Source organism: Barbus barbus, assembly GCF_936440315.1.
Source record: "Barbus barbus genome assembly, chromosome: 40".
Taxonomy (NCBI): Eukaryota; Metazoa; Chordata; class Actinopteri; order Cypriniformes; family Cyprinidae; genus Barbus; species Barbus barbus.
Window position 1 is genome coordinate 21,740,213 of NC_136718.1, and position 144,179 is coordinate 21,884,391.

The 144,179-nt window shown below is 35.3% G+C and overlaps 5 protein-coding genes across 9 annotated transcripts in view; 3 read left to right on the plus strand and 2 right to left on the minus strand.

Moving 5' to 3' along the window:
* The window catches only part of LOC306859676 (torsin-1A-like), a 3,485-nt gene extending 1,124 nt beyond the window's left edge, over nucleotides 1-2,361 (minus strand). Inside the window, exons 1-4 of one of the 2 annotated variants that reach the window (XM_079400845.1) lie at nucleotides 2,183-2,357; nucleotides 997-1,262; nucleotides 499-674; nucleotides 242-375 (exon numbers count right to left, since the gene is read on the minus strand). In XM_079400845.1, coding sequence (XP_079256971.1) covers nucleotides 242-375; nucleotides 499-674; nucleotides 997-1,262; nucleotides 2,183-2,327 — 721 coding nt within the window. In that variant the 5' untranslated portion in view covers nucleotides 2,328-2,357. Of the gene's footprint in view, nucleotides 1-241; nucleotides 376-498; nucleotides 675-996; nucleotides 1,263-2,182 lie in introns of both variants that reach the window. The other variant, XM_079400844.1, reaches the window with a different exon arrangement.
* An 8,315-nt stretch (nucleotides 2,362-10,676) lies between these two features.
* LOC306859174 (pleckstrin homology domain-containing family G member 5-like) lies at nucleotides 10,677-75,905 on the plus strand (the record flags this gene model as incomplete). Of its 4 annotated transcripts, XM_079400071.1 has the most annotated exons (22): nucleotides 10,677-10,924; nucleotides 11,870-12,042; nucleotides 26,019-26,095; nucleotides 48,854-48,995; nucleotides 49,454-49,553; nucleotides 50,999-51,068; nucleotides 51,433-51,524; nucleotides 52,366-52,502; nucleotides 53,594-53,760; nucleotides 66,149-66,352; nucleotides 68,044-68,214; nucleotides 68,390-68,485; nucleotides 68,628-68,828; nucleotides 69,936-70,046; nucleotides 70,210-70,359; nucleotides 70,459-70,596; nucleotides 70,831-70,950; nucleotides 71,378-71,510; nucleotides 71,632-71,747; nucleotides 71,877-72,025; nucleotides 72,396-73,337; nucleotides 74,816-75,905. In XM_079400071.1, 21 exons carry the CDS (start codon nucleotides 11,961-11,963, stop codon nucleotides 74,823-74,825), a joined length of 3,408 nt encoding a protein of 1,135 aa, XP_079256197.1. The 4 variants fall into 4 exon arrangements, with proteins under 4 accessions (XP_079256197.1, XP_079256198.1, XP_079256199.1 ...); XM_079400072.1 differs by lacking the exons at nucleotides 10,677-10,924; nucleotides 74,816-75,905 and having other exon boundaries at nucleotides 11,961-12,042; nucleotides 72,396-73,341; XM_079400073.1 differs by lacking the exons at nucleotides 10,677-10,924; nucleotides 11,870-12,042; nucleotides 26,019-26,095 and adding an exon at nucleotides 35,502-35,620.
* Nucleotides 75,906-81,297: 5,392 nt separating this feature from the next.
* Nucleotides 81,298-109,715, plus strand: LOC306859382 (uncharacterized protein). Its single transcript, XM_079400396.1, has 14 exons — nucleotides 81,298-81,541; nucleotides 87,328-87,389; nucleotides 87,992-88,231; nucleotides 94,052-94,153; nucleotides 97,588-97,644; nucleotides 98,546-98,647; nucleotides 98,812-98,869; nucleotides 102,746-102,837; nucleotides 106,730-106,816; nucleotides 106,927-106,961; nucleotides 107,061-107,079; nucleotides 108,151-108,301; nucleotides 108,506-108,595; nucleotides 108,854-109,715. The coding sequence occupies exons 1-14, from the start codon at nucleotides 81,418-81,420 to the stop codon at nucleotides 109,036-109,038; spliced, it is 1,404 nt and encodes a 467-aa protein (XP_079256522.1). The 5' UTR covers nucleotides 81,298-81,417; the 3' UTR covers nucleotides 109,039-109,715.
* Nucleotides 109,716-117,592: 7,877 nt separating this feature from the next.
* LOC306859623 (iroquois-class homeodomain protein irx-1-B-like) lies at nucleotides 117,593-118,925 on the plus strand (the record flags this gene model as incomplete). The annotated part of the gene is made up of 2 exons (XM_079400739.1): nucleotides 117,593-117,799; nucleotides 117,990-118,925. 2 exons carry the CDS (start codon nucleotides 117,593-117,595, stop codon nucleotides 118,728-118,730), a joined length of 948 nt encoding a protein of 315 aa, XP_079256865.1. The 3' UTR covers nucleotides 118,731-118,925.
* A 1,108-nt stretch (nucleotides 118,926-120,033) lies between these two features.
* On the minus strand, nucleotides 120,034-127,192 carry LOC306860094 (tumor necrosis factor receptor superfamily member 14-like). Its single transcript, XM_079401622.1, has 9 exons — nucleotides 127,063-127,192; nucleotides 124,996-125,080; nucleotides 124,594-124,716; nucleotides 123,856-124,005; nucleotides 123,572-123,662; nucleotides 123,135-123,193; nucleotides 122,685-122,777; nucleotides 122,311-122,330; nucleotides 120,034-122,184 (listed from the first exon to the last, which is right to left on the minus strand). The coding sequence occupies exons 1-9, from the start codon at nucleotides 127,090-127,092 to the stop codon at nucleotides 121,966-121,968; spliced, it is 870 nt and encodes a 289-aa protein (XP_079257748.1). The 5' UTR covers nucleotides 127,093-127,192; the 3' UTR covers nucleotides 120,034-121,965.
* Between the last annotated feature and the right edge of the window lie 16,987 nt (nucleotides 127,193-144,179).

Below are 144,179 nucleotides of genomic sequence, written 5' to 3' on the forward strand. Positions count from 1 at the left end.
AAACTGTTGATATAAAATTAGAAGCACACAATTCCCTAGAATATCATTATATGCTTAAACATTAAGATTTGTTCTCATAGAAATGACTAAAGTAGTCAAACATGTTCATTAGAAGGGGGTGACCCAATACTTTTGGCAATATAGTGTGTGTGTGTATATATATATATATATATATATATATATATATATACTGTATATAATATATAAATATAAATAATTTCAATGTTCTTTCAATACACACTGTTCTTATCATTGAAGATGTTTTGAGAGATTTTAATCTCCATTTCCTTGCTGTTCATCCATAGCTCTTCCCGAATTTTGCCTCTTCTCCAGAAATCCAGAGCCACTTCAGCAATAATACTCCCACCTGTATTACTATACATAAACAAGCTTATCATTAGTTCTGGCACTCTTTTGGGAACATGAAGATCATTTAATTGTTATTACAGCTGCATTTAAGTAAATCCATAAAACAATCCCCTGATTTGAAGGAATCACCTGAGAAAAATGAAGATTGCTTGGTGGAATGACACTCCATCTACACGGGTATTGTAGTCTAGAAAAGGTTTTATGGCATCGATCAGCTGTGGGTGCATCTTGTCCATTTCATCAAATATGAACATGGAGCGGGGAAAACTTGATACATTTCCATGAATCCACTGCTTTAGCTGTGCCTGACAGAACATGTAAATCACAGTTGAAGAAATTAATTCTGGTATGTGCAACACTCCCTCAGCACCCTCATTTTACAAAAATTATTATTTTTAATAAATGAATATGGTTGAAAAATTCTGTCAGTTTAACAGCAGCATCATTACTGTATGAAAAGAAAATACTGAAACCGTAATGACTCAAATCCCCAACTATCCTGCCATCTCTGAGTCCTGTGGGCCATCTTACTTCTTGAATTTAGAACCCGACCATGACAAAGAAGCAATAAATGCGGTTGCTAGAGTCCTAGGCCAAGACTAAAAGTACTACCATTTATTTACTTACATTGTACAAGTCTAACTTTTCTTTGTGTGGGAAATGATGCATAGCTATATATGTGTGAACATGCTTGCTGTCTTCCCCTTTTTCATACACATTTCTTGTGATGATTTTAGTAACATGATTTTTTCCTGTTCCTGAAGTCCCATGCAAAGAGAGGACAAGCGGTTTGTTTGGTTTGCTGTCAGTCATAAATGTCGACACAGCTCTTAGTATAACATTCGATGCAATGTGCTGTCCAAAGAAGTTTTCTTTTAAATCTTCCTCCAAACCTGAAAGATATGTGAAGTTGACAAATAACAATTTTGTAAAAATAAATTTTAAGATGAGTGTAGCAGGCTGAACCACGCTAAACCAGCCAATTCAGACACTTTTACCACATGACAAATTATATCTTATAATAACTTCTAAATTGCATATGACACTATTTATATCTTTTTTTATTAATGCTGTTTAACACTTTACTTTGAAAGAGGATTGATGTAGAACTATATGACAATATATATGCAGTGCATGATTACATATAATCTGGATTACTAAATCTGATTCCAAAAATTAAATACAGATTACACTTAATTATTTATAGATTACATGATTACATATTATTCACACAATGGCAGTAAATTATTTATCACTTCATTTGCCCAAATTCTTCTTTTTTCTGTCTGTCTCTTAGATTATCCTTTCTAAATTTCTACTACTTTTATACATTTAGAAAGTCTTCCAGTTTTTCAGCAACTCACAAACTCCCTGTAGTAAATTCATGAATCTCTGGCATAATGTAATGTTAAATACTCTTCATGATGTTAACAACAAAGAATTCAGGTCAAAAGTAATCTAAACTACTCAGAATACATAACATAATACATTACCTAATTTGTGTAATCCAATAGATTGTGTTACAAATGATAATTTCTCTCATGTAATCTACCCAGCACTGCGTATATGTGGTACCAGGTTGAACGTAATCACGTGGAAATATTGCGTTTAACCCTTCTGTACATTATCATTATCCCTTTTACAAATAAATCAATTAATTAAATGTAAAAATAAAAAATACAATGTATTTGTGCTTGTTGGGAAGTTATTCAACAATCTATCTGTTGGAAACAAAGGGGGAAATGACATTTGAATCATAAACAACTCCTAAATTTATCATCAAAACATTATGTAATTTTGCAGTTTTACTCACGTTTAGAGTCAAAAGGCAGCAAATCATCCCTTTCCAAATATTTGTAAACCACAGATGCAGCAGCCACGAACATATCCAGAAAACCTGAAGATGATGTTATATTAGACACCAGCAATAAAACTATTACAAAATAGTGTGCTTTCATTGTGGAAGTGAATAATGCAGTCTTAGTTTCGAGGATGAGTAAAACTGCAAAAATACTTGCTTGTATCTATAGACCTTCGCCTACATAGTCACTGACGACACAAAAGAAACATGCTTTTCTTGTTTTTCTTGTTTTTCAGTATGTTTGCATGTTGTGTTGACATTGTATGATCGGCTTATGAAAAATCATTTTCATTTGCATGTTGAGAATTCTTTGTGTGTTGATTTTGTAATTCAACTCTTCATGAGTTTATAGCCATACTGAAAGTTACAATGGATAATTTATCTCAGGGTTAAATAGGAATAGGAAATAGGTGTTCAGGCGTTTTTTAAATCCGATGTGCTCCCTCTTGTGACCGATGTGCACCTCTGGCCCTGTCCCAAATGGAACCATGTGCACTTGCAGTCTTACGGACTTGCAATGACTGCCGTGTGTGCGTGTCCGTTAAGTCCATGAGACTGTAGGGCAGGGGTGTCAAATTCAATTCCTTGAGGGCCACAGCCCTGCAGAGTTTAGCTCCAACCCTAAAACACCTGATCCAGCTAATCAAGTCCTTCAGGCTCAATTGAAAACTACATAGTTTGTGTGTTGGAGCAGGGTTGGAACTAAACTGTGCAGGGCTGTGGCCCTCCAGGAACTGAGTTTGACACCCCTGCTGTAGGGTGTCCATTCGTCATTTCAGCGTTCAGAAGGGTGCTTTGCGGCCGTTATGCACCCTTGATCCGCACTTCTGCCGAGCCCACACTGGTGTGAGCTCCATACCAGACTTCTACCCGACAGTCAATGTGGCATTGCGTCACGAAAGTGCATACTCAGAGGAAGACCGTGAGGGTTTAGGGTGCCATTTGGGACAGGGCCTATATATTGAGTACTTTTAGTAGCTACTTTAGATCACAATATGAATACAATAACAAAGTAGACATTAAAAAAAAAAAAATTGTTGACAACATATGTTGGACTAAATTTAAACACTGCCGCATCATGTTGTGATATATATCCCCATAATGGGTTAATTAAGGTAAGATGGGAGAATAAGCCCCCCCCCCCCCCAGAACAATGCGAATTTACTTTTAAATTGTAACTTAAGATAAGTAACTTAAAATAATTTTAGCAATTTTAATCATGATGATGCATCAGCCAATATGTTACTATAAGTAATACTACTTTGCTTTTGTTATCGCACAAAATGTAAAATAGTGTCAATCATGTAAATTACTAAATCATTTATATTTTAAATTTATTTTGACAATTTAGTTGAATAATTGAATAACTGATGATCACATGACCAGAGCAACTGCTGTTACCCAAAAGGTTGACGCGGTGGCGCTAAAAGCTCAGAAGACTGTATTGAGCACGAGCGTAAAAACACGTAGAGGACTTTTTCCGCAAGAGAAAAGAGCGAATGCCGAGTTCTTGTTATTGTAGGTATTTAAGAACAGACTATTCCTTATACAGAATAACATATTAATTCTCCACTGAATCATGTGATCTGACGAGCACCGTCCATTTTCTTCCACGAGCGCCAGTGTTTATGAGTCAGAGCTTGTTCATCTAGACCTGTCAATCATGTAATCTTATCTCTTGCCCTTCCTTATATAAAAAAAACAGAGAAATATTTTTCCACACATGAAATATGAAAGCAAATAGATCTATAATTGTGAAGAAATGTTTTTATGCAGTTCGTGGTATTTAATTTAACAATAAAGAATGTTTTGTGACACATGACAAGCGATCAGTCCATTATAAAACGTACAAAGAGTGCATGTCTGCCTATTATAGAATCAAAATCCATTTTAGATTATTACAAGCACTCGATGATTTAAAGTGGGTTTTGAGCAAAAATGTTAATAATTACATTTTCAAAGTAGCATGATGCTAATTGTACCTCTAATTATTTCAGATGTATTCTTGTAAGCATTATGGATATTTTGTGTTTCTGCTGAAGAAACATAAGTTATTTATCTAAATATAATGCTGTATATTGAGCAGCGGACGATGTAAACCACACAAGATACAGGCGTGAATTAGCAGAAAGCGAACATTCGGTGAAAGCAACATTCGTGGGCGATTCGCCTCGCCTTTTCGCATCGCGCTCAGCTAGCGCATTCAGCGCACTCACGAGCTGTGTTTACAAATATGATATTACTATTTGTATTGTCATCCTGTTCCTTTAACCCATCCAAAGTGCACACACACAGCAGTGAACACACACACACACACCGTGAACACACACCCGGAGCAGTGGGCAGCCATTTATGCTGCAGCGCCCGGGGAGCAGTTGGGGGTTCAGTGCCTTGCTCAAGGGCACCTCAGTCGTGGTATTGAGGGTGGAGAAAGTGCTGAACATTCACTCCTCCCACCTACAATCCCTGCCGGCCTGAGACTCAAGCTCGCAACCTTTGGATTACAAGTCTGACTCTCTAACCATTAGGCCATGACTTCCCCCTATATCATGCTGCTATATTGGGAATTATTACTGTGAAGTTTATATAAGAGTACTTAATTGTTTTGATTTGTGATGTTCATTGCAAGTATTTGGGCACTGTCGGTTTAACGTGCCAATTATGTTTACATAAAAGAGCACAACACGAGATTGTGTTGTATATTACCACAGAAAGTCGATACTGTATATTGTATTTACACACTACTACATTGTATAGATTAATGTGATTTGTTTTGATACAGAAGTCAAATATTGTTATGCTGATTATTTCTATATTTCTGTTTTATTGTAGAACCACACACACATACACACCCTCCAATACTTCTTCAGTGTTCAATAAACCCCTTTTGATTGAAGCTGACTGCCTGATCCACTCCTGTGTTCTGATCGACACCCCAAGAGGAAGGCTAGAGAAATCAGAACCACCTTAGAATATAATCCTAGTTCAGCTCCATAAGAGAATTGGTCCATCGAGTCGGAACTCAGCCATTGCTCTTGGATACAGAGAACCTATCAGCCCTAATATGCAACCAGAAGGGGTGAATTCTGAAGGTGCCAGACCTAAACGTCATGTTCGCCCTCCCATTTACCTTGAGGACTACGATCTCACAGCCACACGTCGTAGACCGGTCAGTACGCCTACAATGCCTCACTCTGCAGAGGAGTCATGGAGAGGTGGCAGCTCAGATGCTGCCAGGATTTCTCCCTTCGAGTCCTGCGAGTCAGTATTCATGGCACGTGGTCGATGAGTGGTCCCTGGCTGCCTTTGACGGAGAGCGTTCCTATGAAAGATAACCAGTGATGAGAGTACCTTCACAGTCTAGAGCTTCCATGCCATCTACTCAACCTGCTCAGTCTTCACCATTTCACCGGCCTTCGGAAGAGACTGGGTTTCAGTCATCTCCACAAACTGTCGTTAACACCTCACACAGGCCTAATCAACCTCTGGTGTGCTCTGAGTCTCTTCCAACACCACTTCCTCATTCATCTACCATAAGGCAGTCATTGCAGTTGGCCAGTACAATTGCTGCACCGGTAACCTCAGTTCCTTCTTCCCATGAAGAGGATTGTAGCTCATTACCTACCCCCAAGCAGACTGTGAGCCATAGAGATCATTCTGTTTTGCCCAGACGCCTAGAGAAGAATGCTGAGTCGCAGAGAGAGCATGTGCTGGTGGATTTCCTGGGTAAGTGATGAGAGATCACATACAGACAGAACTGCCAGCCAAACGGGAAGTCACACAGTCAGTTCAGCCTCCTAATTACCCTGATTCCATTCCTGCTAACTATCCCGATGACTCTGTCCGACCAACTACCCGCAGATTATCTCCGCCACCTACAGACTACAGTAACTATACCCATGATCCAAGCTGGTATCTAGATGAGCAGAAGTTCGAGCCTGTTAGAGTTGCCCACCTGCCTCCCCTTCATGAAAGCTACGAGCGAAGGAGACCTGGGTATCTGACGCCTAGGCACAGAGCTTCTACCTTGCATCCAGATGAGAGAGAGAGAGCACCTATCGCGGACCTACTCCGACCATTCCAGACTTCACCACAGGGGACCCTAGTGAGTTTGCCAGACTAAAGATTGCTCTTGAGAACCTTCTACCTCCTGATGCTACTGAGCTCTTCCGCTATCAGATGTTGATGGATCATTTGAGATTAGATGAAGCCCGTCTAGTAGCTGACTCCTATCTTAACTCACCTTTCCCTTATAGGGATACCATGGCAGCTCTGACTGAACGGATTGGACAACCGTACAAGCTAGCCCTCAGAAGGATAGCGAAAGTGATGGATGCTCCTGACATTCGACGAGGTGACACAACATCCTTTGACAAGTTTTCCTTGCAAATCAGATCCCTTGTTGGTATGCTGGAGACTTGGGGCCATGAAGGTCAGGCTGAATTGAGGTACGGTTCGCATGTGGAGAGGCTGCTAAGCAAACTTCCTCCTGAAATGAGGTCGGAGTTCAGAAGACATGTGTTTCCATAGCATATATATACAACCCGAATTCCAGAAACGTTGGGACGTTTTTTAAATTTGAATAAAATCACATATGCTGGTTAGGTAGGTTTTGAAGTTTGGATACTGGTTTGAGCTGGTCATTAGCTGGTTTAAGCTGGTCATGTGCTGGTCCTAAGCTTGTCCTGAGCTAAAGAGCTTAAACCAGCTCATGACCAGCTTAAACCAGCATCCATGCTTCAAAACCGACCTAACCCGCAGGTGCTGTTTTTGTTTTTTTTTCAACAGGGAAATCTAGCTGTATCAATAACTTAAAAAGTTTTTACTCACGTTTAGAATCAAAAGGCAATAAAGGATCATCCCCTTCAAAAACCGTGTGAAACTTAGTCGTTACTGTTTTGAGCAGTTGGTCAACCACACAATCCACGATGACACCCTGCAAATTTGATTCTGTTAATGTTATATTGGATGCCAGAAATGAAACTATAAGTAGATCTATGTCTATCCTACATAGTTTTACATATCAGTTTCAACGGTGCTTCAAAGAGGTATTGTCATTCAAATAAGACCTACTTGCACTCGTGGAGCTTGAACTGTTATTTTCACATGATGACCAGCAGGTGGAGCCAAAGATTAGTGTTAAGAATTAGTGTATAGATCTTGATTCCAACAACTATACAGAATGTCACATCATTTTGTAAACGTAGCATATGTCATTTATAAATATCAAAATATTTTAATATATCCAAGTGGGACTTAAAATATTCAATTATATTGTGGTTATAGTCAATTCAGTTAAAATATCAATAAAATATTCAATTATATTTTATTACAGCTCAACCTGGCAAAGACGGAACTTCTGGTCTTCCCTGCCACTCCGACTCTACGGCATGACTTCACGATTCAGTTAGGCTCATCAATGATTACCCCATCAACTTCGGTCAGAAATCTTGGTGTAATCTTTGATGACCAGCTGACCTTCAAAGAGCACATTGCAAAGATTGCTCGATCCTGCAGGTTTGCACTACACAACATCAGAAAGATCAGGCCCTTTCTGACAGAGCATGCTGCGCAACTTCTTGTCCAGGCCCTTGTTGTTTCTAGACTGGACTACTGCAATGCTCTTCTGGCTGGTCTGCCATCAAACACAATCAAACCTCTACAAATGATTCAGAATGCAGCGGCACGACTGATCTTCAACGAGCCCAAAAGAGCGCATGTTACACCTCTCTTCGTCTCCTTGCACTGGCTACCAGTGGCAGCTCGCATCCAGTTCAAGACACTGATGCTTGTGTACAGAACTGCCACAGGCTCAGCACCCTCCTACTTCCACTCAATATTACGAACCTACATCCCCTCCAGAAGTCTGAGATCTGCTAGTGAGCGACGCCTCGTGGTACCATCACAGAGAGGCTCAAAATCACTCTCCAGAATATTCTCGTTCACCATTCCTGGCTGGTGGAATAATCTTCCCACCCCTATCCGGAACGCTGGATCCCTGGCAATCTTCAAGCAACAACTGAAAACTCATCTCTTTCGGCAGTACTTGACTTCATCCTAAACTCAAAAAAAAAAAAACCCTTTCCCTCTATCTTTCTCTCCGCTTACTAGCTTGTACTTATTTGAACAATGACTGAGACTTGGTGTTACGAGCACTTCCTCTGTCTGATTGCCTCTTCAAGATTAATCGCTTTTTGTATTCCCCAACTGTAAGTCGCTTTGGATAAAAGCGTCTGCCAAATGACTAAATGTAAATGTATATTATAGATCAACTGACCACAGAATCAAATTTCATAAGTGATAATCGAATATAAAAATTAAGTACATTATTGCTCTTCTCTCCCGTTTTAGAAATTTGTCTTGCAATGATCATAGTGACGTAACTTTTCCTACTCCTGTCAGCCCATACAAAGACAGAACCAGTGCTTTGGATGGATCATCTTTCATAAAAAAGATATATGCTGCCATGTTCGTCCACAAACTGCTGGCACTGTAATGCATTTTAATTTGAACAACTTATAAGTGCTTTACAGTCATTCTAGATCAGCTAGGGGTTTTTAATGCCTCTTACAGTTTTAAAGTTCACAGCTTCACTTGGCTTACTGCTTTAATAATAATCTTTAATGATGGATATTTCTAATATTTGGACTGGTAAAAAAATATACAATCTATTCCAATCTAAATTTATTGACTCCTAGCAAAGCAAGGTATTCATTAAATTAGTAAAAAGTAGAAAGAAAAACAAAAAAAACAATTGAAGTCTGCTATTCATCAACATACAACACCACCTTTTGTCTGACTGACTTGCATCCTTTAAGAGCAAAGAGCCTCTCTTGTTCTGGGAAGTAGGGCATGTTTCTTGCCACCCTATTTGCCAGATAATAATTTTGTTTGATGTTCATATGGACCATCTCAGCCACACTGGTGGACATGCTTCATCTCCAGAGGTAGGAAAGGAACATGTAGTCCAGAAAAGGTTTTATGATGTCAATCAGCTGTGGTTGCATCTTGTCCATTTCATCAAATATGAAAATGGAGTGAGGAAAACTTGATACACTTTTATGAATCAACTGCTTTAGCTGTACCTGAATATACAGCACATCCCATTTAGAGAAATTACTTCCGCTATGTGCAATGTGTTAAAACAAACAAACAAACTAATAATTAAATTAAGGCTTTTTGTCAGTCATAAATGACGATACTGCTTTTAATACAACATCAGATGCGATGTGCTGCCCCCAAAAGAGATTTTTCTAAATCTGCCTCCAAACCTGAAAGATGTGAAAATATTTTTTTTATAGGCCATATTGGAAACTTTAAATAGGCCTAACACAGCAAGCACAAAACATTTTTGTTTTGAACAAAGTGGTTTGTATATTATATATTATTCATTTTCAAATGTTATGAAATTAGCATATGAGATACATGTCTATAATTGAATTTAAGAGCATGCTTATAGGTAACAAGAAAAAAATAGACGCCTATGATTGGCCATTGCATTCTATAAAAATCAACAGATAGGCGTCATTGAATAATTTGCTCAATGGTGCACGTTGTAAATATAAACCTTTGACACTCTCCACAGCACAAACACATTTCAATATCTTATTATTACATCTGAGGATGATCTTGCTTTCGTTTGAAAGCTTGTATAATAGCTAGTACGATGTCATGTTACTAAAACCTAACGATAAATCAGAATTTATACTCACGTTTAAGATCAAAAGGCAGTAAAGGATCCTCTTGTCTAAATCAATATTACACCCAGGGCACCCATATTAATCAAAAACACATCTTGTGTACAACATAATGCAGATGGCAAAAAAAAAAAAAACATTAAAAGATTAAATCTTGACAGCAAATCTACTTATTTCTTCTGATTCGTGCTTTCGTTTTTCAAGTAGCCTAACTGACAGAGGAAACCTAACAGATCTTGTACACTCCCTCGACTATGTTAGGCAAGCTGATTGGCCTACATAGCCTAATTAACACTAGGCCTATTCAGTTTCTTTTTATTCTTACAAAAAATGGAAACACACTGATCTCTGTAAGGTCGAACAACGTGTATTTCCCAGTGCCCATTAGGGAATAGTTGAGAATATTAAACTAGTGCAATGATTGTATTCCAGTTGTTAGTAGGCTACCACAATAGTACCACAGGCTGCAAATTAATCACAATTGCCTCAGTCCCTCTTCATACCAGCTTCAACACTGTTTCAGATATGTGATATCATCCAAATGGACCTAAGTGCACTTGTGGAGCTTGAACTGTTTGTAGATGGACATGATGACCAGCAGGTGGAGTCATATATTCACAAGTATTCAGACGAGCCTGCAGATGAACTTCTGAACTACTGTCTGCCACTGTCTTTGGCGCCTCTAGCGGTTAAACGCATGTAGTGCAGAGGGAGCTCTTGACTAAAGGTGACTTGAATGAATGGAAAACGCTTTCCATGGGTGAAACAGAGCAGAGGGAACAGCCCAGACAAAGCAAGCGAGAAACTTTCACGCTGATAATCGGCTGTCCTGTCCCACTAGGCATGGATTTAAAGAAGACAGCGGCAGTGCAGTAGAGTCAACACCTTTCTGAAGGGATGAAAGCGAGATTGGAGTGAATTTAAAGTCCTGCTGCTACTGAATGCACGAGCTTATTTTGGTTCTGCGGGTGGATGATGAAGCTTTACAATGCAACAGGTTAGACTGAGTTTCGATATAAATTAATAGAGCACAGAATCGAATGCGATCACTGGATCTAATTGTTGCATTGGTCATGTTGTGGTCAGTGTATTAATCGCTGAGATGCAAACAGCGTGCACGCTTACCGAGCCATTGAAATGACAATGCAACACAATACCGTGAGATCAAAGGAGATCTAGCCAAATCAGGCCTGTTTGAAATGTGCAGACGGGCTCTGCATTTAATATGTGCATGCATTGCAAATAAAAGGTGGATCAGTGAAATAAGGATGTGATTAAATAAAAAAGACAAAATACTTTATAGAACCTAGTTTAAAACATGTGGCAAGTTCTTAGAAGTGTAGCTTATGTTGGTTTCATACATTTTTTGCACTATTTATACCATTTTAAACAAATGTTAGACTCTAAAATGTTAAGTGGTGTGACAAAAGCACTAAAATACTTTAATTACATCTTTAAAATGTGTGCTTGACAACTTAATCATTGTTTTCTGAAGTTAAAATGTTTAAGTTATATTTTAAAACATAATTGCTCTGTTTATTTAATTTTTTAAATGAAAGATTATGGCAAACTACTTTATTCAACTTGTTTTTTTTTTGTTTTTTTTTGTTTTTAGCTTTTTAAAATTCAGTTAAACCATATTGACATTTTTAACTTTAAGCCAGAAAAAAACATCAGCATTGTTTATTTCACTAACTGAAAACATGTTTTTCATATTTTGAATTCCTTTCTAAATAACCTAATAGATACGGAGAGAATATAGCTTTACGTACAGTGTATATGTATATATATATTATATATATAATGTTTTTAACAGTCATTGTGTTTTTGTGTGTGTATGTGTATTTTCAATTTGATGTGTACTCAAATTTGGGGGTTGTCCCACCTGGGATCTATGTCTCTGCCAGTAAAAGTAGTGTTCATTCTCCAATCATCATGCCAGGAGTCGTATCTGACCGCTGGTGACCCCTCCGCCAGCTGTTATAGTGTGGATTTCTACCTCAACACAGAGGACGCAGAGTAAAGCAGACAGCATGGTACCCAACAAGTGGATAATGCATCCAGTTCTTCACAAATCGCCTCCCAGAAGCTGGCTTGGCATCCGACTACGTCTCAGTAAGTTTGCTTTCTCTGACTTAATTGATCATCTTAATATCAATAATGCAGGAAAGATGACTAAATTTATATGTCTTGGTAAGTTACATAACATTGCTTGATCAAATGATTGATGCTGATGCTTCAAATCCCATAAACAAATCAAAAGTTGTGGTTTGGCATTAAAATAATGACTTTATATACAGGCATTTGGAGCATAAGCACTCTCGGATAATAGTTTAGACCTGTGGAAATGTTAATCAAACATTAATAACATTTTTACATAGTTTACTGCAGTGTGTTTTTTTATGTGATGTGTTTGTCCAGTAGAGTCATAGAAATTAGTTACAACAAATCTCTCAGCTCATTATTTTAATGGGCAGTTTAGTTCATTGTGATTCATTTAAAATCATTTGCATATTAGGGATTTTTAATTAATTGAGAATGACACTAGAAGTGGCCTGTTATTTATTAAATTCATAAATTACAATATTTTTTACATGCATTTTACATTGCTGATGAAAACGTGCACGGTTGCTTATTGGCCTTCGTTGAAATATTTAGTATATTCTGTGCATGAATAAATGCAAGCATACATATCAAAAAGTCCAATAAAGTCAACAAACATTAATTTAGAAATGTTCTAATTTTGTTAGAAAATTAATGATTCAAGTCCAGTTCTTGGATGCTTTCACCACGATACTACTACTTTCACAGACTGACATGCACAGACACTTCTTGCAGTTGCCAAACATTTTCCTGCTCGATTATCGACCTCTGCAATCACGATAAGATTAGCCTTACAGCCTGGTGTACACCAGAGGCTTCTTAGCTCAGCGAGGACTGCAAGTTACCCCTAGTGCACCAGACCACTCAAGCCTCCCTGAAATACATGGGTTTAATCTCAGAGCATCTGTTGTTTAAGGCTTGACTGAGAGGAGCTTCTGGCTCACTCAAGTTTGATTAGTCGTTTTATCTTAACAGTTCTACCTAGTGTGTGTTTTTCCCCCTCAGTTTGGATGCATGATGTCAACTGACTGACCTTTTAAAGCTCTTAGATTGATATGCTTCCTGAAAAATGTCATTGCATCACTGGTTTTAAGTTGGTTCCTTTTGCATCCACTAAATCTTTGCCTTAAACACGGGCAAATCCTTCTGCTTAAAGACTAATCTTATTATCTGAAGTGTCAAGGGTATTTATTTATCAGTTTGTATTTCGCTTCGCTAAATTTGGCTTGTCCAGTGATAGTCAGGTTTTCTAAAAAAAAAACTAATTTCTTTGACTTTTCTCAATAAAACCTTCAATTTGCTTTGATAGTGATGCCATAGAATAACTTTTTTTTTTTTTTTTGTCTTGGGATCAGTAATGAACCACCTAGCAACTGCATAGCAATGTCCTGGCATTGTAGTTATGAGTTTTGCATGGGCAAGATGTAAAAATATAATTAATCATACTACAAAATGATTAAAACCATAAAAAGGACATTTAACTTGCCTGCTAACTTTGACACCATTTTCTTGTCAATAAATTGACCAGTTCATTTACAAGTGCTTAGTTTTTAGTCAAACGACACCTTACATTTGATTAGTTTTATCAGAAGTAAACAAATAATGAAATATTGTTGATAATTCACAATGATGTAATCGAGTATGGCCTTTACTTGAGAGACTGTATTGCAAGCCTGACTCCAAAACCCAAATGCAGCCCCCACATGCACACAAAAACAAACCGCAGGGTTATTGCTATCAGCTTTTCAAGTCCTGAGATGATGTAATGCTCATGAACAGGCTCTCGCAGCTGTCAGCCGTTCCCTTCACCATTCAACATCATCAGCCCTCCTAGCCTGACGGCTTTCCCATCATCCCTCACTCTGTCACGCTTTCAGCTTGCCTTTATCACACACAAGAACAGCTTAAGACAGTGCTATTAACATATTGTTCTTCCTCCAGGTCCTGCCCTTGGTTTAAGTGGTTGTACGGCTATTAGACTCGTTGAATGAAAGAGATTAGCAGTAATTTAGCCGTGAACTTGCAGTTGGAGTTGTTCGGTTTGTTTGACTGATGGAGCGCCGCTGTTGGAGCCTGAGGGAAAAATTTCAGGTCCCAGCTGTGAGGAGTAATGAAAGTGTTCACTCTTGTTTACTACACATGCTTCTCTGCAGAAGATTTGGCTTAAATAATAAACCATTTTAGAATTCATAAGGAATCTATTTTAGACTAATATTTTAGATGAATGCAAACAGCCATTTATTTGATCACAAAGTGTGTTGGTGCGACACAAAACAGCCTCAGTTACTTTTATCAGATGGCTGCAACTGCGATATGATAATGCAATTAATAATAATAATAGACAGAAATTCTTCTGAGTAATATAGCTTATTATAATAACACTGAGCTTTCCCAAATTAGAGAAAGTTCTCAATTTTGGCAAACATTCTGGCAAGGTTCTTATGTTATGAACAATCATTCTTCCACTGACATTAATAGAATGTTTGCTCAAAGTTATCTGGTCTTTAATAACGTTCTAAAAATAATAGCACAATGTTAAGAAATCATTCAAAATTAACATTCCCATTATGTTTGCAAATGTATTGATCATGTAATGTTCATTCATACAGCATTTGTATAACGCCAAGGAAAAATTGGATGCTTTGAACATTCAGAAATAACATTTTTAGAACTCATTGGGAACATTAGAAAAAATGTTCTTGAAACACATTTTTGTTAGATGGGTTCCTGCTGAAGAAACATCTTAAAACAAAACAAAAACATCTTAAACCAGCCTACGATGGACTTCATTGATATCCCAGCCTGGCTAGTCTTTTGGTTGGTTTTAGAGTGGTTTCGTGGCTGGGCTGCAAACCAGTTTAGTCATTTTTCAGCAGGATTTTTTTTATATAGCTGACATACAGCATAACAATGGTGCATTATACTATAACATCATTTCCAACTACACTGTAAAAAAAATATAGCACTAAAAGTGGTTCTTGGTTCATAATCATAGGGGAATCACTTTTGGTGCTGTATAGCACCATATCTTTAAAGGTGCTATACAGCATCTTTGTCAAATGGTGCTATGTAGAACCATAAGAAGTGCCATGTCGCATTGTATTTCAACAAAAATGGTGCTAAACGGCACCAACAGTGGTTCTTTGGCTCGTAAATAACCTTTAAAGGGGCTTAACGGGTTCTTTGTAAGGGCAGTGATGCTATATAGCACCTTAATCACCCCAAAGAACCGCTGAAGAACCATACAGGAGCTTAACAGGTTCTGTATATGGTAGCGGTGCTATAAAGCACCTCAGTCACGCCAAAGAAGAACCACTGAAGCACCAAGATTTGGTGCTATACCAAAAGTGGTTCCCCTTTGGTTACAAGCCAAAGAACCACTTTTAGAGCAAGTTGGAAACATAATAACAAGTTGACTGACAAATACAACATAGCAGTGGCTTCAACAGGTCAAGCTAATTTGGCATTTGTTTCAGTTTATGGCATCTTATTACAGTCAGCGTTACTGTTTGTGCTTTTTGTTTTGTTGTAAGAGAATATTAAAATTTGGTATTTTGCTACAGTGAACACTGCAAAATTCTTTCAAAAAGAGTTTAGAATCAGAACTATTTGTTTTTCTATGTTAGGTTTCTATTGACTGTGTAGATCTAAAGTAACTTCTGTAGCTCGTGGTTTCTTGGCCTTGGCCTAATGGAGTAGCAGCGATCATGCTCTGCTCATTAGAGGAATAAAATGCTTGTGTGTCACCCCTCTCTCCGTGTGACGATTACGGTAGATTAAAAGGGCCCTTCAGCCCGAGTTCATGTCATCACTTTGTCCCATGTCGACTACTGCTGAAGAGCTTCCCCCACCCAGCTTAAGTCCATTTAGGCGGATCTCAGCCTCGTGTTAATGACCACGTCTCTGCCAAGGATGAGCTCTGTAATATCTGCTTCTGTACAGAGCAAGACGGTCTAGCTTTTCATTATGTCATAAATACCTCTGTGCTCTTACAGTAACAATATACGGATTTTGAAAAACAGGATTTGAGTGAAAGGCATATCAGTTATTTTCAAGGTTATGCACCTAGTTAGAGGTTGAAAAAAAAAAAAGGCGATTTAGATGGGTTGTTTTTATGTAGTAACCGCATGTTACAGACAGACAAATTATTGCAGATGATTGCCAGGTTTCCATTCATGTGTTTTTATGTGATATTATATTTAATAAATGCCTTTTAGTAAAGGAGCCACAGTGGCTTCTCCAACATTTATTTCTATTGCTTTTTTGTATTTTCTCTGAATTTGACATTAATATTCATACATAATAAACATACATTTTGAAAAATGCTCTACAGACAAAATGGTGTTCTTTGGAACCAAATAAATGTTTTAAACATATTTGCATTAAGAATTATGGATGGAAACATTATCTATAAACATGTTTTGAAACCATCAAGTAATGTGATTTTTTTTTTTTTTTAAGCAGCACAACTGTTTTCAACATTGATGATGATAATAAGAATTGCTGCTTGAGCACCAAATCAGAATATTAGAATGATTTAAAATAGAAAACAGTTATTTTAAATATTACTTTGTTTTTGATCAAATAAATGTAGCCTTGGTGAGCATAAGATTATTTTAAAAAATCTTAACAACCCCAAATTTTTGAATGGTAATATTTGAAATTTTGAGTTGGTGAATTATCTTTAAGTATTATAATAGCATTTCTAGTATTTAAGAGGTTAATATAGCATATGATGTGGCTGTTCCATCTAAATATAGGTTAAATATATTTTCCACTACTTTGGCAACCAGAGAGTCAAACTGCTCTCCACCTTTCAACGCCACTGAGTCTTGGGAAAACTTACTCCTTCACTTCATCCTTTTGCACACACTCATTCTGCCTCTGTCACACGTCTGCACTCAAACTCTGTTACGCATGTGCACTTTTTATGCTAATGCAGAATATTCAAGCCCACTGTTTGTTTAAAAAAAAAACCCAGCTGAAGTTGCAGAGGATAAAGCTTAGATTCATTGTCTGAATCTGCTTCTCTGTTGAGTCTCATTCTGCAGCTGCTTGAGCGGCCTGTTCATTTAAAAAAGCTGCAAGTTCAAAGCCAGGTTCTGGATTACTACCATATGTCTGCTAAGCCAGTCTCCAAGAGTAAGTCTGCCCCAGCCGTACCCTCTAATTTCTTATCCCAAAATTGGACATCTGAATGGCTGTGCAACATCGTCCCTCCCCTCCGAGTCTTGCACGGTACGTTCTCACAATAATTCTTCTCTGCAGGATAACTAAAGCAACCTTACTGCAATAAGACATTGGGGAAATGCCACGTTTGAAATGGTCATTTTGACATGCGTCCACCTCCATAGAGCGGATATCTTATCAGGAGCCACTGCTGGCCAGTGTCCATCCAAGGAAACAGCTGACATTGTTGTATTCACACGGCATTCGTAACTCATAAGTTTCTCTGAAAAAGGAAGACTAGGGCTCTAATCAATGCAGAAATGTCTGGCTTTTATTGTTTGTGCAAATCATAGACAAAGGTCACTGTCAGTGTAGGAGGGGTTTGCAAGGGATCTTTGTTTCCCAAAGACTGGAAGGTATTGGCCTAGTCTGTCAATCCCAGCATGCACTTCAGCCCAGGATGAATACAACATTTGTCTGGTAGTGTGGGTCGAACACCCTCTGACAACCAGACCTCTTTGCCCAACTTGCATGCACAGACTTTGACACCGATGTGCCTGTTCCATGCAGACTTGGAAATACTAATTATTTGGCGAAGAAAGCAAAGAACTTCTGAGATGAAGTTGAAAAAGAAGCACCGTCAGCTTCTCAAAGAAGGCGAGACACTCTCGTCAAGACATCAAGCAACTTTGGAAGACTTTAATTTGGTTTGTTCTTGCCAAGGTGTAGAGGACTTTTAGGTGTTCCTGTCTAGCATACAGCAAGATCCCATTGTGGAATCCACAGTTCGAGAAGCAAGGGATACGTCATACATTATCCATTCAGAGCATTATTTACATTATCAAGAGTTGCATTGGGTTGCTGTGAAATGGGTGCCAGGATTTGCTTGGGTTTACAACAGGTCTGGTTTTGGGATCTGATGAAGTTGAAGAAGATGACGAGATGCTGATTCTCAAAGAAGACATTTTTGTCTGGACATCAAGCTACTTTGGAAGACTTTAATTAGTTTTTTTCTTCCCAAAGTTTAGAGGACTTGTAGGTATTTCCAACTTGGGAACCACAATTCAAAAAGCGAGGAACCCATCATATGCATTCTCAATTGAGATTTATTCTAAAGAGTTGCACGGAGTTGCTGTGAAATGGGTGCCAGTGTTTACTCTGGTTTAGAACGTAGGTCTGGTAATGGGATCTAAGATGAAGTTGAAGAAGAAGCACCGTCAACTTTTCAAAGAAGGCGAGACATTCTTGTCAAGACATCAAGCAACTTTGGAAGACTTTAATTTGTTTTTTTTCCCCCAAAGTTTAGAGGACTTTTAGGCGTTCCTGTTTTGGCGTACTGCAAGATCCCACTGAGGGATCCACAATTCGAGAAACGAGGAACCCGTCATACGTTCTCAATTGAGATTTATTGTCAAGAGTTGCATTGAGTCGATGTGAAATGGGTGCCAGGATTTGCTCTGTTTTGGAACGTAGATCCGGTTTTGGCATGGCTAGTTGCGCACTTTTATGGATTGGAACTCGTGAAGCAGGATCAAAGCGAGGTTTAATTGTTAGGGAAGATGAGGTAACTGCAGGTGCCTGCTTTATTGGGAATTGTTTGAGATTGACTATATCCCGTTTAGGGCACATCAGAGGTGGACATAAAGATGCCGCGTTAGATGTTGAGTGTTTGATTATTGTGCGAGTGGGTATTGTTTACTTTTAAAGTAGCCTTCAGAAGATCAGTTTATTTTTGCAGTTAGCGTTTACAGCCTCGTCCTTCACAATGTTCCTTTACTGGAGGAAGCGGGGAGCTTATGAACTTGAGACACTCCCATCTTCTTTGACAGAACTGGGGGCGGAACGGTACTCTTGGTCGTCCCCTCTAGATGTCATCTATGATGTTTATGGTAAGGCTGGATCCACTTACCCAAAATACTGGCATTCCTCAGTCACTAACCAGTGAGTTGTTGTCTTTTATATACTCCAATCCCCAACAGTACTTGCTTAAATTTATACAACTTTGTTAAATCGTTTGGAACCCAAAGTCCTAAATGTACTGTTGTTTTTGGTAATATCATTCAAGCTTTCAGTAGTTGAAATGCTGTTTATATGTATAACATTGAATCCAAGTATTTCCTCAATGGGATTAAAAAATAATGTTCAGCATTGTGATGCGTATGTTTACATATGTTTTATGTTATATGACCCCGTGTATGTCTAGTTACAACTCTTGTCTTAAAAATTGGTGAGTGAAGGAGGCTGAATGTTTACTAAATATTCACTAAAATGCTTATCTGACATGTCAGCTCTCTTTTTGTGAATATGCAAGTAAAATTGCAGTGCTTAGGGTTCATAATATAAACAATTTTCTGAATCAGAATCAAATTTGATTCATTTCATTTGACAGAAATTAGTGCATATAAACATACCTACAGATATAAACATACCTACCATATCAGATTTTATTTTATTTAATTTTTTTATTCATTTAATTTATCATTCTCTTTTGGATATGTTTCAGATGATATTGTATATTTAATCAATATCTAATGGTCTCTTAAAGCTGTTCTTTTAGTATTTAAAACTTTTGATTTTAACCTTTTATTAATATAGCTAATTAGACAAAATCATATAGAATTTTAATGTATGAATTATATATTATATTGTATTATATTACATTATATTATAAGAAATTATAATCCAAAACAAGTTACTTTTTTAAACACAAATTAAAATTTTTACATCTCTTGTTCATGTATATATATGCATCAGATGGATATCTTCTGCCATTGCATTGCATCCTGCTGTTTTGTAGTGCTACATTTAAGCTCTTTTTCAACATTTCTGCACATCAACTTTACTTTGAATGCTGTTGCTACCCTGGATTTGTGTTTGGAAGTTGAAAATGTGTTATTGTCAGTGGAGATGACCGATTTTGCTGTCATCTCCATGTTTCCCTGACACTGTTTTTCATTAGCCCATCATTCGGTCCTCAAGGGTTTATTTGTTTGTCACTTAGATTTCTTCCGGAACATTTGGGACACTTCAGCAGAGATGGAAAACTGCAGCAATGAGTCTCTTCTTTGATCACTTCCATCCATAAGACCTGTAATTAAGGCCGATCTATTACTGAGAGCCGCTCTCTGGCCGCTGCGGCCTAGAGAAGAGAAGCGTATTGCATTTCTAAGTGCATACTTGTCTTCTCAAATGCCATAATTATTCTGGGGGATTAAAGTGGTGGGTCGTGGCTCACTTTGGTGTTTGAGTTGGTAATGGTGATGGGAAAATGTCACACACTCACAGTGGATTATACAGTCATTTTATGGGACACACTGCTGTAAGATTAGCTTCAAAGTGGTCTTATTACTGTATGTACTCAGGATTCAAGAGTGTGGCTTCTTAAGTCCTCTTTGCATGTTGTGTAGAAGCAGTATGGCTGGAGGTGTCAAGTCTATGTGGTCAAAGACTTGCTGTCAGTTTTCTGTCAATGACATGAATGAAAATGCATGCTGCATTTCTTAGTTTTTCAAGCAGACCAAATTTTTAAATGTTAGTACTGAAAATCATCTTAGAGTATGTATTTTTATTTGCCTGGGCAGTGTCTAATTAAAATAGGTATGCGCAAACAGACAGCTTGGATAGATTTTGGTTGACAGTGCAATAAAATTACGTATTTTACGTTTGGTTTTCAGCAAAAAGAAAAAAAAACAACAAAACAAAACTTAGTTATATACATATATATATATATATATATATATATATATATATATATACATAAAAGTTAATAAAAAATGTATTGTATTTTCAACCAACATTTTGTTTCAACTGAAAAAAAATAAACACAATTACAATTTATTGTGACATTCTCGCCATTTGTCTTGCCAAAAAATAATTTCTGACTTTATATTTCACAATGTGACTTTAGCTTAGTCATTCCTCATAATAGCAACTTTATTTCTCACAATATGACAAGATATTAAGAAAATCTCTCACAATGTGACTTTCTTATTTTCAACAGTCTCACTCAACACTATACACAAATAAATAAAACGTATTGGTACTATTTACTTTAATATTATGAAATATTTTTTCTGCAATTATTTCTACTGGTGTTTTGCCTGTATTTAGGATTTTGCGTTTTTTTTTTTTTTTAGGGATAATAGAACTGTCCATAAAATTATTAGATAATCACCAGTATACATTTTCCTTTTTTCCCCTCTGGAAATGAGTTTTCATCTAACGTCTGATATAGTTATGAAAACATTGTGATAATTCAAAATTGGTTCAGGTTGCAATTGCAGTTTTTTGGCTGCATTAATGATTTTGAATGCTAATAATGTTTTTTTTGTTTGTTTGTTTTTGCACTGATTGTAAAAATAGTAAACCAGTGAGAGGCAATTTAAAGCAGCTTCTCATCTAATGCATGAAAATAGGTTGCATCTCTCATGCACTCATGTTCCTTTAAAAACAGAAAATGTCTTTTGTTGGGTATTTTTGTAAGCACTTTTGTAGGGTACATTTTGTAGCCAAAAGTCAGTTTAATGTGTAATCGATGGGATCCTGTTCACCTTGTCTGGTTTTATTTTTATATATATATATATATATATATATATATATATATATATATATATATATACACCTTGTTCTTGCCATTGAATTTAAATGCTCTGTCCCGTGAAGCGATGCAGCAGTTGGCTGCATCTCTGACAGTCAAGTGAAGCACCTCGTACCTTGGCAGTCTGTTGCCGTCTGCCATCTGTCATCCAGCAGACGCCTCGCGTTACATAACTCACAGCGTCTCCGGCTGACGGGGCGCTATAGTCTTTAGAGCAAAGCAGCAGGAGGAGGAGGCAGGCCATCAGACAGGTCCAGTAGTGTGCCAACCGTCCCATGCTACAGAACAGAGGGAAAAATTCACCTCTGATCTGAGGCATTCCTTACATTCCTCATAAAAGCTGCACAAAAGCGATGCGTAAACATGCTCTTAGAAACCTCCACTCTGCCTATACATGGTAAACATGGTACAGTCCAGGTCGAGGGTCCTCGCTGTGTGGTCTTCTTTGAGGAAGAGTATGATAAGGCTGCAGGACTGTGGGATTGTGGTTGGGAACTGTACGCCTTTTGTTTTACGGATCACTTGTTGATCTGATTATAAGACAAACATCACTAGTTCTAATGCTCATACTTTGGTAAAGGGGCTTATGTCACTATCTAGAGTATTAACCTCTGGCATGTATCTTGTCCTAAAGATTTTGTACTACGAATGTGAACACTGTGTGAATATTGTTTTTTATGCAAAAAAGCATTTATTCAGTTATTATGGTTATTGTTCATTTTAATTTTATGTAATTTATATACCACTGTATGTCTTTTTTCTTATTTTTTAAATATTATTATTATTATATCTACATCTGTATAGTCAAATATTGTAAGATGATCAGCTCTCTCAAGTAATTGTATTCTATTTAATTTTTTAATGATTTTACATTATTATTATCTAAAGTCAAGTGTTATAGTAGTATTAAAGTGTTGTCACGGTACCAATATTTCTGTATTCGGTACCGATACCAGTGAAAATCCATGGTTCTTGCTACCTATTTTGGTACCAAAGCAAAACACAAAAACATTCTAATTAAAAAACACTCTTTTTATGAATAAAGTCAAACAAAAATAAAATATACAAAAATCATTGCCATTCTTTATGCTTATTTAAAATTGTGTTTTAAGTTTTAGTTTTTTTCCTACAAGTAATAAAAGTATGGAAAACTTTAATTTAATTTGTCTTTTAATAAATGAAATTTAAACATTTTATTTTTTGGTAAATAAAGGGGATTTACTATTAAAATTAAAACGGAAGAAATATTGTGATTTATTTATTAAAAAATTGTTTTATATATATATTTTTTAAACCGTAGTAGTATCACATATATTCTACTAAATAAAAGTAGCTTAATATATTTCTGGCACAATGTCTAAACCGGACTTGAAATACCTTTTTAATTTCTGTGTGTATATGTTAATGCTGGTTTTGCTCAAATGAAACGGTAAAATGCTCCTGAAGTGACTCTCAGAGCAGTTCTGGAGAAGTTGTTTATGTATTTATGTCCTCATTTAGACGGCAGACGCTGAAATCACCGCGAGCGTTACACACGCTTCAGTGTATGTAGTAACCAAAACCGCATCTCTGCCATTAATTCTTTCACACAGAGACTCGCAGAACAATGCGGGACTGCGGGATTTATATTTGAATCGACTTTTGTGGCTTAATATTTACAGATACTAGTCCATATCGCGATTTAATTTAAATGTAATGACCTACTTTTGGTTAATTAATCCAAACCTTAACAAATTTAATGACATTCCGTTTTTAAACTAGGTTCCGCGATTCCGTCCATGTTTTCTGCGCCGTGGAAATCATACGGCCCTATAATCATACTCTGTGTATATATATATATATGTATATGTATATGTGTATATATGTATATATATATATATATATATATATATATATATATATATTAGTAATTCTAAGTATCTCAAGTAGTAGGTTTCAAATTTTTCAATTACTTTTTTTTTTATTTTGTTACTATTATTATTATTATTATAATTATTAATTATGATATCTATATGAAGTCAAATACCATTGTTAGATTATCAGATCAAATAATAGTTCATTTTCAACTTTTTTTCAATTACTTTTTTTTTATAATGTTGTTTTGATACTACTACTAATTATTATTATTTTTCTTTTCTATTTCATTTTTAATGATTTCACATTATTATTATTATTATTATTAATTATTCAATCTTTCTAAATACTTATTTTACTCATTTTATTTTATTTCTGGTTTATTTTGATGAGGATGATGATAATAATAATTTACTTAAATTATAATTTTTACTGTATTAAAAGCTTAAACAGCATACATTTTTGCTCTGCTGAAGTTGGCATCCCAACAGGCAAACAATACTCACATTTTATTCAGATAGTGTAAAAACTCACTTTGGCTTTAGAAAGTTGGGCGCAGTGAGTTTTCTCCGAGCGTGACTGCATCAGTGGCTGTATGCACAAGCTGCCTCACTGTGTGTGTTGACAATGCATGTGATGCTATTTGTTTGATTTGGGCTTAATCAGCCGTGCTGAGGCCAGACATTCCTCTCCACGTTAAACATCGACTGAGAGGGAGTGAGAGAGAGTGAAGAACAGGAGGAAGTTAAAGAGAGAGGAGAGTGGATGAATACTGCTGAATCAGACTCTTAACGCATATCATTAGCATCCTACGCTAAGATAAACAAGCTTGCTTGTTGTCCTTAAGGTCTTTATTCATTATACATGTCAAATAACATCACATTTGTTCAAATTTAGTAATATTTCAGTTTCAACTTTTTCTGCTCGAGTCGAGTAACCTATTTAGTGAATTAAAATGCATTTTAGATTATTTAAAGCAGACCGTGTTGGAGCAGGGATTGTAAGTGTCTATGCTTTATTTCCACCTGTTTCATCATCTGCAGAAGGTTAAGTATCACTGAAGTCTTATACTTAGGGTTTTGCAAACCATTCGCCACAAGTTTTTGATTCATGACGGCTTTGATTCAGTCTAAAAAATGGACTATTATTAAAGAAGGCACACATTTAGCTGATTTATAGTGAAAGATCTGCAGATGGAAAAGATGTTGGGAATTTTCCTGAGAATATTGAATCTGTAAGTGGAGAGGAGAGTGGAAAGTTGTTGTTGGGTCGACTTGTACTATGGAGAATCACTTAAATATGTGGCTTTTAACGGTCTTGAAATTCTCATCTACATACAGACACATCGATCTTACAGCATGTGGGATAATTAGCATTCATAAAATGAATATTTATAGTGGGGTTTATTGTTAGTTTTGCATTCACCTTTTCGTCCAGTCAGTAATGAAGTGAAACTAAACCATGTTTGTGTGTTTTCTTCCTTTTTAACCTTTTGTTGTTGTTGTCTTCCTTTCTCCTGTCTTGTTTATATCCTGTTAAAGTTTCTCTGTCTGTCTCAGTCTTTATCCCTTCATTGCATTCTATATCCTCTTAGTGTTTAGGACCTGTTGAGACTGTTTTATTATTGTATTTTGTTTTGCATTATTTATTTATTTTTCCATTTTGCTTTTGTTTTTAACCGGTCAATAAAACGGTCAAAAGAACACCCTAGTCTCCAGTGTATTTTATTTTATTTTATATTTTACAGAATAAATTGGCAATGTAGCAATCTTTTGAAAAAAAAAAAAAAAAAACCCAACAAAAAATGAAGTGTTTAACACTGACATACTATTATAATTTAGTAATACTGACATAATATTGTTTTTATTAATATTTTGAATTCGTTTTTATATTTATATTTAATATTTTAATTTAGTTTTGTTTTTGAAATTTGTATTAGTTTTTGTTATTTTTAAATATGTTTGTATTAATTTGATTAATTTTAGTTTGTTTATTTTAACACATCAAGTTACCAAAAACTAAAAAGGAAAAAAAAACAAAAAAAATACAGATATATTTAAAAGCAAGAAAAACTAATACAAATGTCAAATAAATTTTAGGACATCAGGTTCAACTAAATGAAAATGAGATGTCATCTTTGCAATTACATTTTAAAAGTTTATTCAAATATTTTATTCTAGATAATGTTTATTTTATTTGAATAATTTATGGTTTTAGTTTTAGTTAACTACAATGTCCCTAGATTAACTACTAAATACTCTAGCAACCACATAGCAACTATTCTTTTTTTTTTTCATAAATATAGAGTAAAAAATATATTTTTCATGATTTGTTTTGATGTGTATGTGTGCGTGATCTAATGTTGCAGATGAGAAGCCGGCTCAGGATGAGGAGTGTGGGGTTTGCCAGCATCCAGACTGCAGCGAGCGCCGTCACGCCTCCAAGGTAAGAGCCACACAGCAGACACCCGGCCTTTCTGAAGACCGCTGGGAGACCTCAGCTTCTCTGTGGAGGGTCCATCTCGTGCTTTCAAGGATCAGAGAGAGGCCTGCTGGGTATGAGTCCTCCTCTCTGGCCACCAGACTGTGAAATGAATTCGCTGTCATAAGCTGATGCTCTCTGAAACAGGAGAAACGACTCTCCTTGCTTTGCTAACTTATACGGTTTGCTTTGGGAATCATCACGGGGACTGTTGGGAATGAGGTAGACGGCTGTTATTGTGTTGAGGGGCACGTTATGTCGTGTGGGTTGTAATGGTGAAAAGAAAATACTTGTGCATATTCATTTTATTTGGTAGGTACTTTACTAATGCTTTCATTTAGCTAAAAGAGTGTAGTATTTGATGAAAAACAGTAATGTAAAATATCTGTGCAGTTTATACAATTTATAAGTAATTATAAAATTTACACTGCTGTTCAAAAGTTTGGGATCAGTACGATTTTTAATGTTTTTTTTTTAAAAGATGATATGATATGATAAAAAATCAAGAGAAAATTGTGTAATATTATTTAAATGTAAAATTAATGTTTTCTGTGTGAATATATATTTTAAAATGTAACTTATTCCTGTGATGCAAAGCTAAATTTTCAGCATCATTACTTCAGTCATTATCAATGTTGAAAATAGTTGTGCTGCATTATATTTTAATGAATGAACTTTTTTCAGGACTTTTTAATAAATAAAAAGTTAAAAAGAACAGCATTTATTTAAAATAGAATCTATTGTAACAACATAAACTACCATTTTAGTTTTAGTTTAGAAGGGAGAGGTAATTATGTGAGTATAGGAGAGCATAATAAGTCACATTATGAGGAAGAACCAAATTGCCTATCACAGCTATGCTGATGATACCCAGATTTACCTAGCCTTATCGACTCCCTCTGCGAATGCATTGATGAAATTAACAGTTGGATGTGCCAAAACTTTCTTCAGAAAGCCCCCCCCCCGAAGAAAGCAGCACAAAACCGATATATATATATATATATATATATATATATATATATATATATATATATATATATATATATATATATATATATATATATATATATATATATATATATATATATATATAATTGTTTTTTTTTTTTTTTTTTTTTTTTTTTTTTTAGAAAAATCAATAAAAAGGTCATGAAAACTAACATTATAAAATATAACCTTGTACATTTCTTTTGTCACTTTTGACCTTTACTTTTTTGGTCTTTGCTCTGTACTATATGTATGTATACATGTGTGTGTGTGTATGTGTATGTATATGTGTATATATATATACATATCGCTGTCAAAGCGGAAGAGTTGTTCATTCCGCTTTATTGTATGAACAGTATTGAGCTCGTTTAGTTTTGAAATGAGGCAGAAATTGAGGCGAGAGCTGTTACCTGTTGGAGCTTGCTAAGTTTATCTAATCATTCCTTTAAGAAAGGCAGCATGTCTCTCCCTGCTGCTATGATGTGTTTGTGTGTAAGTGAGCGCTGAGGGCTCTGGGACCACTGTAGGGGGTCGGCCTATGTGAAAACCTCCGTCTGGCGCCCGTCGACCCGAGGTCACGGGCTGCGGTTATGTAAGGAGATTACGAGGAAACGTGCATGAGAGAGGAATGTCTGTAGTCTCATTGTCACCTTCACCTCCCTCTGTACCTGCTTTATATTTATCACTGGTCACCTCCTCATTAAGATGTTAATATTTTAATTTTGTTAGCTTGTCTTGTAATGCGATTTGTTTTTATTACTCCTCGTTCTTGCTTTAAGAATGAACAGAGAGTGAGTGATTATATTAATCAAAAGATTGAGGTTGGGAAGATTTTATTGTTTTTGAAAAGTCACCAAGGCTGCGCTTATTTGTTTAAAAATACAGTAAAAACAGTAATATTGTGAAATATTATTACAGTTTAAAAGAAATGTTTTCTATTTTTAAAATGTAATTTATTCCTCTGATGCAAAGCTAATATTCATTAGTGGAAACTGTAATACTCTTTTGAGGAAAGAAAGTTCAAAAGAATTTATAATTTATTTGAAATTAAATTCTAAGTATCTTTACTGTCACTTTTGATCAGTTTAGTGTCCCTACGGAGTAAAAAATCTATTAGCTATTGTATATATGTGTGTGTATTTATGTGTATATGTCTATATATGTGTGTATATATGTTTTATATATTTGTAATTCATGTAAAAATATCTTGAGATTTATTTCTAGACCTGAATAGGTTCGCTTTGACCATCTTTTTTCCAGCCATTTAGAATATGCAAAAATCTGCTGTCACATCATTAGTGGTGCTCTCTGAGATGACAAACAACCCATAACCTTTTAAGTGCTGTTGTGCAAAAATCTGTTAGCAGTTTAATACAAAGGCCCAGCTCGAGCCTGATGACAAACAAACGGGTGCAGATGTCTGATCACTGTCTGTGTCTCATCTGCTGCTTAACTAGTCACGGCTCTTGCACAACAGTCACTAATGTTGCTCTACAGGCCTTCAGACGGCTTTTAGGAGGATTTGTATTTATTTATAGTCTGCCATAGGAATAATGCTGACAAGACAACGATTAAATGCATGTCTTAGATGTTTTGGAAATACACTTTTAGAAAGTGCTTGCTTCGACCGTTTCAAAAATGCTGTGGTGTACCGTTTGTGTAAATGTAACCTAGTAGAAACCTGTCACTTTAACTGGGTAATTATGGAAATCCTTGAAAATGAGCGGATTATTGGAGACGCTGCCTGACGGTACGGCACCTGCTGTGATGTGTTGTACTGCACAAACTCCAAATTCAGTCTATTTTCTGATCCAGTATTTTTTTTTATTCGTTAATATGTTGAATTGCCATTACTTTGTTTTAATTGTCATTAATTTAGGTTGTAGTAATTTTATGTTCTTTTGTCATTTATTTATTTATCTTTAATTTTTTATATTTTATTTTCTACATTATTTCTATATAGACTTTAAAAATAAATTTGTGAAAGAAAAGATGTATGGCAGTTTATAGCACAGGACATAATCCAATATTTTTCCATTTCCGTTAACTCTAAAATACAATTTGATGCAGTGTAAAAAAACAACAACAACTGGTGAATCACTTGTTAACACCTTCAAATTATACAGTACATTTTCCCCAATTTTTACAGATTAGTTTTTTAGCATATAGCTTTAATTTATTTTAGTTTTAATTTTCTTAAAACAATTTAATTCAGTTAGTTTCCGTAAAGTAAAATTTTTACCGTTATTATTAATATTTGCATTATTATTGTTTGCATTTTATACCCTTTTCAGTAATTAAAAACAATTTTTAGTATTCTAATCCAATTTTGTGCTTTTATATTTTTTAATTTTATTTATAGCCTTAATATTTATTTCAGATTTAGTAATTTTAGTACTTATTTCATTTAGCTATTTTTCTATTTATATTTTATCTATATTGCATTTTATTTCAGCCTTAATGTTTTAAAGTTTAAATTTTTTTTGTTTAATTTTTTATTTTTAATGTAATTTTTATAATTTTAGTACTTCAACTTCAACTTATTTCAGTTAGTTAGCAATAACAAGACTTTTCTGATTCTAATTCCCCCAAAATCGAAATGGCTGATTGGTCTCTGGAGTCCGTTTGTCTTTCAGTTTGTATCTTCTGGTATCTGATCGTGTTTCCGTGTGGAGACGGGGCCAGTCTGAGCGTGTTTCCATCACTCAGAGCCAATTACCTCTATTCACTTCTCAACAGGACTAGACAAGATGCGGATCGCCAGGGAAATACACCCCTCCATAGACAAACAGCTGACAGCATCAGGCACAGCAATAAATCAGATAACTGCTCTCACTTTCTCCATAACACTTCATCCTCGTCAAAATCAATCCTCTGCCATGAGCCGCCCACTCAACCGCCACTCTCAGTTTCCTTCAGGGAAAGCATCCTCTCTACCCGTTTCCAGATAACTCCAGCTTCCTTTTGTTTCCTTATTCCAATGTTAATCTTTCCCAAGGCGTGCTGGTGAGTAATGGAGCGTATGTTGTCTCCATCAGCCATCTTTTCTCATTCTGAAACGGCCTATAAATATTTAGCTTTTCATTACCCTAATGATTTATGGGTAACTGAGCAGCAGATGATTTTATAAATGATCCTGGAAGGCTCCTTTAAGATGCGAAATGAGCTGTAAGACAACGGCATGGGGCCACACAGACCGTTTAAACCATATCTGACTTTGCGTTTAACCTTTGGGCATTAAAGGAATATTTCCTCATTTGTAAGTCGCTTTGGATAAAAGCATCTGCTAAGTAACTCGATGTAAATGTAAAATCATTTACTCTTATGTTGTTCAAACCAGTAAGGTGTGAGATAATGAAATTGAATCAGGTTACTTATTATTAAATATTAACATCCCTGTCTAGCTCATGTTAGCATGATTATGAAACATCAGCAGAGAAGTAGTGGTGTGTTATTTGTTTATAAATCTTTTTTTTTTAATGAATCATTTGACCCAGTTTACACATGATTTGATCATTTTTAAGGCTGATTCAGTACTTAACTCATTTTTGGTACGTAACACAAATTTTGGTCTGTTTGCCACACAAATCGTTCATGTGGCTTTTAAAATTTGTAAATTATTATTATTTTTTAAATCTTTTCAATGAATCATTTGATCCAGTTCAGTTAACACAAATGATTTGTTCATGAATTGGACTGATTCAGTTCATGTTCTTCTCACTGAGGTTTTTCAGTAAATGGTGGTTTATTTTCAGTCCATTTGCCCCCCTAGATCTTTCGTATGGCTTTTAAAATTTGTGAATGAATCTATTTTTTTTTTTTTTTTTTAATCTTTTCAGTGAATTATTTAATCCAGTTCAGTTCTCACACACACACACACAAGATTTGTTCATGATGTTCTGTAAATAATTTTTTGTCACCCAAATGTTTTGTATAGCTTTTCAAATTTGACAATTAAGCCATTATTATTTATTATTATTATTATTATTATTATTATAATTTTTTTTTTTTTTTAGTTGGGTCTTTTTAATAAATCATTTGATCCAGTTATTTGCTTAGACTGATTTAGTTACATTTAAGATTAAAGATTTAATTCAAATATTCATATATTTTCAGTAAACAACAAACTAATTTCAGTCCATTTGTCACACAAATATTTCAAATTTTTTAATTGTGAATTTTGAGTTGGATCTTTTTAATTTTGTTTGTTCCAGTTCACAAAAATGATTTACTCATGAATCACACTGATTCTCAACTAAGTTATGAACTTATAGACTTTTTCAGAAAATTAAAAAAAAAAAATTAGTCTGTTTTTCAAATAAATATATTGAACAACATTTGTCTCCGTTCACAAACTTAATTGCTCATGATTGGACTGATTCAGTTCTCAAGCTCATACACATCTTTTAATATTGACTCATTATTGTCTTCAATTTCTACTTTTGTGTTCCACAGAAGAAAATCTGTCATAATTACATGTGTGAGAGTAAATGATACATTTCAAGTGAGTTTTAGACATGGTTTTCCACATCCAGCTCGTTTGATATTAATTCATAAATGTCACATTTTGCCCATTATTACTTAAAAACAAATTGAAAGTAGCATATTGGAAGGTGTAACAGGTCTTTGTGGCAGCGTATGGTTTTGCACTCTTCAGTGTGTGTTTTCTGTCATTGTAAGATGTCGTATTTGAATTTTTCCCCGCAGATTGTAATGCCATTAACCACCGAAAGCATAAATTCAGCTTGAATGGACAAGGTAATGGCTCATAAGATGAAATGATGCAGGAATGGGAGGATTGCTTCACGTTGCGTATTGGTCATTGACCGCTCACTGTTGGAGCGTCTGCTGGCATTAAGGCCGGTGTGGTGCAGAGGATGTGGCCTGGGCACGAAAATCTGCCCGTCAATGTCTTTTCAATGCAGAACGCATGGGGTGTTTTTAAAGCGGTGCACGAGACTGTTGTTCATCAGTCACGGAAACCACACAGGAGCCTTTTCGTTCATCAGTTAGCCTATGGCATCAGTGGATTTGATTTCGTAAATGAAAAATGGCAAGTGAGGTCTGATACATTTTAATCGACGTGTTTATCAACATCTGTTTCACAATTATAGTTCTAGATAATACGTAATGCCTGGTCTTAGCATGAGGTGTTTTCTAGGCACGTTTGCTCACCTTCTTGGGAAAGAAGCTGTTGTGTAATGTTTGTTTCTTAGGAAGGGACATTTAGAGCCTGCCTGCATTCTGCAAGATGAGTAGTTGCTTCTCTGCTGCTGATGGAGTGAATCAGTTCTGAGATTTTTACAAGAAAACCTGAGACAGAAACATGACCTACAAATTTGCAGAAACTTGATATTTGCTCATACTTTGCATTTGCTTGAACACATCCAAAATTAGCACTTGCCATACACTTGCTTTCTTTGAGTTACTGCAAGATTGCTGGTATATAATGAACTCATTCTGTTCATCTATATTGAGACTTTTGAAATTAATGACTTTTTTTTTTTTTTTTTTTTTTTTGAGTTGGATATGTTCAATGAATCATTTGACCCAGTTCACAAAAATGATTTGTTCAAACTTTAAATTAGAACTTGCCAAACGCTCGTTTTCATTGAGTTGGATCTTTTCAATGAATCATTTGAATCTGACTGATTCAGTTCTCAAGATTAATTGGCTCCCTGACTTTTTCAGTAAATAATGGACTCGTTTTGGTCTATTTATCTCACTAATCTGTCACATTCCTTTTTAAAAAAAAATTATGAATTATGGTAACACTTTTCTTAAAGCCTTTATGTATAATGCATTATAAAGGGTTGTTAAAGTGTATTTATTATTATTCATATGCATTGTATTACATTGTCTTGTCGTAAATAATTAGAACCGAATTTAAAATGCATAGTGCAACAATGAATTGACAAGTGTTATAATGTTTTAAGTTTTGTTGCAATTATGCATGTGTACAATTAATTATAAGGTGCATTACAAGGCATAATTAATTGAATAAAACTTGTTTATGTGCAATTTTTTCAATTGGATCTGTTCAATTAATCGCTTGACCCTGTTCACAAAAAATTATTTGCTCATGATTTGGTCAAACTTTGCATTTGTTACACAAACTTGCACAATTTTTTTCAGATTTTTCTCATTTCAAATGGACTTGTAACCAATATTTGTGTTATATGTAAACTACCTTTTTAAAAAAAAAAAAGGAAAAGAAAGATACAAAAGATTTCTATTTCAAATAAATGCTGTTTTTTTTCTATTTATCATAGTTTTGGAGGGAAAAAATGTATGTTTGCACAAAAACATTAAGTGACTGTTTTCAACAGGAATTCAGTGTCAAGCTAAAAATCGCTGGTAGACCTTCAAATAAGATATTCTGACAATCATGGCGATGGAACAGTCACGACACACGAGCAGGATGGGTCTGCGTCCTTGTGTTATGACAAAAATGGCTATATTGTGTCAGATGGGCGTCAGCTGTGTTGAAGCACTTGTGCTGCATCTTCCCCATTGCTTTGCCCGGAGCACCTGATCCCCTCAGGTAATTGTGTTGCTGCTGTCTGCCTCTTTAAATATAGACTCTTTTAATTGAGGTAGACAGCAGGGGGTTCTGGAGGATGGGACGCTATTCCCCAAACACACGCACACGCTGTCTCTCACGTAGGAAGTTAATTGTAGAGGACTTAAGAGAAGCTCAGCGTGGTTTACTTTGAATGCCGGAGGAACAGTGGATTTTGTTTAGGAAGCTCTGGAACATCAGATCCGTTCTAGTTGACTAGTTAGAGAGTGTGTTTGTTAGAGATGGACTCGTTATGACTCGTGGACTAGTCCGTCAAGTATATTTTACACCCTAAGTATCTAATCCTGGAAAAACAATGCTGATGCAATTACGAAGCAGAACAAAAACAAAGCCTCCTTTCAGAGCGTGTTTTGCTGAGGGTGTGGTGTTTTATATAGTATTGTGGTAAATCTTTGTAAACTAGCGTTGTGCAGTCATCTGTTTGGGGTTCATTAGGATTTGCTCCTCATACGTTTGACTGACAGGCCTTATGTGACATAAGTTCTGCGGTGGTTTTGAAACATTGTTTGTTTCAGCATCTCAACCGGCTCAACACAGAAATGTTGGCACGTCACAAATTGTTACAATTTTATTAAATTATTAAAATTATTTTTGCAATTGCATTTGGTGAAAAATTTATTTTATTTGTTGTTTATTTTTATAAATTTTATATTGCATTTTTATTATGTTGAGTAACAGTTTATAATAACTTTATTCTAAAAAGACTTTTAAAGCCTAAGAAACGTATTTAGGTCCAAAAAATCCAGATGCATTAAGGTAATAAAACTTGGGGATAAAATCTTCTAAATTTCATTACATGCAAAATTTTTATTTAATTTTAATTAATTTAATTTAATTCTGTATAATTTAATATTTAATTCATGATATGTCAATGCAAAAATGTAATGTAATATGTAATTACATTTTTAATTTAATAAGTCACTTATGAAATTTTGGACCTTGAAACATTTTACCTTTTTAACTAGGTTCCAAAATGAACACCTGCCAAGCTCTGAATACATATAAACAGGGCCATGTGGGTTTGGATTTTGTTTTCCCTTCATAAAAAAAAAACCCTTCATTTAAAAACTGCATTTTGTGTTTACTTGTTATCTTTGATTAATATTTAAATTAGTTTGATCTGAAACATTAAAGCGTGACAAACTTGCAATAAAATAAAAAATCAGGAAGGGGGCCAACACTTTTTCACACCACTGTATATTATATTATATTACATATAATATATTACATAAGAAACAAGATACCAGCACAGCTATTTGGCAAATAAAGGATAATCATCCACCCTGACAAGTCATTATATTCAATTATATGACCACAGAATGCCACGACTGACCAGCCAGAATGAATTATTTCAGAGTTGCTCATAAGAATGTGTTTTATAATGTGTTATCAGTATGCATCGTATTTAGGCTTCCTCTTTTCCCTTTATAGCACTTTTGCCAGATTGTGTTAGCATCTCTCCTCAAGAATCCATTAAAGTGGTTCATGTGAACTGATTATAACAGATAAGCTTCATCTGAAGTTGAAGCAGTGTATGTGCATTGTGTTTGTGAGAGGATGGGGGCGTTTTTTCGTAAACACAGATTCCTCCATTTTTCGTCTTCAGTCCCTACTGACAACAAGATTATATCTGATGCCTTCCTTCCTTATAGAGACGCCAGCAGTTAAATAGTCCCACAAACACCTTCAGGGGCTAAACTGCACCCACGTTGGAAGAAACGACACCTTGTGTAACTCACGCACACATACCAGCTTATGGAGTTATTAGATTGAAAGCAGCCCGGTTCAACAAATCCTACCAGACTGCAGGAGGACGCTGCAGCTTGCTCTGGAGGGAGAACAGGACAGCGGTTTGACGCACAGAGGTGTAGAGCAACATGCACACATGCAAACATGCATGCGATTGTGACCGGCTGGAGGTGAGTGCGTCTAATGGTATGCCAGAGAGCCGTTCCTTCTAATCATTTGGACGTTTTTGTTTTTTTTATGTTTGGCCATTTATTTTTCTTGGTTATCATGTGATGCATGCGTAATTCTTATGTTGGCATTGATGGTGCGTGAGCATGCAGAAATTCCAGGAATAAATTGCATGGATTTTTGGATTGCGATGAGTAGTGGGAAGAGTTTAAACATGTTAAAGTGAATTGGGTGAGCGTGCAGGTCTGGACTGGGGTTGTACGGCTATGTTCACAGTTTTTCCCTTTCTTTTCCCAATCCCAAGCTCTGCTTTTGTGCACTTTAGAAAATTATACTTACAAAAATGATCGTAATGGTACTGTTTTTTTTTCCTGGACATGTACGATGGTGAAATAATTGTGTTCTTTGAATTGTGTTGTGTTGTTTTTGTGTTGAGAAATTAATTTTGTGACCAAGTATTTCCGATATGTGACTCTGGACCACAAAACCAGTCTTAAGTAGCACAGGTATATTTGTAGCAATAACCAAAAATACATTGTATGGGTCAAAATTATCGGTATTAAGTAAAGATCATGTTCCATGAAGATATTTTGTAAATTTCCTACCGTCAATATATCAAAAGTTAATTTTTGATTAGTAATATGCATTGCTAAGGACTTCATTTGGACAATTTTAAAGGTGATTTTTCACAATATTTTGATTAAATTTTTTTGCAGATATTCAAACAGCTGTATCTCGGCCAAATATTGTCCGATACTAACAAATCATACATCAATGGAAAACGTATTTATTCATCTTAAATCTCAATTTGGAAAAATTGACCCTATATTCTCCATATATTCTCATTACCATAATGTGAAACTAATTCTTCTACTTTATGTAAATATGTATATATCTATCACTAATATAATTCATGGAAAGATGGCAAAATTGAAATGTATTAAACATATACTTAATAAAAACAACAAAATACGGGCCAATATTTTCTGTAAGATAAGTAAATTAGCCAATTTTGTTTAAATGAAAGATTGCAGAAATGAGTACACCCTAGATTTAATTCAGCAAATGTATAATATTCTAGTACTTAAGTCGTGACGTATTGTCCTCCAGAACTTTAAGTATACTGCTCTGACACTTTTTGGCACTGTGTACAAGTTCAAGACAAATTTTCACATCTGTTCTGTTTAACTCCTGGAGGATGACCTCCTTGAGTGCTCTGGTCTTTAATGGGGAGTTTTGCTCAGCTCGTCTCTACCGAATGCAGGGAATGAGCGGAGGGTAGCATCTTCTGTTTCAAGTTTTTGTATTCCATCACACAGTAGTGTGTGAATTCATGACAGCGTTGATGAAGCACAACTCCCTCAAACCTTCGGCACTCATTTATCCCTATATAGAAGCTTTACTACCACTGAACGTCACTGTGGGTACCAAGCAAGCACTTCTCACTGTACTCCTCTAGCAACACCAGAACATTTTGGATGCTTTTGGATCCAAAATTATTGACTTGGTCTCTTTATTTCATAATGATATTTCCCCCCATTTTAAATTCTTATTCTCCAATGAAAGCTTAGATTTTTGTGATTTTTATAAAAAAAAAAATCAAAAGGATTAACAATGCAGATTAATTTCCACAGCCTTCATATTTACCAAGGGTACCAACAATTCTGACCACGTGTGTGTGTATATATGTATATATATATATATATATATATATATATATGTATATATATATATATATATATATATATATATATATATATGTATGTATGTATGTGTGTGTGTGTATATTATTAAATAAATTATATATATTTATGTTAATGAAGCTTTAGGGAGAAAATCTCTTTAATTGTCATGATAATATCAGTGTGAAAATATTCTTCATGCGGTGTTTGTTTCATTTTATTTTTTATCATTTTCTGTTTTATTTGAATTTTTTTCATTTAGCATTTTAACTGTTATTTTATCAGTTTATAATAACTTAAAAAATAAATAAAATATATATATTTTTTTTAAATTAAGCATTGTAGTTTTAAACCGATCTGTAGTTCATATACTGTACATTGATTAATATTTATGTGAATATATTTTCATACATTTACATGAAATTGTGACCTTTCTAACAAAATTTTCACACTATTTATTTTATTTATTTATTTTAGTTTTAATATTTTTATCTAAAGTATTCTAATTTATAAAACAAAGAAAAGCTTTAAAATAAAATTCATATGAACCATTACAAGAAAACCAAAAAAAAACGAATAATGGCAAATGTCTTTTATGTTAGTTGTTTGGTTTACAAACTACCCACAGACACATGGTGTGGTTAAGCAATTATGTGAATAAGTAAGTTCGCAACTGAACATCTTTTGACTACCTTTCTAACTAAATTTTCACACTGTATTTATTTCATTTATTAGTGTTAGTTTGAATATTTTTAGCTAAAATATGACCTTGGCCTTGTCAAATTTAGCTCTCTCCTCTCCTGTCATTTTCAGCTCAGAGAGAACACTAACTTTGAATGTGGCGTTCCTTCTCCTTTCACTTCCTACTAGACACACTATCGTACTCTCTCTCCCTCTCTCTCTCTCTCCCTCTTTCCTGTATGTCAATTCCTCCTCCTATTCCTCCCCTAAAGCTACGGATAGCAGTGTTGCGTCACAGAGCGGAGCTTGAGACGGTGCTCTCAGCGCACTTGACAGAGTTTGAGTTGAATGCGTGCAGCTGCTGGTGAGTTTTCGCTTCTGTCTTCACTACATCAGTCTCTGGTTACCCAGCAGTTGGCTAGACATTATGCTTCCTAGGGTTTTTCCTTCTTAAAACTCTATTTTATGTCATTTACATTATTAATGTTGAGTGATTTATAATTTCAAAGCGTGTTTAACAAAGTTCGTACATGTTAAACTATGCAAGTCGTTGTCTCTAATTGGGTTTAAGCTGGGCAGTGTTTTATGAGATATCACTATTGCTGCAGTTTGTGAAAATTGTGGTTTAATTTGGTTTTTATAGCAAACCAAAGGACGAAATACTGTTTGGTAGTTTTTCATGGTGGATTTTTGTCTTAACGTTAATTTAGAAACCAGTTTCAAAAAACTCATTGTAATTAATCTTCTTGCTCACTTCTGTCATAATGGTGGCTGTTTTCCAGGTGTGGGTGTGTACATGCACATTTGCTTTTGCTGATGCTACATGTTGAAACACACACTGAGAGGAATGTTTCTTGCGAAAAAGTTAGTTGGTCTCCTTTAGCATGGATGGACTTGTCCTTTTGGTCATTCTTAGTTCATTTTTCTTGAGCTCTACCAAGTCAAAACGGCAACCAAGTGTTTTTATTTAAAATTGATTAAATGAACATTGGCATTGCAAGACGTCTAGCTTTATTTAGGGTACTGAAATGTGGAAAACTACTGATAGAAAGCAATCCAGAGATGAGAGAACTTGGTAGAATAGCCTTTATTTAATGGACATGATGTGACCTTGTCCCACAGTTGGCAAACTCTATTGCCCTGGAGTGAACTTTACTTTTGGGGGGGAAGTGATTGTGTAATGGCTTGTATGTGAACCACAGGTTTAAATTCAGGATTAGTCACTCAAGGAAGTTTTTGTCTGTTTTGTGACCAAAAAGGCCTTTGATGTTCTCTGTACGCAAGCATGGAAATCCCACTCCACTCTGCAGACATTTGTCATCAGCTTCTGTGAATAGGCTGGTCTTCTCTGACTGTTTGTGGCTGGTTTACTGTGGTCCATGGTTGGCTAAAACCATGACATGACGAGGAGAAGTTTGTCTGAATGTGTGCTTTTGGTTTCACCTGCTTGACTGTTGAAGCTGCAGGTTAATTCTAGAACGTTTAAACCAAAATTCATCTTCTAAAATGAGGGATCGATAACTTGGGGGGGGCCTCCACAATGGAGCTGGTTTTGGTAATACAAGGTTCTTTATTGGTTCCATGAAGAACCTTTAGCATCCATGGAACCTTTCGAAGGGTTATTTAAAGTTGAAAAAGGTTCTTTAAGTTATTAAAATAATCTAGAAAAAATGGTTCTTTTAGGAACTGCTCACTGAAAGGTTCTTTTGGAACCCAAAATGGTTCTTCTATGACATCACTGTGAAAAATCCCTTTTGGAAATTCTATTTGTAAGAGGAGTTTGAATTGTATCAACCACATTGATTTCTAAGAATATCACCTGAAAATCAAAATTCTGTCATTTTACCTTTATCATCAAACCTGTGTGACTTTCTACTGTGGAATTCTTAGTAATACATTTTGATGAATATCCAACACACAAATATTTAGGCCTAAATTTGAATTGAATTGCATGTAAAATTTTCATTCATTTGGATTACAAAGTTTTAACTTAAACTGTCTAATAAACGTAATGTGGTGCAAGTTTTTCACTCATAAACAAAATGCATGTACTAATAAACACAGCTAGCCATATTTTAATGATTGTTATTTGATGTTTTTCTTTAATATGATTATTTAAATAAGAGAGTGTCACATATAGTTTATAATAAACTCATGATTTTTAGGGTGTAGAAATCTGACAGATTTCTAAGTATGACTGATAAGTTTATTTGTTTGTGTTAAAACTGTGTAATCCAAACTGGTGGAAGTTTTATATCCAATTCAAATACACAAATCTTAAATTTAGGCCTAAATATTTTTTTTTGAGTGGATGATTTTTCTTCGTAAAATCAAGACATATTGTGACCAGTGCTTGTTTAATTTCAAAAATGCCATAAAAATAAAATATAAGTCTTTGGTTTTTGCATGTCACAATTCTGCAGTAGCAGCTCAGTCTTGGTAAATTTAGACTGTGGTCACTGTATTCTGACACATGCATGTAGACCACTTTTGTGGTAATGCAGTCTTTCCTCTTAATTGTTCCGGATGTCCACTGACCCAAGACTGTAACCCGTCAGTCACTAGCCACGGTCTGCATACTTCTGTGGCTTCTTGTATGCTGGCAATTTCCTTGCTTTAGACCCGTTTCATCAAAAACAAAACATAAGAATGTCTTTGACTTTGTTTGGAATAGAATACTAGCTTACAGTATGTAATGTATCTAAAGCTTTGCATGTTTAATTCAGCCGGTAGAGTCCAGCTATTGATGTAAATTTGTGCAGTTTCGTGTAAATTTATGGCATTTCGATTGGGGGGGTTATTACTAGGCCTTATAGGCCTAGTAATAATCTTGAATAATAGTGTCTTATTTATTTGATTAAAAATAAAATAAAAAACATAAATTTTATGAAATATTATTCCAATTTAAGATAGCTGCTTTCTATTGGAATATGTTTTGAAATGTATTTTATTCCTGTGATGCAAAGCTGAATTTTCAGCATCGTCACACGATTCTTCAGAAATCATTCTAATATGCTGATTTGGTTTTACAATCATTTTTGATCATTTTAATGTGTGCTTGCTGCTAAATAAGGATTGTATGGTAAGTATGCTATTCCGAACGTAGCCATAGACATAGATTCTCTGTGAATTTGTTTTCGGTTCTTCTGGTGCTGTTGGATCATTTTCACATAGATGGAAGTTCTGGAAAAGTTCACCTGTAGCCAGTTTTCGTGTTTTGGTTTGGAGGTATAAGAGATTATGTGAGAAGTTTTGGAGTGGTTAAAATTATTCCTTTATGATTAAAAAAAAAAGGCTAAGCTAAAAACCATATGGACTCACAGCTTGTTCAAAAGAATCACAATAATGTGGCTTTCTGTTTTTAGCCCCAGTTTAAGAGAACTCAAGGAAAACCAAGCATGGTGAACCAAACTAATATAACGCCGCCTTGGTTTGCATAAATGCCTTTTTATTTTTTAATTTATCTTCTTTTAATGTGTATTTTATGGGCCAGACGCTTGTCTTGGAATCAACGGTTGCGGCAATTATGGCAGTTCTCCATCCAGAGCAGTCTGGTACTGTAAAGCCAATGCAAACTACAATAGCTCTGATTTCGCTTCCTTCAACGGTCGTGTTTTTCTCGAAAACGCTCAGATCCTGTCGAAAGTTGAAAGGTGTTTGGCTGTGGCTTCAGTTGCGTAATTACTCATTCACATAATTGCTTAACCACACCATGTGTCTGGGTGTAGTTTGTAAACCAAACAACTTCTAACGTAAAAGACATTTGCCAATTTTTCTTGTAATGGTTCATAAGAATTTTATTTGAAAGCTTTTCTTTGTTTTAAAAATTAGAATATTTTTTTTGTATGCATATTAGAATGGTTTTTTTTGTTTTTATCTTAGCTTTATATATAATTGTCTTTTTTTAATACAAAGTATTTGCTTAAATAAATGGAAGATTTTGGCTATGCTTCATGTAAGTTCACACCCAGCTCTGTTTTGTGATGACATGCTCATATTATATAAATGGAAGAAAAATCTTTAAGTCTTCTAACAGTTGTAGCAGAACTCTTACTCCCTTCTCAAAATAGTTGGATTAGTGTAGTTAACTGTGTTTGTTTAGCAAGTGTAGCTTGACTGATAACTGTTTTTGGGTTTAACTCGAGAGGGATGTGAATCAGCGTTATAGGAGTCTGTATGTATGTTTGGGTCTGTTGTGTTTAAGCAGCTGCGTGTCTGTGTTTATAGACGTCACCAGCATCAGACGGGAATTTCAGTTTCGTGAGTGAATCAAGACATTTAAGGCCGTTTGGTGATTCACATCGTTCTCCCACACTAAGTCACCATGATGCTGTCAGGGTTGGGCTGAATTTAAGCCTGTTTTTTAATCGTCAGGCTTTGTGTGCTTTAGGATCATTCTGAGTCAGTGATTTCGTTTTTTATCGAATTTATTCTTCTTATTGCTTATTATTGTGTAAAATGTATTCCAAGCATATTTTATGATATATAAACCTATTTATTATTTGATTATTGAAATCTCCTGTTTAAAAATTGACACGCTATAGTTGTATTTAATTATACGTGATATAGGCTAGTTATGTATATATCTGTTTATAATACACATTTAAAAATTATTGCGTACCCGCTGCCATAATAAAGACCCCTATCGAATATTTACGTGCTTTTCTTCTCTTTCTGCTCCCAGTCGCTGTGGTGGAGCAGTTATGAAGTATTGTTCTTTTAAATACTTTCCAGCATTTCAGAAATAAATATGTATGCAAATTACACCGAAGTACAACAGTTACCGTACGGTGTTCGGGAGTGCTCAAAAAGGAATTAAACGCTGAATTTTGAATCGATTTCTTCTCGTAAACTGGATTCGGATGGCAATTAAATCACCAGTTTATGGTGAAAATCACTTGCATCCCCCTGAGAAACAATTACCGTCCGAATAGGGCTTTAGTTAGAATCTGAAGCTGATGTCACAAGTCAGTAACTTTCAGGACTTTTTTGGCCTTTTGTCATCGACTCAAACTTGTGGCGTCCGCTTGAGCACTGTAGCACAATGCTTGCTTCACTTCTTGTATTGTCAAGGTGAGAGAACTGGGAAATCTGTTGAAGATCTATTTTGATCTATTTATTTTGGGTGTGACCTTCACTAACTCCTCTATTTAATTGTTTATGCGCATTATCAGCTGATTTGAGGTGCAGTTATGTGACTGTGTGATGCATTTGCATGCTTATGTAATATTTGTATAGCACAGGTGTGCTTTTTACAGTTTTGCCCTGTGAGTTTTAATGTTGCTTAATTTTGTAACGTCCCTCTTTTTTGAGTTTCAGCATTTCCTGTTCACCAGTTTAAACTCTTCCTTGTCAAATTGAAGTCAAGCTATTCTGTGAAAATGTGTTTTGCTAAACTTCATTATGAAAGACTGTGACTTTGAGTTAAAAATGACTGTTTTGGACTTCCTGGACAACAGACCAAAAATAATGCTTGTTGCACTGCAGATTTTTGTTCAATGAAATGCTCTCTAGAATGAGTTTTTGATATGTTACAATAATTACAACTTTTATTAAACTTAGTTTAAAATTTTTTAGAAGCCCTTACGCTAGTCTTCAGTGTCACATGATCCTTCAGAAATCATTCTAATATCAAAATCATAATTATTCCAATCTGTTGACTGGTAGTCTATAATAAAACCGGTTCTATTTCTAAAGGCTATATTCTCTTAGTCATTCAACACTCAATGTCACTCTTTTGTATTTTCCTGTCTTTTGTTGCTCTCACATAATTTCATTCGCCCTTCAAAATGGTAAGGGCAAATTTCTTGTGCGGCTTTGCATGAAAGGAGAGATTAAATGCTGGCATAATTATCTGTGTATGAAAATGTACATTATGTAAGACCGCTGGAGCTGTACATTTGTAGGGAACAGGTGCTCAGTTTTGCGGCAGATGGATTAATCCTCCGCTAAAGGACACTGCACTTGACTTTTGACCTGAAAGTCTTCACACTGTCTGCACAGCACCCCCTTCACCAGATATACACAGGAGAACACGCTAGCCAAATAGAGACCACAGAACCTGTTCACCATGGGTCCCCTTCACTCCAGATCATCTTTGCAAATCGATGCTGATGCAATATTAAAAAACTCTCAGGCATGAAAAGCTTTTGCAAAATCAAAGGCTTGTTTGCCTTTGCCTCAAATCAAGGCTTAATTGCTTGAAAGATTATTGAGGGGGGAAATGAGGGCATGAAATTATTAAAGCATACATAACGTCATAATCCTCAGACATGCTCTGATAAATAGGGATGACTGCTGCTATTGTCTTATGTGTTGTAACCAAGATTAAAACACGTTTCCAGTGACAAGTAATTCGGTTTTTGGTTGTTTTAGCCCTGGTATTATGCACATCTTGTTGACTAAATAAGTTTTTGTCTGTTTGTAAGTGTGGGCCTGATGATTTTGGTGATGCAAAAATTACGGAATTGCAGAATCCATTCATAAAAATTGAATTTACTGTGGAATGCAGAATGTCACAGAATTTTAACACATTTTGGATGAATCAAAAGTAGATCAGTAAAGTGCAATATTGACTAGTGTCTGTGAATATTAAACCTCAAATAATTTTATGTAAATATGAATTATGCCTTCATTCGATTACCTATTAAAACTAAGTCCAGAAAAATTTAAACGGGAATTTAAAAAATAAAAAAATCCTGAAAAAAAAGAATTTGGGGACATTGATTTCATTGGGCCCTATAATGGCAAGAATGGTGCCATGTGTGTCTGAATTCAATAAGACCCTCTGGACGCTTGTGTGTGTTCACAGCTGTCTGTTTCTCTCTGCTGTTCAGTTACATTCACCTCCACACTCCAAACACATCACCCCTTCCTGAGGCCCATGGGTAATCCAGCAGAACTTCAGAATCAGAAAGCCTACACACACACTCACTCACACACTCGGCTGTCTTTGGCTTTGATCCCTGGCTGAGGGTCCTCTAATTGCCCAACTTTTTGGTCAGGATGTAACTTGCTTGAAGTCTCTCGATTTAGCTGTTTCAGAAAGACTCATCTGTGCGTGCCCCCCCACTCAATCTCTGTTCCCATTCTCACTCAAGTTCGGTTTCAAAACCTGGTGAACTTCCTACCTAGACAACATTTAAAGGCAATTATGGATAGAGATCAGGGTTATTATAGTAAACTAAAAGTGAAAATGGAACTAAAATCATAAATACATTTCTTGAAGTGAAATGAACGTTTACTAAATAAAATGCATAAATTATTTCAGCTTGTTGGCAAGGTAACATTTCTTATTTCAACTTGATGTGCTAAAATAACTAAAACTAAATTTAATAAAAACTATGTAGATAAAAATGCAACACAATTGTCAAAACTTTATCTAAAATCAAAATGAAAAGCAATAATAATTAATTTAAAATATGAATTATTATTATTATTATTTAATTTTTTATAATAAAATAATACTGGTAGAGATGTAGTTTTACATTTGGAATAGGTTCCATAAATTCACTTTTAGTTCATTTTAAATGCATTAATTTCATAATACTTTCAAATGCAATTTTATTTGTTACAAATCTCAAAATTAACTATGCAATTATAATGTTGTGATGCTTAATTTATAGCATTTAAATATACACTAGTATTTAAATCAACTTTAGTCTTAGATGTTTTATTTTTAGATAATTTATACAAAACTGTATAAAACTTTAATATTGGCCATTTATCTGTTGTCTTACCTACAAAATTATGGATGTGCTGCAGAAGCAAAGTCAGAATGTTTCTATTTCAGTCCCAGAATGCACCTCAACCCTGGTTTATCTAGTATCATTTAATATTTTGAATTAGCTTTTATTGTTATACATTTGTTTTCAATTTATTTTAAGGTTTAGTGGTTTTTTTTAGTCCTTAAAAATTAGATGTTGTCTTGGCAGCTAACTGTAATATAAATATATAACTGTAAATATATTTCTGCTATATTTCAGTTACTAAAATGATTTTAATAGATTTTAGTTACTATAACAATGATTGGAATCAATTGGAGTCGAGTTTTGTAGGGTACATTTCATAAAGACTAAATGTGTTTAGACACTTGCTGCCTGTGTAGAGCGCTTCAAATCAGTAGTATGCCATCTTAGAAGATAGCTGCCTAAGTAGGGAGGAAGCTCACTTGATGCAGAACTACTCAACTTTTCACCTCAACTTCCTCCATTTCTTTCATCACCTCTCTCCATCACATTACTGTAATAATGAGCGCGTGTGAATACGTGATTGTGCGCCTCATGTCACTGCCCCGCGGTCAGGTTCACACTCTCAGCTGGGCCGTAAACAGTGAGTCCCTCGTTCTCCTCCAGACGAATGTGCCGTAACTCGTCGAAGAACATGAGTCCCTCCCGGTGATTCAGCTCTGCTCTCCAAACTCTTTTCCTGACAGTTGGCATAGCAGCGGCTCACAACAAACACACCGTTACATGAGCAAACAGGCTGTTCTGTTGACTGCTGTGTTCGGAGAATCTCTGTCGACTGCAGGAAGTTTTACTGTAAAGAGGAATGACCTGTCGTGTGTCATGTTGTTTATGTATATGTATGTTTTGACCTGTCTACTTCACTTGGTGGCTGTACGGATTTTGACCCATCCGTACTGTTGTTGGTGACCTTTGTGATCTGTTGGCCAAAAAGCTTCAGCAAAATTTGTTCGCATTCTTTTTAAAATCTTTATTTTATTCAACTGAAATTTTCTGCAGACTCCCCTTCCCTTGTGGCCTTCTAAATTCTGTTTATATTTATTATTTATTTATTCATATTTGATTTATTATTGAATGTTATTTTGTTTCAAAAACTAACACTCTGCTCATAGCCTTCTAAATTCATTTTTTTTTTTAATTCTTTATTTTATATCTTTATATATTATTTATTATTGAATATCACTTTTTTATAAAATTTTATAAAACGGAATTTTTTTATTTTATTTTATATTTTCAGAAGACTCCAATTTCGGGCCCCTCAAGATCCCCCAACCCCAATTTGAAAACCTTTGCCCTAGAGCGTGCTATGACCATGGAAACCCCAAACTGTTGCTTGCTTTGCAGTTCTTGCAACATTTTCCCAATTAATTTCCACATTTATCCAAATATGTAAAACTCGGACATCCAAGCATGCACAAATTAAGTTTGTTCTGGCCTAAAGTGATTTGTGTAGTCACATTGACTCCATATTTGACCATTCGTGCCTTTAAAGCTGCTGAAGCTTTGCACAAAGTCCCAGCAAGCCCTTGAATCTGAAAAACATGAAAGTACACCTAACCTAATTATGTTCATTGTGGTAGACCATGTCATGCCTATTACAGACAACAAGGCCCATTTAAAAGCAAGCGCTATTTAAAAACTTTATGGAGCCGAGACTGCCTTTCTTCCTCCTTTTGAGGTGGAGTCCAGTCTGAGAAAGAGATGAGCCAAATCTAATCTCCACCGCCCCATCAGATGGGTTCATGAGAGCGCACGGATGATTAGTTCCTCAGATTAGAGGGGTTTTGGACATCTGAAGACTGAGTTGGTTGTTGGGGAAGACCAGGACTACCCTAAAATCACCCTGCCCCCATGAGCGCTTAACTTGACTAGACACAGAGGGGGTGGGCCAAGATTAATTGGACCAAATCTTGTTGGTTCTTTGGGGGAAGGGGATGAATTGAGACCCTTCCATGAGGTTTTGGGGTGTGCAACTGTACTGAAGTGCTATCCTTTGCCTCCATGGACCGGTGTCCTACAAATGGGGCGGCCTGCACACATCCCATGATATGGAAGGTAAGAGGAGGGGACAGTCGTCTGATTGATGTGTTTCAATATGAGTCATTCGGAGGGATTTGGATTAAGCTTGAGTAGGTGTGGCAGTCGAGGCTTTTATATAAAACGGCAAGCTTCAGACATGGTGTACAGTATGCACAAGAGACTAGTTGTGGTTCTTGGTTTTCACGTGGATTTTAACTTTTCAGAGCTGCTTGTGCAAATTTAGCTTGATTTAGGGGATGACTTGTTTGTCAAAACAAAGCAACCCTTGGCTTTATCACTAAAGGAGCACTTGATATGGTGAATTATTATTATTATTTTTTTTTGCCGTTGTTGCACTTTACAAAAATTGGTTGAATCTTTGGAGCATTCTACTATCTAAAAGTTCATACTATTTTTCTATACATTTAAATGGAGAGTCATTTAAATATTTGGGATTAGTAAGATTTCTTTGGAAGAAATTAACTTTTATTCAGCAAGGATGTATTAAAAGATTCCCATTTCAAATGAACGCTGTTCTTCTGAACTTTCTTTTCATCCAAGAATCTCGAAAAATATACTACAGATACTAAGAATTTAGCATAGAATGATTTCTGAAGATCACGTGACACTGAAGACTGTTGTAGAAATGCTGAAAATTCAGCTTTGCATCACAGGAATATTTACATTTTAAATTATATTTTAATAGAAAACGGTTATATCTTGGTTTTACCCTAGTACATGTCCAAAAACATGGTAAATGATATCACAAACAATGGTTTTTCAAATATGCAATCGTGGTATTCTTGAAAGGCCTTTGGAGAACCATGTAAATACCATGGCACGTGAATTCTTCTAAACCATTCATCTCTGTTTTTGGATTGGTGTGAGGTCTAAACGGTCTCTTTTGGCCATGTTTGTCTTTGTATGGTTGCGTTTGGGACTGTATATGATGTTGTGAACTGTCAGAAGAGAAAGTTCAAAACCGACAGAGTGACTTCAGCTGCAGAAAGGGCATGCAAGGTTTTTTTTTGGTGTGATGAAGTGCAATGAACCTGACCCTGAGTGACTCAAAGCGTCTGATGTCTGATTTCTCTCTCTGTTCCTGTAGGTGTGTCATCATCCCGAGTGTCAGGAACTGAACGGTAAAGGCCCCCTGCACCTGTGCGAGTCATGTGATTCTCGCTGTCACCTGGATGAGTCTGACACCATGCACTTTGACAGGCATCTTCGCTTCGACGTACAGCCACAAGGTAAACGGCCCTGCAGGCACAAACACACTTAATGTGACCCTCTGCCAAACATGTTTATGTTTCATACAAATAAGTCTCAGAATGGATGTTTAGTTATTTGTATAACTAATAATTACCAGTAAAATTCAATCACCCAACAACAGATGCTGAATATAAATAGTACAAGTATAAAATGTTCATGATTGATTTAATTGATATTAATTTATTTTGATAATTAAAGATACTTCACCTTTTTGATATTATTTAAATTTTTTGTTTATATTATATATTTTTCTTTTGAGATATTATAAATATTATATTTTTCTTTTTGATGAATCTAGAAGAATATATATTTTTTTTTTTATTGTACACCATCCCTGTACCAGTAGTAATTAGTTTATTGGTTGATTTACCTATTATAAAGCGGACATTTCTGTAAAGAGTGAAGCATGTAAGATCAATTACATCTGTGTCGTCAGGTTCTATCCTGGCGCGGAATGTGTCCATTCGGTCCTGTCCCCCTCGCATGAGCCCCCCTCCAGACCTGGATGAAGACGAAGAAGGAAGCACTGAACGAGGGTCAGTCAGTGATCCACAACATTTCCACAACCTTTCCACAACATTCAAATAACTATATTGAATCTTACAGCCTATACACACCAAGAGAGGCACAACAAAGTGATGCAAAAACTTTTTTTTTTTTTGTTTGTTTGAATCAAGATGATATGCATGAAGTGTTTGCATACCTGAATGAGAGCGAAATGCGCATGGACAATATGAAATTGAGAAATGGAAATAAATCACTATGGCTGCATGATGAATTTAAATAAAAACCACAATCACAATATGTCACTCGGTGTGATTTAATTTGTAAAGGCTGTGAATAAATAAATATAAATATACATGCAATGCACGTTTCAAAGTGCAAGTATCACTTTATATGAAGCAGCACAACTGTTTTCAACATTGATAATAATAATAAATGTGCCTTCAGCAGCAAAGGAGCATATTAGAATGATTTCTGAAGGCTCATGAGACACTGAAGACTGGAGTAATGATGCTGAAAATTCAGCTTTGCATCACAGGAATAAATTACATTTTAAATATATTCAAGTAGACTTTTTTAATAATATTTCAAAATATAATTTTTTTGCTATGTTTTTAATCAAATAACTGTAGCCTCTGTGAGTGTAATAGTACTTAAGAAAAAATATATTGAACTAGTGTATTAGTAAAAGTATATATTTTTACCTTCACTATGGTTTATTTTAAATATTGTAATGCAAAAGTATCTCTTTTAATTATAAAAATTACAAATATTTTGTGCAATTTCTTAATGTCATCATAAAAGCTGCATGCAGAATAAATATTCATTTCGTCAAGGATGTGAATTAAATATACACAATGCAAGTTTCATGTGTTCATTTACCCGCGAGCATCCCGCGAGCATCCATGCTGATCCAGAGTTTTCAGCGGCTTGCTTTGCAGTAAATGCCCCACAACAATTCATCTCTGCAAGCGCTGTGATTTTGGGGCACATAATGTGCATTAGGGAGCGAAACATGCACCAGCCATCTTCCCAAATATGAGAAGGGAGAAGTGCTTATGTCAACAAAAGAGAAGCTTTAAAGCACTCCGTTTCCCAATAAAAATATAAAACCACAATAGTTTTGCATTTGAAAATAAATTAAAAGCCAGAAATATTAATATTGTAATTTTATTGTAATATTATTTTTACTTACCTTTTTTTTTATTTAACAGTCAAATATTGCTGCAATAATAGTTCTTGTTTTGTTTCATATTTATTATTATTATTAAATCACAATTTTGTCCAAATTGTGCAGCCTTGCAAACCTGGAGCTTTTATTTTATTTTTTATTTTAAATCACATGCACAAATTGTACCACAAAATTGCAATTAAAGTTTTTAGATTGTTCAGCACTACAAATACAGTGATGCTGTCAGATACAGATGCCATGGCCATTCTCCTCATGTGTCTGTTGTGTTTTTCTGTCTTTTAACAGAGAACGGAAGACAGGAGGCATGAAGCTGAAAAGCAGAGAAGGAAAAAAGCCCCGGCGACGCCACACTGATGTGAGTGCTGACCTCCTTTTGCAAAGGCTCATGGGAAACTTTTGAAATCCTAGCTGACTGTATGCACTGATAAGTCTAAAAACAAGCATGTATAGCTCATTAACATCCTACATATTATATTAATATACTCTCCCAATATTTTTACTGTACAAGTCTTGTAAAGTATCTTTATAGACTTGTATGTGGGCTCCCCTATCCAAGATAGTGTACAGGAAATGACACGTCTCTGAATCATCAGCAGCCCCAGGATGTGGTGGTATATAGATATAGATATCTTGATCACATCTAGAGTTCGTGGTAAATGGCTGGAAGCATTCTGTCTGTCGCCCACCTTTGACCAGCGCTGTTCTGACGCCCCCTTTAGGACCCCAGGAAGGAGTGCTTCAGCCTCAAGTTTGACCTCAACATAGACATTGACACAGAGATCGTCCCCGCTGTCAAAAAGAAGACATTACGGTAAGTCAGAGAACAAATCTGTGTTCCCCAGCAACCTTGGACCGTTCTCTACCAGCTGAGGAATAAAATCAGTTTTTGTTGTGTTTCTGTTAAATAGGTAGTTTATACTAAATGTTGCGTAATCAATATATTTTAGGTTAGAATTCATTTGAATATACAGTACTCTTCGAAAGTTTGGACTTTAAGAAATTAATTATTTTATTCAGCAATGATTAATTAAATTGATCAAACGTGACAGTAAAGATAATTTTACAGAAGATTTCTATTCCAAATAAATGCAGTTTATTTTTGTTTTTTTTGCTTTCTATTCATCAAAATGATTACAGTGTCCATAAAAATATTAAGCAGCACAACTGTTTTGAATGATGATGATAATAAGAATTGTGTCTTGATTAGCAAATCAGTATATTGAAGTCATTTCTGAAAGGTCATGTGACACTGAAGACTGAAGAGTAATGATGCTACATTCAAATATACAACAGTTATTTTAAATTCTAATAATATTTCAGAATATTGCTGTTTTTACTGTATTTTTGGTCAAATGCAGCCTCCTAAGACTTCTTAAGAAATGTTTTGAATTATAGTATATAAGGAACAGTCTGCATTTTTACCTTTACTATAGTTTATTTTAAACCTTGCAATGTAAAACTTATTTTGTAATATTAAAAGCACAAAAAGTATTCATGTATTTCATGCCAGCTTTTCAAATAAAAGCACCATTTCTTCTTGCAGCTTTTATGTCTAAATCTTTAAATGGGTGTTAATTTAATGGTAAATTTCCATAACTCTGCTTTGTTCATTTTATCTGTGAAGCTCATTTGCTCATTTTATTGTTCTTCAGAGAAGTGCTCGGACCCATTTTTGAGCGCAAGGGCATTGAATTATCCCGAGTGGATCTGTTCCTGGACCAGTCCAACACTCCACTCTTACTCCACTTTGAGGCGTATCGTTTCGGAGGACATTACCTCAAAGTAAAAGGTAAGAGTTTGAAGTGTGACACATCCTCTGCGGTGCCAGCTTCTTCGTTTCCAGTTAATCACTGTGAAAACGTATCACTTCAATCTTGCTGTCAGCGTTCCCATTACCCTTTCTTCCTACACATTTACGGCATTGAAGTTCAGAACATACACCGAATCTCTGTATTACACAACACAGCCGTCATTGTGTCCACAGAGTCAGACAGTTTCCCAGGAAATGAGGTGTGACCAATTACACTTCATTAGATTTATGCATCTAAAGGAGCCTCACAGGGACGTGCCGTTTCTTCAAGTAGATCATCACAATCACACAATGCTTTTCGTGACTATGCAGCCATGTGCCTGTCTTTACAAATCCCCATCCCCATGTTTTTAATCAGATAACGCAAACACGCCGACACAGACGTCCCACAGGTGCTGGACGGCCGCTTGAGTAATACACAGCCTGTGACGTGAGAACAAAGAGAGGGTTAGCATTAAAATGATTGGGACATTAGCAGCTGGACTGAAGAGTTTCATTCAAGCTGAAAATCTGCTCTGTTGAGGACCTTCTGTTACTTTTATTAATACTAACAGCGGATTTCAGTGATGATGAATATATTTTACTCCCTTATAGTGTTGGTCTTGCTTTATTTGTATTTTTTTATTATTTGATATGTTTAATTTAAATTACTTTATTTAATTTAACAGGAATTATTCATTTTAAAAATAACAAAAGCACAATACTTATTATTATTATTATTATTATTATTATTATTATTATTAATAATAATAATATCAATAATAATCTGTAATTGTAATGTTGGTATGGCATATTTAAAATTGTGATTCATAAAAACAAATAGCCGTTCAAAGCCATGTGTTAAAGTTATTATTTATTAATATATTATTACATACTGGAATTTTCCTTAATTTTTTAACTATATTTTATTAGGATTTGACATTTGAAGTCATTTGATTTCTTGTGCAGTGAAACATTTATCCATTATAAAGTATTGTTAGATCTATTTTATAATCAGTGTTTTCAGAATATGATTTGTTCACATTCATAGGATTAAATGAGTATTTCTTACAAAGGTTGTTTTTCTGCAGCTCGGCCCGGCGATGAGCTGAAGGTGGAGCAGAGCGTGAAGGATCTGCACTCTCTCAGTCTACCCAACATGAAGACGTCAGTAGGGGGCAGCGTCTACATCCTCACTCCGGGCAGTGAGAGGGCCGAGCAGGGGTCCCTGCCGCGGCGGGAGAGCGTTGACATACTGGTCAGTGATGCTGCTGCTTCCTGTGTACAGCCACTCATGCCTTTCAAAAGTCCTTATAGTGTTCCCTCTAGATAGTGTGGGGGATTTATTTCATTTTTTAGATTTTATTTATGTTTTAGAAACATTTTGTCACGTATCCATTTTAGAAACATGGCCCTTGTGTGTTTAGATAGTAGGGGGTTATTTTATCTTATCTTTTATTTTTATATTTTACTTAATTTTATATTTATATTTATTTTATATGTATAGTTATATTTATTTTATTTCTGTTTTAGAAGCATGGCCTAAAATGCATTTTCTTTTTTTTTTCCTGCTTCTTTTTTCACTTTTTATTTTTTACATGTGGGGGAATTATTTTATTTTATTTTTTAGATTTTGTTTTCGAAAAATTTTGTATGGGATTATTATTTTTTTTCATTTCATTTTGACATATGTTTTTAAACACATGGCCTAAATTACTTTTAAATGACTTTTTGCATTTTTACAGCATTTAATTTTATTACACCAAGTCCTTTTTTAGCCATTATTTATTTTTACCAAGACCATTTTGCATCCCTTTAAAGGTAAACAGGCCACTTGTTTGCCACTTTGAGACTTCTATACATAAATGATCTTTGTTATGACTGGCTAATTTATTTGTGTAAAATCAGAATGTTTGCTGACCCAGTTGGCTCTAAATTCATGCGTCCCTCTCTTTCTTGATTTCTAAACATCTCAGTCCATCTTGAACTTCCTTTTAAGGTGCCAGTTTGTTGTAAATCATTTTAAGCATAGCACATGACCTCATACAGGAAGCTTACTGAGTGCATCCTCCGCCACATACGACACTCTGACCCTCTGACTGACGCTGGCGTTTGTTTGTTTTTTTAGCTCTTTTCTGTTGAAATGACTGGTGACTCTTTCAACATCATGGGGTTGGATTTTCCCAGCTGCACCGTGATACTCCGTAAAGCTGGATTCATGGAAAGACAAGCCTGAACGTACTTGTGCGTGCGTGTACAAACATGGATATGCAGCCTGTAGGACTGAAGGCTGTCGATGTACCTCATGGGTTTTTACTGTGATTTGAGGTTGAATCGTCAGATTTAGCAATAAAAACTTGAGAACAGAGCATTCAGGTGTAGGCTGTGCCATCCCATCAGGCTTTGCTTGGCGTTGTGTGGATGTAGGTTACGTAACGGCATAAAACAAGTCTACACGTGTTGGATGAGTGTTGCACAGGTATTACGCATCAGACCCGGTTTGTTTTTCTAGTTCTTCTATAACACTGGCCTTTTGGAAAAAACACAGACTCTTACTGATCAGACTTGGGATTACATTTACACTTGTTTTGTTTGTGATAAAAGGTTCAGTTTGCAATCCAAAAAGGAAAATTCTAGGTTTTGTAGTAATTACGGTTTCTTCTTTGGATGGAGAATAGAAACTCAGGAAAGATACTGTACTTCAAATTATGCAGCTTGTTTAAAAAAGGTGTGATGTTATTCTTTAAAGCTATTTTTCCATCGATTTTAATACAAAGAATGGCTGTTATTTCGGTTTCTGCTTTCACAGACGTCGCCACTGGTGTCATTTAAGGCTAGTGGTTTTGGATTCACACACACTTTTTTGATAACGATCAGCCTGAGTTTGCATACTGGTATCAATTTCCAAATTTGTAAGTTCCACCACCCCCTTGTTTTCCAGCAGGGCATTCCTTATCTCTCCGTTACGCAATTCCTATTGTAGTTTTTATTATATGCTAATCGCACAATGTAGCTCAAATGTTTCCTAAAAAATATGGTCTTTTAAGAACTTTGATGGCCATTTAATTGATGTAACTTTTTATCAATAAATTTAACACGATCAAGAACCTAATTTTGTGGCGTCCTGATAGATTTAAGTAATTTTATGTGATTAAAAAAAAAAAAGATGTATATAATTTTTTTTTTTTTTTTAAATAATATTTATTTATTTGTATATGAAATATAATATTTTAGTTCAGTCAAGACTGTAGTAAATTATTTTTGGTCAACACAGCAAAGAATTGTAAAGAATGTACAAGTTTAGTTCGGTAAGATTAAAAAAAAAAAAAAGTTTTTTAAAAAAAAAAAAATAAGTCTGTTATGCTCACCAAGTCTGTATTTCTTTAATACAGTAAAAACAGTAATATTGTGAAATAGTTGTACAATTTATAAGAGCTCTCTATTGAGAACACTACTTAAATATATTTTAAAACATTTATTCCTGTGATCCTTCAAAAATCATTCTAATATGCTGATTCCCTGCCATTGAAACATTTCATATTATCAATGTTTATACAATGATAATCAGGATTATTTGATAAATAGAAAGTCCAAAATATAGCATTTATTAACAAAGTCTTTGTTTCTTTTGATCAACTTAATGTGTGCTTGCAGAATTGGATAGATGGATATATAGATAGATTTATAGATGTGGCAGTAGCAGTGATCTATATTAAAGTCTGCTGATGTCCTCCGACCTCCTCGTTTCCCGCTGATGGAATTCTCAGCTCATCCGCCAACTATTCCGTTGGAATTTTTATGAGAACTGCTCTGTTTTGTCTGTGAGCGCATTTGACCTGTATGTGGTAACTCACCCACTGTGTCTTGCCCCCTCACCAAAGCCTGACCTTTAGAAAGGAACCCATCACCCCTCGGATTATTGGTGCGGCGATGACACCAGGACTCCTCTTTGAGGTTTGATTGGCCAGATCCACCCCGGTGGGGGAGTGACCTTTGAAGCGCGAGCGTTTGATGTAGCGCTGTGACTTTTATGCTCCCAGGAGCTGAAAGATGAGTGTCTCACGAAAGCAGGTTTTCAGGTGAAAGTCGTGTTTTTGCAGTTGCAGCTTCGCTCCGGCCCTTCTGTTGACATCAACTTGCCTAAATATGACGGCCCTCTAGTGGTTATGTGTATAAATATGTATAAGCACAGTGTGGTTACCATTGGTGTTTAGTTTTAAATGCACGCTGTGATTCTGTCGCTTTAAGCCTGTCCTGTTGCGTAAGGTTCATCTCTCACCTCAGAGACCTCGACTTCACGTCTCCCCTCTTCACCTTTAACCTCCGCCTCTGTTGCATTATTCAAATAGACTCAGACTGATAATGCTAGCTGGCATTTGAGCGGCACCATTCACCCACACAGACACATAGTAGAGCAATCTCACATGTGTAATGACCTGAGAGGTGTATTACACAACACTACAGGTGATTAGATCAGAAGACCCCGTGGCCCTCAGGGGCCCTCACTGCACAGAGGCATAGATGATGGATTTAGTGAATCTTGGTCATGTTGTGTATGCCAGACACCTCCAGCTACTAACTATTTATCTATAAAAGCATTGCATTAGATGACAAACCAAGTGGCTTCAGGATATTTTTTCTAACATCACTTTTCTGAGCCATTTTTGCTCATTGACTTTTAACTGACTGTTTTGTTGTTGTTTTTAACTATTTGTATTTTCGATTTAATCATTTAAATTCTAACAAACGTATTTTTGTGAAATATTTAGTTTGAAAAGTGGTCTGTCTTAAAAATAAATCTTTTTTTAACCCCATAAGTCATACTTTTTCCAACACCTAGAAATTTTACTACTACTAATAATAATAATAATAATGAATATTATAATAAATTGCAATAATAAATTCATACAATAATATAAATAATAAAAATAGTAGTAGTAGTGCTAATGAAATAAAAAAATAAAAAATTATTATTAATAACATTATTATTATTATTAATAATATTGGTCGTGGTGGTAGTAGTGTTGTATAATTTCATTTTTGGATAAACTGATTTACTTGTCTCCTAAATGAGATGCTAAATGGCTCAACCAGATTTGCATTTATGTATTTATTTATTTGTCCAATGAGAAGCTAAATGACATAACTTGCTTTGCATTTATTTGTTTTGTTTTGTGTTTTGTTGCTGTGTCTCTAAGGCTGCATTTGAACTGCAGGTCTTGATGCCCAATTCCGATTTGTTGACTGTAACTGATTTTTTTTTTGACGATCGTCTTACATCTTTTAAAAGTGACCTATATCCAATATCTGAATTTACGCAATACTCTTGGCGAAACAACCCAAGGTAGATGTACTGACCCCTAAAAAAAGGCTGAAAAGCAAGTAAAAATAGTGCAATTTACAATGGATGTAGACAAAATGATAATACAAGCTTTTGCTCTCAGCACCATCTTTAATGGTCAGCAAAACAATTACAGAGTCAAAAGAAGAGAGCTCTCGTTGCAGCCTGGGCAAATGTTGGTGTCCACCTGAGTTGCCGACTTTCTCCACTGTTGTTTTTTTTCCACTGATGTACAACTTTCATCGGGTAATATCCGCTTTTATGGCGGATTTTTACATTTTTCTGATTTATTTCCACATATGAATGAGTCCTGAAACTGATCTGAGAACATCATTATCCATGTGCTTCTTTGTTTGTGGGTCATATACGGTCTGTGCCACATGGGAGGAAAAAAACAGATATATTGCATTGTTTTTTTTATTAATTTATTCATTGATTGGTTGATTTATTCTGCCGTGGTGCCAATGAGGCTTACTTTGCATTGTAACATATATTGCCTTATTTTCATTAGCCTGCAAAAGAATCAATAGCTATACAGAAGCTAACATATTTGGCTTTTAAGAAACATTTGTCTTCAGAGACTGCAGAGTTTTCTCTACAAAATTATATCAAAAGAGGAGTGTTAAATAGAGAAACGATGTGTTTGATCAAACATAACTCAGTCAATAGAATATCAAAGGTTTGGATAAACTGCACATCATCTGTCGGCTGCGACTAACTGCAGGAAATGAGCCTTTTCCTGTTCCTATTTGACCTCTGATAAGAGACTGGTTCAAAAGTGTATTAATATCACAGCATAGAGGTTAGTATCGGAGCAGACAGATTTAATCTGCATCGGTTTCCCTCTTTAAATGAAAGGATCAAGTTGTTTTAAGGTGTGTATAATTCTTGCAAGCTTTAGGAAAAATATAGCAGATCTGTGTTTCTCAGTCTCTCTCATTAAGCAAGAGACCAATGCAAACAGTAGTAATCATTTATTTACCTGGGATATCAACAAAGCACTCCTCTGTTAAGAGCTCTTCAAGCAGCAAACTCCCACATGTGATTGATGCTTTTGTGAAGTTAACACAATTACCATGCAATTAGTTTCTGACCATTAACACCCATTGTTCGAAGACAATCGAACATAACATGACTCTAGCAAAAAATGGGTCTTATCTTCATGGGAAGCTAGTGGGGTGAATCTAAAATGATGTAAAATTTCTTAGCACACATTGTGTGGAAAGCAAGCAAATTCTCATAAATCACCTTAAAAATGAAGAATTAGTAGTGTCTGTAATGTAGCAAGGCATTTACTGAACACTGAATGCTGCTATGTAATCGATTCGTTGTTTGTCAACACTGCTTTTGGTTTTTTAATTTTTATAGCCATGTCGACAAAACCACCCTTTTCTAGCAAAAATGGTTTGGTGTTAATCTACATAAAAAAAACATTTTTACTAAAATAAGTCAGTTTTAGGACTTATGACAGTTTGTCTAGTTTTTCCTCAAAATGCTCATCATAATATGTCTAGACATTTTTCTTTTTAGCTGTTTTTAAATTAGCATAAAGGTTGTATGATCAGCAAATACTACAATTTTTCCCATTATTATACACACACACACACACACACACACACACACACACACATACACACACACACACACACACACACACACACACACATACACATACACATACACATACACATACACACATACACATACACACACACACACACACATATATATATATATATGTAGCAGTAAAGTGGGATAATGCTTCTCTGCATGAAATTGACACATTTGCATTTGTGCAGATTCCTTTATAATTTAGTTTTTTTATCAATCATAAAGTTAAATGCTAAAAGGATTGCAGTACTTCACATTTTAAATCTTTGTTTAATTACAGAAATAAGTACAATATTTTTTTGTTATAGTAATTATAAAATGCTTAATTGTGATTTTAAATGTGCTGCCAATCAAATGTAATTTCTTGTTTATTTCCTTCGACGTTGTGCTGAAACATGACCTAAACTCGCTCACCTGTTCAACTAATACTTCCATACTGTAAGGATCTTGTGAGTACTGCTGGGGGAGGGATCAGCATCTAGTGTGTGATTGTTGTGTGCTGTGATTTGGAAACTGACTTTGGAGGAGATGGGAGGAGTGGATTGATGAAGTCACAAAGCAAAAGCTTAAAAACTACTCGCTGTCATCCAGACCTTGAGCACATGTGGGGATTTCTTGCTTGTCTCTTCCTTTTTTTGGCCTCTTCTCTGGATGTTGACTGCTGAAGTTTAGAGTAGGACGTGCACTTTAGTGTTTGAGCGAGGTCAGAAACGGCATCCAGGCTGGATCATGGTACGTTTTGGACGTCTGTCCTCATGGCACAGTTGGGATCTCCTCCACATGAATCCTGAAAGTCTGTCTGGTGAAGCGTCTCTCAAAAGTCCATCGCCAACAAAGTGTCAGGTAAAGCAAGAGTTACTCATAATGCATGTAGCCACATTTTGAGCATTCATATTTCAATGAATGCTTCGTCAATTATTAACCATCCCTATAGCATCATTTTGATTGCACACCACTGTATTTCTCATTGAGCAAATGTTTGTATTGAGTGGGAAGATGTTACGTATCTGTGTAATGGAAGCTGAATGTGCACGTAATGGAAAGCCATTAGCATCATTCCGCTAACTGATGACACAAGTTTAGGCCCCTGTGCTAGACAGACTGTGCTATCTCGTCAGATGATAAGGTCGTATCGTGGTTTTGATCACTGATTAAACGTCTGTCCTTAAGCTTCAATGGCTCTTTGTTCTGTCTCTGCTTTGACTAATTGAAGTGGGTAACATTGTGGGTGTTGTTGGCCCTGACACTAGTCCTGTGTTGACACTCAAGGTAAAGTTAGGAGATGAAATGTGACCTGGCAGAATGGTGTTTGTCTAACATGTTTTTGTGGCTTAAGTGTTGGTCACTTAAACTGTTCTCCCACTTCCCTTTGTTTGTTTCATCATTATTCAAAGCTTGATCAAAAGCTGTTCTTATCTTCACACTGGTTCATGTTCTTCAGCCGAACTATGTTGTCTAGAGAAGGTTTAAAAAGGAAGCTATATGCATCAGTTCCCAGTGGTCAGTCTGTTGTTGACGGGAATCAGGGTCTCAGACAGGAAAGTTTAGGAATATGTTATAGTAAGCAGTAATATTTTAACTAGGTTGAAGTGGAATTGATTTGAGTGCTGGTAAACTCAACCAGTGTTAAACCCCGGCTGCATTGAACATTATTTAGCGTTATTAAAGTCTATTCATTGAGTTATTAAAGTGCACTTAGAGCAGGGGTGGGCAATTAATTTTCCCAAGGGGCCACATGAGAAACTTGGGTGGTTGCAGAGGGCCAGAACTCTGCTCTTAGCTGCACTTAACTCAGTTCTACCCAATATATTTTATTCTCTTTATAAAAAAAACAGTATATGAAACATTACAATCATACAATGAAAATGGTGAGCACACAATTATATCACTATGTAATGAACATTCACAAAATCAGTTTTGAAAAAGTGCTTTTTTTTCTTTTCCTTTTTTAGCAGTGTTTCAAAAACTACCATCACAACTTTGTACAAAAAAAAAAAAAATCATGTATTTCAAAGATTATAGACGTGACATTCGCAGTCAAAACCTGAAACGTAGAGTCCAGACATCAGTAAAGTATCAGTCTATAAACTTATTTTATTCTAAGTTTATTTTAACGTATTTTTGTGATCTACAATGTACTCCCCAGAGGCAACAATAGTTGCCTAATTGAAAGGGTTGACTATTCACAAATCGTAAAATATAGTCCTACATATTTCAATATATTCATTTTTGTGTTTCAGAGGGAAAAAAATCAATGTTACGGACGGACATTTCTCCGTTACGGACGTGACCGTTCTGAAAGCGGAATTAATCCGACCATGGAAATGCGCAGCTAAAATGCTTTAAAAACTTTAACAGAGACGTCTATAGTGGGCATTTAATAGAGCTGCCCCCTAAAGCTAATACTCATAATCCAATGTAACGCGCTTCAGATTCAGAGATGCAGAAAGCGTGTCCAGTTTTTTCGTTTATTTTTTTTCTTCATTATTTTACAAAAGCAATGTTTTGTTGTTATTATGAGTTTACTGAAATAAAATCAGTTTCGAACTGATTTTAAGTTATTTCATATTCAGGAAAAAATGCAACTCATTACGCGGGCGCCTCCCTGCATGCAGGTGCATTTCATACTCCGCACAGACAGGTTTATTAAAATAAATCTTCACCAGTCTACATCCAAGACAGATGCAGTTATAAACTAAAAATTGAAGGCTATTTGACAGACCTGCTCCAATTCGTTGATCATTATTGTTGATCAAAATTGAAGGAATGTCGTTCTTATAAAAAAACTTGTTTTAATGACTAGTTTATAGATTAAATAATTAAGATACATAACAGGTTAAGTAAAATATGCTGAATATATATCTTACAAATACTAGCATAGACTGCATTTTCACAGCGTCTGCATAGCAATGTAAATTAGGTTATTTTCAACATACAATAATACGAAATAAGACCAAAGATGTGTAATGAAGAAAAATATTTAGACAAAAATAAGAAATAATTTTTTGCGTTAGATAAAATATTCCCTAAAATCATTAGGAACATATTGTGTAATTCAGTTATTGCAGATTTCTTTAGTCAGCATTTTAATAAAATGAATTTATTGCCTTTTTTCTGGTCTTCGATTCAATAAAGACCAGTTCCGTCCTACATTTTGCGCCTCCGAATATCACTCTAGACATTACAATACTAAAGTAAATGTTACTAAGGATTTATAGAACATTATATATATTATCATTATAGACTTATTATATATTGCATCTATTATTATGTATAATTTCAGTATACATCAGGTCATGCATACATGCTCTCTAATGAGTTATTAATGTGCTAAACCTGCAGGTCCAGGGCTGGGACTCTATTAAGGAGTATCATTCACTCACTCAGTCATTCCATTAAAGATGATGAACATGTTTATTTTATGTAAAAGTAGAGCTTACACGTCATTAAGTAGGCCATGGCTTGTTTGGATACATAATAACGATGCAGAAATTCAATACTTGTTGCAGCACATACTATAGTCTGGGATTCCCCAAAGTTTCATATTGCTGAGATCATTTCCCTGTTACAGTAAGGAAGAATGGGATGCTGTCACTTTCATTTTATCGTAAATCCAGAGGATCATCAGAAACTCTCTCTTATGATGATAGACTAAATCATTAAATTGATTAAATGAATATACTCACAGTAACCATTTTGTAATGTAAAATATGATTTTAAGCTGATTGTAATAGTCTTAAATGTACTTTTCTTAAATGTGTAATTGTTTTTTTTTCTGTACACAAGGATTATTTTTAAATGGAAAAATATGTTGACAACTTTTTGAGGTACCAGGATGTGTTCCTGGGACCCTGCAAGCTGTCTTCTTCTCCCCTCCCTCTTCACATGTGACCCTATGCCTTTAAGCAGCCACACCTCTTTTTCCTGTCCCGCACAATGGGACAGGATCCTCCTAGTTGCCATGACGTTTGGGCTGTCCTATTCAGTAATGCAGGCAGACAGGCTCAGTTGGACAGCTTTAACTCTTATTGCAGGTTGAGAAGCATTGGGAAACTAGAAAGGACCTCGTAGGGAGCCCTGATGCACCTCATATTTTTAGAAGGAAATTAAGGGGTGCTGAGTTACAAATAGTGATTTATTATTTTTTTATTTTTTTTCAAGAACTCTCTTAACACCCATCCAGGAGTTGCAGGGTCTACTGTACTTGTATATCTATTGGTGTTTTTGTGAGCGTTTGAAGAGAGGAGGTTTTGAATGATCGTAGCAGCTGGCTCTAGCATGGGTCAGGCTCTGTGAACCCAGCTGAGAGATTACCATGGTCTACCTCTCATTTGACATGCCACTCGCTTCCATGGTGAGTAGATCAGATGCTATAGGAACCCTGTTCCACTTCATAAATTTGTTGGTCATTCAGTCTGTCTGCAGAGAATGAGAGTTGCTCATTACAGCTGATCGGAAAGTGGGTGTCATTCCATGAGTTTGAAGAAATTGCTGTTTTTTTTTTTGTTTTTTTAGCTTTTGGAGAAATTATTTGCTTTACTGGTGCTCTGTAAAGTTTATAAAGAATGTTGTTTGTAAGTGGAATTAAGTGGTGGAAGAAAGTTAAATATTGATTTACTGAGCCATGTAAATTATAGATGTGTAGCTTTCAACCGAAGGATTCCTTTTGATGCCATTTGTGTTACTCATTGATGTTTATACAGTACTTTCTTTGTTGGTTGTGCATAATATAATAAAAACCCATGATACCGTCATAAAAATGGACAGTACGCCTAAATGTGTTTTTTGTTTTATGGCAGTAACTTCTAATGTTGTGCCAGTAGTCCATTTCTGTCTTGAATTTTCATCCCTAGTGCTGGTAGTGTGGTTATAACCAGCAGTCAGACGTCCGCTGTCCATCTTCCTCAAAGTGGGGACATTTCCTGACATCTGTGTCCTCATCCTTTCACCCCAGATTCCGCAAAAATCCCCTCATCAAAGATCATCATCTGCCTGTCTCTCTGCCTCTGTTCTAAATTTAGCAAGGGGGGCATAGCGGCCAATCCGCCATTCTTTTTTGTTCTATTGCAGGGATGTTCATTATTTGCCCTGCCAACAGAGAAAAGATTTTAAAGCAATTTGAAATAGAAAGTTAAATATTTCTATTTCATATAAACAGTGATCTTTTGACTTTGTTCATCATCAAAGAATCCTGGAAAAAAAAAAAAATCACAAATATTAAACAGCACAACTTTTTTCAACATCAATAATGATTATTCCTTGTAGTCAATCAGCATATCCGAATTATTGCTGAAGGATCATGTGACACTGACGACTGGAGTAATAATGCTGAAAATGTAGCTTTGCATCACAGAAATAAATGATATTTTAAAATATATTAAAATAAGTATTTATTTTAAATAAAAATACTTTTTCACAATATTCCTGTTTTACTGTATTTTTGACCCAATAAATGCAGCACTTGTACGCATGGGATTTCTTTCAAAAACATTTTGAAAAGTCTTTGTATATAGTGAAATGTGCTTGATTTAGAAGTGCATTTAATTGTAACACCTGCACAAGTCTCTGAAGTGTTCAAATCAAATACTTCTGTTATTGTGGCAGGTATCAGTTTCACTCGTGTTTGTTTAGGGAATTCCATTGTTTTGTCTTCAGACCTTTCCTGTTTTCTGTGCATTCCCCAAAAATGTCGTAGCCGTCTGTGGAATTTGCAGGAGTTGTTTGTGGGTAACGGCACTCAGGGCAGTGGAATTCCCTGCACCCTGGCGAAGGGTCAACAAGCCCAACTGGCTGCCGCTCAGCGAAATTACTACTTCCTTAGATACTAAACAGCTGTTTGTTTGTTCAACTCGCTGCAGCTCGTAAGAGGGAGTGTGTCGAAGTAAAAAGATGTTGCAATGCTCTCTAGCAGAACAATTGTTTATGAAACAATAGCAGTCTTGATCTTTCTGAGCAGGGTTACTGACCTCCTTGACTTTGGTATGATGTAAAGGGAAAATTGTAACGTTCAGCAGGATCTTATTGTTTGGAAAAATCGGTATGAATCATAATCCATTACCGTTTCCGTTAATATCTCTTTGCGGACGCCCTAATTTCTCCATGTGTCAAGCTAGGGTTGGGCGATATGTCATTTTAAATGATAATGGTAATATTCATAAATCATTTGTGAAGAAGTCTGATTTAAGAGCAAAGCAAAAACTCACTACAGTCAACAAATTCTAGTTTATTATTTTTGCAATTCAATAATTTTTCGTAGTGTTATTTATTGTGGTTTTATTTTTCTTAGTTATTTTCCATTGCAATTTACAGTTATCTGTCTGTCAGATAGATAAGGTAGGTCAGGTTTTAACTTTAAAAAAATATTGTGATTACAAATGTGTGCCAACCCTTATTTCCTGTTTATTTTATTGTAGTTGTGGTTTGTAAACTTTAGAAGAATGCTGGTACATTTACTTTATTTTCTTCCACCCCACCTGTCTCTCTCAATCTTTTTCTAAATCTCTTGTTTACCTCTCTCACACCCCCTCATTCTGTAGGGTGGTGTTACTGATATCGGTCTCTCTCCTATCTCTCGGTCTGTTGTCCTTGACATACTGGCTGATATCCTTCTCACAAACCTCTATCTTTCTGCTTTTGTAAACATTTTGTCATTCCCACCTAGGTCTTACAATCTTCCATCTCTTGCTCCTCGCAGGGTCAGGCCCGTCGGCGGAAGAACATGACAGAGTTTCTTGGCGATGCCAACATCCCGTCCCCAGACACTCTGACCATGCTAGGCGGGTCAATACCAAGCGTGCCTCCAGGAGGTTCGCTGCCCGGTGTGGCCGCTGGACCGGACAACTGGAAGAACCGTGCCACCAGTCGGATCAGCGTGTTCTTCGGCGCTGGATCTGGAAAGGTAAACCTTATCTCACTCATCTTGAAAACCTCAGGAAAGTAGGACGTGATGGTGCAGCTTTCCATGGTGTGAGTTCCAGTAAAAAGTTCTCATGTAAAGATGAGTCAAAGAAACCGAAACTTTAACTAGAGGCTGATGAAATATGTTTATAGTAGGTTGCGCCATAATCTAGTTTCAAATAAACTTGGAATCGTATGTTAGGGTTAATGAAAATGTACTCACCCGCCATCCAAGATGTAGATGAGTTTGTTTCTTCATCAGAACAGATTTGGAGAAATTTAGCATTACATCATTTGCACACCATTGGATCTTCTGCAGTGAATGGGTGCCGTCGGAATGAGTTCAAAAAGCTGATAAAAACATCACAATAATCCACAAGTAATTCACACAACCCTGGTCAATCAGTTAATGTCTTAACGCTGCGTGCTTGTAACAAACAAATCCATCAAGATGTTTTTAACTTCAAATTGTGGCTTTCAACTAAAATACAAGTCCTCTGTCCATAGTACTGCTTTCTCCAGTGAAAAGTGTTTTTGTCTCAATCAGGAGAGAAATATGCACAGATCAAGCATCATTTATAACCAAAAGTAGCTCTAAACAAATATGTTGGTGGATTTCATTGTGAGAGGATAACGGAAGGTGTGGGATTTTGTACTGGAGTAAGTGTTACTATGAATTACTGACACACATTTTGAGCAATTGTAATTCCTCAAGTAGATGACTAAAACAATACAACAAACAAAATCTCCATGAGCCTCAAAAAAAAAAAACTCCCCCTCGCCTGCATTTATACCAGATGCATGACTAATAGAGACGGTAGCTGTCACTCACCTGTCATTTCACACTTCCATCCCTTTCACAGTCAGCCATGAAACCCCCAAACAAGACAAACAGGGGGTGTTCTTGTGTCCCACTGGGACTCTTTTTCACAAAAGAAGGGTTAACCAGGGCCAAACCACCATCTCAAGCGGCCACTACAGGCAGCCTATAGTCCATCTGTGTCTGGCCTCTGTTGTTTGGAAGCAGTCAATGCTAAATACTCGTTGTCATAAGTACACCGGCCATCCCATTACAGGACAATAGCCCCAGTGGCACACGGGGCATCAGAGAGCAGCACTGACATGAATGGATGGGCTTTAATTGTGAGGTTAAAGAGAAGGTGGTGTTTGTAAGGTGTCATAAACCCTGTCGGGGGTGTTTTGTTGGAACAGACAGGCAGCGCCTCAGTTGTCTGCCGGTTTTTGGTGGTCTGCTGATGTGAATTGTGCTGCGAGTTTGCTAAATTGCAAACTTTGTTAATGTTTGGAACTCTTTATAGTTGTTATACTGTAAAAGGGTTCTGTGATCAACAACAAAAACTATATTCAAAAGAACAACGTTTATTTGAAATATGGGTAACATTGTCTGTACTGCTACTTTTGATCGATTTAATGTATTCTTGCAGAATATAAATGTTAATTTACATTTACAAATTACATTTCTCATTTACGAAATTATATTATATATCACAATGTAAAATTATATGTAAAGTTCATGTTAATAAAGTATAATTTATTTTTAAATGGAAAGGGGTAATGTTTTAAAGATGGACTTTATATTGTTATTTTATTATATTTCTTTAATTTATTTTCTTTTAAAGTCAATGTGGATCCTAGAGGATCTAAATGATTTGCTTTATGTCTGTGTGTTAGGAGGTGGACCGCGTGGAGCTGCTTCATACTAAGCTGCAGGCGTACACACAGTTCGGTCTGCCCAAGGTTCCTCCTCAGCTCGCCTTCCACCAGGATTCCTGGGAGGAGGAAGAGGAGGAGCCGAACCTTACGCTCGAGGACAGCTGGAGGCAACTGCTGGAGGACCCCGAGGTACCAACACACTGACTGATCTTCTATCATGGGACCATTTCCATCTATTGATTATTAGAGCAAACACATGTACACATGAACAATTACCCTCAGGTGGCCCATTAACCAATTGCATTTTGCATCCCAGAATCACTGATGAAGGATATTTATCTGAGTATTTTCTGCTTGTTTTCAGAGTCTAAGTCGACGTCAGTTTCAACAGCAAGAGGCGATATGGGAACTGATCCAAACCGAGGCTACATACATCAAGAAACTCAGGGTCATCACTGATGTAAGTTGCTTCAGCCATTTCAATTTCTGTTTGTCAGTACATTTTTCTGTTTCAGAAGATTCAAAGACATATTAAATGGAAGTTGCTGTTTGTAAATAATCGTCCACAATGAAACTGGATGCTGATTGTGTTGTTTGTGCAGCTGTTCCTGAGTGGCTTGCTGAATCTTCAGGACAACGGTCTCCTGCTCGAGGTGGAGCCCGCACGGCTCTTCAGCAACATCTACGACATTGTACGTCTGCACTCAACTATGTGGGTTCAAGTCATGTTTCCGGTGCTGGAGAAAGCGCGAAGCACACGGAGCTTGATCGACCCCGCGGACCTGGAGCAGGGGTTCAGTACGGTGAGTCTCACATGAGTAAATCAGCAGACTTCACATGCTCTTCCTCTGTATTTTTGTCTTGTCGTTCATTACAAATATCTAAACACATTAAATCAAGATACAATAAGATACTGAGTCTATCTTTCTGAAAAAAAGTATTAAGTGACTGCTTAAAGGAAACTTGCATTAAGGGAAAACAAGTTTATTTTTCTTAACCCATTGGCAGATGTTTATAGTTTAATTTTAAGCATAAAGTCACTTAATTTGGATATATTTTTCAGAAAACAAGACTGGTTATGTAATTTTCCTGAACAATATATCAAAATTAAGTGACTTCCAATAAACATCTGCCAATGGGGTAAGAAAAATTAACTTGTTTTCCTTTATTGTAAGTTTACTTTTTTGGCTTCTCAATTGTAATTTAATTTAAGAATGTTTAGATACTTGTAAAAACAAGACAACATTATATATATATATATATATATATATATATATATATATATATATATATATATATATATATATATATATATATATGTATGTGTGTATATATATATATATATATATATATATATATATATGTGTGTATATATATATATATATATGTATATGTATGTGTATATGTGTGTGTGTATATATGTATGTGCATATATATTATATGTATATATAAATACACACACATGCATATTTATGTATATATAAATACACAAACATATATTTTGAAAACATTTACATGAATTTACATGTCTATATTTATATTCATATAATTTATATCATAAATATATTTAAACAACCTATTTTTCTGAAATATATGCATGTGTGTGTTTTATATATATATATATATATATATATATATATATATATATATATACACACAGTACACGCACATATATTATGTAAATAATTTTTTTTTTATTTTGGATGCGATTAATCGTTTTACAGCACTAAGATTATATTATATATACACACTGTATGTGTATGTATACATGTATGTGTATATATATGTGTGTGTGTGTGTGTGTGTCCAAATTTTTTCAAACACTTTGGATAGACAGACATAGTTTAGATAAATAAGTGGAATAGATACAGGCATTCGAGAGGTTAAAAGCGTTTTGTTTGCATGGATAGTTTGCATCCAGGTTCCAGCCGTATATGCGGTACTGTATGGAGGAGGAGAGCTGTATGGAATACATTCGTTCGCTGCTGAGAGACAACGAACTCTTCAAGATCTACATCACGGTGAGGAGCTTGCTACTAAACAGATAATATAGTAAACAAGTAGTAAAACTGAACAAAACAGCTAATTAAATTGTAAAATAAAGCATATAAAAAGTGAAAATGAACTTTTCTCCCTTTTGACTTAAATTTAGTTTGTAATCATTGAATCTTTTTATCGTAACAGTGGGCAGAAACGAATAAACAGTGTAACCGTCTGAAGCTAGCGGACATGCTAGCCAAACCGCACCAGAGACTAACCAAGTACCCTCTGCTCCTGAAGACCATCCTGAAGAAAACTGACGACCAAACCTCCAAAGATGCACTTAACAAAATGGTTAGACACTTCGCAGGCTATAACTCGCAGAGGTCCAGTTATAATTTTTCAGTGTGTTCATCAAATGTGCTAAATGTTTGTTTGTTTATATGTTTACAGGTGGCGTGTGTGGAGAGCTTCATTAACAGTGTAGACTCTCAGATGCGTCAAAAACAGGAGCAGCAGAAACTGGCCGCCATTTCGGCTCGAGTGGAGTCGTACGAGGCTGTGGAGGGAGCTAGTGAGGAGGTGGAGAGGGTAAGAACTGTGTACAGTACAAATAATCCATTATCTAGCCTCCGAAATAAAAAAAAAGACATATCACTGCCGTACAGTATTATGGACTTCATAGAAATGCATTGTTTCATGATAATTTCTTGTAGAAAATTTGCTTTGGGTTTAAGCAGGCTATGAATTATGTGGCAGGCAGTTCATTTATGTGTTGTTTAACTCTTCAGTCTTTCCTCATTTCTTCTTGATGCATGTCTACAGGCTCTAAAGGAGTTCAACCGAATTGACCTGACAGCACCGATGATTGACACTTCACCAGAAGCGATCAGGCAACTGCACCTGGAGGGGGCGCTCCGCATGAAAGAGGGCAAAGACAGCAGGGTTAGTTCAGATTTCAAATGCATTTGGAAACATTAGCAATGTAGTTGTTTTAAAATCATTAATGGTAGCCACTGTCCTTAAAAGGATAGTCCACCCCAAAATGAAATTCCAAACCTGTGAGACTGGCTTTCTTCAGTGGGAGGCAAAAGAAGATGTTTTGAAGAATGTTGGTAGCTAAACCATCTCTGTTCCCATTGACTTCCATTGTATGGAGAAAAAATGCATTGTAAGTCAATGGCAGTGGTTATCAACATTCTTCAAAATATCTTTCGTGTTCAGCAGAAGAAACAAGTGAATACAGGTTTTAAATGATGTGAGGGTGAGTAAATGACAGGAAATATCCCTTTATGATTCCTTAAAGCTTTAGTGCTGCTTGTGAGTATTGTAGTTTGTCATGTTTTACATGTATCTGTTTTTTCTTGTGTAGATGGATGTTTACTGCTTCCTTTTCACTGATCTGCTGCTGATCACTAAACCAGTGAAGCGTTTAGAGAAGGTGAAAGTGATCCGACAGCCTCTCCTCCTGCATAATGTGGTGTGCAGAGAACTCAAAGACACAGGTGAGGGGGAAACATTTAACCATGTTATACATTTAATATGACAAAGGTGGTGAACCAAAGTGTGTATGATTGTGTTGTGAAATAATAATAGTTCTGATTTTCTTTACTTTCCCTGTCTTAGGCTCGTTTGTCCTCATCTACCTCAATGAGTTCAAGAGCGCCGTGGCTGCCTACTCTTTCCAGGCCAACAGCACCACCCAGGGGAAAAGTTGGACTGATGCAGTTTGCAATGTCCAGGTAAAATCTTACCAGTCCATTATTACCAGTAATGATCTTTGTTTGACATTTCAGATACTATAAATCATTTGAAATGTTCTCTCAGTAGAGAAAGTGTGCTGATTTAGCTAACTTGTAAATGAATTTTAGAATCAACTGCAGCGGTTGCGGTCAGAGGAAGCTCGCAGACAGAAGGCTTGTCTGAAGAAAAGACTTCAGGAAGCTCAGGGGGAAGATGAGGACAGCTGTAACTCCACAGCTAGTTCACCTCAATTTAGACACAAAGAGCAGAGCAACAGGTATTTTATTAATATTTTAAATGCAATTCATTTTTATTATTTTAATTTATATAAGATAACTTGCATATTTTATGGTCTAATTTAATTGTCATATTTTATGGTCTTTTATATTATATGATATTACAGATTTGAAAATAATTCTGTAAACTTGCTTTGGAACAACCTAATTAAAAAAAAAGGTTAATATCACTTAGTTGACTAAATGTATATTATATTATATATTATACTATGATAACTACCTTTTTTATTTTTTCTAATTAATGCATTTTTTATTTAAATTTTATTTTAACGTAAAATTGACTTAAAAATCAGTTGACCTGCTGGGCATTTTGTTTTATGATAAACTCACATTATTGTTTCTCTGTCTTAGCCAATCAGATGGCTCCACAGAAACCCTGCCAGTGATGGATATGGATGAGTCTGGATCGTCTTTGGATCCTTCTACTCTTCAGTCTGACCTAGGTGGGCATTCGGACCAGGATGCCAGTCTGTCCCAACACCCTGACTCTGACGTCCCACAGCGGGACTTTGAGCCCCATCCGGACAGTCAGGAGGGCTCATACCTGGACCCACAGTGCCGTTCCATGTCCATGGACAGCGCTTATGGGACCCTCTCACCGGAGTCCATGGTGGAAACCCAGAGTCGAGTGGCCCCGGTAGAGGAAGGTGACTCCGAGGACGACAAGGAGACGACGGGTGATGAGGCAGAAGATGAAGAGCAAGAAAATGCAGAAGAGGAAGACGACGAGGAAGACAAAAGTTCATTCGGATCTCAGAACTCGGTGTCACTTTCTCTAAAGCCCAGGCGCCGGCCGCCCGTCCAGTGTCGCCTGCCGTTTTTAGAGAGACTCGCCGTCAAATCCTGTTCCGAGGACAACCTGCTGTCCACAGTTCACCATGATAACAGTAATCATGGTGTGGCCAGGGCAGCCACGGAGCGCACAGGAAGTCGGCACACATGGGAACAGAGGGTTAAATGTTTAGAAACGCCACTCAGCAGGAGCCTGTCGGAGCTCAACCTTGCTGAATCAGACGAGAGTCTCCCGACGGATGCAGAGATGGATGAAAGCCACAGTCTCACATGCAGCTTGCCCACAGGCATGCTTTTGGACACATTGAGGCGAGCCAAAATTGCACATGAGGCTGGTAGCAACCAGATTCCTAGCAGTGCGTCAGATGGGGAGCTCTCGCCCCCTAGTGACTTGGAGGTAATGGGCCACTGTAAGAGACCCCAGCAGCACAAAAAACTCACACTGGCCCAACTCTACAGGATACGCACCACACTGGTGCTCAACTCAACGCTCACAGCCTCGTAAGTGTCATGTTTGTGATTGCATGTGTATTTGGAAAAAATTTGTAAATTGTTATTTTCCATCTTGTGCTTTTACAGAAATTTATCAGAAATTAAAAATCATATGCAGAACATTTTATTTCTTAAGCTATTTGTGATGTTTTGGTTGTTGTTTTTTATTGTGTGCAGTAACTAAGATATATGGAGAAAAAAGGAATAATTATAAAACAATTTAATATAGATTTCTTGTTGTTTTAAAATATTTTTTTAAGTTAAGGAAATTACATTTTTATTTTCATTGAATTAAATAAAAATTAAATTTTTATTTTATTATAACACTGGCAATTAGTCAGGGCTACACGAATTGAGCAAATATTCCATTTGTTCAATTTATGTTGCTCTTTTTACAATACAGTTTGTTCCAAAGCAGTATTACTGATAAAAGAAAAATTTAAACATTTTAAGTTATTTTTATAATATAATGTAATATAACAATTTTATAATCTATTTTTCTTTATTTTTAATTAAATTATAATGAATTTTATTTAAATGGTTATTTTCTTTTTTATTATTTAATAAAATACAATTTTACATTTTTGTCTTATATAATTGGCAATCAATCACCCTTTTTATATATATATATATGTGTATATATATATATATATATATATATATATATATATATATATATATATATATATATATATATGTGTGTGTGTGTATATATATATATATATATATATGTATGTATATGTGTGTGTGTGTATATATATATGTATGTATGTGTATATATATGTATGTATATATGTATAAATTGAAATGTTATAATATATTGAAATTGTGTTATTATATTAAAAAATTACACCATATAAGATGGTAGTTATTAATCTTATATAGTAAATATATATAGTAAAAAAAAAAAAATAGTTATGAAAAATGCAGTAGATAGATAAATTGATATTTTGGTGCCAGGATACTTTTATTTATTTGTTTTTATAACTTAATTACTTTATATAAGAGGCTTTGGAAATAATTACCTATTTGATTTCATTGTAATAATTTATTATAGGGCTGCAAAATGATTAATCAAAATTAATCACATTCAAAATAAGTTTGTTTACGTATACGTACTGTATATGATTGTATAAATACACACATGTATATATTTTTTAAATATGCGTATATATATATATATATATATATATATATATATATATATATATATACTTATAATTTATATAGAAATATTTTATATAGAAATCAAAAATGTTTTCATTAATATATACATGTATGTGTGTGTGTTTATATATACATAATTATACACAGTACATAAACATAAACCTTTATTTTGAATGCAGTTTTGCAGCTCTTAATTTATTTAAAAAATCTCTAGCCTCTTTTCCAACATTCCTCCTCCTGCCCTCAGATGGAATTTTATCTTTGGATTGACATTGAAACATTTGAAAAAGTTTTCTGACTCTTATCCTCTTTCTCTTCAGAGAAGTGTAGCATCTTCCTGGCCCAGACGTTTTGGGGACAGCGTTGAGAGACTGAATTCTGCGGGACACAAATGCACTCTACCCAGTGAGCTCTCCGGCTGCCCTCTCGCTCAACTCTCCCGGTCAGATGGATTCCTCCGTGTGTAGCTTTCCTGTCGTTTCTCTGCGGGAGGGATGTCCACAGACTCAATAATTCCTTGCACTTTGTAAAACACAACTATCTTCTTAAGAGGTCAAAGCGTTGGGTGAGAGAGCGCCATTATCAGAACGATAACCCAATATACAAACTGATCAAAGAAAAAGTGTGACCGAAACCCTTACCGTGGGACGTCTGGGGTTTCAGCGGGTCACATGACGTGGAGAAGTGGAAATGAGAATATGAGAATAAAACGCCACATCTTGGATTCGATAATCACCCTGTTTGCTTTCTAAGTGTGTTTCTGCTCTAACAAAGAGGACGAAAGTGATTAATGTTGACTGCACTGTGTGTGTGTGTGTGTGTGTGTGTGTGTGTGTGCGTGCAAATTCATGACTTGAGTGAGTTAAAAATCTCGACCTAAACCAAATCACTGTTTGACTTCAGATAACTTGAGTAGCCACTATGGCGCATTACTTTAGGACCAGTGTTATGTTCATATGACAGGAATATTTCTGTCATGCAACTGCTTATACTATTAAATCTTTGGGTTGACGCGGCTTATACAAGTTATACATGAGCACATCGAACCCCTTACTGTATAGTGTGTTGTGTGAGATTCATAAATGCATAAATAATATCTGAAATGCTTCAGCAGATGTGGTATTAAAGGCAAACGGACTGAAAAAAAAAAAAAAATCTGTATTTTGGTTTATAACATTTAAGGATTCAGGAATCGTCGCCTGACTTTAGATAAGCACTTATTAGAGGTCATCTGACACTGAATAGGGTGTTTGGTTTAAGTGGAAGCTCATGTTAGTTTTCAAACATTAACATATGTATTGATGATTTTTTTGCGATCTTATGATTTTGCCGATACTGCTGTTACCCGAAAGGTTGAACTGAAACTGCCTGGTGCTTTACTAAACCAAGTCCTTCTGAGCTCACTTTTTGAAAGAAAGAAAGAAAAAAAACACCCTGCCCAAAGTAAATATGGTGTATTATAGGTTTACTTATTAGGCTTTTTGTGTTTGTCATATTTATTGAGCTTGCATTGTTTTATATATATATATATATATATATATATATATATATATATATATATATATATATATATATATATATATATATATATATATATATATATATATATATATATAAAATATGGTCTATAATTGTATCATTTCACTTCATGGTTGTATTTTTTGTTTTGTTTTGTTGTCATTTGTTGAATTAATTCTGAAATCTGCTAAGAACCAAAATAACCTTGTTTTCCCATGTGAAGGGAGTGTTGCTTAAATGTCTTTCAAAATAAAAGACATCTTTCAGTATTCATGGAGTTTGATGTGACTTTTTAGTGACCTCATAGATAGATAGATAGATAGATAGAAATATCACTATAGTGAGTAGGAAAAACATTTAGTAAAGACATTAATAATATTGCAAATTATTTTTATTTTAAATGAACGCTTTTGTTTTTAACCTTATCAAATAATTTTGCGTGTGTGTATTTAGGTAAAATATGCTTCTAAAATGTGGGTCTGATGCAAAAACCCAGATATTAACAAAAATAAACATAATATTGTAATGTAATAGATAATGGAAACAATTTATGATCAAAATAATATTTTACGCTATACACTATATAAATTGAGTCATTATACGCCTGGCACAAGTAATTCCTCACTACGAGCACTAGAGAGAACTACTGAGTCCGGTTTAGAATTACAAAAAGCTACAGATACGCTGATTCGTTGTAATTGAACTGGCTCTGCATAGGAAAGCTAATGTTACTTTAGTTTTTAAGGTAATATTTCTCACTCAATTTCACAGTATATGTAGTTATAATAGCTTTCTAAACTTACTTCACTCTAAAAAAAGGCCTCTTCCAGGGTGAGTGCTGACTACTAGGCTACTCATCTCAGTGTTACTTCAGGTTTTTCCAGCAGCCAGACAGTCAAACATTAGAAAGTGTAATCTAGAAAGATCTAATATGAGGCTGTATAAACAGTCACTAAACAGCTACTTCCACTGATCTAAATTCAGCTACAACTGCGAAATCTGTTGAGCATTGACTATACAGCATGCAGACAGACCGGCTTTGATTCATCATACAGCAGATGTTTATCTCACTGAATATGTTTTATAGAAACATAAACACAAGATGAGATGCTCGGCTGTGTATTTACATGTGGCGGATGTTAACCCGTACATGACCTCCTCCTCTTACACTTACTCTCAAACTCTTTCATCAGATGAATTCTGTATCTTTATCAGTCAGGTTTTTGACATTCATGCAATCAGTTGTTTCTGGGTTGGCCTAAACTCATTCACCCTCTGTGCACGGCAGCGGTTGGCATTCTGGGATGTGTGCGGGCCAAGGTGTATTTACAGGTGATTATATCAGCTAATCGGTGGATTACAGCATGTTGACTCCACACAAAACCCTAATCCTCATTGAAAAGGCAGCGTTCCGGCCCATGGGATTTTCTGCATTAATCCCATCCTAGATTTGCCGGATCCAGCCCCAATTTCCCTCCTGATTCCCACATCTGGCCTTCTAAGGCTTATCAATGTAATCCTCTATTTTAGAAGTAGTTTATTATGCTTCGTCGCTGATACACTGGACTTTAATTATAAAAATGCAGCTTTACGCTGTGACCAAAAGTAATTACACAACCAGAGTCGATTAGCTGCTCTGTTTGTGTTTGTGTGTGTGTGTGTGTGTGTGTGTATACACACCTCATACAGTATCATGGTACGATGATTTTCTATGTAATATATAGCCTACATACATATATATAAACACACACACATATACACAAAAATGAATGCATTACTCAGCAAGGATGCACTAATTTGATAAATAGTGACATTTAAATTTTGTAATAATGTTACAAAAGATTGGGAAAAACTGAATTACTTGTTGAAATAAAGAAAATATTATATAAAATGAACTAAAATGTCAAATATATATTTTTATAAATTGATACATTTCAGCTAGTTGACAAGGCAATATTTTAGTTTAGTTTAGTTTAACTTTTACTAAAATAGCAAATAAATGCTAAAACTCAAATAATAAAAAATAAAATCAATAATAAAAATGACAAAACACATCAAAATGATTCAAACTTTAACCTAAATATATACATTTTGATCATATTATAAATTTTGAGAAGTGACAGTAAAGTTTTGTAATAATGTTACAAAAGATTTCAATACTTTTTTTTAAAATAATCATAGGATTAAAAAAAACATTTTTTTTTTATTTTATTTCAGCTAGTTGCAAGGCACAATAAAATTAAAAAAATAATTATTCACACACACACATACATATATATGCCTCTAAAATATGTAGTTCTAATGCAGAAAGCCGCATATTAATATATGTATGAGAACTCAATACATGACAAATTGATGTAAAGATTTTTCTTCAATTATTTTGACTGACACTGTACTGTAGGTCTGTCACCAGGTCAGACACAAATCATCATGAACTCCTGCTTCTCCTTGTGACAGATGTCATAAAGCATCCTGTAAAAATTGTCTGATTAACACAAAAGGGCACTTTGGCAAATCCAGATTACGAGAGCACTTTCCTTTATTAAACGCGGCAATCCCAGCACTCTCTGCAGCTCTGGGATTAAGAGCAGGTAGACGCCATTGTCTGTTGAAACAATCCCTCTGTAAGCCTGCCGGTGTGTCTGCGCTCGTGACGTGTGTTAGTGTGAACACCGTTCTCTGAGTTCTCTTTAATCAACATCATCCTCTTTCGAGGCCGAGGTGATTGGATTTAGGTTGTGTTTGTATGAGAAAGAGGAATGGGAGCTGAGGTACGTTTACTAGGCTGTGCGACATATGGAGAGACTCGCCATGAGAACAGCTGATTGACCTTTGTATTGTCACTAAAGCTGCCAAGCAACATCTGGCATCATCAGGCACAGTGGTTTTTATCAGGTTAACATGGAATATTGTGTACGGATCCAAAGAGGAGACATGGAAATCTGGTTTGAGGTTTGATATCTCTCCACATATCAGATGGAGAAACGGTGTCCTGCCAGGTTTTAATTACAGTTGTTATTATTATTATTTCATTGTCATAATTATTTGTTACCACAAATAAAATACAATATTAATACAATATAGTAATATATAAAATACAAATATTAAAACATAAATAATAAAAGCACCAATAATTAATAAAAAAATTATTTTTAATAATAAAATAAATAAATAAATCAAATAATAATAAGGTTCACATGATTCATATGCTAAAAGGAAGCAAATTAGAGTTTTCTGGTGTTTTGAATTCTGGTGAATTTTATTTCTATTCCCATTTTTATTTCTACTCATATTATATAATAAAGCTTATATAATCGATGTCATATTAGATGATTGATGTATTATTTTAAATTCTATTTGTGTAATATAGTGTAGAGTGTATTATGATGCTTGAAACTATGGGGCTGTACGAAATATTGCATTATGAAGTATCGTTTCCTTTTTATTTATTTTTTGTGATGAGCTGCTGTGACATGTGAATTTCCCTTTGGGATTAATAAAGTTAATCAAAATCAAAAATCAAAAAATCAAAAAATTCTTATTATTTGACTTAGAATTATTTTTATTGTTTCATTATCATAAATGTTTGTTACAATAAACAAACAAAGAAACAACCCACAGAAATTTATTCTATGTAATAATAATAATATAAGTTCGAAGGAACCAGTCTATAATTGTTTAATACTTTCAGATGATGATGACGATGGTGATGATTAATAATAATATGGGTATTTTTTATTTATTATTATAATTATTTTTAATGTAGTTTTTGTGATTATTTGTCACCACAAATAATAAAGATAAATACATAATAAATATAAACAATAAAAAGCATCACATCCTAATCACATCATAATAGGATTCACGTAATTCATAAGGAACCATGCAGGCCTGAGTTTTATTTATTTTATGTTTTTAATGACTTCTGCTTGGCTTAATATTTAAGCTGTTTTTCTGTTCTGATTCTGTCCCATTAGACATAACATATGTCTGCGAGCTCATAATCATTACTTAGGTGTTTTGAAAAATGAAAGTGACCATACGGCACAGTTTATAAAATCAACTTTACAGAGATTACAGTTATTCTATCAGCCTTAAGGAGTTTATTGTCATTCCAGTATTGTATTTTTGAGGGGGTTAATGCACATGAAAATGAAATGACTAGCATATTACTTAATTAAATGGAAATCCATTTGGAAATGCCAGATGCTGCTAGGTAGAGTTGTGATGTAAACGGGTTGCATTTTTGCAATTAATTTGGTGTACTGTAGTTCATACCTTCAGATTACCAGATGTCAAATCCCTGAAGCCAAAGTAAAAGATAACATGAAATATTAAATTATTTTGTGTTCTAAATGCAGATCAAGAAAGAGCATAGATGTCTGATTGTGTCTTGGTGCTTTGAGCAAATTATAAATCACCAATCTATTTTTGCTTGATTATTAACCCAAATTTCTATCAGGTTATTTCATTCACACATACAGCAGCTAAATAAGTGTGACTAGTGATGGTAAAGCATGTGACTAGCCGTCATCAGCCTGGTAGAGAATGCTGACCTCCCGAAATGTCCCGTCACTTCCAGTCATTAAACATTAACAGACAAGCTCACCTTGGGAATGCACCAGTTCAACTGACAATAAGACTTATAGTTCATTGTACACCTCTGTATATCAGCAGTCTTCATGTCTCGGTTACAAAAAGCTGTGACAACATGCCCCAATAACAGCTCATAATGTTAAACTATATGGGGTAAGCTGTCAGCTGACAGAACTGAAACACATTTCAAAGGTTAAATGTTTTCATATGTTTTTCATTACTTGTATTCTCTCTCTCTCTCTCTCTCTCTCTCTCTCTCTCTCTATATATATATACATACAATATATATATAATTTTATTATATAGCCAATATAATTCTTCAGAAAATATAATTTAAAAAACTTTTAAATTTAATATGTAATATTCCATAATATGTGTTTTATATATATTTTGTTTGCTTTTATATTACTTTTATTTTATATATTTTGTTTATATTTCATAGATATTTTAATAAAAAAAAGTATAGCCTAAATGTGTTCCTATGTTCCTAAATAATTTTGTCTGTATCTAAAATCATATAATGTTTATTTAGTGTATAAAGAGTGTTTATAGAGATGGTTATGTCATTATAAGATGCAAATGAAATTATTTATCCTTTATTAATGTTCTTTTAGTCTTCAGAGCACAAAGGGTTAACTGTAGGAGGTTCTGTTTGCAGATAAGGGTGGAGTGAACTTGGCCAGTCAGTGTACACTTTCTTCTTCAGTAATTAGCTTAAAGCCATGCTTCAGCATCTTCGAGAAGAACCCATCTCGACTACATCACATCTGTTATAAAATTACATTTTGGTTTGAGTTCCCTGACAGAGATGGGCGAGATCTGTGAAACATCCTTACTGGATTACATCTGTTCCTCTGGAGGAAAAGTAAAAAATTCAGATCTGTCCAAAACATATAAGCATTTTATAAACCATAGCGATTTGCAGCTACGTGGTGAGTAAATGAGAATATGACATTTTTCACATTCGCTTTACAGCCTTGTGTCTTCACGGCAAGCACGACGCGACGCGCGCTCACTCACACCAGACGCGTTTTGCGTTTAGAGACGCTAGTTTAACTGAATGAAACAGAACTTGTGTGGTCTCGAGACTCGTTTTGGTGAGGTGCTTTAATTAAATCAATTTTTAATTTGACACGCAAACGCAACGCTTGAGACGCGACGCAACAGACGCGCTAGAATAGCTCTTTTAATTGTGTAGAGTTGCAAGCTGCGTTAATGAGGTGTTTTTGGGAGCACATTCTGTCATTTTGAACTCTAGAACAATCTCAGGTATAGTATTTAGTTTCTCTCTCTCTCAAAAAACTCTGAAGTAACTGGCAAACATCTGCTTTAGATTAAAAAGCTACCAACAGATAGAATTACGCATGGAATTGTCATTTCCTTTTGCTCCTCATTCCCAAACCATGACAGTTGAGTTCTAAATACAATATTGTTTACAGTTTGATTCATATTCCAGTATTTATCATAATACAGTCAGAGTGAATTATGCAACACACTAAACTGATTGCCTTAATAACCAGAGTAAGCTGATACTCCAATTTCTATAAATCAGAATAATGGTAAATCTGAGTGATATTATATAGAAAGTTGTTAACTATTGAAGAAATATGTAATTGGCACAAGGAAGAGACTCTTTTCCTTGCTTTAATCAGAGTATCACTACATTCACAATATCAAGGTATCACTTTCAGTGTCTTAAATGGATAAATGCTATTAATGCTGACAAATATTTGTCTGCTTATGCTTTTCTGATGGCCTAAATGAATCGGTTGTTGTTTTATACTTGTGTCAGCTGATCAATTGTCCAATATTTGATCATTTTTAGATTATTTGCACCTAATTAGCACTAATTTCAACATCTTTGTCAGTTAAAGGAACACTCCACTTTTTTGGGGAAATTTTCAATTATATTCATTTTAGAACTCCCCTAAAGTTAAACGGTTGAGTTTTACCGTTTTCGAAATCCATTCAGCCAATCTCCGGGTCTGGCGGTAGCACTTTTAGCTTAGCATAGATCATTGAATCGGATTAGACCATTAGCATTTGGTCATCAAAAATTACCAGAGTTTCGATAATTTTTCTATTTAAAGCTTGACTCTTCTGTAGTTACATTGTGCACTAAGACCGGTGGAAAATGAAAAGTTGCGATTTTCTAGGAACTTTGCTGCCGTACAATGGGTGCAGCAGGCGCAATGATATTACGCAGCGCCTGAAAGTAGTTCACAGCTAGGTAAAAACAGTTATGATATAGCTGTGAACTACTTTCAGGCGCTGCGTAATATCATTGCGCCTGCTGTGCTAACTACAGAAGAGTCACGCTTTAAATAGGAAAATTATCAAAACTCTGGTCATTTTTAATGACCAAATGCTAATGGTCTAATCCGATTCAATGATCTATGCTAAGCTAAGCTAAAAGTGCTACCGCCAGACCCGGAGATCGGCTGAATGGGTTTTGAAAAATGGTTTAACTCTAGGGGAGTTGTAAAATGAGCCTATTTTCAAAAAAGTGGAGTGTTCCTTTAATGAGGCGATTTATTTTTGGATATTTTATTACATTACTCAATAAGGCTTAAAATCCCATTTTATAGATATCAGCATCTGCCACAGAAAACGAATGTTGTTTGAACGCTAGTGTTGTGTTTATGAACATTAAATATTAATGTAAAAATGGCATAGCGTGTCGGCAAAGAAGGGTGCAGCAAAGTGGGCCAAGAAAACATGTTCTCATAAGTAATTACATTAGATGATGTTGCATTTAATCTTACATACATGTGTCAAACATAAATTTATGAAACAATTATCCGTAATGGCTTATAATGCCTCGTCCAGCTGTGCCGGTACAGTTTGTGCACAGAGGTTTCAAAATCTGCCTTCAAGAATAATTATGATAATTGGTTAGCCATGTCAGATGGTACCAGATGATTACCTCAGCAGCCTGCATGACATGCTCTAATTCTAGAGTTATAATGATTCCAGTCCTTTTTAGGATGGTGGTTTTGATAGTATCCCGGGCAGTTGCTATATTCTGTGTGGGAACATAGAGTCCTCATGTAGTTGGCAAGCATAGACTAATAAATTTGCTGAGAAATCTAAACTGTGTGCCTCTCAGCACCGTGACAGGAATTCTGCGGGTTGCAACTGTTAAGTGTTGACTTCCCTTAAGGTTTCCTGTTGTTGTGGATGCTGTGTTGCAATGTCATCCCTGTCTTTTCCCCTGGCAGGAAAACGGAAAGGTTGTGTAGGGTACATTCTCTATTTAAAGATCCTAGTCCTGATATATTTTGGCTGTTTGGCACAGTCCAGTTTAAGTGATTCTCATTTTTAACCCTTTATATATCACAATATGTGAATGTGATGTTTTTGAAAGTTCAACAGCATACCCAGTCTACTTTTAAGTATGTTTGTTGACACAAAAAGAGTAAAATATTTCATAAAACTAATGGGATTCTGGGAAATAATTAGTTTATTTTTATTTTATTGTTCAATGTAAATGACATTTTATTAATTCATGTTCACCAGCAATAAAACCATTAGTTCATAAAGTCATCAATTATTAAAAAGGCCTGCTTGTTCTATATCAGTATAATAAAAGATATCAATACTATTAGAGCAAAACAGTGTAAATGAATAATAAAAAAGATTAGACTAAATATATTTTTTTAAATAAGTTTTTTTAAATAAAATTTGATTCAAAAATAAAAAATTAAATATTTTTATATTTTATAAAAAATAAATATATTTAAATTTTATAAAAAAATATATAATTTTTTTCACAATATATTGATTTTAGTCTTATAGTGCCTTGGGTGAGAGTGAATAAATTTAGGGATCAGTGACATCTTAAAGATGGAAAAGCCCGGACATAGACTATGCTATCCACAAAATATGTTATGAGAGATTCTTTGTATATATTTATGTTCATTTGAAAGATGAATACTTCAGAATAAGCTTGCATGATGACAAAGCGGTTCAAGGTCTAGCATTGAATGTCTGTTGCCGTGGCAACAAAATAACTATTTCACAGAAAATATAGCTAGGATCGAGTAAAACAGCTTCTGCAAACAGAAGCCTTTGTGTGATATAAAAAGTAAACAGGACCATGTAGAGCTACAGCTAGAGCAGCGGTTTTCAACCTGTGGGTCGTGAATCACCGCAGAATTGAAGTAAGCAGTTCAGGCAAAATGCAAGAATGATGGTATGTTCATGCCATGTCAGAAATATGAAACGTATGTACTCAAATTCAGTTCATGGGGTTCATATCTTGTGTTTACATATTACTGACATGATGCATTACAGCAGCGTTTCCTGAACTCCCGCTCCTCATGGTCTGCTGTGCATGTAAAAACAAACAATCACCACCTGTGTAGTCTGATTCATGAACTAATGACTCTTATGAGTCACTTCTTTTAATGACTCGTTCTGGTGACTGGCAGTCACTTGTTTGAATCAGTCTTATGATTCTTTTACTGAATGAACGGCTACTGAATAATGGCTCGCTTTCTGAACTGCATGTTCCATCTCAAAGCTCATTATATCGCTATATTCATAATGTTGATCAGCAGTAACATCTTTAGTTCATTAGCTCATCGATTATTAAGAAACGCATATTTGACATTTAAAAAACTAGTTTATTATATGTCAATATTTTAGCACCACCTGTGTAGTCTGATTCATGAACAAATGACTGTTATGAGTCAATTCCTGTAATGATTTGTTCACTCAGCTGGCAGTTACCCGTTTGAATAAGTCTGATGAATCTTTTACTGAATGAACTCAATCAGATTGAATCAGCATATGATTCACTTAATGAATGGCAAGTTCCATCATGTCAAAGCTTGCTACGTCACTGTATATTAAGTTCATCAGCAATACAATTATTAGTTCATAATACCAATTAATAAATGACTTGAAGTGAATTTTTTTTATAGATCATTATATCAGCAGCACCACCTGTGTAGTCCGGTTCATGAACAAATGACTCTTATTAGTTGGTTCTTTTAATGACTCATTCATGACCCATTTGAATCAGTCTGATGAATCTTTTATTGAATCTTTAATGAACTCCATGAGAGCAGCTACCTATAACTCATGTCAAAGCTCATTACACCACTATAGGTCTTTTTACGTGTTGTGAACCAATTAAAGGAAAATATATTCTACTTAGAGCAATGGAATGAAATTGAAAAATGGAAAATATCTTCTTGGGATATAAATGAAACTAACCCAGCGCTGGGTGCATCTGAGTGATGACCCATTGGGAATGGTTGTTGAAAAGGCATATGAGCACAGCAGTAATGAAGGATTTGTTTGTGCAGCTATGTTCCCTCGCTGTCATTTAATCATTTTCTATTCTTGTATAGTAATTCGAGCCAGTTTCTGGTTTCTCCCTGCTGCAGTCAGTCTGTGCTAAAGTGATGTTGCATAACATCACAAACTCCCACAGGCCAGGAATCAGAGTCCATTGTTTGTGCCAAACGTTACACAGCTAATCTTTCCAGTCAAAAACGTGCGCACAGAACAAATCAATCAATAAACAAGTGTTCAAGGTTTGATTTCAATCACAAATCGGGAAATGTTGTTTTTAAAGAAGTAGTTCTCCCAAAAATGAACATTTGCTGAAAATGTAGTCTTAGGCCATCTAAGATGTAGATAAGTTTTTTTTGCATCGCAACAGATTTGAAGAAATTTAGCATTTCATCACTTGCTCTCCAATGGATCCTCTGTAGTGAATGGGTGCCGTCAGAATGAGAGTCCAAACAGCTGATAAAAACATCACAATAATCCACACTTCAGTCCATCAATTAATATCTTGTGAAGTGAAAAGATGCGTGTTTGTAAGAAACAAATCCATCAGGGCATTTTTGTCATCAAAGCGTTGCTTCCAGCTAGTCCTCTATCCATAATATTGCTTTGTCCAGTGAAGAAGTTGTCTTGTCTGAAACGGGAGAGAAATATGCACAGATCAAGCACCATTTGCAAGCAAAAACAGTTCTACACAAATATGTTGGTGGATTTTGATATGAGCAGACAACAAGAGAAGGATTTTTCCCCGGAGGAAGCATCATCATTGATTATGCACTAGTATTTTGATAGTTTAAAGATAAAACACTGAAACTGTGGATTTATTTTTTTACAAATATGCAGCTTTTCACTTCACAAGACGTTAATTGATGAACTGTAATCATGCGGTTCACTTGTGGATTATTGTGATGTTTTTATCAGCTGTTTGGACTCTCATTCTGACGGCACCCATTCACTGCAGAGGATCCATTGGTGAGCAAATCTGTTGCGATGAAAAAACAAACTCACTACATCTTATATGACCTGAGGATGAGTAAATTTTCAGCAATTTTTCATTTTTTTTTGTCAACTATTCCTTTAAAGTTATGCTAATTCTGTCATCTTTTACTCGCCCTCATCACCATCCAATCCTGTGTGACTTTCTTTTTTCAGTGGAACACAAAATAAAAAAGGATAATTACAAAATGTAACAAATTTTGTGTTTCAAAGAAGAAAGCCATACAGGTTTTAATTCTAGCCTCTGGCATGCTTTGGGTTTTCTTCTGAAGCTGAGTGTAGATTTTCAACGGAAAGAACGAATGCAAGGTCATATTGTACGAGTAACCTTTCTCCTAAGATAAATTTAGAAAACATGCTGGGGAAAAATGTTTGCATGCGCATACTTATGATACTTTAATCTCTCTTTTTTTCCCTCCAGCCAAATACAGAGAAGAGTTCAAACTCATCATTGATCGTATTGCAGTTGTGAAATCTGAGAATGTGAGTACAAGTGTTGTCTAATCATTATTGCACAATTTTAACTAATCAACTCCTCCCTCAGTCTGATTATATAATCATTAGGGCATTTTTGCATGTGTAATACTATCATATTTTATTCCCCGTCCCTGAAGAATAGCCGCAGAGAACTCTTTTCCCACGGTAATTCATTATTTACTCAGTGAGTGGGATGGTCTTCACTTTCTCACATTAATACTATACACCACACCCTTATGATCTTGGATCATTGTCCCACATGTGTACTTTCCCTCGGATGAGATCACTTTCAGTCTGTTCTCAACTGTAATCTATTGTTTTCCAGCCATACACTACCATTCATAAGTTTGGGGTCAGTAAGACTTTTTAAAGGATATCTCTTATACTCCCTAAGAGTGCTTTTATTTGATACAGTGAAATATTTTGAAAATAATATTTTAAAATAGAATTTATTCCTGTGATGCAAAGCTGAATTTTCAGCATCATTACTTAAGTCTTTAGTGTCACATGATTCTGCTCAATCATTCTAGAGCTGGGGTAGGCAAGAATTTTATTTTTTTATTTTTTCAAATAACAGAATTAAGGTAATGGTTCCTTTTTCATTACAGGGAGAGAAATATCTCGTCCTCAAGAAGAAGTATAGACAGCAAATGCAAGAGCAGGAGTCTGGCGCTGGAAAGGGAGGAGAATCAATCAAGTCGGTTCATCCGAACCCACAAAATGATCTCCAGGTCTCCAATCCAGTGCAGAACCGTAACCCAACAGCTCAGAAACCAGCACGGGTGGCCTGGTGCTCAGGACCCATGATTACAGTCACAGAGGCACCAGAACCGACCCATACAGATGATGTGAGTGATTATTGATTATAATGGTTCTGTTTTACTCATCATAGAACAGTATTAAAGGAATAGTTCACCTAAAAATACAAATTTGTTGACAACTTCAGGCCATCTGAGATGTAGATGAGTTTTTCTTCTTCAGAACACATTTTGGAGAAATTTAGCATTACATCGCTTGCTCACCAATGGATCCTTTGCAGTGAATGGGTGCCGTCAGAATGAGAGTCCAAACCGCTGGTAAAAACATCACAATAATCCACAAGCAATCCACATGGCTCCAGTCCATCAATTAACATAGTTAAGACGCTTTTAACATCAAATACCATTATACTGCTTTCTTCAGTAAAAAAAGTCATCTCGTCAGAATCGGGAGAGAAATATGCACTGATCAAGCACAGTTTACAAGTGAAAACAGTTATAAACGGATATAAACAGATATGTCGGTGGATTTTGATGTGAGAGGACAACAGGGGATGGGCTTTTTCATTAAAGTGTTATGGATTATGGATTTGGCCGTAAACAATGGTTTAAAGTTAAAATGCCTTATTGATGGATTTGTTTCTTACAAACACACAGCTATTTACTTCACAAGACGGTATTTTATGGACTGGAGTGGTGTGGCTTGCTTGTGATGTTTTTATCAGCTGTCTCATTCTGACGGCACCCATTCACAAGTTAATTTTTTCATTTTTAGGTGAACTGTTTCTTTAAGAGGAGTAAACATCAAGTAAAACCTCCCTTATAGCTCAGTGACTACTTTTGTCACATCCGTGTTATCATACATGACACATCATGACATCTTATGATTTTACTAAAAAAAAACCTAAAGAAGAAGCAACAAGAACTAAAGAGGAATCTGGATGAGTGATTTAACCACAGTATTTCATCAGGTTTCTGTGATGTGACGTTGTTCCATTTAAACATAATATTTAAAGCTCTGCTTGAATGTAAGATGTTATTGTTGTCAAGTATTTGTCATTGTCTCAGTTAGACCAGCATGACATCTTCACATCAACTAAAATAGTATAAAACTCTTGTGAAATTCAGGTCTCTATTAATCATTTTCTTGGATATCACTCAGAATCCAGTGTTTTTCCTCCGACTGTTTGCTAAAGCTTTTCTAGTCTGGATTAAAGAAGCAGCTGGTGATAAGAAAAAGCTTGTCAAAAGCAGATAACATAGTGTTTCAGTTGCCTTATCTTTAGCTGTAGGACTTCAGCTGTTAAAGACGTTATTTTGAACCACATATTAAGACTTCAGCAAGGGAGAGTATAGTGGGCATGTAAAATTTCATTTTGGAATGATTAATTGCTATTTTTTGCTTGGTTTTAAGATAATCTTCACATATCTATGATGCCAGGAAGCATCTTTGGATCATTTAAACCTGTGAGGTTGGCATCTCTGTGTGGCAGCCTTGACAAAAACCTCACTTTTGAGTATTACTATTGAGTATGTAGGTTAAAGTTTGCACACAACTGTCACGGCACAACATTCACATTACTATTATTGGTAAACACAACTATTCATGCAAATCTGTGATGGTTTACATCATAAGCATGTTCATTGAGTGCTCATTATGGGAATTTGTGAGCCGATGATAGGGTTATTATATCACTATCATTTGTATTTCGCTTTTAACAATGCAAATTGTGTCAAAGCAGCTTTACATCAGCTTGATGTAAAACTGGGTGGCTTTACATCAGCTTTACAGTATTTAGACGGGGAAATAGGGTGTCGAAATGGTGTCATTCACCTCTGGCCAGACAAAATCAGCAGTGTAAATCTAGGCTAAAGCAGAGTCAGATTGTGCAAAGGACTCATCTGGTTCCTGTGGTCTTGTAGACTATTATAGTTAAACAAAAGTCAAATTAAAAAAGTTAATTGAAATAAAATATACATATTTGATGGAAAAACTTAAAAAAAATATTGCCTCTCTGCAACTTCCAAGTTGAAGCACTAAAAGTACCTAACTGGGGGAAAAAGCAAGTAGGGCTCGCTGCATCCTGCGGTGGACATCCAACCCCGCCCACATCCAAATGTGATGTAACAAGCCACGCCCTTACCAATACAGTGACGCCCACGTCAAAACGTTACGTCAGAAACCACGTCCCTATCACATACGTCACCTCTTGTGATTCCCCGTACCGGGAAAACCCGAAAGTAACGTTATGTCGAAGTAATTTACAGCCTTTTCGGGGATCTAAATAAAACAATGTTGCCTTTCGTTTTACTAATACACGTTTTCTTATTTGTCTAAAGGATGTCTAAGCTAAAATGGCACAACTTAAATCTAATATATTTAATATGTCTAATGTATGGAGCTGATTTTGTCATCGCAACATCCTGTAAAACACATGCATTGGTTGATTAAATTAGGCTAATTGTAATAAAAAACCTCTACACCTTACCTTATTCATATATGTAATGACATAAATTCTCATTTATTACTATTGAGACACCTTTTAGATTAATCAAATTTAAAGGGTACAATTAGATTTTGTTATTGTAAAAGTCACAACACATTGTTATAATTTATAATTGTCATTTAATTTTCTAAAGATGTGGTGTTCCACTTATCATCAATTGTTAACATTTGAATGATATAATTGACAATTCTCCATATGCATTAGACTGCACATACATATGCTAAATAGAGATTACTTGCTTTGATCGATTATATCAAGTAACATGGCATTGACATTCAAGCCTTGTACATCAACCAAACTTCATATGAAGTGTGTCCAGGTCCTCCACATATTTAAAGATGAATAAACAGACATATCTTGCTTGTTTATGTATTTTCATATTTATTATTTTACAAAAATAGTTAAATTTAAATTTTTACAAAAAACATATGTTCTATAAGAGATAAGTTCCAACTATCATAAATGAACAGCTGAATGATCAGATAAACAGTTCTTGAAATGCAGTACACATACATACATAAACTACATAGAGAGATTCCTTGCCTTGTTAGATTATTCACAGAAACATGGCATGGACTTTCAATCCTTGTTCAGCAAGACAATTTGATATGAATGTGTCCAGCTCCTCCGGATACTCAAACAATCAGAATATTGTATTGTACAGATGTGCTATATATAAATTATACAAGGGAATGTGGATAGATGTATTGGTATTGCACATGTTTTATTGCACAGTGGGGAGAACATTTAACTGTTTGTGAGGTAGATATGGCCTGAGGGAAGAAACTGTTCCTGTGTCTGGTCGTTCTGGTGCTCAGAGCTCTGTAGTGTCGACCAGACAGTAACAGTTCAAAGAGGGAGTGTGCTGGATGTGAGGGGTCCAGAGTGATTTTACCAGCCCCTTTGCTCACTCTGGATAAGTACAGTTCTTGTAGAGTGGGGAGGGTTGTACCAATGATTCACTCAGCAGTACGGACTACCCTCTGTAGTCTTCAGAGGTCAGATTTGGTAGTTGAGCTGAACCAGACCGTTATAGAAGTGCAGAGGACAGATTCGATGATGGCAGAGTAGAACTGTTTCAGTAAGTCCTGTGGCAGGTTGAACTTCCTCAGCTGGTGAAGGAAGTACAACCTCTGCTGGGCCTTTTTCACAATGGACTCAATGTGATTTCAGGTCCTGAGAGATGAATAAAAAGACATCTCTTGCTTCATCCGATTCGACCCCAGGTAGTTTTTGATGGCATTTTGTTGATTTTTACTGTCCATCTGGAGTAAGGCAGGCCCTTTCACATCCCCACAGAATAACTCACGGTGACTCTGTATCCAGCACTACACTGGGCCAATGTCTCTTACAAACTTCCACTTTATGTCCTCTTGGCGCACCTGTTAAAAATACAGAATACGTGTGTGTTGGTCCACTAAATATTTGTCATACTAAATAGTATTTACCTCATAATTTTGCATACAAGAATATTTTTGATTTTAAACCACAAAATCAATCACTACAGTATCTAGAGAAATGCTCCCACAATACCTCCATACCTTTCTTTACTGTTGAAACAGCAGCAGGAACCCCTCATCCCAGCAGAACTGCTCTGCATCAGGCTAGGACCAAAAATGTGTAAAACATGGCAAACAAAGATTGACAATCATTATGTGATCTTTCCATTCATATTGAATAATACAAAGATAATTTGTCACAAACACAGAGTTATCCAGCAATTCATAGTGAAATGATGTGGTTGCTCAACCAAGTTACTGTGCAAGGGTACTGTGATCAGTGTATATCATTAAAAATATCGTGTGTGTGTGTGTGTGGGTCGGTGAGATGAGTGTTATAAAAAAATTGCACATTCAGTCAACATTCATTATATGTTGTAAGAATCAGGGCACTAATAAATATATAGTGCACTGATTTTTATGACATTAAATGAACTCTGAATGTGCAATTTTTTTAATAAGCCTTTTTTTATAATACATAGCACTCTTACCTACTCGTATACACACTCTATCCCTCTCACATATGTATTTAACTCTCCCCATACATATTATATTTTTAATGACACTGATCATAGAACCCTTGCACAGTATTTTGGTTGAGGAACCACATCATTTCACTTTCTTGCTGGATAACACACTCATACACACACACACTCACACAAACACACACATGCATACATATTTGTGTTACTGATATCTAAGTAATAACGTGCCTGTGTACAGTTGAAAACACAAGCATGCTGAACTGTTGTCTACACATGCCCACAAACGATGCACACATTCAAGTTGTCAACGTTTTAAATCTTCGTAAAGACCAAAGATGTTTTTTTTTTCTTACCAACACAGCAAACTTCTTGTTTTTAGCAGTTTGCAAACAATTAGATTTATCTTCTTGTCGACGCTTTTTCCTGTTTCAAAATAATAAATATGTGACGTATTTGGACACAGGCGTGGCTTGTGATGTCACGCTTGGATGTGGGCGGGGTTGGATGTCCACCGCAGGCTGCAGCAAGAGGAAAAAATAAATAAATAAATATACTAATATTCTATAAAAATAAATAAATCTAATAAAAATGAAAAAATAAAATTAATTTTAAAATTAAAAAATAATACTGAAAATCTAAAAACAAGTTTAATTCAAAATGTAAATGAAAGCAAATTTAATGTGAAAATGTGGTATACTCTATAAAGGTAAACATAAGCATATCCATTATGGGTCCATATTATGAGAATTTAAAGTAAAATGATTGAAAATGTTGTTAATATATTCAGTTAATAACATTAACATTTATACAGATGATACATTTTTTCTATGTGCACGCACATATATGTATGTTATGTTTAAATAAAATTTCAAATTAAGATTTGAAATATTGCCTCGGCAACTAACTGAAACAAGTTGAAGCACTAAAACTACTAACTACTACTACTACTACTACTACTACAAAAAAATCAAATTAAACTAAAAACAAAATGAAAAATGAAAATAAATTGAAATTAAATTTATAACTCAAGACTAATATATATATATATATATATATAAACTTTGATGGTAGATTCTGTTGAAAACACTGTTGATGAGTGGCAGTTTTCACACACAGAGCTCATCAGCGAATATAGTTCAACACAATAGTGTGAATTTCCTGTCAGTGCTTATTTCAGTCACTTTGAAATTGTCTAGAAAACTGTTAAACAGACATAGCCTACTATATGAAAGCATGAAAGTAGCTGCATTTATTTCTGAGCAATGAAAACACCATCTTCCTATAGTTTGGTTTTCCTGATCTCAGTATGAAGAGGAGTGAATGTCTACTGAGAATGAGTTTGGCCGTTGACGTGGTATTTTGTCAGCATCAGCTGATTTGAGCACAGTGAAGTGTAACTTCTGCTTTTCTTGTGATTAGCAGGCAGACAGCACCCTCTCACCGCCAGCAGCAGAGGAGAAACCAGAGGAGCTTTCAGCCTCAGACCGAGAAGATGAACTCGACAAGGATTCAGGGTCAAAGGTTAGAGTCAAGTTGCATGAGTACCTTATTTGTTTTTTCAAACTGATCACACACTATTTAAGATGTTTCTGTTGCTCAGTCTGAAATGGAACTAATTGTAATGATTTAGAACAAGCTTCTCTTAGTTGTCATAAAAGCACTAGAACATTGAACTAGAAATAGAAGGGTCAATGGCATATCTGTATGTACTTAAAAACAAACAAAAAACAACATTTTGTACAGACAATGACTTTAATATATCTTTTGTGATTTAATGTTATTAAAATATTTTAATTAAAATTGATTTTGACGTTTTATCCTGGGCTTGAATTAAATGTCTAGCAGGCTTTACCATCCAGAAAGAAAAAATAATAATAATAAAGAACAATGTATATAATATTATAACAATAATAATAATATAACATTTATAAAATAATATTTTATAAAGTAATATAATAGTATTTCATATTTAAAATTACAATTATAAATTACAAAATTATATGAATTACAATATAATTTGTTTTTTGCCAAGTAAATTTAGATTTTTCCAGCTAATTAGATGCAAGACCTATATATTTATAATCAAAAACTACAATAAAGTCCCGCACTCTAAAAAATATTATATTATGTATTTAAAAACAACAGGTGAAGCTGTTTTTTAAATAAGTTAAACAAATTTTAAATGCAAAAGTAGTCAACATTCAAGAAGCCATTTTGTTGTCATGTGACATAAACAGGAAATGACATCACAGGGAGGCCCACTGTTGGCCCTCATGCCTGTGTCAAGCCTTTTTTAATATTCAGATTTACACTGCCCTCCAAAAGTTTGGAAGCACCTCTGGCAAAGTGTGGTTTTGCACGATATCAGCATAAATCCTTATCATTTTTTGGTGCAAATACATTAAAGTAACTTGATATTATCATTGAAGGCCAATGATATACTGGCAATATATACATGTCATATCAGACATGCCCCTTTGCCAGCTGTGACGCCTGGTTACTGGTTTCAACTTGGCCCATGTTTTTAAAAGATTGTTGGATGAGCACACCTTAATATTAATTTTAGGGGAAGTCGTGGCCTAATGGTCAGAGAGTTGGACTTGTAATCCAAAGGTTGCGGGTTCGAGTCTCGGGCCGGCAGGGATTGTAGGTGGAGGGAGTGAATGTCCAGCGCTCTCTCCACCCTCAATACCACGACTGAGGTGCCCTTGAGCAAGGCACTGAACCCCCAACTGCTCTTGGGGGTTCAGATTGAGAGCAGGTTACTGCTCTTGGCAGTAAGAAGAAGAAAAAATAAATAAATACTGTAGCTTCAACAATTGATTGCCAATTCAAAGTCAATGTTTGAATAAACTGACAGCTCGGATGCCCCGATTATGCAGAGCTATAATAGCTGCTAATGCTGGATATTTTGATTAATCAAAAATTTTAGTTTTTTTCTACGTATAAACTGTTTATGTGATACATTTTTTTTGTAGTTTGTTGTTCCTTATCAGTGCAAAATGATCACAAATTAAAAAGGATTAATGCCAATATTGTCCAAAACCCCACTTTTCTAGGGCATTTCCAAACTTTTGGAGGGCAGTGTAAGTTTAGTTAAACACTTAGAATACTTGTTTAAAAGAAATGGTAATTCTTGAAAATACGTTTGCAAAATCTTTTGAAAATCATTAGCATAAGCAATCAATTCCTAAGAAATTACAACATGCATTTGAAGCTTTTTTCCTCAAGATTCTTATTTGTCATTTATCATAGCTTTTGGGTAAATGATCAATAAGGATGAACAAATAAGAGCAGACACCGTAATTCAGGAGCTCCTGTAATACAAGGACTAACCAAAAGGTGGCGCCAGAATAAATAACTGGATTTTGAAAGGCCTTATTTCAGCCAGGGGTGACCGCATGAAAGACACAATCATTTACATTTGAATGAAGCTTTCTATTCTTGTGCAAAACAGCAACATGCTCCACCTCATTATAGAGAATATGATCATCTGTGCCCTGCGAACATTTGTATGCAGATTAACCTGGGATGCAGCTAATAGCATGATGTTAAAACATAAGATTTTATCTTTTTTTAATATTTAATTTTATCTCCTTTATTTAAATTAATTTTTTTATTATATATATATAAAAAACAAATATATATATATTATTTGTTTTTTTTAAGCAATAGTAATATAAGTAAATATTGAGTCTTATATTTTGTTCTTAAAGCTTTAAACCCTTAAATGTTTTGTTTTGCATTAAAGTTTCTCTTTCAACCGCACCACTTGCAAACTGTTTAAGTGAAAGATTCACACTTGAAAGCTCTTCACGCTCGAAAGCTCTTTCCAAGAAGCGAGAGGAAACTGACTAGTCCTTCATAAGAATTAATCATATGATGCATTGAAGCTGAAATCATCTGCATAAAATGTGATCTTTTTAATATTTTACAATGCAGCGAATCTCTTTCATTGACGTATTCATTACTGTATTTTGGTTTCGCTAATATGATTATTTGTCACCAATCTGGTTGATTTCCACTTGGAAAAATAATAATTTTGCATGCAATTATTCAGTCACTCACCCGCTCTTTTTATTCTTGTTTCAAAAGGAAATATGTCTGGCTTAGTTCCTATTCAAGCACAGGTAAACAAATATTGCACGCAGTTTTCGGAAAAGAGACCTAGTTATTGAAGCCTATATGAAAGAGTGCAAGTGTTTTCCCACTGTCTCAGACACTCTACAGCTGTCCTGAAAACAATTAGCCATCACGTGTGCTGCAAAAATGACCCAACCGCTCCATTTTCCCTCACATTAATCAGCCTGACTGACACTTACATACATAAAGAGAAATTGACCATCGCTTTGGCTCACAAAACTAGCTGCTTCTGGTAAAACGACGTACGATAAAAAAACAAAAGGCATAGTTAAAGCAATTTGGTGCTCATTGGAGCCAATCATTCTGAGTTTTTTTTTTGTGGTTGTGTGACCTGTCAAGAGGGCAAATTGGAGGAATTATCCTTTGTTTTTACTGTTCTCCCATTTCCACAAGCAGGTTTGTTGTGTTTTTGAGGTAAAGGTCCCTGGAAGTTTTGTTTCTGGTATTCAGTGTGAGTCTGTGTACTGATAAACAGAGTGGCATTATGGATGTTTCCTGTATTTGCTGTGTTGACCGCATCTTTGCTGGGGTCTATTTATGTCTGTGTGTACTGATGACTTTTGTGGACTGTTTACGTTGTTTATTTGCTTCAGTTCGTTCATTCTTCACAGCGCTGGGTTTCTCTCCACTCATGCCGCAACTACAGAACAGAAAGAGGAACCTTCCTAACCCAAACGCCCACTTTAACGTGTCGCATTATTTGTGTTACTAACTGTAGAGTTTCACACTGACTCCTCCAAGCTGCAGTTGATACTGACAGGTGGTTTTGTAAGTGATTTTGTGAATCATATCATATCCTGTTTCTTTCCCAGAGTGAATCCGAGCAGGATGAGGAGTGTGGAGGCAGTCTGGAATCCACCGCTGTGGCTGTGAGTGTATTAACACATAACTGATCATAACGCACATTATAAGAAACATTTGTCATGGTGTGTTTACAGAAAAATACCTTTTGTTACTGTAGTTACTGTTGCGACAATAACACTGTGGCTTATATATACCACTGTCATCAAAAGTAATTAAACCACAGAAAGATTCCTAGACTTTTTGAAGGAGATGGCATATTAGTGTATCATAAATTGACAGTAAAACAGTTCGGTTAAAGATTTGGTGTCCTTGATTAAGACATTTAAGCTCATGTTACTCCAGGTGTCTCCCTTTAAGAACTACTGTAAGTTTGGTAGGATAAAAACATCTGGTAAATGATTATTTACTTACTGTTTGATGAAATTAAAAAAATAATGATAATAATTTGCCATGGTAAATGTTTGGGATTATGTGGAATTTCTGAAACTTTATACTTTTGTTCACCACATTAAATTTACCAAAAGTGACCGTAAAGACATTTTTAAGGTATCCTGTTCCCACAAAAATATTAAGCAGCGTAACTGTTTTTAGCATTGAAAATATTAAGAAATATTTCTTGAGCAGCAAATCGGCATATTAGAAAAAATTCTGAAGGATCACGTGACACTGAAGACCGCAGTAATGATGCTGAAAATTCAGCTTTGTATCACAGGAATATATTACTTATTATTTTATTATATAAAAATAGAACTGTTCTTTTAAATTGTGATATTTCACAAAACTACTGTTTGATCAAATAACTGCAGCCTTGGTGAGAGACTTGAAAATGTTCAAAAACATTTGACTGACCTCAGACTTTTTAGTAGGAGTGTAATTTGTAAGCAGTGAGTGAGATAAAATGTTAAAATTTGATTTCAGTGTAATATCAGTAATGTAAAGAACTTTTCTGGTTTGTTTCGTTCATAGCTTGATCCTCTTGAGAAAGAGTGGATGTTCTCTGCAGCAAGTGGCAAGCTGTCTCACCTCACTCAGCTCCTGAAGCAAGACTCCTCCCTGGCCAATAAAAAGGTATATAGCATCAGTATATGTTCGCATTAAGTGTCATGTGTTGCATAGTGTGTCCCTCTCTGCCCGAATACATGAATGAAATTTGAATGCATGCGTCTCATATCATAAGCTCAGTTTTAATAATTAATGTTTCTTGGTCTTTTCACATGCTCGGAACAAAATAGGACTTCACCTCAGTAAGTTTGCAACCAATCATACAATGCACTTACAGTAAAAGTTACAGTATAAGTTTGGACATGTGTCTGAATTCAAATTTCTCATGATATTATAAACCTCAACATAAGATCGTTATAAATTTTTGAATTGTTCTATATTTTAAATAATTTAAATATAAAATAAATATTTTAAATTTGACTATATTAAAAAAATAACTAAGATAAATTGATTAACTAATTACAATTATATTAATACATTATAAATTAGTTAAAATAAATTAATAAAATTCAATCAATCACTAAAATTAAACATGTATATGTATGTGTATATATATATATATATATATATATATATATATATATATATATATATATATATATATATATATATATATATATATATATATATCACTAAATAGTAACTTTCCATTTTGTGATATTTGATAGTTTTATTGACTTCATTGATCTTCTGAAATGCCAAATGTCAAAAAGTCTTACCATTAAAGGAGCAGATGTTTCCAAACTTAACTGGTGATCTAGTATACACAAAACCTCAAAGTCTTGAATGACAATTTCCACTTGCTATAATTTTGTCATTGTAATTTTGTTCATTAATGGATTTCTCTCTCTCTCTCTCTCTGTCTCTCTCTGTCTCTCTCTGTCTCTCTCTCTCTCTCTCTCTCTCTCTCTCTCTCTCTCTCTCTCTCTCTCTCTCTTTCTTTCTTTCTTTCTTTCTTTCTTTCTTTCTTTCTTTCTTTTATTTATCCTGGATTTGACTTCCAAAAGGGGGTGAGTTTAATTTTTGTCTTTTTTTCATTGTTGGGGAAACTGTTTAAAAACTAGTTTTCCAAGTCGAGATCGCATTTTATTACGTTTGCCTGGCTGTAAAGCAGCATTCTCATTCAAAACGGCAAGAAAAACCACAATGTAGTATTTTCTCACACGTTGGAAAATCTAGTTACTAGAAAAGCTACAAATTATTTTTTTTTAGTTAGTTCCTCATACACAAAGCATCGTTATGTGTCAGGTCATTAGCACTGATAATTGAGTGCATTCCAGGACATTTAAATGTTTGCCAGCATGGTGAGAAGCTCGTCAGCGACGTACATGACGTTAACTAGAGTTCTGGACCGCCGATTCCCTGTGGATCCTCACAAGGTTACTGACTTTCCACAATTTCCACTCTCGCACCCAGGTGCAACACAGACCAAAGAGCAAAGCTCAACCCCGATCATGCATTTCAAAGGCTTATTTTCAGAAGGATTATGAAAGATAGCTTTTTAGCTCCTTCACCCCCCAAAAACAAGCTCAAATCCTTTTATTTGTCCCCCCTGTGCGCTTAAGAGCTTTGAGCCGGTGTTTGTGGTCCTTGCCTGGGCCGGAGTTCTCACACTGTCCCTTGTCGGACCACCTTCTAAGAAACTCTAAGCCCTTCGCCTTCCCCGCGCAGACAAGATACAACGGCGGCCATTGAAGTGCGGGAGAGATTAGGGCTCACCTCAAAGACTTCAACCACTTAAAGATAATCTGAAAGTAATAGAGCAGGCTGGGATTAATTGGAGAACAATTGCCGCCGTGTCCTCAGGAAGGTGGTAAATCTGACCCCCATGTGGCTTTGATGCCCCCCTTCCTGAACCGGGATGGCGTGCCAAGCAAGCCACCTCTTCTTGGTTTGGTACAGTGCGACTGTGCTTACGAGATGATGGTTTAAGAGGTGTTTTACCTGTAAAAAAAAATTATTAAAAAATCAGAGGTTGGAAAAAAAACCCTCAAACTTCATATGTTCTATGAACTTAAAATTAATGTTTTCAATTGTAGATTCAATAAACTTGCATTTTAAATTAATATAAGTATTAGGTGTGTAGAATTGTCTTAGTTTGTCTAACTTGTGCATCAATTTGTTGAGCAATCTAAAAATACAGGTAAGTATGAGCATATAGAATAGTAATTACTTCTATACACCAAAGAAAGTTGTGTGTATACGCTGAAATGAAAAAAATCTTACTGAAAAGAATCACTCTAATGGTGACTTGAAACATACATTTAATGACAAAATACAATCAAAAACACCACATAGAGCTAAAACATCTGATAAAAATACAAATTATTCAAGTGCATCAATGCTGATCAAACTGAGCATGCTCAATATTTTCTTAGTTGGAAACTCACCTCTAAACTTGACATTGTAAGTTCTCAAACTAAATGGACAAAAAATGGACTTTAATATTATTTGTAATGTCAGCTTTTCCAACCTTTTAAAGTAGAGTTTGTCTGACAAAACAGTAGTTGGGTCTTTTTTCAAGGATGCTCATTTTTGCTGTCCTGGATCTTTTCTGCCACTTCTATTGTTTAAGTCTTAAGTTTAAGTAGTTAAGCTTTGCCTTTAGCCTCTCAGTCGCTAAAGTTACACATCACCCCGAGCCCGTAACCCGACACAACGCGCATTATCTCTGTTTTCCTTTCACACATTGGAAGCTCCTTTGGGGGAAAACTCCAATTGAAGCTCTCACAGTGAAGCCCATAAATAAACAGTCACGATCTCAGATGCAACGTCAACACTCCTTGCTTTGAGCCACTCGAGCAGGACCGCTCGCTTTCTGGCCGCAAATAAGATAAAGGCCCTGATGTACTTCAAGAGAAATCAAAGATTAACTGGTGCGACGTCATTTTGAACAAAATCGGACCAAAACAGCGTTTGTTTGGAGTTAATTTCATGAGAGTCCCACACATAACATGTGGATATTAAGAATTTGTTCCCTTGTTTTACTAAATTGTGGTCATGTTGTTCTTATTCATTACCTTGATTTGAATTAATTAAAACTAGGGAATGAATTAGTTCAACATGGCCATTATTTCCTAAAAGGGTTTCTGCGGGTCTTAATTCACCCCTCCACAAATTAAGGCCTAAAAACTTCTTAAATCAGAGTGAAAAATATTACATTCATAGTAGTGCTGTCAAACGATTAATTGCATCCAAAAAAAATAATTATATATATATATATATATATATATATATATATATATATATATATATATATATATATATATATATATTGTTTTCTGAAAAATTTAACAAAATTCACTTTTAAGCATAAACTCAATTTAACAAAATTGAGTTTATGCTTAAAAGTGAAAACAAGTTTTCATTCCTTTTAAGTTGAATTTTCTGAGCCCATAGATCTTATTTTCATCATAAACATTCTCATAAAAGACTTCTTATTTGTGGTCTTTTTGCTTCTCAGGTAAATGTATTTTGATTTAGGAATCTTTAGGGTTTTGCACTGAAAAACAAGAATACTGATGAAGAGCATTTTTTGTTATAATTTTTGTTGTTGTTGTTTTTCCCCCACTGTGATCAGAAGGTAATACATAAATATTATTTGTTAATAAATATTTATTTATTTAGTGAAAAATGAATTAAAAGGAAGTTTTATTTTTTCAAACTTTGAAGCATTAATACAAGACATTTACATTTAGGAAAAATATTGACGTATTGTTTTCCATTTATATTTATTCCTTTAAAATTTCTCTACCTGGTCGTAAAAAAGTCTAACATTTGCCATCATAAAACCTGCAAACTCTATCTAAAATGAGGGCTCATATTCTACAATACTGGCGATAGACAATGGACCTTTTTTGGCTGTAAAAATGTGCTGAAATATCGCTAATATGGCCATGCCTAAATACTGTTTGATACCATTATTTTCAGGTATCATGAATTTCTTTTTACCCCCAAGCGAAAATAAAACAATCTTTACTGTACATCAGTAACCATCATCAGCTTCAAGTTCTTACACTGCTATTCCAGAGTGGAAAAAAAAACGTTTTACAAAAATATTTAATAAGCAGCATTGTTGATAATAAGAAACTGTCTTTGAGCAGCTAATCAGCATATCAGAATGATTTCTGAAACAAACTTTGCCGCACATCCGGTGTAAATGTAAATCCACCTGTGTGCTTATCTCTTTCTCTTCTGCTCCACCATGTCATCCTCTCCCGATGTATGCCGGACTTCCTCCTTCCTCCACCCAGTTTGTGAGTACATCATTTATCCATCGCTCTTCTTTAAAAGCCGCAGTGAATATGTCTCCATTGTGCCCCAGTGGTAGTTGTCACAAAGGTGCTATTTGGTTAGTGAGAGTTGAGGGTTCCCTGCCAGGCCAAAACAGGAACCTGAGGAACAAGGGTAGGAGACGTCACATCCTGTTGGCCGTCGTCCGTCACGCCAAGCCTCCATGAGATCTGTCGCGCTGTCAGTCAAGCATGTGTGCCGGCCAATCCATCTCAAGGGTGCGACAGCCCAAACAATAGAGCGGCTGATGGGGAAACCAGACTTCATCTATCACAATATGTCTCGCGGGCAGGACTGGAAACACCTACAGGAGACAGGACCCTCCCGTAGTACAGAGCACAAGCTTAAGAATACACAATAGTGGAGATGTGACGCGTATTGTGTACAGATGAAATAGTATGGAGTATGTGTACATTGATTTCAGACTGTAGTGTATTGTTGTCACGTGACTTTAGTCAGTGAGTTGGGTCTAGTTATTAAAAACTATTAAATAGTATAATTTTGCATTTTTAATGACATTGTGTAAAAATGTCTTTTGTCAGAATCTTGTTACTAAAATCCTAGCAAATTATTATTATTTTTTTTTTTTTACAAAAATATGAAGCAGCACTGTTTTAAACATCTATAATAATCAGAAATGTTTCTTGAGCAGCAAATTAGTATATTATAATGATTTCTGAAGGATCATGTGACATTGAAGACTGGAGAAATTATGCTGAAAAGGCAGCTTTAATCACAGGAGTAAATTACATTTTAAAATATATTCAAAAAAAAAAAAAAAAAACGTTATTATAAATTGTAATATTTCTGAATATTACTTTTTTTTTTTTTTTTACTGTATATATGATCGAACAAATGCAGCCTTTAAGCATAATTGACTTCTTTTAAAATCGTTAACAAAATCTTACCAAATACCAAAATTTTGCACAGTAGCAGTAATGATCTCACTTCAAGCCCATTGTACTGTGGGATATAATAATTTGAGTAGTATGCTATTAAGAACCTTAGTAACTAAAAGCATTCCAGTATGCCATATTGTTGTCACATGACATTTTGTTTACTTCCAGGAGTTATTTTGTGTTTTTAGTGTCGTTTTGTGTAGAAATATCTTAACTCTAGGCAGCCTGAATTAATATTTGACAAATTGATGTAAAAATCTAAATATCAGCTGATGGGTTAGTGACTTCATTTTTACTTTTGACTTGGTATTTTTCACAATGCATTAAAATTAGTGAAACAGAAATTTGAAGTTAAATAATGTAGATCAGAGCTGTATTTTATTCTTTTCTAGATATAAATTTCTTTACAAAACTAAAAATTTCCCATTCTTTTTTTTTCAGTTTTAAGAGTTTTGAGAGGTTTGGTTTAACAGAAAAATTTACTTAGTGATATTTCACCCAAAAATGAAAATGGCATTGTGATAATTACTCACCCTCAAGCTATCCTAGGTGTATATGACTTTCTTCTTTCTGACGAATACAATCAGAGTTATATTAAAAAATGTCCAGGCTATTCTAAGCTTTATAATGGCAATGAATGGGTGTTTCGATTTTGAAGTCCAAAAAAGTGCATCCATCCATAATAAAAAGTGCTCCACACAGCTCCGGGGGGTTATTAAAGGCCTTTTGAATTGAAGCGATGCATTTGTGTAAAAAAATAGAGAATATGCTAGTCTCACAAGATCCAACTTTTGTATAGAGCAAAGGAAAACCAGTCTCCTCTTGGCTTATATTGAAATCATCAACATTTTTCTTTACAAATCCTCCTTTTGTACTTTTAATTCCTTCCTCCTTTTTTGTTTTGTTTTGCTCTCTTCTCTGCGCTTCTGCATTCATCACAATATTTGTTTTTACAATAATGCATTGGTTTGCTTCAAAAGGCCTTTATCAACCCCCTGGAGCCGTATGGAGCTGTTTTTATGATGGATGGATATGCTTTATTGGGATTTAAACACCCATTCATTGCCATTATAAAGCTTGGAAGAGTCTGGACATTTTTTTTTTTTATATAACTCTGATTGTATGCATCTGAAAAAAGAAAGTCATCTACCCTCATGATGGCTTGAGGGTGAGTAAATCATGGGCTAATTTTCATTTTTGGGTGAATCATATCTTTAAACGGTGTCAATTAATCTTTCCAAAAATAGAAAATTAAGCATTAAATAATGTAGGTCAGAAATGCATTTTATTCAAATTGAGATGTGATAGTATTTCAAACATTGTTCCTCACCCACATTCTTGGAAGGAAAACAAGAAAAAAAAATTCTCCAGAATAACATGCACTAAAATTTAAGCACAGTACAACCACATAAAGTGGCTGATTTTGATCCAGTGTCGTCTTGAAGAATCCACCTCCCATCATCGTCCTGATAAAGGAGGTGTGTCGCTCCAGCTGAGGTCAATAGCTTTCCCATCTTCTCCATTCGTCGTGTTTGAGAGTGCCGAGCGTTTGAAGTTCCAGCGTCGGTGTGCATGTGTGCGGTGTGCGGCCCCTTCTCCTTCTGACAGGCCTTGTCAACAGCCTGATGCCTGGGTGGGTCCTCCATCAGAGGGTCATACCAACATCATCAATCTTGCACCCCGTGACAGGCCTGTGCTCCCCCCGCAGTGGGCACACTGGTTTGTTGTTTTGTAATTAGACCGCCATTAGATGGCAGGAAACCATCCCCTCCACACCCTCTGTTCACAGCTGGGGCCCGCTGGCAGCCTATGGGAGCCACGGGCCGCTCCACCGCGTGGCGTTATGGGGGTGGGAATTGATCTAGTGGGAGAGAATGAAAATGCGGAGCGTAAATGATGTATTACAAGATGAATCAGATGGCTTGACGATTGTGTACTAGCTCAAACAAGCAATATGAGGATTCAGATTTGCTGCCCAAAAATCTCAGACCACTGAAAATCTGCTGTTTTTTGGATTTAGACAGAAAATTATCTTTTTTAGGTTAGTTTTAGAATTTTGAAATGTTAAATGATTTAATTGATTTAATTAATTCTATGAAATTAAATTTATTTTTATATGGTTAAATACACTTTAAAATTATTTAAAAAATAAATTAAAACTATGAAATAACATGAATGCAAGAGTGAGAATTATGTAGTGGCCAAAAATGTTAAACCAATCCTCAACCAGTTTCGTTATGTGGAAAAAATTAATAATAAAAAATTAATAAATGAATGGATAAAGACTAATAAAAAATATTAAAATAGTCAAATAAATATCAAAATAGAAATGTAGAATGTATGAAGAAATAATATTTGAATGAGTACTTAAGATTCTCCACAATTTCTTGTTTAAATATAGTAATAATAAAAACATTTAAGAGTGAAATAAAAAATAAATGTTATAAAATAAAGCAAATAAATATTAAAATAAAACCAATATTATAATTGAAATTTATTTGAAGAACATGTTTAGTATTCTGCACAATTTCTAGGTTAAATATAATTAAAACATTTAAGGGTGAATTCATGAAAGAATGGTAACAAAGTGAAAATAAATATTAGAATAAAATTGATCCAAAAAATTATTTGAGGATTGAATATTTAGTATTTTGCCTTCAAACTTTCTTGGTCAAATGTAATAAATAAAAGCATTTAAAAATTTATATAAGAAAATGTGCAAATAATTAAATATTAAAATACTTTTAAATAAATATTACAATAAAATATGAAGACTGAATATTTAGTATTCTGCACAATTTCTAGGTCAGATGTAAAAAATAAAAGCATTTTAAAAACGAATAAAAAGACTGAACATGAGGATGTTATTTAAATATATTTTGCGTGTCTATATATTATTCATATTTACATTTGTAGCTATATATTTAGTATTGTAATGTTTCAATATCTTTCACAGACAGCGCTACACTGGGCTGCGAAACACGGTAAAGAAGACATGACCACAGTGTTGGCAGAAGCAGGGGCTGACGTCAATACAAAAGCAGTACGTGCTTCATAAATCAATACATTTTTAGTTGAAAACAAATACATACATGCCTAAACTTAAATGCATTTACTAATCATAATTGTTTTGTCTCTTTTTTTCCCTCACAGCATGTAAGTACTGCTCACCTTACATTCACCTTGCTGTGACAGCATGCCTGAGTTAATGTTTCTCACGTGTGTGCCTGGCTGCCAGAAAGTGTCCGGTTTTGAAATGTCCGCTTCTGACATAACTCCTGTGAAAGGGTATGTGGGTGCCCAGCTGTACAAATGAAGCCAGGCGCTGTTTGAGAATGTCTGTTCATAAATCAAACTCTGTCATGTTAACAGCTTCCCTTAAACAATGTCTTCATGTATTCCAAAAGCAGGCTCAGAGCAAAGCAATTTCACTGAATTACCAGGCAATTCTGATTCTGTCATTAGATTTTGTTGCTGTAACCTCAGTTAATTTGTGTCCCGTCTTTCTCTCCCCCTCTTCTCTTCTTTCTGTCACTCTCTGATTCTGTTGTGTTGTGTTTTTATGATTGGGACATGGGCACTAGGGGGTGAGTGTTGAATTTTCCTTCACCCTGTCCGTTTCCTTTTCATTTCTGTTTTGCGGTGAGATTGATCACTAGAGATATTAGAGATATTTCATTTGAAACCTTTTCTGTTTGGGTGAATCTCACAAATAACATTTTCATCACCCCAAAATCAAAAGAAAATAAATATAATTATATTTAGCAGTGGAGAAATTCACAAGTTTTCAGTATTGAAATGTGTGCATTACTTTTATTTATTAATTTCATTATTTTTTAATTCTTCTTTAACTACTGTGTGTGTGTGTGTGTGTGTGTATGTCACAGGGCAAAAAAAATGTAAAATATATTTTAAAATATTTGTAACTAAAATATTTTGTATTCAATTGAATTATTTTTTGTTAAATTGAATTTAATCAAATATATTTATATGCGTGTGTTATGTACATATTACGGAAATGAAAATTGTTAAATATGCTTAATTGTCATGAAAATAATGTCACAGAGCAAACAAATCTGACAAAGTTTACTTTATGTAAAATAGTTGTTAATGTAAAATATATTTTGTATTAAATTGAATTAAATATTTTTGTTTAATTGAATTTAATACAAAATATGTATATTTATGTGTGTGTTACAGCAGAGACAATTATTAAATAGGCTTAATTGTTATGAAAATGTCACAGCGCAAAAAATCTAAAATATTTTAATATTTTATACATAAAAAATATTACTACATGTAAAATATTTGTAAATGTAAAATATATGTATTTAAAGATTTTTTTGTATAATTTAATTTTTTAAATTTTTTTTATAGATTTCTTTCGATTTTGGGATGACGTGTGACCTGGACTTGCTCTTGACACTTGAGATATTCAGTCTTTTGTTCTTACAGGGATACACACCGTTACACATCGCAGCACTGCATGGCCATCGACATATATTCGACCTGCTGGTCAGGACATACGGTAAACATTCATGCCCCACAATGACACTTTTTTTTTTTCCCCCCATTTTATTCATTTACTTTTTTTTTTCTTTTTTTTTAAGCATGCAACTCAAATTAAGTGCAAAAAATAAATAATAAAAATATAAAATATATGCATAAATATAAAAGCAGTGACACTTAAGTTGCTTAATTTAATATTGCTGAAATATGAACATGTTCACAGGAGCGAAGGAGAATCTGCGGGACTACAGCGGCCACTTGGCGTATCATTACCTCAGTTTACGGGAGACACAATTACAAGACCATGAACTATGTGAGTCGATCTCAGTTCTCCCTTCTTTGTGCATAAATGCAATGCAGCATGTGGGTGTTTGACATGTGGCACATGTGGAAAGAGCAGCACTGAGGATGTTTTCCACATTAGCGCAGGCATGTGGATTCTCTGAATCTACGGGGTGCCCCGTGGATCAGTTTTGGACTGTTTGTCTTCACCCTCTTTGTCCTTCCAGCATGTTATTTCATGCACAGTGTGGTCTTCTTCTTAACACTGCTTTGATGTTTGTTTTCCAAGCTGAAGTCAGCGAGTGCCTCATCCTAACCCAGGCCAGCGAGCGTAGGAACCGGAAGATCACCTCATTATTTCACTCCATGAAGAAGTGGGGTTCAGCAGAGGACCTGGCGCCCGTGCCGGAGGAGAGGACTGTTGCTCATCAGCTCATGCTGCCTGCGTTTAGACCCAGAAAGTTCTCACGGTAGACTGTGTGAAGTCTCTTGAATAGTGTACAGATGAAAACGCACTTTGCTGCTTTCTTCGCACAAATAGTATGATGTAGTTGTATTCACATTTAAGTAGTTTTTAGCTTCATTAGCATTTATAGTGTTATGCCACAGCAGTTTGTGAGATTATATAAGTGTTAAAGTGCTAAAGGTTTACATCTTTCATTAAGCAATGAAAAGGTGCATTTTAAATTACGTTCATCATATGATCCCAAAGTTTTACAAATTTGAAGAACTATGTTGTCTATATGTTATTAACTGTATGTTAATGCTAAAGTTCTGTCTTGAATAGAGACCAACTTCAGCTTTTATTTGCCTTATTTTCACCTTACCAAACTTAAAATCAGAATCACAGTTTATGGTTCTGTGAGAATGTTTTTCATCCTTAAATACAACAAAATCAAAAAATACCTTATTTACTAGATTTCAAATATTTTATATACTCTTATTTTATAATATACTTAATATTTTACATTATTTTTGCATAGATAGATGGCATATACAGTGCCTTGCAAAAGTATTCATACCCCATCATTTTTTTCACGCTTTGTTGCTGCCTTGTTAAACCACTTTAAATTACTTTTTTTTTTTTTCCCACATCAATCTACACTCCATACACCATATTGACAAAGCAAAAACAGAATTGTCACAACTTCATAAATTTATTAAAAATAAAAAACTGAAATAAGTACATTGCATAAGTATTCATACACTTAACTAAATATTTAGCTGAAGCACCTTTACAGCCTCAAGTCTTTTTTTGTTTGATGTGACAAGCTTTTCTCATCAGCATTTGGCAATTATCTGCTATTCTTCTCCTCACCTCTTCACCTCTCAAGCTCTGTCAGGTTAGATGGGTGCAGATGCACATTTTCAGGTTTCTCCAGAAATATTTTACTGGGTGTAATCCCAGTCTGTGGCGGGGCCACTCAAGGATATTCACAGAGTTGCCTTTAATCCACTCTTGCTGTGTATTTGGGTTCATTGTCCTGTTGGAAGCTGAACCTTCTGCCCAATCTGAGGTTCTGAATGCTCTGGATTGGATTTTCATTAAAGGAACACTCCACTTTTTTGAAAATAGGCTAATTTTACAACTCCTCTATAGTTAAACAGTTGAGTTTTAGCGCTTTCGAATCATTCAGCTGATCTCCGGGTCTGGCGGTAGCACTTTTAGCTTAGCTTAGCATAGATCATTGAATCGGATTAGACCATTAGCATCTCGCTCAAAAATGACCAAAGAGTTTTGATAATTTTCCGTCTGTCTCAATATTTTGATGCATTGAGCTTTTCTTCTATTCTGATGAGTCCCTCAGTCCCTGCTGCTGAAAAACAGCCCCACAGCATGATGCTGCTACCAGCACACTTTACTTTTGGGATGGTAGTCTGCAGGTGATGAGCAGAGCTGGTTTCCTTCAAACATGATGTTTGGAATTGAGGTTCATCAGACCAGAGAATCTTGTTTCTCACAGTCTGAGGGTCCTTTTGGTGCTTTTCTGTAAATTCCAAGTGTGTTTTCGTGTGCCTTCACTGAGGAGAGGATTGAGTTTGGCCACACCGCCATAAAGCCCAGATCAATGGAGTGTTGCAGTCCTTCTGTAAATTTCTCCAATCTGCATATATGATCATGGAGCTCAACTAGGTTCTTGATCATCACACTAACCAAAGCCATTCTCCATCAGTTGCTCAGTTTGGCCAGGAGGCCAGCTCTAGGAAGAGTCCTGGTTGTTTCAAACATTGTTTATTAAGGGTAACAGACACTACATGGATTTGTGACCCTTCAATGAAGCAGAGTTTTTTTCCTGAACTCTTCCCCAGATGTGTGGCTTGACGCAAACCTGTTTCTGAGCTCTACAGACAGTTCTTTTGACCCCAGGGCTTGTTTTTGCTCTGATATGCATTATCAGCTATTAGACCTTTTATTAAGATGTGTGTGTCAATGCTCCTGAGCTAAATTTCAATTGTCCCAGATAAGGGTATGAATACTTATGCAATGGAATGCATTTAAGTTTTTTATTTTTAATACATTTGCAAAGATGTTAACCTGTTTTTTGCTTTACCATTATGGTGTATGGAGTGTAGATTGATGTGTGTGTGTGTGTGTGTGTGTGTGTGGGGGGGGGGGGGGTAATTTTAAAGCAGTTTATCATAAGACAGCAACATAAAACATGAAAAAAATTAAGGGGTATGAAAACTTTCGCAAGGCACTGTAAATGAACAATATAAGTATAAGTTTATTATCAAATTGCAATGAAAAAATTAGTCACATTCTACATTATTTCACTTTAAAATATTCAAATATTATTTTATGGAATTTAAATACTTTGCGGGAGCCTTTTCTTTTATTCTTTGCTGGTGCTAATGTCTTTTATTGTATGTTTTATCCCATTTTTATATTAAAATAAATGCCTTTTGCATTTCAAAGGATGAGTTTGAGTAAATCTGCTAGTTTGTGCCTTATACTGGAAATCTGAGGGTATTTCCTGTTACCTGAGTGTTTATTTTCATCATGTAATTAATGTTCCGTTATATAAAATAGAAAATAAATTGTACTGTGTGTGATGTGCTTTTTTTCTGTTCATTATCCAATGTTTTTTTTCCATCTAATTGTTAAGATATTTTTTTTTTTTTTGTCATAAAGTGTTGCGCTCCAATCTCTCACCTTTCCTCCGGGCCCTTGCGCTAATCTAGCGTGCGGCTCTTTCATCACTCTCCTGCATCACCCTAACAAGATTACACCCTATCAGATCTTCCACCTCAGTCACTGTCCCCTGGCTTGCACCTTCCCAGCGAAGCTCCTTGGTTCTTTTCTCCTCTCCTTTGATGCCCATCGGTCACTCGGCTTTGAGTTCCCCAGATGGAGCAAATATGGGCCCTAGCGGTCCTCCGTAAAGTCCTGAGCCCTTAATTCCAGCTTAGTCGCAAAAGGCCAGCACTTGCTTTCGGGTTTTGGGTATCACAGGAGAAGACAGGCAAGTGGTTTTGTGCCTCATTTCTGAAGGGCATGGGGGTGTTTGAAGGATAAGAGGGCCTTGCTGTAATAGATACTTATCTGACTGCCCCGCAGTCCTCAAACACGCTGCTCCTCTAAAGAGATTAGAACCCAGGGAGGGCACATTAGCTCTAATCCCGTGCTTTGAGGGCTCTGCCCCACCCCGCGCTCCACTTATTCTTGCCCCTTATGTTGCAGGAGGATACCTTGTATCTGGCCCATGTGTAAGGGTAGCCTGTGGCTACACAGGAGGGGGGTCGGAGGGTGTGTGCGTGTCTGCGTTTGCGGGGGGGAGGCTGCTGAAAAGCCCGGAGAGGCCTCCACTGCTGTGTAACTGATTCTCAGCTCTCTGAAGAGATTAGGCGCTACATTGTTGGTTTGGTTGCTCATTTCCATCTGAGGGCCTCTCCCCCTGCGGTTAAGGGCTGCCGTTGTGCCGGGGAGGGGGAACTGAAACCAGCGGCTCAAGGTTTCCAACTTCCTTGTAGTCTTTGTTTTACAAATGACCCAAAATGTAGATGTCATGTCACAGTTGCCTTACAAGCACACCAGGTATTGATTGTGAGGAGAAAACAGTGCATTAGTTAAGCGCTTCATGGGAGTCTTGATGCTATCTATCTAGATTTGTATACATATATTTCTGTCTATCTCTCTTTCTGTTTATAGAGCAGGTGTTTTCTTGTTACTGTCTTGTTCTGTACTTTTTTTGGTTCCACTTTTTGATAGTCCACTTTAGACTACTAACTATAAGTAACTTTGTAACTACATGTCAACTAATTCTCATTAATTTGCAACTACATGTCTACTAACTCTCAGAGTACACTGTTAAGGTAGGTTTAGGGTTAGTAGAATAAGTTGACATATACTACATATGTTTCTTATAGTCAGTATGTTGTGGAGTGGACCCATCAAAATAAAACATTAGATATAATAATCCTCTAATTATACTAATAATTAGTCTACTAATACTCTAATGACTGCTAGTTGACGTAGTTGCAGAGTAACTTACTGTTAGTAGAATGTCTAAAGTGGACTATCGAAAAAGTATTACCCTTTTTTACCAGCATCTCAGTTTTTTGTTCAAGCAGCAGAACATGTAGCAGGAATCTGGATGCCGTATGGACGCAGTGCACTATATTCTCAACCACACATAAGGATGCTAATGTAGATGGGCCCTAATCTACAGCACAAACTCCAACCACCATGCCGCCTGTCACAGGCTAACGAACACCACCTGTCACTCACCCCATGCGGGGGCTGTCAATCAAATCACACCCCAAAAGAGAAAGAGGAGTGGGCGGGCCCGATCCAGACCCCTAACAAAGGCATCCTCCCATTGGTGAGTACTTGCAATGTCACTTCTCTGTAGAGGGAGGGGGGGTGATTGATAGAGGGGAGGTGGGAAAGACTGATAACATTCACGTTCAGCTAACTTCCCTCTGTTTGGGCCTGTGGACTTGGCATAGCTCATTTGCTCTCAAAATGAGGGTTTTGAACGCTAAAAACAACATCATTGTTTTAGGAGGCCAACACTTTTATGCGCTCATGCCATTTAAAATGAGACCTGTCTTGTAATGAAATGGCCCATATAAAAACAAACTTCTTTTTGAAAGGGGATTTAAAAAGAGTTAAGAGCAATTTAGACCACAAATGGATATTTATTTTAATTTCTTTACATTTGTCAGCCTAAAAAAATGTGCTTCATAACATTCAGATGCCTCATAACCTTTTATTTAGGTCAATATGAATATATTTACTCAACTCAATCAAAAAAAAAAATGAAAGTCTTTTTTAAAGGTCATATTAGGTGGAAAAAACTCCTTAAAGTAACATCTTGCTTTATTTATTTGTTTCTTTAGATTAAATTCCTCTATATTATACTTGTTTAGTAAAAAATAAATGTCAATTCCTTTTTTAGCTATTATTCTTTTAGGTTTAATGCTAACTCGATTCACAGTGTTTAATTAAATTTGACCTCTTCTCACCTCAAAACGACTTAAAGGAACTACTTCCAGAAAGAAAAACTAACGTGTTGAAGGTGTGAAACACTCTATGGATTCCCTTCATGCATTTGTTAACAGATCTTATTGACACCTGACTATTGGCCGTTCTAATGACGTGTTCAAGCCTTTTGTCTGCTCAGCAGTATGTGATGAGCGCTAAATGAAGTCACACCTCTGCCCATTGTCATTATCAGCTCATTGGGATACACACACTGCGCTCAATGGATGATCCTCCTATTTGCCACGAATTCCATTTAGGTAAAATGCAGATAGTTTAATTTTCAGTTGTGGAGTAGACAGACCAGTCTGGTTTTGTCTTGACATGTTTAACATTTGCATGTCCTCACCAGTAGAAACTATGGTTTGATTTTATGGTTTAATTCAAGCTTGGAGAAGTTGATTAATTACAGATTTCATCTTTTACATTTATATACAGTGTATATGTGTGTGTGTGTATATATATATATATATATATATATATATATATATATATATATATATATATATATATATATATATATATATATATATATATATATATATATATATATATATATATATATATATCCATGAAATAAATTAACATTAGAAAAATTTACCAGTTACCATAGATGTGATTTTTTTTTTTTTTTTTTTACTTTATTTGTTTGTATGGTTATTTTATTTAATTTTAACAGACACTTTAGAGTATATCTTATAGTAAAACCAAGTTTTATGCATATACATTTTATTACTTGTTTATTTATGAGTATATATACCTTTCCATGCATTTGCATGGTTATTTTATTTTATTTCACTTGATTTTGTTTTTTATTTTAACTGCTCTTTTAGGGTATATCTTAAAGCCTAATTTTGTGTTTATTTACCATATATTTCTATTTTTAACAGCCATTTTGAGTATGCTATAGTCAAACCAAGTTTTGTTCTTGCTTATTTATGAATTTATTCATCTAGTTTATTTTAATTTTTTTAATTTACCATGCATTTGCATGGTTGCTTTATTTTATTTACTTATTTTCTAAGCCATTTTACAGTAGCCATATCCGATTTGTGTGCATATTTTTTATATGTAGTGCATTTTTATGTTTCTATTTAAATTTCTATGTATCTAGCCTATGTATATTTGTTATTAAATTAATACACTTATATTATATACAGTTAATTAATTAATTATATTTTTTGTCCATATGTTTAATTATGACCTATGAAAATATATTTTCAGTAAACGTATTTTATGATGATTTGAGGATTCCAGCTGACCTTGATGTGTAGAAGTAACACTAAGCTGGTAAGTACTGGCACCTTTTTCTCTGATCCTGCAGTTGTTGATTTGCATTGGTTGATCTGTTTGGTTAACCAACACAAACCGTGAGGATTTTGACACGAGGAGTTCCAGTAGAGTGAAACAAAATTGAATTAAGCTCTCAGGAGAAATCTCCACTCACGCCGATCTTGATTTCTCTGCTTTCTCTGTGGTGAAAGACTGGAAAAGCTCATCTCTTATCTGAAGTATGTCGGTCTGCTATCTCACACTGTTCTCCTCTCGGCAAATGACTGACATCCCATGAGCAAACAGTCTTAACTGGACCTGTCAGAACATGAGTACACCTGTATTGTGTGCGAGAAGAGAGGAAAGAGAGGAGAAAGCTGAGTGTGTGAGGAACACAATAATCACAGCCTTGAGCTGCTTATCTCCAGAGATGCAGCATAAGCTTTGCTCTTTGCTCTCCATTTTGACCATTGTGCTAGTTGAGTAAATTTGCTCTTGGCTCGAGGGGATCTGAACCCCACCCTGCTTCCAAACTTATCTGTCCGTCTGTCAGCCCTTCAAATGTCTCACACCTTCACACAACCTCACCCTACAAAAACTTAAGAAACATTTCCAAATAAAAGGTGATGAACCTTTGAAAAGATCAAGGTAAGTAACACTTCTTTTCATCAGATACCCTACTGAAATAATACATAAAATGCGACTAAACTTAATTCTGAGACTCTATCAAAGTTTTAGGAAACAATGCATGCCAGCATTGTTTACTAGATAACAGATTAAAGAGCTAAACTTGTATTTCCAATGTCAGAGAGCCTGCACCCCCTGCTATCGGGTTGTTTGCTGTGCTTTTCTTTCCAGGGCATTGGTATGTATGTTTAGGAATTCTAATCTTATCTGAGTATCTTCCTACATTAACATCTGTTATGCTGCAATTACCATATACATTAGTCGACACCTGTTTCGCTTAAACCTATTTAATTACGCCAATTGTACTGGTTTGTTGTGGGCAAAAGCAAAGTCATCCCCTTTTAAAAGAGGTTTGATGTTCGGTCACAATAAAGCCAAATAATTCATAGTCCAGTTTGGAACCGAAAGAAAAAATGAGGAAAATCGGTGCGCTTTTAGACTAGCCGTGCATAAACGAGATTATTTTTATGTCTAATGTGTAAACGTTATCTGATTCAAAGAAGACATCAAATTCTCAATGATTAATTGTATTTTAATAACTTTAACGAAAATGTTATTTAACAATGCTTTAAGAAATTACAACACATAATACGTTAATTTTCGTATTACGTAATACGTCAAATGTTAATGTTATTAATGAAAGCCAATGAATCAACGCGTGCAATGCAAGTTAAATACATCTGCAATAGTAGGCTATTTTTTTATTTTATTTTTTTACTTGCACTAAAACTAATGTCAAATCAAACTAAAGTTTCTAAATCGGTGTTAATTCGTTAAAACCGCTACAAAGTATCTTCTTTTTCTTTTTTCACGCATTGCACCGTGTTGCTAATCCAATTCTGATAATGGCTTGTCATGTCCTGTCTTGTATCGTTTGCTCAGACAACAAGATGAAACGGTCTCAGCAAGATGGAAAGAAGTTTATTCTGAGACGTTAATGTGCGACATTTGTAGGTGTTCCGGTGGCTTTCCATCGCTTCTCTCGGCTGAGCATCATTCAATTACATTTAAAGTGGTACATGCAATCAAGACGAAATAAAACCTATAAAACAAAGCCAAAATATATTAAATGTAAAATAGCATTTTAAGTGTTTTCTATAAATACCATTAAAAAATATTGAATGCATAAATAGCCATAAATAGTCTAGCATCTGATTTTTTTTTTTTTTTTTTTTTATCTTTAAGACATCAAGACTTTAAGTCGGCCAAAATTTTATCCTATAAATCAAAACAGACAGATTTTCTACTTAAAGCTTATTTTCATGGTTTTAATATATTTTAGGTCGATGTACAATCAAACATCAATCTCGTTTAGGAGCATTTAAAAAAAATGCGAATTTCAAACAGAGCCTTATATTTTGCACACTTCAGTACGGATAAGCATCATGAGTTTAAAGACTTTTAGAGGCCGTTAAAAGGAACAACCGAAATTCTCCTTTGAAGGGATTTAGCTCCAGTGAAAGCCTTTGGATCACAGCTGTCAATCAACCACCATGGCGCCGCCCATTGATGCGGCTCCGCCTATAAAGAGCGCCCGTGAACTCGAGGGAGTGTCATTCAAACACTAGAGCTCAGGGAGTAAGGATGCCTGCTTCTCCAACGGGGTTTGGAAACTTCTTCATGGACAGAAACATCAACATGCCTGGTGGATATCAATTATTAGGCTGCCCGCCTGGAATGCAACAGCCACCGCCACATCTTGTGGGAATGGCTGGGGTTCCCTTACCTTTCTCAGGAATACCGGGGTACAGTTTCATCCCTTATCCTCATCCGGGACATATTGCACACATTGTAAGTATTCAAAAGTATTAATATTTTTTATATATATATTGCATATGCATTGCAATTCAAAGCAAATTTTTAGATTTTATTTTGTATGTATTACAAATGGTAGTAATGCACGTGAAGAAAATAGTTTATTATTGTATTTCAACATGCATATTCTTCATATTCTAAAACCGAATTCCTTGCTTACATTCAGAGCAATTCCTATGACCTCAAGGCTGCATCTCCGTTTCACCAAGCTCTCCTCGGACGGGGGGGACCCTATTATATTCCATATCGTCCCATGCCAGCTGATGACCCGAGTAGGGTCACCAAAGTGGCCACCAGAGAGAGCACCAGCGCTTTGAAGGCCTGGCTCAGCGAGCACCTTAAAAACCCATATCCCACCAAAGGCGAGAAGATCATGCTCGCCATCGTTACCAAGATGAGCCTCACGCAGGTGTCGACGTGGTTCGCCAACGCTCGGCGACGCCTCAAGAAAGAGAACCGGGTCAGCTGGGCCTCCAAAGGAAAGTCTGACGAGGAGGAAGAGGAGGGTGAGAGCGAAGAGGAGGGGTCTTTGAGGAAAGGCACGGAGGACGAAGATGAAATCGATCCTCAAACGGTTGATGAGGAGGAGGAGGAGGAGGAGGATGTCACGGGGTCAAAGTCGGTGGAGGACCGTTTAGCGGAAGGACTTGATCAGCAAAAGGAAAGTGACAAGTCTGACACGTCGTGTGAGAGCAAAAAAGAGGTGTGTAAACAAAATGTCGATGTCCAGAAGCCTAAAATCTGGTCTCTTGCGGAAACCGCGACTTCAGATATCGTCAAGAAACCCAGCGATTTGAAACATCTCCACAGTCCAGATTTTGGGAAGTGGTTGGCTGGATGGCCTTCAAGGGACTCCTACTCGCCTGTAAACCTCTCCACACATGATCTGCTCAAACAAAGTCAATGAAACTGTTAATCCAGGACACTATAGACTGAATTTTGCACTTTGAAAACCATTGGGAACGTTTTGTTGTGGAAGTTTGCATACAAGATTTAATCCAAAGGATGCGTATTGTGTAAATATTGTACAGATATTTTGTCTAAATTATAAATGCATTTACCTGCTGACTTATTTTGGCTAAAATAAAACGTTGAAAAATTGAAAAGTTTTGGTCATGGTCAATGGTAATGGTAAAATCCCTTTATCTAAAGTCTTTGGTAATGGTCTGGGGTTTATTGAATTTAAATACGAGTTGCGTTGATTTATTTATTTTTATAAAGTGTTGCATTGTTTTGCTTTTAGGTTTATTTACAGCATACTTTCGATTTCCGGCGGTAATGCTGTAGTTTCTTAAAGTCCTAAAGACCGGTTAATTAAAGCAATAAGTCACGAAAAGTCTCAAATTTCAGTTAAATTAACTCATCAAAGTGTCCATAACCAGCAACATCGGCTAATTCAACGGGCCATCGTTTAACAAATGGAACCTTATGAAATTTAATAATCGAAATAAAAAATAATAGGCCTATAGATCATTATGCTGTTTACACGAGCAATTAAAGCATCAACATGATGGAAACTGCTACAAATAGCTAAGGCTCGCCTAACCCAATAAAAATTGGTGCACAACTATAGGGCTAATAAAAGTTCAGATAAACAAGAGTTTAAGAGGAGTTCTCAGATTTTGGAGGCAGATCAAGGCGTTTCACTTCAAGGCTGGATTTAGGTTTCATGTCATCAGTGAGGACACTACTATTAAGGGATTTGCATATCTGCCGATCTGTTAAAACAATTAAAAGCAGCGCGGATTAAGAACATGAATTGTTCCGTTTTAAAGGGTGATAATTAAGATTATTCTCCTGTTTAGTCACAATTTGACAGACAAAAAGTGCCAGAGGCTTCTACCTTCACCCTCATTCAGTGCTTAAATGTAGGTGCCATGGGATCAAAGATGAACAAAGTGACTTGTGAGAAAATAAATAGTATACTGATACAAAATCAAGTGCAACAAGGCAAAACTGAATACTTAATATAAGCCAACTTGAACTGGAATAATTTCATATTATTCAAATAATATTATAATACAGTATAGAATAAAACGTGAACAAAAAAGTCCAAAATGTTAAATAAATAAACAGGCTTAAATAAATAAAGTACTACTAGTAGAAGTAATACTAATCAAATGAACAGACATGGTACTCACAATTAAATATAGAATAATAAAACTTATGCAAAAATAAAATAAAATGAATAAAGTCCAAAAGGGTAAATACATAAATGTGGTAATTTATTATAACATAAACACAGTACTTGCAATAAAAAAAATAAAAAATAATTCTGTGCATATTTCACCAATAATTGCTACTAGAAAACAATCAAATAAATAAAATAAAAGTCAAATAAACTGCTCCATCAAGGAACGGGGCATCAAAAATCTTGCATCCTTTGGTTTCTTTTATAACTCTCTCTGACACACACACACACACACACACCAATGGGATTAGGCCTTGGGACAATATTTTGTTTTTGCGGCCTCCCCTCTGCAGAGAGAATGATAAAAGGAAAACTCTTCCTTGCCAATCACTATGGCCTCCATGTAAATTCAAAGGCCTGTGGCCTGTTAATCCAAGGATAATGAGAAAACCCCTGGGTACAAAAAAGGAGCACCTCCCACCCGCCCCCCGAGCACACATTCACAGCTAACACACACTGGGCACAACAATCTCCTCCATACCCCCCTTTCAGTGGCCCAAATGATGCGTAATCCCAGTCTAAACATGACAGGCAAAAGGCTGTGATATTGAGATAAGGATTGAGGCGTTGAACAATGGCGTGAGATACAATGCCTAAATCGGCCATCAATGGGCTTCTCGATCTGAGCATATGGTCATATATGCTTTGGATACTACCTCCTTATTTATAGTTCAACAAGCTACTTTTGGATTTGTTTGTTTAGATATATACCAAAAATATCAGCTTTAGGAGTCAAAAATCTACACATCAATACTTTACATTTTCTAAAAAAAAAATTAAAAAAATGAAGGGTTGGTTTAAGAAAAATCATGTTATTTTAATGTGAGGCAAAGATGAGATTGAATGTTTAACTGTTTTATGCCAAAATGCCTCAAATATGGAAATGGCAACCTCTTGTGGACAGTCAGAGTATCCCACAATGCACGAGCGATTCATGTACAACTCCGTTTCACACCATTTGTCAATAGTTTTTCTATGGATATTTCACACCTCATAAGCAGCGAGTGAATAAATTGCAGTGACCGATTATTCATGCATAATCAAAAATGTTTTAATATGTACAGAGAATCAGGAATTACTTAATATGTACAGAGTTTTTTTCCACATAAACCTGAAATAAAACAATATACAAATAGTAATTCCCAATAAATTAAATTTAAAATCATACAATGAAAACTATTTATACAACACAATACAAAACAACATGCATATCACAAAATTTGACAGCAAATCAAAGATTACAAAAACAAAACATTACAAAACTTTACACATGATTTTGTCAACATTACCTCAATTATATTCACAGCTGTACATTATTTTCCATGCAAGTTAATGTTCTAAGAATGTTTTTCTGACATTCCGATTAGGTTATGAAACAAAAACGGCATTTCTAAACATTCCACGAATGTTCAAAAGTTCAATTTTTAAGTTATACAATCATTCTGGAAAACATGACCTACATAACCTGCAATCCTAAATATAAAGTACTGTTCTTGAAAACTGAGATGTTGTGAGCCTTTTTTTTTATCAGACTAGAACTGATGTGTGGAAAATCTCCTTAGGAGTCTTCTCTCTCACTCTTTTAGAATAAGACGGCGTTAGTGTCAGTAAAATGAGTGTATGGAGCCATGTCAGCTCATAAAGCCACCCTCACTACATTTTCTGCTTCCAAATATTTTTTTACCCTGTATTTTTTGTTACTGAATAATGAGCTCAAAACAGCATTATGTAACAATCACAGGATGCAAGTGCATATGTCTGAAAACACAAAGCAATGCAGTGAAGCTACTGTTTCAGTCATTATATAGAACATTTTTTAATGAGTGTGTAAGACACATGCTGGTTTTGGGACATTTAGAGTAAAGCAATGCTTTATAATGTAATGCTCTATATGCTGATGGTTGTAACGTGATCAGAGCACAGCTGTCTGGATTTTGTAGAAGACTGTGCTCTAAAAAATTGAATTTGATTCGGGATGTGAACGGACAGACTCTTTGCCATGCTCTTGTTGTACAGGATATCCGTTTTCAGTCACGTTACTCAGTGTGGGGCTCACGGGTGTGCTGTCATCGTCCTCCTCAGGCTGTCGAGGTATTGGTATGGTTGCTCTCTCAGCATCTGCATCTTGGTCCAATTTTGTCATATACCTCTTTCGGGCTTGTTTTTGCCACTAAAAACAAAAGAATCATTATTAATCTCCACACATGAGAATGACTATTTCATGGTGATGCATCTCAGAAAGACAGTGTATGTCTGGATTGTGGTGCATGTGATTGAATAGTAAATAGACATTTACCTCTATACAGCCATTATTTTCTAGAGGAAATGAAAAGAGCAATTATTGATGAACTCAAAGCTATAATGTGATATGAGCACTTGATCACTTAAAAGGATAGTTCACTCAAAAATGAAAATTCTGCCATTATTTACTCATCCTCGAGTTGTTTCAAACCTGTATGAGTTTCTTTCTTCTATGGAATATGTAACTCGATGTTGGTAAACATACAGTTGATGGTCCAGAAACTGTTTGGTTACCCACATATCTTCTTTTGAAATCCATGCAGGTTTGGGGTGAGTAAACGATGACAGAATTTTCACTTTTTTCAGTGAAATATTCCTTTAGGAATTGTACTATAGATGAATGTAATTTTTTTTGGTTGCATTACTTACTTTTTAGATAGAAATACACTGCAACTCCAACTATGACAAGCAGAACTACTACTCCCACCCCAATTGCAACTCTGAGGGTGGGTGTACCGTCCACTGAAATGTGACAAACAAAAACACAACAACCTCAGATGTTAATCTTCTACGTGTCTAACAGTACTGGTGATCAAAACATTACTGACAGCACTGTAAAACATTTGAGTGTGTATTGCAACCATGCAAACATGTCACAGTCTTGTTTCAAATAAGCATGATTTTCTGATTCTGTTTAGCCATACAGGAACTGGACTCCACCCACGCAACTCTTAAGTTTCACTACTGTACTTTCAACACCCACATGAACTCTTTTAGGAACTAACAAATGTACAACAGTATCAGTTTTACTGGCAATTAAACGGTTGTATTGATTTATTTTCTCAGTAAAAACAAGATCATGTTATACAGCGTACTCACAGCAGGTCCAGTCTGAGGTTGAATTTGCCGGAGCGTTTTTGGCATATCCATATTCACATCTAGACACAGGATAAACAGAAATTTAAGCAGACAGTAAATAAAAAAAACCCTACTTATTTTGCATGCTGATCAAACTCCCCAACAAACAAAACAATTCTGACATAAACCATAAATGAAAACATATAATGATTAATAAACAAAAAATATACACTACGGTTCAAAAAAGTTAGCAAGATCTTTTAATGTTTTTGAAAGAAGTCTCTTTTGCTCTCTAAGGCTGAATTTGTTAGACAAATTCAAAGCAGTTAGATCAGGTAGAAATAGAGATTTAAGGCAATGCTTGCATATTACGGTGTAGATTAAACTCAAAATTACACTTTTTCCTTTTTTTTAGTCTAAGACAACAGCAGTGGCACAGAAAAAAAGATTTTTCATACACTGTCCATTCCTTGCAAGTGTCAGCTGAATCATGGGTGGAGAATGTTCCATTTTTACATGCCTCACACACAGTATCACTATCTGCTGAACCTGCGAAAATACAGAGAAATGAGGATTAAACCTCAATAAGCTATATTGTATACATATACATATATCTCTAAATCACATCTGAAATGATGGTCTATGGGATGTGAAATATTATTATTCCAGAGGTAAAGATTAGGACAGAATCAAAATAAACCAGTGGGTTTGTATATGAATACTAACTTCAAACGGACTGTACCTTTTTTGATGACTCTCTGTCCTGGCTTACATACTGTGTGTTTCCTACAAGTGTCGCAGTCATCATTTTGTGTACAGTAGTATCCAGGTTCACACACGCATTTGATAAGGTCGGTTTTACTGGGATTTATTTGTGGCTGAAAATATAAATCTGATTTAAACAGAAAAGCAAGAGAAAAAAACAGTAAGCTTCAGAAAGACCTTACATTTATTGCATCCAAAATAAGTTTGTTTACATAATATGTGTGTGTGTATTGTGTATATTTATTATGTGTATATATACACACACACTCATACAGTATATATTTGGAAAATATTTACATGTCTATATTTTTATTTATGTTTAATTATTTATATTGCATTTAAATATATTTAATATACAAAATAAAAATGTTCTTAAATATATACATGCATGTGGATGTGTTTATATATATACATAATAAATATACACAATACACACACACATATTATGTAAACAAAAACTTTTATTTTGGATGCGATTTAATAGAGATTAATCATTTGACAACACTATTTATCATAAATATTAATATGAATAGATATTAATAGATTGCTATAGCATCATCCGAGAGTCCTTAAAACAAGTATCCAAAATCAGATAGATTCATCTAAACTAATATAGATTTTTAATGATAAAATATTGAGTAATGTTATCTTTATTAGACCAAACAGCTTTTTCACTAGTATTTCAGCGGTAATACTTTAACCTGTGGACACTCACTGGTGTCACAGCTGGGCTGGCGTTCACACATGGTTTTGCTTGTGTAGCCGCTCTGATACTCTCCTTCTGGGCAGTCCTGACAGCGCGGGTCCTCGCAGTTATCATCCACCAACATCCTCTTACCTGTGACACATTCACAGTAACTACCCGCTCTGAATAGACTCGTGTATATTAACATTGGACTAAGATTAAGCAAAACGTGATCGTATTGATGGGTTTATTTCAAGGCAACACGTGAAACAATATCATCTATTTAAAGTAAGGCCTGGGCAATTAAAACAAGATAGTACTGTAGCAGAGTAGACTACTCGTGCTTAAAGGAAGTAGACTTCATGCTGATACTTCCTCTAGACGATGCCAGTTTACTGTCACGCCACATTGAATTACAGTTCGTCCACGTACCTGGTCCACACATCTTGCAGCATTTATCATTCTTCAAATAATGTGTTTCCTTCTCACAGCATGACACAAGGCACAACAGTGTGGCCTGTCAAAGGTAAATGCATAAGGAACATTAAGTATATCAGCCTTTGCGTTGAGCTGAAAATCCTAATTTGGTGTTTACCAAAATTTATGGTAAATCTTTCATTAGGTGATCACCAAATCTTGGATTCAATCTGTTTGTCAACTTTTCTTTCAATTAGCACAGGTTTTGTATTTCTTTTTTGGAATTGATTGGTCATAAGCCTTCTTGATCTGAGCTTATGCAGCTCAGTGAGTGAAAACGAGCATTAGTTGTGGATAATTTTGGCAAAGTTCACTCAGAAACTGAGAAGCTCAGATCAGTGAGACCTACAATCAGTACAAAACCTGTGCTAATTGAAAGAAAACAAACTGACAAAATTGAATCCAATATTTGGTAATATTATGGCATAATGAGAATTTCAGCAGTTTTTTTTTTTGTGGTCTGGTCATTTTTGACTGGGATCAAGTGTGACAAAGTGGGAAAAAATCCATTTATCCATTTAGTCTAATGCGACATTAACTGGCATTTTTGGGAAAAAGAAAATCCTCTGAGTCGAAATGACCAGAACACAACATGAGGGTTAAGGTCATGTGACGTCAACATATCAGCGCCCACGAGGAGGTGGTCCACTCCATGAAGAATAAATCTGCTTTTTCTATTATATTAATATGTGTAAAGTCTATTTTTAAATGTCTAATGGCACCTAAAAGTTAAGTACTTTTATAATCAGTTATCATAAAATGAACTACTCATGACCAGCACTATATTTGGGCACACTTTATATTAGGTGGCCTTAACTATTATGTACTTGCATCAAAAAATAAGTACAATGTACTTATTGTGTTCATATTGTATTGCAACACACTTTTGCTGCCACTGAGGTGGGATACAGGTAGGGTTAGGGACAGGTTTGAGGGTAGGTTAAGGTGTAAGGGATGGGTCAACAGTGTAATTACAGATGTAACTACATATAGGTATTTTTAAAAATATAAGTATGTAACATGTAAGTACACAATAAGTGTATTGTATCAAATTATTAATTTAAATGCAAGTACATAGTAGTTAAGTCCACCTAATATAACGTGAGACCCTATATGTGACCAGTCTTAAGTCGCTGGGGTATATTTGTAGCAATAGCCAAAAATACACTACATGGCTCAAAATGATAGATTTTTCTTTTATGATAAAATCACTAGGACATTAGTCAAGTAAAGATCATGTTCCATGAAGACATTTAGTAAATTTCTTAACATAAATATATCAAAACTTAATTTTTGATCAGTAATATGCATGGCTAAGAACTTCATTTGGATAACTTTAAAGGCGATTTTCTCAATATTTAGATTTTTTTGCACCCTCAAATTCCAGATTTTCAAATAGTTGTATCTCAGCCAAATATTGTCCGATCCTAACAAACCATACATCAATGGAAAACGTATTTATTCAGCTTCTATGTTATGTATACATCTCAATTTTGAAAAATTGACACTTAAGACTGGTTTTGTGGTCCAGGGTCACATATTTAAATGTTAAGTATGTTTTTGTGCTATTTAAGTGGACGTGGGTCCCTCAGACCTCCAAACACAAGATTGGGCAAACTTGAAACCGAAACTGCGTTATTAACCATATAATGCGGAAAGTCCCCACCCAGAAAAACCGTTTTTCAACACAGAAGGCTGCAACCTCACACGAATGCTTTAAGTGACTATTTAACAACAGACAAAGCAAATCTTTTCATATGTCATTTAGATACAGACGCTTTATATGCTTCTCCAATGCCTAACCCAGCATTCAAATCGAAAGTGAAAGTAACGCTAACACACGAGTCATTGTTTCAGTAACAACGTCGATCTAAACGTTCTAAATGCTGCACATGAAAAATAGAAACTGATTCATTGTTACAATAAATATTAGCCATTTCAATAACAACCATCATTAATTTTAATGCGTAGTTAACATGCACGCGCAAAGCGTTACTTAAACGCGTAAAGCACATCACTTACCAGCGCACAAAGAATGAAAACTCCTGTCATGATGGCAATATCTGTAGAAACGGATCCTTGTAACCAGTTGTTGATGCCTCACAAACGCATAAAACACTAAACCGTCTGCTGCAGAATCAGATCTTAAACTAAGGCTTGGCAGGCGAGAAGGGGGGATTTCTTCCCGCAGATACGCCCACATGAGACATGTGACCATTTCCCATTTCCCCATGCTATTCCAAGAAGAGCGAGTAGAAACTCTAAAGACGTAGGCTATTGATAGGCTAATGCATGATAAAACTGGTAAAGTTATTACACTTATATTATTTTAAGAATTATTTCACGTTCTAGAGGGATTTTTTTAAACATCTGGAAAGTTGAGTAAAAGAATGATTAATATCATTTTAATTAATATAGCCTAATCTACTATATAAATCATAATTTTATTAATTTGAAAAAAGACCCAGATTATAACATGGAATTGGTTTCTCTGTCTAATTCCATGAGAACGTCACTCAACCAGGCAGAACTTCCCAGTTTGACTTTCACTTCCTCCTGACCACAAACACTATTATTCAGTGACAAAACATGCAAGTGACATTTATTTACTGGCGTACATACTTGCCCGATTTAATGTCACCTTAGCATCCTTAGCAAAACAGAAAATCATAATTCATAGTGATTTACTGAATGGACTACACTGTGTGACTAAAGCACTAATGCCTGCCATTGTATTTAATACTTTTTACTTTTGCATTTCGAGGGAATGTAAACATTTAGTGTTGGTGGCAGTGCAGTGACCTTTACGGTGCACACAGTTAATTCAAATAAACAAGTTGAGGTTTGTACTGAGTGACAGTTAATTTTTGGGTGAATGTGTACTGCAGTATATAAATAATGTTAATATTATATAGCACAGTGTCGCTATTATTAATAAAAAAAAAAAATATTAGAATTAATTTTCATCATTTGAAATGAAGCTGAAATAACAATCAAATAAAAAGTGTATATATATATATATATATATATATATATATATATATATATATATATATATATATATATATAAATAAATACTATACTAGTATAATAAATAATACAAATTATGGATATATAAGATAAAACTAAAGCCTAAATGAAAGACAAAAAAGTGATAGCAAAACACAGCTCATGAAACAATAATGTTGATACAATGGCATTTTGCCACTGTGAGAAAAGAAGAGCAAAACAGTATGTAGCTTGAGAGTTTTACAGCCACAGGTGAATCCCACCCCTTCTAAAGGGCTCTCCACTATAAAAAGAAAAAAAACCCAGGTCTGTATTCAACAGACAGCAGGAGGAAATCCCCACGTTACAAGGAAGTTGTTTTGGAAAATACATGCATGAGTAGTTCTAGGGACATACCATGGAAGAGAAGAAATACTCTGAGATCAATGATGTAATCAGCCAGATCCCAGCACAATGAGTATGTTTATATGGAAACAATATTCTGATTTTAACATGATTAACCTTCTGAGACCCAGCTATGGCGTTTTTGCCTCTGGAGTGGACATTCTATTTCAGTGAATTTCTTACATGTCACTGTTGTAAGTCTGGGTGTCCTGTACAGAGCACATTCAGGGCTTAATAGAGATACTAAATGATTGGAAGTTTCACCATGACCACACCGTCTCCTAGGTCTTTAAAGATGGCGAAATTTAATTTAGTGAAAAATTTGACATCCTTATGGAAATATGATTATATTTTGTAATTGTCATTTAAATCTGAATGATTTTCTAATTGTTTATCATAAAGCAACATCTCAGGAAAATGTTATGGGTTTTCAAATTCAAATATAACTTCCTGTTATGAAACAGGACATAATTTCATACATGTCCACTGTAGAGGACACCAGGACTAAACGCATGTTTATTATGCATTTTGGGAGACATAACAATTGAATTGGAAAATTAATTATTTATCAACTGTCTTATGAAATATTAGATGATATTATGAAAATCTGTCCATTTATTACTCCCATTATGACAATTCTTTTTTCAACATGCTGTCCCAACAGCAACACATTTATATGCAAATTAGATACAGTGTATAGATAGATGGGAAAACCAGTTTATGAAAATGTTTACACACATATAGCATAAAACAAAATGGTAAATCAAATCATTTTGTTATATATTTTATAGAGAATCATCCTTTAACAAAGTTTGGTATACAAAAATCCTGAAACCTAAAAATTGATTGGTGATTTAAACAAAAATCCCATTGTTTTTGCCTTTTTGATGTCTATTCATGCCATTTAATTTTTAGAATAACCCTAGTGTCCTCTACAGAGGACATAGAAAAAAATATGAATAAAATATAATTTGTCAAAAATTTTATTTTTCTATTTTTTTTTTGGGGGGGGTCTTGGGGTCTCAGGAGGTTAAGACAATACTCTGAGCTACCATGTAAACAGAGATTTCTGATGACCTTAATCTGGCTAAAGTCATAATTCGATTTGTGTTTACTTCAAGTAAGACATGTGGAGTATTCCTATTTTAGTCGCATTACTGAAGTGCAGTATAGACACCCAATACTGTATATGGCATCATAACAAAGATGAGCTATATGTTTATACGTGAAATTCTGGAGAAGACGTTGTGGGATGACGTCGCGTGGGGATGTAATGATGTGTGCAATTTATTGAGCTATGTAAAACGGGACCATGAAAGGAATATTCTAAAAGCATCTCATGTACCTTAATCATAATATTGCCTTATTTAGAATAAGATAAATAATTAGATTACTGATGTCCACGTAAACGTAGTCAGACTTAGATTTTCGTAACATAAGGCTGATTTTCTCACTTCCTCACAAGGTATACTATCTGAATAATTTGAGGCACGGCATACTGTAATTAAAGGTTCTAGTGAAAAACCCTTCAGTCCCATGAGGAACAGTTCAGAGAATATGGACGTCACATTTTCCACGTCAGTTTAAAAAAAGGCTTTTCTGATGCGAGACACTGCACAGTCTAGGGGGCTTGTATAAAGGTCTGTAGGCCTGTGTGTTCAAAGTGCAATAATTGACAAGCATGCAAAAGTTAAATAACAAATTCAGCAAAAAAAAAAATACATCTGCTTTACTTGTGCGTGAGAGGACTTCAATAGTTTACACTACACTAATCACTAGACAACTGGTAAATGAAATAGGATGTAAACACTTCCTTTTCTCAGTCTGATGCTTTTTTTGACCTATATAGGCTATTTTAAGTAAGTGTTAATTGACACCTACATATGAATATGTTTGGGAGTTTTTAGATGTTGGGGGACAGCTAAGAACGCTTTGTTTATTTTAAGAAACTTTGTTTATTCTCGGAACTTTGTTTTGTTTAATCTTCGTTACAAACATTAGGCCCACTATATTTAAGCTATGTAATAATACATAGCCATACATAATGCTTAAACGAGAAGTCAGATAAAGGGTGGAGGTGTATAACTTCATTTCATCTTCATGTAAGCTGCATTTAAAGAAACTGGCTTATAATAAATAGACATGCCACATAAGTTGTCTGTCAGACCTACAGTCTAACTCAGTTTACTATTTGTCGGCACTTGATGGGTGATGTGACATATGTTTTGGTCTCCTGAAGTCCAATGAAGAAACATGGATCATAGAAGACAGTGCATGTTGCTCGAGGTAAGAAGACAATTCATTTATTTAATGATCTTTTTTTAATCGTAAGAATATGTGTTACAGGTAAAACGTCACCCTCTTGTGCTCGTTTCTAGTATTGCATATAAGGGTGATTCTTAGACTATGGGCACTTTTATGTTCTTTGGTCATATTTTTTAAAATACATATAATTTTGGACAAATTCCTCTTTCTTTGTCAAACTAACAACAAAACCACCTTAACTTTTTTACTAACTTTCTATTATGTTTTTTTCATACTTTTCAACCTCCTTATAGGTGTCAAAATCACTGTAATTTTTTGTCATTGTTAAAATTTCCCAGACAGAGCATTTACTGAAGAAGACTGCAACACTGTAGCATTTGCTTAGATTTAAGGAAAAGGTTAAGCAGTGTATAGTTCCTTCAGCTGCCTCAGAGCCGATGCGAGGTGAACTTTGCCCTCTTGCTGAGTGTTACGCGTGACCTCGCTGACCTTCAGAGGACTCAGATTCAGATCAAAGATGAGGCTGTAGTTCTGTAGCAGGCGTTTGGCTTGGTCTCTGTCCACATAACCTGAAAACCATTGATTTTAGTCTATCATTTTCTATGAGTCACAGTGCTTTAAAATGTGCTTCAGACAGGGTTTTATACCTGTGTTTTGGGTGTCACACATTTGTAAGGCCATCTCCATCTTCTGGAACCTCTGAAGCCATGTTTTTCTTTGTTCTGCATTCACTTCGCTCCTGTCGCTCACTGATTCCAGGTCAGTACTGGCCACTGACGCATCCCAGATCTCTGCCTGAGAGAATCATGTTCAAAAACATGCATCAAAATGTATTTTTCTATTTCAGAAAGCTGCTGACGGTATAAAATGATAATATACTGGGTAGTTTTGTCAGGCTCATTGACAGACCTCAACACTTTGCTGTTTCTCTTCTTGTACAGCTTTCTGTATGAACTGCAGCAAGTCTTGATAGTGCACCTGCAAAGCAGCATGGTGAGTAAAATGCACTGAACTTGATAGAGCATAAATATAATTTCATATGAAAAATTACAAACTTTAATGAAAATAATTCCTATAGAAATCCATATATGCATAAAAGCACTTTAACTACAATTTTAAATAGGATAATTTTTTTTAATGTTTACATTTTATTAAAAAAATCTGAAAATGTATAAAAATAGCAAAATTAAATGAGTTAAGTCCAGGTGATATGTGAAAATGTTCACTTCTTCATAAAAGCATGAAACTTGGTACACTTGTATAGTTTGCAGCCCTAAACATTTTCAGAAATGGAGCCAGGAGTTCAGGGCACTAACCTGTACAATTGTACCAAGTTTCATGCTTTATGAAAAAGTGAACATATCACCTCAAATTTTGCACATATCACCTGGACTATTATATATATATATATATTGCAGAAAGAAAATCAAACTAACTTTTTTTTTTTACTTCACATGAAATGATAAATAATACTTTATAATTATTTATTATAAATAATTGTCTATAAGTAGTAGTTTTTACAAAATATTTTACAGCGTTTTTACGCGTTTAATCTCAAAATATAAATATTTAGCATATTTAATTGTCATAAAAATAATGTCACCGTGATAAACAAACAGGTTAATAATGAAAACAGTCAGTGGTGTGCAGTGTAATATGAAATAAGAACAATTAATTCAAGTTTATATTTCTGATTTAATTTTTGCTGAACGCATATGTCACCGAAATTGTACAATGACTCAAATAATATTATTTGCTGTAATTCCCAGAAGTTCTGCTTGATAAGTGATCTCCAGTACCTGCTCCGGGTCGGTGGTGTTACTGAAGGATTGGAACATACAGGCCAGTGTGTTGAGCTTCAGAGGGAGCTGCAGTCTGAGGAACAGACATGTGAGCTCTGACTGATGGATGGTTCCTGATCGGGACGGATCCAGTGATGTTACTTCCTCTTCGATGATCTGGAATGTTTGTGGTTCCAAATCCTGCAGTTCCTCTGAGACAGATGAGAGGAGGCAGAACTCTGGACTGAATTTAATTGGCTCCTCTGTCTGGACATGTTGAGTAAGATTTAGATTTTTAATTTAGCATACATTATCAAAAATTTGTGGTCTCATTTTTTATTTTTTAAAGAAATTAATAATTTGATGCAGTAAGGATGCATTAAGTTGATGAAAAATGCCAGTAAAGACATTTATAATGTCAAATTAATAAGTATCAAAAAAAAGTATCACAGTTTCAACAAAAATATGAAGCAGCTGTTTTCAACATTGACAATAATAAGAAATATTTCTTGAGCAACAAATCAGTATATTAGAATGATTTCTGAAGGATCATGTGACACTGAAGACTGGAGTAATGATGCTGAAAATTCAGCTTCGCATCACAGGAATAAATTACATTTTTAAAACATATTCAAATAGAAAACAGTTATTTAAATTGTAGGAATATTTCACAGTGTTACAGTTTTACTGTATATATGCAAATATATGCAGCCTTGGTGAGCATAAGAGACTTCTTTTAAAAACACAAACAATTTCTGACCTCAGTATTTGTTTGATTTGATTAAAGACAGCATGCACATTGTCTTACCTGTGCCTCCGTAATATGAGGATGTTGCACGAGTTGTTTTGAGTAACCCATGTTGGTTGTGGACTTCAGATGTATGTAGGATCGTGATCGATCTCCACATGGTGCCGTCACACACCGTCTCTCAGGAACCTGGATCATTACCAAACCATTAGCATCCAGCTATCTTCTGCACGAGCTTCAGACTATATAGCACATTATTTCCTTCTAGTAAACAATGGGAAGTGGATTTCAGAACCCTGGACAGCGCTGATATTTTGATTGGTAAGTACCAGGTTTCAGTCCCACGGACCGTGCAACCATTTGACCTCTAAAGTCATCTAAGAACTGGTCAATGACAATCACACAGTGGTAAACAATGCTTAAGACTTGCCAAATTACTGAGTTTGTGAGTTGGATATTACCTTTAACAGTCAGTGTAGTTTTTTATGTAGATGATTTTTTTATTACCTGTCTGAGGGCATCTAACAGGTTTTCTGTGTGCTGAACTGGTCTCAGATGCTCTAGGTCATGAGAAGGTGATTTTCTGCTTGAATCTCCATCTGTGACTCTGTTAGGTGAACTGTGTCTGTGCTCCGAGCAGTTTGTTACTTTAAGATGATCTGTAGGACTATATATCATGTAAAATGTATTTGTATATTTTTATTATTGTTAATATAAAATGTATAATGGTAAATATAATAGCAATGTTAAATGGCATTTTATTTTATTTTACTTTATTTATATATTTTAATTTGATCCTGCACCATTTGATGGTTTTATTTTGTCCATTGCTGTGGACAAAAAAAAAAAATTCTAATATTTTTAGTATTTTTGCCTGAAATGTACATTTAAATATAATACATGTTGACAAGTTTATTATTATTAAATAATCTGCCAATATGTTAATTATAACTCTAATTTCACAATTAAAAAATGTAAATGATGTAAATAATACATAATTATACATAATTTAAAAATATATTTAGATAGATCTTTTTTGTACCTTCTTGTCCCATCAGTAAAATACTTAATTTGTTTCCCACCAACAATCTTCACCACCAGCTGTGGCATGATGATCTTCCCTGTGGTTTTCCATCCATCCATGATGTAGGAAGCTCCTGCAGAGAAGATAATGAGACACAAATGAGTGATTGTTCAAATACACACATGCATATATTGGGCATGAAAAGGCATTGCATGCTTAAAAATGTCTGAATGTCACTGCATTACATGACAAGATGTCAAACCTCAGAACTGACTTCACTTTCCTGAGGCAATTTGACTTTAAAGACTATAAATCTATCAAATACTTTAATGCTGTGAGTCTGGTTGGTGTTTGAATGCTGAAAGGAAGCAAAAGAAAACATTTACTTACCCGCTATCACTGAATCTCGGCTTTTTGTGTCTTTCAGGTCTATAAAACAGCTCTCTTAAACAGACCAGCGCCCTTGTCCTGAGCTGATATGTGTCTGAGGTACAAGCAGGGTGAGGTTAGGAGCAGCAATGTCCACAAATAAGAGCACAGCCTGTTCTCTCTGGGGTTCTTTGGTCTTCAGGGGTACGATCTCAACTGTGCCATGGTTACCTGACCAACCCAACCTCTCTCCCACAGCCACTTCCAGTACATACACAGATAAGAGTGATTTATTACAGTGCGCTTCTGAAAGAAAGTCATTCTAACCGTTTACTCAATGATAAGGCAAATAAATGGGTTTTAAAAGCCTAAAAATGGTCTTCTAGCTTATTGTATAGCAATTGTAAATGGCATTTTATATTATTATTAATGTTTTTTATTTCATATTTTTGTTACTTGTATTATATTGATTATTTGTTTTATTTAGCACTGCAATAATAATAATAATAATAATAAAGGAATATTATTAAGGAAGGAATATATATTATATATTATATATATTCTAACTCTATAAATAAATAAATATCTAACATGCTTTTAAAATATCAATTAATTTATGCCTTTATGATTCAGTTGTTTAGGCGTCAACGTCAGTGATATGAACCGCCACCTCTAGGGGGTGACCTAACACAGGAAGTAGACATTTCATTCCCAAGCGTTCAAGTGAGCACTGACAGTACTTGCAGGTCAAGATCACATTAGTAATCAACAGCACATTGCTCATACTTCAAGATTTATTTATTGTTCTTCAGTTCCATGGTAGATTAAGTCTTCCAGCCAGTGTTCCCATCATGCTGATCCTATCAGATCTGTACTCTCAGGGTGTAATTATTTTATCCATCAAGATAAATGACTAGTCTGTAGTTTATTTGATGGCAGTAAAGCTGCTAATAGAATCAGTTTTAATTTTAGCACAATTCTTGATAAGCTACAGGGAGATACAGACTGGTAGAATTGGGTTAATTACCCGTGGAGGACCTCAAACGTGTTAATCCGCTGTCTTGGATTGAAATGTGAGCGCAGAATGTGCTTCTGATTGGACTTATAGTGGTCAAATGAAAGGCCAGCACGTGGTGGATGAAGAACACAAGTCTAATAAGCGCTGTGGTTCCCTATTTTGTTTGATTTGTGCAAATTAAGGCGTGAAAGTGGCTCTTAATGAACGTGGAAATAGCCTTTTTTGGGGAGCATCAGTAGTCGTGGCACATCCCAGTGTTTCTGCCTTTCTAAATGGCTTAACACGGTTGAAGTGTGAAAGTCAGACGGCTAATTCTGATCTTAATGATCAAAATGCAATCCAGCCAGTGGAGGATCGGACTCCCTCCACGAGGCAGATTGCACAGCCCCAAAACCTGAAAGGAGCATAAAATCACAGCGCTAACACAGAGTTCACTCTAACTTCAGAGGCAGGCAAAGACGGTTAAAAAAAGCCAACTGAAAGATGAAAGAGAGAGAGAGTTGGTTAGAGATCTGGGATGGCAACTGAAAGACTGTAGGTTCAAACCTCACAAGAGGCGCTTGAAGAACTCTACTGAGGCTCTAATCTATGGTAAAGATTCTAATGAATGTGTGAAAATTCCTATTGGAATTCTATCATCAATTTGGAATCAGTCCTGATGGGATCAGATAATAAAGCCTCTTAGAATTAAATAAGATGAAAATTACTACATGATGTTTCTAGTGAATGATCTGTATCAGAGCCTTGCTTGTTGTATTTTAATAATGTACTTTTGTTATATTGGAATCCTCTTAGAAAATTCACAGTCCTTCTGGATTGCTTCCAGAAAACAAATTCCAAAAGGTTTCCAATTTCTGATTAAATATAGTCTGAAGTGGTGTCAGGATTACTATTGCTCATCGTGCACAACACCCTAGCATGTTGTGGTGAGATTTGCACAGGTCAGAGTTTGTGTAAGTTCTTTTCTGAGCAGATATTGTAATTTTTATAAATTGCCTGCTCAATGCATGCTTAAGCTGCAAAAAATTGACTTGAGGCTCAGGAGGACAAAGAGAAATATTTTCTCTGAATGTCATGACCCTGTATTGATAAAAGGAAGTCTCTTATGTAATTTGTCACTCTTTTTTCATCTAATGAAATTTGTTTGTTCATGAATTCCACTCATCCAGCATTTTTTCCCTAGGACATCCTTACAATTAATCCATTTAAAATGATATCAAATATTATTTCATATTTATTTATTTATTTATTGTTCTGCAACAGGATTTATAAAACTAATCTGCAATGTACAGAAAACATTACAAATAAATATGATTAAAATAAGTATATTATTTTGTTTAATTTCATTTTATGGATTTTAATGTTAATATTTAGGTATAAGGAAGCATCTTGGGTTTTCTCAAGTTTTACATTACTGCAGCAATTTCTTTTCCTTCTAGGAGATGCATAGTATTAATTTTTGAATTTATATAATTTAATATAAAAATATTTATTTATTTGTTTGTTTGTTTATTTACTTATTTACTTATTTTTATAAAAACTGTACTATAAATAAATATTAATAAAATAAATATATTATGTCATACATCAAACTGAATTTTATTTAGTCTTTCAACAGCATTTACTTTCAGCATATGTGAACCAGGACCACATAGGATAAGACCACTTAGGATAGGACAGTATTTGGCTAAGATACAACTATTTGAATATCTGGGATCTGAGGGTGCAAAAAAAAAAAAAAAAAAAACTCAAAATACTGAGAAAATCACCTTTAAAGTTGTCCAAATGAAGTTCTTAGCAATGCATATTATCAATCAAAAATAAAGTTTTGATATATTTACGGTAGGAAATAGACAAAATATTTTCATGGAACATGATCTTTACTTAATATCCTAATGATTTTTGCCATAAAAGAAAAATAGATAATTTTTACCCATGCAATATATTGTTGGCTATTGCTACAATTATAAGACTTAAGACTGGTTTTGTGGTCCAGGGTCACATATATAAAACCACATTAATTACTATTAATAAAATAAATGTTATTTTATAAAAAAATTATATTTATTTGTCTTACAACAGGATTTATAAAACTGTCTTGTCTGGTGATCAAAGACCAAAAACTTCACCTAAACTTGGTTTAGAATTGACATGATTTGTGCATTAACTTAGACTTCGCACCAGAGACCTGTGAACATCTCAAGAAGATTTCTAGTTTTTAGTTGCTCTGAATAAGTGCATCTGCTAAATTCCTTGATTGTAAATATTACTCCAAAAGAACCGTCTTTTCTTATTACTATAAGTCACTGTAGATAAAAGTGTCAAAGAATTGAATAATTAATCATTAGGGTGAGTCCGTTTGAGCATGTGCATCTGAGTGTAAGAATAAGTTGATGGAGGTCATGACAGAGGCAGCGTGAGAGACTGAAGTGTGTGTGTGTGTGTGTGATAGAGTGATGTATAAGAGGAAGGTGCTGTGGAGACTGACAAGGTGATGAATCACCACTTTCATCCTTTTTATTTCATCTGATGACATCTCATTATCGTCTAAACCTTCGCACACTGTATAAGGACAGCATTTCTGTAGAGAGCAGCCGTTTAAACATTTGTGTGTGTGTCTTAAGTGTGTCTTTGTGCTGCACAATGGGACATAAAATGTCTTTGAAACATGGAGAAAGAGAGGGAACTGAATTTGATGCGCTTTCCTGACATTTTTTTATACTACAATGCGATTCAGCGTGTTTTCATGTAACTGAAAGGCATTTGTTCACAACATTAATCATGTAAGTGTGTTTGCAATCTTGCAGACGGACTGATAGGGCTGAAATGAAGATGAATGAAAACCACAAGGCTCATGCGTGTCGCATTCAAACATTTATCTCAGGACGGTTTATTTAAATACTCATTTTTGTTTCATTTTTAGTCTCTCATTATCATAAGTACTTCCATTCATAACCTTTAAAAGTCATCCTGGTTGTGTTGAATGATAATTCTTTGGAGACTCTGTTTAATGCGTTTCTATCAGGCTGAAATCATAATGATATGTTTAACGGTGTGCTGATAAGGTTGGTTGAGCATTAGCGAGGATGGGATTTCTGTGTGGCTTGACACTTTCCTGGGCTGTAATCTCAAATCAAGGTTTCATGTCTTCTCATTTCAAAAGCAGACACAAGCTGTCTTACATAAGACTTTAGTATTTATTTAGTTGTGAGGACGACCGCGAGTTGTGAGAAATCTTGTCATGATATATCATATATGATTCTACCTTTCTGATGGTCAAACAAACAAACTCATAACCTTTATCCAACTAAAATCGAGTTTATATCTCACAGTTCTGACTTTATAACATGCAATTGTGAGTTTATATACCGTAATTCTGACTTTATAATAAGCAACCTGGTTACTGTTATTACATCCGACAAGCTATGGCGCTCTCACGCCACACATCATGCTCTCACGCACTGCAAAATACATTGTGCAAAGAGGACATGACAATGCACCAACAGACAAGACAGAGCAGGTTACTTTTGGTTTGAAACAAAGCATCAGCTTTCAAATTTTGTCATTTTGTAAAAGTTTTTAAAACAATAAATTCCGTGGCTCTTGTGGCTCTTTAATGTGTCGTGCCAGATCGCTGTAGCGCCTCACTTCAAGCAGCACGTGAACCGATCAGGTATTCCACTTTACTACTAGTTATAGCATGAAATACTGTAAACGTGAATGAACATCAGAAGGTATTTTGTTACAACTGCAGAAAGACGTCAATACACACCATTTTTCAAGTTCAAGTCTGCCGATGTTAATCTACTCAACTGTCTCGTTTGTTTGTCAGACTAAATGGCAGATTTGGCATTATGATTGGTCAGATAGCCTGTCAATCAAACTCGTCACAATTCTTTTTTGTTTTGCAATTGCTCATTATTACATGATAATGAATGATTCTGGACGGATGTGTTTCCCATCACCTCTATCAGTGTGATTTATTCAACGCAGCAGCTTTTTCTGCCATAATCTCCTTGTTTTTGTCACTCTTGTTGAAGAGTTCTGTCGCGGCGATCTGCGAGACGGTCTCTAATTGATCAGCTTGACAATTAAACACAGAACAAGGCCTGTCTCTCTGTTTGTCTCTCTCTCTCTGCCTGTCTGTCTTTGTATGTCTGGCAGCAACTGCTCTGAATCAGGTTATCCTCTGACAGATAATGGATGTACCCGGTATCTAAGCATGCTCCCCAAAGCCAGCTCAATCCCTTCAACAAGATAAAGCCGACAAATTACGAGGCCCGAAAAAAACTCACAGGAGGAGAACCAGAGAAAGAAGCGAGGATGTAAAGAAAGAGAGGACACAGGTGAGAGAACAAATGTGCTTTGAGATTAATTGATAATTTGGTGTGTGATTCTCTCGTCGTTAACCTTTAGCGCAGCGCAAATGACGCGTCACTCCATTTAAACAATGGGGTTGTCCGCCGCAGCCGATTGTGTATCTGCTGTCAGGAGGAGCATTGATCAAGAGCTCCACATCAGTCTAAATGTGCAGGAGTCTCTCAGCGCTCCGTTCATTCATCACTCGAGCCTCCTCCTGCTCGCGTCCATCCTTATTAATGTCCTTTATGAATGTCAGCACCTCCCTCGTAAGTACGGCCAAGGGAGAGCGTCGCACATCCTTCATACTTCCTCAAGGTCTTCAGGAGTTTTAGGGGAACTGACAGTCTGGCACTGAAAGTTTTCCAAAGAGCCTTTAAAGGGACAATTCACCCATAAACTAAAATGTTGTCATCATTTAAAGAAATAGTTCACACACAAAAAAAAATTCTGTCATTAGATACTCACCCTCATGTCGTTCCAAACCCGCAAGATCTTCGTACATCTTCGGAACACAAATTAAGATATTTTTGATGAAATCCGAGAGCTTTCTCATGAGGGTGAGTAATTAATGACAGAATTTTTGGGTGAACTATCCCTTTAAGGCCTGATGAACTTAACGTGTTACTGCTTTAAAACATGCTGAGACTCTGCATACTCTTAACGACTGGTTGAATATGTAAGTAAATACTAGGGGAAGCATGCAAGTACTGCACTTTAACATTGCAGATGATATGAAGTCAGGTTCTGCTGCCTAACTGGTCTTCTGCTTCCTCAGCAGATTCCTGACTTCATATCATCTGCAATGTTAAAGTGCAGTACTTGCATGCTTCCCCTAGTATTTGTCTTCATTCAGTTTAGCAAAACCTTCAATCCCCCAACTCTTATGTTAGGGCTCTTTTTGTGGACTGTGAATCTGCATTTAAAGGTATAGTTCTCCCAAAAATGAAAATTCTGTAATTAATTACTCAACCTCATGTCATTCCAAACCCGTAAGACCTCCGTTCAGAGGAAAGCGTGCGCATACATCATGGTACTCTCCAAAATGGCGCTAGGGTGACGCGGAGGAGAAGAATTGTTGATTAAAGTCATTGTTTTTGTTTTCGTTGTTCATAAAATTACAGTTGAACCACTAATGTCACATGGACTGTTTTAATTATGTCCTTATTATGTTTCTGTGCCTTGATCTTGGTAGTACCCTTGCTGTCTTTGGAGGGTCAGAGAGCTCTTGGTTTTCATCAAAAACATCTTAATTTGTGTTCCAAAGATGAACAAAGGTCTTATGGTTTTGGAATGACATGAGGGTGAGTAATTAATGACAGAATTTCCATTTTTGGGTGAACTATTCCTTTAATATAAATTTTCCAGTTAAACTTTTTGATAATTTAAAGCAGTTTGGGGTTTATCACTCCTTTGCTCTTTGGATTTTCTGCACAATAGATCACAAGTTAAAATTAATAATACATTAAAATGAATAATACATTGAGTCCTAAGTCAATAAGTGTGGAGCTCCACAAGAACGTGTACTTTCACCATTGCTGTTTTCTGTGTACACTAATGACTGTGTGTGGCTTTGTAAATCATTGCAAATTTTTAAGTTTGCAGATGATACTACATTAATTGGTCTAATGACAGGCAATAATGAATTGGAGAATAGAAGGGAGGTGTCTACATTGTACGAACGCAGTTTTACCCTAAAAACAAAGGAAATGGTGTCTGATTTCCGACGGAGGACAAATGCTATTTTTCCATTAATTATTAATGGTCATGTACTTTACAAAGCTTTAAGTTTCTTGGGACTACCATCTCTGCATCATTGACGTGGGACGACAACCTAAAAGGCTAAGAAATCCCATGAAAGATTTTTTTTTCTTAAGACCGCTTAAAAAGTTGGGCGTAACTAAAGTTGGAATGTAATTTTATAGAGCTGTGATTGAAAGGGTGCTGGCTTTCTCAATTACAGTGTGGTTTGGTAGCGCCACAGCTCAGCAGAGAAATCAGATTAGTAATATAATACGGGCTGCCTCGAAAATTATTTGTTGTACTCTTCCCACTATTGATGAGATTTATGTCTCACGTTTGCAGAAAAAAAAGGTCTAACAGTCCTGAAAGATCCCTCACTTCCAGCCAGATACCTCTTCAGGCAGACATTTTCTGAACAGATCTTATTGTAGGATTGTTCATGCTCTTAATTCCTCTGGCATTTATCCATCTCTATTTCACTCCCTGTAACTGATAGCACATATATGTATTTATGTATGTGTGTTGTCTTAGCTCACCAAGTAAAATTCTGAACAACTAGGTTATGGCATTAAATAAATAAATAAATAAATAAAGGTGCATGGAAACACTAAGATATGGACATACTTTCCAAAGTGTGAATAAAAGCAGCATGATTAGTTTGTTAATAGTCATTAGTACAGTAACTTAAGATGAAAATACAGTGATGTTCCATTTCTATTTTGTACACATTCCCCTGGAAGTGATGCTTTTGTTCTCTTGAGCACATTGGGCACACAATGCAAATTGTTTTATATTATTTTCAGATTGTTTTATATTTTAATTTTCTGATTGTATTTTACTTTGATTTCATTCAGTTTTACATTTTATTTTATTTTACATTTGTTTTGTTTATTTATATTTTATTTATATTTGTAATTTTTTTTTACATAGATTAATTTTTCAAATTTGAGCAGAACCAAAGCTGGTAAAAAAATGTCTTAAATGCTTGCTTCACAAGATTTAATATATCATCTTACAGGATGCTTTAATGGTGTTTTTTAAATCATTTTTAGAGCTTGGTCACCATATATTGTCATTGTATCATCAAATTTTCTCTTGTTTTTCACAGAAGTAAGTCATATGGGTTGGAACGACATGAGGGTGAATAAATGATGAAATAAGTTTCATTTTGGAGTAAATTATCCCTTTAATGTCACCTTGGGAGATTTTCTCTACTTTTCGTTTGAGATTTCAGCCCCCCAGTAAAAAACACACTGACCTGATTCGAAAATTACCTGAAATTGTCTCAACATCAATTGTTGTCATGCAATAGAGGATTGTTGCTGGAAATATCTGGAGCAGGTCCGCTATGACATAATTATTCAAGGAGCATTTTGTCTAACCTTCACAAACGGCGCCATTCATCCATTCAGAGCCTGGCGTTTGGGAGGGAAATGTAGCAGGACCAGGGTTCAGTGTGGGACCTCAGGAGGCAATGAAGCAATACGTTTCCATCTTTCTGAAGGTCACCTGACCTACATGTGCTGCAGGAAGTTGGGTACATTTTTTGTACTGCCAGTTTGTACAGATTTATCAGTCACTCCTTAAAATGTGAGTAAAAGTAGTTCCTTTTTATAACATTTATAACAAATCTGTTTACTTACTAATACATGTTCCAGGTGTTCTTGTGCATCTTTTATCAGTACTAAACAAAAACATGACTTATTTTAGCTCTGAATGATGTTTTTTGACAATGATTTTGGTTAGAGTCATTGTACATCCTGTGCCAGTGACGTTTCATGTTCCGCACATTTTACGCCATTGCTGAAATATTTTAGTTGTTCTAGAAATGGCAATAAATAATATAGGAGAGCACTCACATATCGGTCCTAGAGATGCAGCTGACCTAGAAAGACAGTAAAAACACAGGAGGAAAATGGATAAAGGGTCACTCAGCTAATTCACCTGCTTTATCTTCAGCCCGTCACCATATGCTCAAAAACCCTGTGGTGTTCAAAGTCACCTAAGACCTGTTGGAAACGTTTCCCTGAGTTGAGCCAGTATACAAATATTCACTATATTGCAAAAACCACATACAAGCTGAGTCTTCTACCCACTTAGACTGGCTGATTCACAGGTAAAGGGACTAATGCTGCATTCAAGTCCTCTGGAAATCATAATTACAACATGATGTGCGTTCAAATGATTTTTGCTAAAGTTAAATGTTTTTGCTCGATAATGTATACTGGAAGCATTTTAGCACTAATGCATCATAATGAAGGGCAAAGGATGTGCATTTGGTGAGTAATCAATGTTTTTTGTGTTTCTTGTTCTCTCAGAGAATGATGGGAAATGTAGTTTGATTGCACTAGTCTTCCTTCTCACGAATCAGCTAAACGGCTGGTGTTTTCTGGCTAGTTCTACAGCAATAAACAGTACTCTAAATGTGCACAAAACTGT

Bases quoted from the DNA above. Each gene is read 5' to 3' on its own strand.
- LOC306859382 (XM_079400396.1), top strand. From the start codon at position 81,418: ATGGGCGAGATCTGTGAAACATCCTTACTGGATTACATCTGTTCCTCT. The intron at 87,390-87,991 runs GTGAGTACAAGT...TTTTCATTACAG, and splicing joins CAGTTGTGAAATCTGAGAAT to GGAGAGAAATATCTCGTCCT. The intron at 88,232-94,051 runs GTGAGTGATTAT...TCTTGTGATTAG, and splicing joins AACCGACCCATACAGATGAT to CAGGCAGACAGCACCCTCTC.
- LOC306860094 (XM_079401622.1), bottom strand. From the start codon at position 127,092: ATGACAGGAGTTTTCATTCTTTGTGCGCTG. The intron at 125,081-127,062 runs GTAAGTGATGTG...TACCTTTGACAG, and splicing joins TTTTCATTCTTTGTGCGCTG to GCCACACTGTTGTGCCTTGT. The intron at 122,185-122,310 runs GTAAATGTCTAT...TTTTGTTTTTAG, and splicing joins AAAATAATGGCTGTATAGAG to TGGCAAAAACAAGCCCGAAA.